The following is a 121,896-nucleotide window of genomic DNA, read 5'->3' on the forward strand; positions in this document are numbered from 1 at the left end:
TAGCATCCAGGAGACACAGGTGATCAATTGCTGAGAGCATTTAACAGTAATAGATGGTTATATTAAAGTCTGTTTTTGCAGAGCCCAGACACTTTTGGGTCTGGGGGTGTAAATACCTTTGGACTATTACTGTTCCTTACCACCTGGGTATATACTTGATGGTTCTCGGACTCCAGCTCTATGGTGGTCCTGTAACAATTAGCCGAGTAGTTAATTAAAAGAGGGAATCAGGAAGAGAAAAGTTTGTGGGGTGAGACCTCATTCTTCTGGAATTGGGGACAAGTCAGTGGATCCTGATGTCCTCTGGAACTTCAGAGAGAGCAGGCCCCTGTCTGTGTCACTGTGCATGAGAAGGAGAAAGGCTGCTGACCGGTCTGGAGTAAGGCACATGGAGGGAGCAAATGAAATGAAAGCTCCTACCTGAGCTGGAAACTCTCTTCCCTTTAGGTACCCCTGGAAGTACAATTAAGTCTGGTGAGGTGGGTAAGACTGTCCCCCTACCCTGACAATAGGGAAATGAGAAGGAGAGGTAGGACCCCAAAACTCCCTCAGGACTGATTAAGTGGCTTGGTGTCCAACAGGAAGGAAACAGATCACCCCATGCTGCATCCTGGGTTCCCTGTGAGCCCGTGGCCAGGCCTAGCAGGTCTGCTGGAGGTCTTAGTTTGATGTCCCCATGCCACTGTGCACACGGGAGCAGTCAGCTGACCAGTTATCTCTCTAGGTGGCACTTTGAACAAGACTCAAGCGATGGCCCGGCAGGGCACACACTAGCCCATGTGGCCTTCTAAAACAGGGACCTGGGAGCCCTTATGCAGCTGCTTGGATAACGTGTGCCAGCATTGGCAATTCTGTTCATGGGCTTTTTCATCTCTCCCCTGGTACACCTTAAATGCCACAGCTGAAACTTATGCCTGTGGGTCAGGAGCCTTGTTCTCCAGATGCTTAAGTGTAGCCCTAATGTCAGGAAGCTCTGGGAGACAAGAGACAGATTTTATTCTGTGTCTTGATTTTTTTTTTTTTTTTTTTTTTTTTGGATAGTTTGCTGGTTTGAAGACAGCTTCAGGAAGACTCCCAGGAGGCAGGCTGTAAATTGATCTCTGGCTAGAAAGCCATCCGGATTACTGTGATACCAATGTGGGTCCTGATCGTAAACATATTTGCATGCATCCTAGCCTGCTTCCAGACCTGTCTGTGCTTAGCGGCCTGTCTGGTACCAGAGAACAGAGCAGAGGTCAGATAACCGAGGTTCTTTGGAGTCAGGGAGTCCTCAGGCTCAGGAATGCACGTGGGCAGGAGAGAAAGACTCAGAAAGGGAGGGTAAAAGCGTGGGGGTAAGGTAACTCTTTTCATTTGTCTGTTCGCTGGCAGAAGTTAGATAATTCCCATGAAATACAGAGGTTTAAGCAGCCGTTATGCTGCCAAATTTATTGGTATCTGGGGGTATTTAAGGCATTTCTCAGAGGAGACCAAGAGGAGGAAGCTTCCATGTCCCATGACTACAGCCAAGAGAAAAAAAAATTGAAATAACAAATGGGCTCCCATCTCAGGCATCCCCGAGGATAGGTAATCTGTGGACCGGCATCAGCACAAGTTACCCGAACCGTCATCACAGATGGGGCAAGGCCTGAGAGTCATACATACCAGGAAGACTCCCTGGGCGTCCAGACAGCATTCAATACTTTGTCAAGACAGAATATGTAGTAGTCCACAGCCAAGGACCCTCCGGGGTTCTGGTGCAAGAAATATATCTCAGGCTACAGTCATGGGAAATGTCAGGGGATTGGAAAGGGAGAAGTCACCAATCACAGTAGCCGGTGGTGTATGCAGGAATCTGGTGGCTGGGCAAATGAAAAAAGCAGAGTGGGCAGTCATAGGTCCAATAAACTTCGGTACAGGGTCCCGGACACAGAGACCCAGATGCAGAGCGCCAGGGAAGCCTGTTCTATCACAGAATCAATGTTGTTTTAAAAAATGATAAGCAGTGCTGGTTAGCATTCGGAAAGGTCATAAGGCACAAGCCACGATAAAACCCAGTATCAGAGCTTTATTAGAACCAGGCCTGGGGAAGAAGCACGTGTAGAGAGCGGGGGGGGGGGGGGGGGGGGGGGGGGATAGAGAAGAGAGAGGAGGAGTCTGTGTCCAGCTTTTTAAGGATTCTGGTGCACATGCACAGGTGGGTTTATGGAGCTATGCCACAAATGCGCTGATTGTGTGAAAGCGCTGCACTCATTTGCACAATCATGCAGCGCACTGATGACATAAGACCCCTTGCTTAGCTACTGAACTGTGCACGTTCAGTCATGCAGCTGGAGTAGCGGCAGAATCCTAACACCCTCCCCAAAGCCTAGAGAGAGAGGCTTTCCTGCAGACAACTGGATTTCCAACCCACAGAACTGTAAATAAATTTGTGTTGTTTGGGGCTGGCTCTTGTGGTGCACACCTTTAATCTCAGGACTTTAGTCAAGGCCAGACAGGTCTACATAGAGAGTTCCAGGTTAGCCAGAACTACACAGTGAGACTCTGTCTCAAAAAAAAAAAAAAAAATGTGTTGTTTTAAGACGTTAAGTTTGTGATAATGTGTTAAGCCAGCCAAGAGAAAGCTGACACTTCCCCTTAACTAGGGGAAGACTTTGATTGGCAGACCTACCAAGGCTATAATCCTGAAAAGCAGGCAGGATCCTATGGCAATCAGGTGGCATTAGCAAGTAAAGGAAAAGAGGCTGTGACAATGAAATGTCAACAGGTCTGGAAATCAGCTGCACATGGATGCTGGGACCCAACAATTGATGAGGGAAGATGAAGAAGAAAGAGGGCTGGAGAAGGGAGCTCAGCGCAGTGCCCACACATACTGAGAGGCACACGGACACACAATAGAAGTATACCTGCAGTTTAAAAATTCCAAGCTTTGTCAAAAGGAAAACAGGGAAACTAGAAAGGAGTGGTTCTCAGTAAAGATAAAGCTAGCTCAGCTAAACGCCTCAGCACCTAATCACACACACACCTGCTGCACAACAGGTTCAGGAGTCACCGATTCAGCCTCGTCAGGGAGGCATCTAGAACCGTCTTTGTGCAGGATGATGTTTAACAGAGACTCATAACTGGTCAAAGTGCAGAGAATAACTGTCTGGGGAGTGCTCAGCCATAAATGCAACGTCTGTATCACATACCCTCCCCTAAGACTCATAGACTGGGCAGAGTGATTCTAAGGGTCAAAGGTTGGGGAGGGCTGAGGGTAAACAGTGTCTTCTGGACATGACAGGGTCACTGTGATCATGAACTCACAGCAGCTGTGGTTGCCTGCCCAAGATCAAGCCAGTCCACATTCCAGCCTGGATGGAGGAGGGGCACGTGTGTGTGTGTGTGTGTGTGTGTGTGTGTGTGTGTGTGTCCATCCACTGATGAGCTTGACGGCTGGTGGGGGAGGAAAAGTCAGTTTTCTTTCGAAGTCCAACTTGGAGAGACAGTTCAGTAAGCTCCCTTGCAGGTGCACGGGTGACCCCAAAACAGTTGATTGTTGAAAGTCTTACCCCAGCATGGATGATGACATCCCATAGCTGCATCAGATGGAGACCCCTTCTCAGTTGACTTTACCTGGTCTGTGTGCTCTAAGACCTCCTGAGGTAACATTCAGCTTAGGCAGAATTTCATGCAACCAAAAAGGGAATGTGGGAAGGTGTGGTTGGTATTTCAGGTGAGGGCAAAAAGTCCTCTGTAACATGAATCTTAAAAGGTCTTATTAATAAAAACACTCAGGAGCCAGATATTGGGGTGAATGCTGAGAGATCACAGAAGCAGAACAAGCCACAGCTAAGCTCACCTTGCCAACTTCTTAGTGGATGCTGTTTCCTGAAACTGGAGGCCTCTGAGTCCCCATCTGAATGGATCTCAGCTGAACTGCTACTGAAAAGCCTAAAAGTTTAAAAGCCTCTAGTTCCTGGTCCTCATGCCTTATATATACTTTTCTGCTTCCTGCCATCACCTCCTGGGATTAAAGGCATGTGTCTTTCCCAAGCAAGACATGAAATCTCTTTTTTTTTTTTTTTTTTTTTTTGGTTTTTCGAGACAGGGTTTCTCTGTGTAGCTTTGCGCCTTTCCTGGAACTCACTTGGTAGCCCAGGCTGGCCTCAAACTCACAGAGATCCGCCTGGCTCTGCCTCCTGAGTGCTGGGATTACAGGCGTGCGCCACCACCGCCCGGCTAAGACATGAAATCTCAAGTGCTGGGATTAAAGGTGTGTGTCATCATGTCTGGCTGTTTCCAGTGTGGCTTTGAACTCACAGAGAGCCGGATGGATCTCTGCCTCTGGAATGGTAGGATTAAAGGTGTGTGTTACTACTGGCTAACATCTATGTTTAATATAGTGACTGTTCTGTTCTCTGACCCCCAGATAAGTTTATTGGGGTGCACAATATATTGACCACAGTCCTCCCTACCCCCACTATGAGTAATGTCAACAGACCTCAGCTTGAGGGGCCTCACAAGTAGTCACAGCTGCTCTGGTGAAGATGTAATAGCCGCTTTGCTCTAGGACAGCATTCTGCATCTACCCCTTCCTCCAGCTCCTACAACCTCTCTGTGTGTTCTTCCACAGCGGCCCCTGAGCTTGGATAGGCTGACATAGACAACTGGTGATTTCCTCATGATCATTGCACTGTGCTCTGACAACAGTCACACCAGCAGCTTGACAAATGTAAACATCGACAGTGACAGTCACTGAAGGGTGCTAGTGACATCGACACACTGCCCGCTTGAGCAGGTGTGGTAGCAAGGCAATCTGACAGGAGCATCCTATCTATTTAACAACAGCAGCAGCTTCTCCACCGGGGCCAAGACCTCACCAGCTACAGGTTTTCCCATGAGAAACAATGATTCTCACTTCATGATGAGAGTCTGGGGGCTCTGATTATTGAAAACCATGCAGTTTATTTTGCAGATTTGCAAAATTGGGAGTCTGTTGTGTTCCCCAAAATATTGTGCACCCTAATAAACTTATCTGGGGTCAGAGACAGAACAGCCACTAGATACAAAGGCTAGAAAATGGTGCCACTCACACTTTTAATCCTAGCACTCCAGAGGCAGAAATCCCTCTGGAACTCTGTGAGTTCATGGCCACACTGGAAACAGCTATGCATGGTGACTCACGCCTTTAATCCCAGGGAGTGATGGCAGAAAGCAGAAAGGTATATAAGGCATGAGGACCAGAAACTAGGAGCATTTGGCTGGTTAAGCTTTCAGGCTTTCAAGCAGCAGTTCAGCTGAGAGCCATTCAGATATGAGGATACAGAGGCTTCCAGTCTGAGGAAACAAGACCAGCTGAGAAGTTGGCCAGATGAGGTTAGCTGTGGCTTGTTCTGTCTCTCTGACCTTCCAGCGTTCACCCCAATAACTGGCCTCAGATTTGATTTTATTAGTAAGAACTTTCAAGATTCCTGGTACAAATTTAGAGTTGATTTTGTTATTATATATATATAAAATATATAAATATATTTTTATATAAAATATATATATATAAATATATTTATATATAAATACATATATATATTTCTACTCTCATTTAAGGTATTATGCTTATGTAACTCATTTAAATTTTAAAGGATAATTAAAAATACAGATTAATATTTAGTTTTCTATGATAGTCAAACTTATGGTCATGTTAAGTTTTCTAGGTATACATAGATATAATTCATTTAGGTAGGTAATCTTCAAACACTTCAAAGACCTACAGAATATGGCATTTAAAATGTTTTAAAAACAATGAGACACGTCTGCTCCTGGCAGCACCGATTTACTTCAAAGAGAAAGATGGGTGTTAAAGACACTCCATAGGAAATTTATCTTCTTCTTGGCAAAAACAGCCATTTGGGCAAGAAACTGTTCTTGCCTGGACTGCTTGACAAAATGTTGAATCAACTGGACATGCAGGACCCATAGGAAGGTGATCACTGAACTTTGCAAGGCAAGATGGTCCTTCAGGTTTTTGCTTCACAGAAGAAACTGCCAGACATTCTACAGGACACAGGGAAAAGTGATTGAGAGACTTCAGACCTATAGACTGAAGATGGATGTCCCAACATTGCAAAGGAACTTTGGATGACTGTCCAGGCAGCCAACTGTCTCTGCCATTCTAGATATTTGGAAGTTGCTTACAATGCTCTTCCTGTTTACTTAGGTAATATTATATCCTTCTGGGGTCTTTGATGTAGTTGAAGACTACATAGTTATAATTTTCCTTGGTTATGAAAAAAGATAAATTAGATATAAAACTTTAGACTCATAAATACACGATAGATAGAATTTTTTTTTAAATTTTGCCAAATACAAATAGACTAGATATTATAACTATAATTCTTGCTTGATTACTGTTTTGTTATATGTAATTATATTTATATTAAAGTTAAACCTTTCCTTTTTGATTAGACAGAAAAGGGGAGGTGATGTGGGATGGTCTGTATGCTGTGAATGTGTTGCTCTGATTGGTTGATAAATAAAAAGCTGATTGGCCAATAGCCAGGCAGGAAGTATAGGCGGGATAAGCAGAGAGGAGAATTCTGGGAAGAGGAAGGCTGAGTCAGCCGACGCCAGCCTGCCATCCAGGGAGCAGCATGTAATGGCACACAGGTAAAGCCACGGAACATGTGGCAACATATAGATTAACAGAAATGGGCTGAGTTTAAGTGTAGGAACTAGTCAGTGGTAGGCCTGAGCTAATGGCTGAACAGTTTTAATTAATATAAGCTTCTGAGGGATGATTTTATAAGCGGCTGCGGGGTCCGTGGGACTGGGCAGGACTGGAGAAGACTTCAGCCACATTCCTCCTCATGACCTTACAGCCAATGGGCAAGTTGCTGGATGCATCTAGAACAGCCTGTGCCACTATTGTGCCAGCTAGCACATCCTGCCTGGCATACTGATAGCATGCCATGAAGAGCTCCCAGCCTAGCCTGGGGTGACAACTGTCCTGTGGCAGCCTGCACAGTGCCTTCCTAGCACTACAAAAGCCAGCTAGTTGAGGACACCCTCTGCCACGCCCCGCCTCAGTCCATTTGATTTTTTTGTGTCCTGCAACCGCACCACACAGTCTTCAATAACAGGGTCTTAAAGTTTAGTTCTGGCATGCACTGGACAGCAGTGATAACTGTCTCTATTTTTGGTGGCCAAGAACCCCTCAGAACATAGAACACCCTGACAAGCACTCCCTGGAAGGCTGCACACCCTGGCAAGGTGATTCTGAATTAATAAAGAGAAGGTTCTTCCATCCACATAGGTCTTTGTGTTTTCTAATTATACACCACTGGTAGGAGTGTCCTTAACAACTTCCTTATGCTCTGAGAGAGTCCTGTCTAGAAAACGTTCTTAGTCACTGTTCCATTGCTGTGAAGCGACACTGTGACCAAGGCAACTTATAAAAGAAAGCATTCAACTGGGTGCTTGCTCACAGTTTCAGAGGGTGAGTCCATGACCATCATGGTGGAGCCATGGTGTTGGAGCAGTAGCTGAGATCTCACATCTCACCCACAAATGGGAGGCAGAGAGCTGGGGAACTGGACCTGACATGGGCTTTTTGAAACCTCAAAGATCACCCACAGTGATACACCTACCCAACAAGGTCATACCTCCTAATCCTAAACAGTTCATCAACTGGGTAGCAAACATTCAAATAAATCTGCTTATGAGGGCCATTCTCATTCAAACAACCACAAGAAAACAAAACAGGGTTGGGGATATGGGTAAGGTCATCAGGCACTGCTCAGTTGTTTACTGTTGTTGGGTTTTAAGGAGATGCTCAGACTGAACCAGCTGCCTTACCCAGACAGGGACACTGGGAAGCCTTGAAAGTGAGATTCTTCAACTGTTCTCAACCCTAGCCATGTATTAAAAATGGAGGCTTAAAATGTGCATAGAATCCCAGCACTCTTGAGGCAGAGGCAGGTGGATCTCTGAATTCCAGGCCAGGCCAGCCTGGTCTACAGAGTTCCAGGACAGCCAGGGCTGTTACACAGAGAAATCATGTCTCAAAAAACAAAAAACAAACAAAGAAAACACACACACACACACACACACACACAACCAAAAAACCCCAAACCAAACCAAGACAAAACAAACAAACAAACAAAACCGTGCGAGCAATACCAGTGTTCAGAGTCAGAACTCTGGACTGTGCACCCCAATAACCAATGACTGGTAAATGCTGCCAGTTAAGAATTCGGAGGCAGAGGCCGGAGGGGCTCCATGAGTTCGAGGCCAGCCTGGACTGCATAGTGAGACCTGTCCTGAAAGACAAAATCCTGCTTCGCGGCTACCTCGGAGGTCACCCGTTTGCAGTGTGCGGGCGAGGAGGCAATGGCTCCAGCCTGGAGGCCTGAGCGCACGGTTGCCTGCACAGGGCGGGGAGCCGCCGGAGGAGGGCGGCGCCGTGGGGCTGGGGCCTGGGCTGCAGCTCCGCCGGAAGTGCCCGCCCGCAGGGACCTCTTCGGCGGAGAACGCGCCCGCGCGGCGACCGGACCTGGCGCTCGCAGCCCCGCAGCCGCAGCCCCGCAGCCTGGCAGGTGAGCGCCGCGCCTCTCCCGCGGGATGCAGCGCGCGTTGCCGCTGCTGTCGCCTCTTCCTCCTGGCTCTTGTCCACCTCCTCCTCCACCGCTTCGCCGCCTTCTCTGTCTCTCCGTCCTTCTCTTCTCTCTCTGTCCTCCTCCGGTCTTTCCTCTCCTCTCTTAATCTCCCCCTCCTCCCTCCCCGGCAAACCCTGCAAGTGGTCCCCGAGTCCCCGGGCCCCGGGTCGCCAGCCACAGGCAGCTGTAGCCGGCTTTCTGGGATGCTCCTTGCCAGGGTGGAACTACCGAGCAACTTTTGCTCTGTTCTAGAAACACTCGCTGGGGTTTTGATACTCTTTTCTGCACTGTATTTTAAAAACGTTAACGATTACTTTTAAAACGTAAGACAAGATTGGGAAACACTCCCAGTTTTGATGAGTTCTTTCTAGCAATTTAAGAGTGGTGAGGTTGGGGACGTTACTATGGGATAACCATTTCCAGGTATTGCATCTCCAAGTGTTTTTTTTTTTTTTTTTTTTTTTTTAAATTTTAACTTTCAAGGTTTGAGGCTTTCTTTGTCTAGTTAGAGGTCTCAGGGAACTATACATATGTATTTTTTTTTTAACGTTCTTTAGAAGTGGAGTAAAGTGCACACCAGTTTGACGAACTGCTCAGCAGTGTTGGAATGAGTGGCCACGAGTGAATGAATGGCCATCAGCTTGGGTGAGGGCTGGAGGCCAGGGAATCCACAGCAGTTCTGTTGGGTGTTAGGACTTTGCAGCTCCTGCTGTTCATCTTAGAGAGCAGTTCAACCCAGTCCTTGCTATTGGCAAGAATCATTTTCCCTTGTAATTAGAAAACAGTAGTCAGTAGACTCCTGAGACTCTTGTCAGGGTAGACACTCCTGAAAGTGCTAGTGGACAGTAACTTGTAAGAAATGTAAAGAAAATATGTTGGTTTTTAGACCTAATTCTCCATCTTAGGGAACCATTATTACATTTTGCACATTTAAATGAATGAGTTTTGTACAGAAATGTTGCTTCCAGGGGAGTGTGTGTGTGTGTGTGTGTGTGTGTGTGTGTGTGTGTGTGTGTGATGTGGGGGTGGTGGTGATGAGACACACGACCTATTCTGGCCATTAGGCCTTGAAATCCGTCTGCTTTGTAATTACTGTCGACAAGTCTGGCTATTGGTGGGGGATGGGAAGGGTTTACATTTGTTTGTTCTTTAGTGGTAGAACACAAAGAGCAGGGAGCTCTGTCTGTGTGTTTCCATGGCCACCTCCAGCCGGAAGGCCTGCCAATGTCCTGTGAAAGTGCAGAAGCAGTAAGGACAGGGCCCGGGAACAAGGCCTCTGTGGAGCAGTTGAAGGCTGGGGAAAGGGGGCTTTCAGGAAGCCTGGGCCTGGGGAGCAGCCCTGCCCCTGAGAATCCTGGGGTGCTGAAGGGAAAGGAGGAAGGTTGTGAGCAATATGCTTTTCCCTCGAATTTCTTCACATGGTTGTCTTTTTTTTTTCTTAAAAAAAAAAAAAAAAAAAAGATTCCTTTACTTTAAGACCTAACGTGAAAAATAACATCCATAATTTCTTATTTAAAGCATTTCTTTTTTGGGAAAAGAAAAAAAAAAAGGAGGTATGGCCTTAAAATGCCTTTACTTTCCTACTGGAGAAGTGGCTAAGGGTGTGTGGAAAGTGTGAGCACAGTAGTTCATTCTCCACCATGAAAAAGCCAGGTGTGATGATATGCCCTGTAACCCCAACTGGGTGGACAGGACAGAAATCCCTGGAGTCTCTGACTAGCTAGTGACATGCCCTGTAACCTCAACTGGGTGGACAGGACAGAGGCCTCTGGAGTCTCTGACCAGCTAGTCCAGTGGATCAATGAAAGGCCCTGGCTCAAATAGTGAGGTGGTGATCCACAGAGGGAGGTGCTGGACATGGAGGGTCACCCCCCTGTAACATGAATCTTAAAGGGTCTTAATAATAATAATAATAATAATAATAATAAACCCCTCAGTGCCAGCTATTGGTGTAGATTCTGAAAGATCAGAGAAACAGAACAAGCCACAGCTAACCTCACCTCACCAATTCCTTGGCTGATCTTGTTTCCTCAAACTGGAAGCCTCTGTGTCCTCATCCAAATGGATCAGCTGAACTGCTGCTAAAAGCTTAACAAGGCCTAAAATGCCTCTAGTTCCTGGTTCTCACGCCTTATATACCTTTCCGTTTCCTGCCATCACTTCCTGGGATTAAAGGCGTGTGTCTTTCCTAAGCAATACATGAGGTATCAAGCCCTGGGATTAAAGTTGTGTGTCACCACACCTGTCTTCTACATCTATCTAGTGGCTGTTCTGTTCTCTGACCCCAGATAAGTTTATTAGGGTGCACACTATATTGGGGGACACACTATCACCACACCCCCCTCACATGGGAACACATCAACATATAAACAAGCATGCATAGCACACACACACACATAGGCTTTAGCTTTAATCTTAGAAACCGCAAGAGGTATTGAGCACTTTAAAAACTCTTTGACAGTTTCACACCTAAAAACATTCTCACAGGATCCTAGGCAAGTTTGCTTTCCAGGCCTTTTAAGTTCCTGGTGGGATTGGTTGGGGGAAGACTTGGCTTGAAGTTTTTGGGTGTTCCCGATTCCCCAAAGCGACTTTCTTGGCTCTGTCGGGTGTTGCAGAAATAGGAGGAAGCCTGACCGAGATCTGAGTGCCTGGCACAGATGCACACACAAAGACAAGGACAGTTGCTTATGTCAAAGTCTGATCATTCCCCCTGCATGTGTTTTTGCTTCTGTGTAAATAACACACATATACTAATGACCCTCGTGTTATTTCTGAAGCCCCGGTTTTCACTTTTAGCTGCTGTTGCTGTAATATCCGTGGAGGTAAGAACCGTGCTTCAAATCTTTCTTAGTTTGTGACCAGTTTCCTGTCGGGTCTGCTTATATCCTGAGGGTCTTTCCTTGGTGTGTGGCTCATGTTCAGGGCTTGTGCCTTGCCGACCTATTTTTGTGTTGCTTATGTAAGCTTCATTTGTGCCTTTTATGTCCATCCTGAATGCTTGCTATTCCTCGTAAGGGTTCCTGGAGTTAAAATCCGCCCATGTACCCCACTGTGCATGGGCCAACGAGATAGTTGGAAAGATAACACTGTCCCACCTCCCACCCTCTCAGGCTTGTGGGTGACTCTGACAGAGGGACCTGTAGGGGATGCAGGCTCGTGCTCCCCACTTGTACTAGTACTGTCAGTACTTTATGATCTTGTAATACAGTTGGTGGGAAGCAATGAAGTGTGAATGCTTCACGTACTCTGTGTGCATGTATAATGCCGTGCTCAAAAATGCATCACTCTGCCGTGGCTGGGTGAGAATGAGTGATTTTCTTCCCTAGCTCAGTACCGCATCGCCCACACCCCCTGGGATGAAGTGTCCCAAAGGAGACAGCTGGTCTTCTGCTTAGACAGTTCTCTCATCCAATCCCCATGAGGCGTTGGTGGCACGCTCCGCTTGCCTTCCTTCTGTGGCTAAACCTTCCCTTGAAGGTGAATGTTTCCTTGATGTTCTCTTTAGGTTTCACAACTGCCTCAGGCAATAGTCACTATGTGAACTGGTTAGTGTTTTGTCAATTTGGTCAAGCTAGGGTCATCTGGGAAGAGGGAACCTTCATCGAAGATTTACCTCCATCAGATTGGCTTGTGGGCATGTCTGTGGTGCATTTTCTCGATTAAAGGTTGATGTGGGAAGGCCCTGCCCACTGTAGGTAGTGCTGTCCTTGGGCAGGTGGTCCTGTATGGTATTAGGAAGCAGGCTGAGCAAGTGTTCTTTCATGGTCTCAGCCTCTGTTCCTGCCCTCAAGTGTTCTTGCCCTGACTTCCCTCAGTGAAGTGGGAAGTATTCAAGTTAAGTAGACCTGTTCCTCCCCGAGTCGTTTTTGGTTGCGATGTTTGTCAGAGCCACAGAAAGCACACTAGGACACCAGGGTTGTCCTTACAGAGTGGCCTGCAGGTTCCAATAGAAATAGGCTCTCTCCATTACCAGACTAAGATGGCAAAATCTCCTGTGTCTCTTTGGAGACCTTCCTCTACTGCCTTGTTCTTCGGGTGGTGGTGTCTATCCCAAGGCACCCTTGGTGTGAAGGGGAGCATTGTTTCTACTTCATGGTGCACACGTGGCATTAAACAGGGAAGGTGTAAAATGCTACGAAATGTGACTCTGAGACTCGCTAGTCACAATCTTACCTCTTTCTCACATTGTATTTATTTTCACCATTTTGCTTTTGTATTAAAACTATGTTCATTGAAGAAAAGTGAAATTAGAATAATGGGGAAACAATTCATAAAGCTATTGGTGTCCTGCTTTTATGCATCCCCCATGTATAGTGCAGGGAAACATTCTCATGCACTGTATAGTTTGAAGTCTTTTTTATCTTCCAGCAGAATCAGAAACGTCCTACATTGGCTGCTCTGTAACTTTTCATTCTACAGTTGGCACACTGATGGTTTTGTTTTATAGGTTGGCTTTATAGTTTGTATACTGATGGTTTTGTTTTATAGGTTCACTCTACAGTTGGTACACTGATGATTTTGTTTTATAGGTTGGCTTTGTAGTTGGTACACTGATTTTGTTTTATAGGTTTGCTCTATAGTTTGTATACTGATGATTTTGTTTTATAGGTTAACACTATGATTTTGCTCTTGCTAGTGATTCTCTGAGTTGGTAGGCTCAGCTAGGTGATTCTTCTGCACACAATACTGGCCAGGGCTATAGTCCTTGGGAAACTCAGTTTGGGAGGCTGAGACTTCAAGATGGTTCATTAGCTGTTACCAATTTTTAAAAATTGTTGTCTTGCTGATTTCTTAGCAGGGACAGGATTTTACTACCCCAGTCAAATAATTGATTGGTCTAATTTTCCTGGCAGCAGAATTGGAGAGCTGGTGTTTACCATCTGCTCCTCTCTGTTGCTGGTATTGAGGCAGCAGACAGGTTATTCCTTACACCCCCCACCTCTCCACTCATCCCCCACATCCCCCCACCGCTGCCTATGTTCTTTCTGCGTCCCTTTTGCTGGGTTCCACAGTGACAAGGCTGCTCTGGGTTCATTCTGATGAACACATTAGCCTTGCCTATGCTTGTGCAGGGAATTTGATCAATATAGAGATGAGCCTTAGACTAGGGAGCTGCTTTAAACAGAACCATGTCATGTTAATCTTCTCTTTTGCAAGAAGTGAGCAGAAAGCCTGCATCCCCGGGCGGACAGTCCCAGGGCTGGGTGCGGGGAAAGGCTGTTCTGTGTGGGGGAGCACTGGTGGTTAACACTGGGAGAGAGCCAGGAGGCCACAAAAGAGCTAGGAAAATGAGCAAACACTTCTCCAGAGATAATGGGTCACTTTCTCCGGTGGCTCACCAGATCCGTGTTGGCCCTGTCTGGAGGAAACTAAGGAGAACAGGTGTGGCCTCCAGCTTTCCTTAGCGTCGCTGACCTCCGTCCATGTCTGCATTTTCAACAATTCTAATGCTTGCCCGGCGACCACACTTAGGAATTGTTCACCTGGGTCTGGAGGGGGTGCTCAGTGGTGAAAGCACTTGTTGCTTTTGCAGAGGGCTCGGGCTTGGTGCCAATCACGGCATGTTGGCTCACAATCATCCTTAAATCCAGTTCCAGAGGGTCTGAAGACCTCTTCTGACCTCTGAGGGCACCGGGCATTCATAAGGACAGGCTTTTCTTGTCCTTTCCTAAGCAGTGCAGCTCCTTGGAGGACTTGGCCTTAGCACTGTGGGTGTTGTGAGCAGTGCAGCTCCTGGAGGACTTAGAGTTAGCACTGTGGCTGTTGTGAGCAGTGTGGCTCCTGGAGGACTTAGAGTTAGCACTGTGGGTGTTGTGAGCAGTGTAGCTCCACCATGCCCAGGTACAAAGTCATTTTACATTTCACTTTCTAGACACTGTGCACACCCAGACTTTGGGGAAGCTTGGCTTGCTGTTGGGGGGTGAGGGAGTGAGAAGAAGCAGCTTCTGTACTTCCTGGTGACTGTCAAGGAAGTTAACCTAGCTCCGTGGACTTGACCTGGACTTGACCTTAAGTCTCTATTTGAGGAAGTTTGCGACTGTTTAAAGATTGTTAATGTTTAAACCCCACAATGGTCCTATTCAGAGGTCTCTGATTTAACTGTTTACTTCCGTCTTATACCTGGAAAGCAGTTATAGAAGATAGTCATATCAATAAAGCTGTGTTTACAGAAAACGCCAGCTGTGGGCCATGGGCTGAGTTTGCTGACCTCTGACTCAGACAGTTTGAGACAGAGCATCCCTTTTTTAAACGTAAAAGCGGTGTGACGGCCACAGCCTCCGAAGACCTCGGTGCTGCTGTGCCCGGCGTGCTCACCGAAGAGGCTTTTGAACTAGCTGCAGCTTGCTGCCGGGTTTAGGTGGAGCCCATCCTGTGGGTAGGGACAGAGGTGCGGCCTCAGCACCGTTTGCAGAAGCTGTGTTATTTCTGCTTTGGTGACTTTGTGTCCTAGGCACGTTTCTGTTGATGTGAAAACACTATGGCCAAAGGCAGCTCGGAGAAGAAAGGGTTTATTTGACTCACAGGTTATAGTTCATTATTGAAGGAAGCCGATGCAGGGACTGAGGCGGAGACCGTGATGAGATGTCACTTACTGGCTTGCTTTCCATGACTTGCTCAGTTTGCTTTTTGATACAACCCAGGACCACCTGCCCAGAGGTGGTATGGTTCACAGTGAGCTGAGCCCTTCTACATCAGTTATTAATCAAGAAAATGCCCTGCACCCTTTCCTACAGGGCAGTCTGAAGGAGGAGGCATTTCTCTCAATTGGTTCTGCTTCCCAGAGGACCAGAGCTTGTGTCAAGCCGACAGAAAACTGACTGGTAAGCATGGCCATCCAGAGTCTTCTCATATGATTGCTCAAATGTACTTGATTAAAAATCTGTGCAGAATAATTTTTTTTTTTTTTTTTTTAGACAAGGATTCTCTGTGTAGCCCTGGCTGGCCTGGAACTTGCTCTGTAGCCCAGACTGGCCTCAAATTCAGAGATCTGCCTGCCTCTGCCTCCTGAGTGCTGGGATTGAAGGTGTGCGCCACCACCATCTGGCCTAAAAAAGGAAAATTTTTAAAATGGGAAATACTAGAGTATTGGAAGTGCCAGTGTGTTTGATAGGTCATCCCTTGTCATATGCTCACTTTCTCCTTCCTTGCCTCCCTCCTCCCTCTCTCCTTCCCTCCCTCCCTCCCTCCCTCCCTTCCTTCCTTCCTTCAGTAACACCTGGCCTGGTATGGTGTCGCACACTTTTAATCCCAGCACTTGGGAGACAGAGGCAGGTGTGTCTCTTTGAGTTTGAGGCCAGCCTGATCTACATAGTGAGTTCCAGGACAGCCAGGGCTACATAGAGAAACCCCATCCAAGGAAACAACAACCAAACCAACCAACCAACCACCACCAACAACAGCAAATCACCTTAAAGTGAAGGTCTCCATTCTCACCGCCCACTTGGGCTGAGATTCTAACCCAGGGCCTTGTTTGTGCTAAACACAGGCTACTATTGAGCTGCATCTTCAGGACCCTTTCTATTTTCTAAAACAAGAAAAAAAAATTTGGGCATAGTATAGTGGCTGCTGATGCCTGTAATCCCAGTGCACCCAGGAGGCTGAAGCAGGAGAATTACTGAGGGTTCAAAGCCAGCCTGAACTAGAGTGAAACCCTCTCTTAAAAACAGACAAAATTATTTTTTAAGCAAATATTAACTTTAACCAGTTTTAAAACACAGTGAAGCCAGTGAGTGAGAGTCCACAGGTTTCGTCATGGCTTTTCTGACTTACAGAGATTTTTATGCTGTTGTGGTGGCACATGTCTGTAGTCCCAGCAGGTGAGAGGCTGGGACTGGAGGCTGGAGTGTTCAAGGCCAGTGTGGTCTACACAGTAGAACTGTTCTCCCAATTCCACCACCAAAGACAGACTTTTAACACAAAAACAGTTCTTAGGTTCGCTGCAGGGAAGCCTGGAGGTGGGGAGGTTTGCAGAGTTTACAGTTTAGATCTTAGAAAGTCTAAAGTGGGTCAAAGGAGCGTGAAGAATCCAATCTGCAGTGCTCCTCCAGTGTGGCTGCCGTCACCCAGCCGGGTGGTCTTGCCTCCCTCCTGGCGGCTGCTCTCCTACCTGAGATCCTTGTTCCCATCAGCAAGGGGTCGTTCCTGGCTTTGCAGTTTGAATGCCTTCCTGGGCAGTCATGCTCTAGGACACAGTGAGGAGTTCCTTTTCCTTGGTGGTATAGACATACTCTGCTGCGGTCACACTGGTGATGTCAGTCAGCTCTGCCTCAGTGGACAGTGGAGTCTACACAGTAGAGAACAACCTGGAAAACAGCCAGCAGGACTCTGGAGAGGAGAGAGCAGACTTGGGGTCTGTCCCTGGCCTTCGCCTTTGGCTTAGTCACTCTGTGTCACCATAACCAAAGCTCTGGATGGAATTAGTGAATCACTTTAAGGGAAGGCATATCTTGGCTCCTGGTTTCGTGGAGATTTCAGGCTCTCATGGTTCCCACCCATCTCCCATCCCTGCTCCTGTGAAGGACAAGTCCTCTCTGCTTCCAGCATGGCGCTCCTGCTCTGCCCTCTGGAGACTTCACTGGGGTGGCAGTGAGGGGAAATGTGAGGGGAAATGACCAAAGCCTCCCAGACTCTCTGGACAGCCTGAAAAATGTCAGATTTCTCACAAATGTGGACACAAGGTTTGTTATTCCTGTTCGCAAATGTGAGTCACCTCAGACAATACCTAAGATATGAGCACTGTGCTGCACCCATTTTACAGATGAGCGATTTGGGCGTTTACGAGATATGGTACCGTTGCTTGGGTCCCTGAGTGGTACCAATCCACAAGCCTCAGTCCAGAGCACTGGCCTCACCATTCAGGCATGTAGACCTGTGGCTGTGGGCACTGGTCCATGAAAGGGTCCGTGTGCCACAGAGTATGTGAGTCAGAGATGGTAGGCTTATTGTGGAAACTTCTGTGTTTTTATTTGGCAGATTCTCAGCCCTGGTTTTAAGATGATGGGATTGGGAAATGGGCGTCGCAGCATGAAGTCTCCGCCCCTTATCGTGGCCGCCCTGGTGGCCTGTGTCATTGTGCTGGGCTTCAACTACTGGATTGCGAGCTCCAGAAGTGTGGAACTCCAGGTATCTTGTTGATTTAGAATGCATGGATGCAATTAAATGTCTAAAGTGGCTGGGCAACAGTGCCATGGGCCCCCTGTCACTGTCAGCCAGTCCCTGGGTTCCGGTAGCCTACACTAATGGTGTTTTAGGTCCCAGTCCCTTCCCCAGCCCTGGTCCCACCCCCCAGCCTACCCTCACCAGCCCTGGTCCCACCCCCCAGCCCAGTACTGCTTACTCTGTGACTATTGAGTTACAGTTCACACCTCACTCTGTGTCCCAGTTGAGCATTTGAGGAGGGCTGGATTGCTGGCCTGCAGAGGTGGACTGGACTCTGCCTATTCCTGTCCTACAGTCCACCGGAGAAACCAGGGGCCACATATCACAGCCAGTTCTGGGTGAGGCCATGCTGTCCTGGTCATTGTTGTTGGCTTGATTTTTGTCAGTTTGACACAAGAGTCATGTGAGAAGAGGGGACCACAGTTGAGAAAATGCTTCCGTAAGATTGGCCTGGAGGCAAGCCTGTGGGGCATTTCTTAATCAGTGATTGATGTAGGTGAGCCCATCCCAATGTGTGTGTGTGTGGGTGCATATGTTGATAAGAGAGAGAGAGGGGAGTCCCTGGGTTGCACAGAAAGAAAGCAGTTGGTCAAGCCAGGAGGAGCAAACCATTAAGCAGCACTCCTCTGGGCTCTGCTTCTCATTTCCTGTCTCCAGGCTCCTGCCCTAACTTCTCTCATTGATGGACTGTGATCAGGATGTGTCAGCCAAATAAACCCTTTCCTCCCCAGGTTGCTTCTGGTCATGGTATTTATCATAGCAGCAGAAACCTAAGACACATACTAAACAATGACAAAGTGTCTCCTGGACAGACTTGAGCTCCCTGAGGCCTCCTGGTCTCTGGGTCATCATCATTGGTTTTGCTCTGCCCTGTCTAGTCCCGCAAAGAATACACTCATCCTTCCCCTAGATGTCTAGGTCACTGGCTGCCTCTGGCAGGTGTCTAATTAAAGTATTTTGGCAAGTCCCCCGTTGTGTCCTCTGGGTAATCTTCCACCCACCACCCCTCCCTGGCTCTGTTTGCTGGGCTGTAAGCTTTGTTCCTGTGAGGTCTGTTGAGGGAGCTGCAGTGTCTCAGCTGACAATGTGGACTTTCAGGGCCATGTTTTCCTTGTAGTCACGCATTGTGGAGCTGGAAGTCCGGGTCCGCAGGGCAGCCGCAGAGAGGGGTGCTGTGGAGCTGAAGAAGAACGAGTTCCAGGGCGAGCTGGAGAGGCAGCGAGAGCAGCTCGACAGGATCCAGTCTAGCCACAGCTTCCAGCTGGAGAATGTCAACAGGATGCACCAGGACGAGAAGGTAGGCCACTGTCCCCACTATCCTCTTCCGAAGGACACTTTTTACCTGGCTGTGTGGCCGCGTGCTGAGTGTAGATTTATGTAATTGCATAGAGGTGTGAGCACTCTGGTGCAGCTTTGGGCACCAGCCCCTAAGCTCCACTGTTCCTGTTGAAATGTTTGCAGGGTCTGCAGTGAGGGAGTGAGCAGAGCAAGGTGGGGTGGCATTTGCCTGCTTTCTTTTCTGCCAGGCTCTGTCAAGTACTTGTCATAGACAGATATTTTTTGTGTCTTCAGATATCTCACACACAGATTGGAAGCAGACTATAAACCAAGGAGGATATTGAACATGCATGTCAAAATCTAGTTTCCATAAGATCTGAAAAATACCATTAATCCAGAAAACAAAAGGCCAATGCCCTCAAAGATTTTGAATGGAAGGTATAAATACAAAATTGGAAGAAGAGAAAACAAAAAGCTATACAGGAAAAGACTAAAGCAAATTAAATATGAAATACACTTTTTTGGCAAAAAACATCACCCAGAGGGAAGGTATTACTCTCTAACATCTAACACTGTCAGCAAAGAGGGAGGACTCGGCATATGGGCTACAAGCCACACCTTTTTTTTTTTTCTTCTTCAAGACAGGGTTTCTCTGTGTAGCTTTGGTGCCTGTCCTGGATCTCGCGCTGTAGACCAGGCTGGCCTTGAACTCACAGAGATCTGCCTGGCTCTGCCTCCCGAGTGCTGAGATTAAAGGCGTGCGCCACCACCACCCAACTTAAGCCACACTATACCAGCTGAAAAAATGCCTCCTGTTCATTGATGTACCTAAGCCCCGTTGGTTTTTCTGGGAGTCATATGACTAAACTCTCTTTATTCAAGTGTAAGATGGTGGAAGTCATTAGTGTCTTCCAACCCAAAGCATATCAAAGCCATGGACACTTGCTGCCCGCCTGGTTCGCTCTTCATAGCACTCCCTGGCCATCGCTGCTGTGTTGGAAGGAGGCTTGTGTGAGGGCTGTGGTGTCAGTCTTAGGTCCCTGTGACAAACGCCTGGAGGACCCTCTTTGTGGAGGGTCTGCTCCTCCCCTGGTGGTGCCGAGGACAGGGCAGAAGCTCAGTCGTGGTATCAGGACTTTTTGTTTTATTCCACCCCAGCCCTGGCCTGTGGCATGGTGCATCTACGTTCAGTATGGTCTTCCCTCTTAGTCTAGTAGAGACAAACCACACGCCCAGCTACACTCTAAAACTCCTTACCCATCTCCTCGGCTTCCTAGTTAATCAAGACAGTCAATCACTTCACTGAGCCTTCCACAGGCTTCTGCCCGCTCCTCCCACAGGAGCAGAGACTGAATCTAGGGCCTCTCATTGGTTCCCTGTTCCAATTAAAAAAAATGTGTTTAAGTTTTGAAATAGGGTCCTACTAAGTTTCCCAGGCTGGCCTTGACCTGACTGTGTAGCCCAGGCTGGCCTTGACCTGACTGTGTAGCCCAGGCTGGCCTTGAACTCAGGGCTTTTGCCTCAGCATCCTTGCTGTTAGTGCTTTTGTTGCAGATGTGGGAGCTGGGACTCAGAGAGAGCCCACAGCTGTCACTCAGGGTGAGATCTAGACCTTGGTGGCCCCAAGGGCCAGATTGTCCTTTGCTTTCAGCCCCCTTCTTCTGACCCCGTTCCTTCACGGGCCCCACCTGCTGGGGGCCATCCTGGTCTGGGAAGGTCACTGATGTGACTGGATGGTGGGGACATGCAGGTGACATGGTTCTGCCTGCCTTTCACTGCAGACACTCACAGCACACTCTTTGTCTGGGCTTCGGGAGACTGTGGCTTCTGACAGGGGCGAAGTACTTCATGTGTGGCTGAAGGCTTGCTCCTTCTGAGGCGACCAGGTCCGGCTCCCAATCCAGTTCCTCAGTGTCTCTTCATGGGTCTTCTGAGGTTGTGTTGATAAGGAGCAATGCCCAGTGGTGGAGTTTTCTTGACAGTGGTTATGTTGTCTGTCTCTCTGTTGCTACAGCATGGTAGCCACTGGCCATGTGAGGCTATAGAATGCTTGAATGGTGGCTAACCGGGCTAACAGGTGGAATTTAATTTTAACTAGTTGAAATAAAATTGTCAAATATGGGCAGTGGCTGTATTGGCTGGTATAAGTATGGGTGATTGGTAAAGAAGCAGATTTGGGCTGAAGTTTTGGGAGTCATGTTCCGTGAATAAGCAGACTCATGGGTGGGCCTCAGGAAGTTCTTAGCTTTCCTTCCTTTCTCTTTGAGGGTCACAACAGAGGTACAATTCTAACAATCTGATATCTGAAGTGTACCACATTCTGAAATGTTTTAAGTGCCTGACTCAAACAGGTATGGATTTGGGCGCACTTGGCATGTCATATTTTCAGATGAGGTATGCTGAATGAGTAAAGTTTGTGTAAATACGCTAAAATCTGAAAAACTTTGATCCTGATATACTGGCTGTCCCAAGCATTTCCCCAGCAGGAGTGGGTAGTGGAGGGTGAGACCACCCTTGACCGGTGCCTGCTCCCCTGAGAGTCTCACTGTCTGCTGTTCAGCTGCTGGGCTATTGTTCAGTTCATCAGGCTGGCTGCTGTTTAGGCCTCACTGTGGGGTTTGAACTTGGGACCGAAGGTGTATCAGTAATTTAACCTTATAAGTTACCGGGTTGGTTCACACTTCACATCTCAGGCCCAGCTACCATCACAGCATCCGGCCCATGCTGTGCCTGCCCTGCGCAGGTGACTGTTCTGAATTCAAAGCTTTGCATTTGATTCAGGTGAAAGGACATAGGTGCGCTCTGGTTTCTGTTCCTGCGTCTCAGGTTACATTGAAGCAGTGGTTAAATCCACATTGAGCATGCTTTGTGGGAGAGATTATATTTCCTGTACCTCTGTTGCCTGGAGTGCCCAAAGGCTTTCTGACAGCAGCCTGAGGACTCAGTCTATGTCCTGTCACTGCATGCATCACTGAGAGCTTCACTGATGAACTTGCTTGTCTTTCCCACACACCTGCTTGACCTCCTTACGCTGGAGCTCACATCCAGCCAAGAGAAAGGCCTTCTCTCTGTGTCTGTTAGTCCTGCCATAACAAATGACTACATAGTAAGTGGCTTAACCCAGTGTAGAGTTTCCCCTTTCACATTTCTCAAGGTCAGCAACCTTAAAGGTGTCAACAGGGTCCTGTCCTCTAGCTTTCAGAGATCCCTTGTAGACATGTTACTCCAGTTTATCCCTCCCCACACATGTGGCCATCTTCCTTCTGGGTTTCCATGTCTCTGTCTCTTTCTTGTGAATACCAGGCGAATGGGACAGGGACTTTCATTAGCTTCATTAGTTCCAAGTGATGAATTTTTAGATACATCTACCCCATCCACAGTGTCTTGTGCTCTGTGTGTCAGCAGGGTCACTCCTGTACTCACTGTACGCACAGTAGTGAGGTGGGCCACCTCCGCCTTTGTGAGCAGTGTCAAAGGATTTGATCATAAAAATGTTTTTGTGTGTTTGTTTGTTTGGTTTTTCGAGAAAGGGTTTCTCTGTGTAGTTTTGGTTCCTGTCCTGGATCTCGCTCTGTAGACCAGACTGGCCTCGAACTCACAGAGATCTGCCTGGCTCTACCTCCCAAGTACTGGGATTAAAGGTGTGCGCCACCACCGCCTGGCCATAGCAGTGTTTTTAAACCACCAGTAAAATACTGTGCTTCCTTCTGTGTGTACATGTTCGTGTGTGTGTGTGTGTGTGTGTGTGTGTGTGTGTGTGTGTGTGTGTGTACATGTGAGTGCACATGCACTTGTATTCATGTGGAGAATGGAGGTTAATGTCATGTCTCCATCAGTCACTCTCCAACTTGTGTTTTGAGACAGGCTCTCTTGAATTTAGATAGACTGGCTGCTCAGCAGACCCCAAGTGTCCTCCTGTTTGTCTCCCAAGAGCTGGGATTATAGGTCTGTGCCACAGAGTGGCTTTTTTCATACGTGCTGGGGACCTGAGCTCAGGGCATAATGTTTGCATATGGAGCCATCTCCCCAGCCTTTTTTTGTTAGTTTGAGGTTTTTTTTGAGATGTATTTATTTGTGTGTCTGTGTCTCTCTGTGTGAGTGTACGTGTACATATGTGTGCAGAGCAGATGCCACAAGAGGGCTTGGGGTGTCCTCTTCTGTTGCTGTCCTCTGCTTCTACCCTGAGTAGTCTGTCCCTGTCCTGGGTTAGGCTGCACAGTTCTCCTGTCTGTCTACCCTGGAGCTGGGATTGCAGGACATGGGGGCCGGGTTTGTCACAGGGCACCAGGACCTGAACTCTAGTCTTCGAGATTGCACAGAACTCCTCTTTCCTGCTAGCCATCTCCCCTGCCCCATTTTTTTGGAGGCAGTCTGACTTGAAACTTACTGTGTGGCCCAAGCTGGTCTCAGACTCACAGTAATCCTCCTGCCTCAGATTCCCAAGTACTGAGATTACAGGCATAAGCCATCATTCCTAGCTCAGCAGTATTTCCTTTTAATAGGTGCATATATGTGTACATACAAAAATTTGTCTTCATTTGTTTTTTATTCACTAATTTTCTTATTTTCAGTTTTGGGGTGCTAGGATTGTAGGCATGAGCCCCCAAACCCTGCTTAAAACACGTTTCTAAAGATGTAAGAGGCAGCAGAGCTTGAGGTTTTAGTTGATAGAAACCTGTAAATATTCAACTAGTGACGCTCTGCATTGTCTCCCAGGGTTGGTTGAGTTCATTCTGTTGTGTTTCCGTCAGCAGGCTGATTCGGGGTCTGGTGATCCACTGCGGTCTTGGGTCCGGCGGGAAGGGGCGGGGAGATCCGGGGGTACTCAGAAGCACTGTCAGGACAAACGTGGGTCTTCCTGCCATTCACTCCTGTTTGCCTGCCAAGCCTTAGGCGGAAATCGCCTCCTGGGCAGTGTCTGTGCCGGTGACATCCCTTGCTAGGCTGGTTCCTGGCAGCTGTGTGTCGGCCTTGACATTCATACTTTCTGTGTTCTATTTAAACTTGTTAATTAGCCTGCAGGGCACAAAGAAAATCCTTAGAGTACGTTTCCTTTGTGATGGAAATAGAGTTCCTGGGGGGAAACAAGGGAAAGAAAGGACTGGAAAAAAATCTGAGCTGAATGTAAAGGAAGCCACAGAGGCCTTCCTGCTTTGTGTTCTGAGAAAGAGATGCTCCCAGGCCCAGCTGCTGTGAGCCTGGAGTTTGAGCCCAGCCACATAAAGACAGAAGCAGTGGGGAGGCAGAGGGAGGACTGGGCCTCTGCCAGGGAGACCCTCACTTTCAGCACGCTAGGGTGCACTGAGGTGCTGTCAATGTCCCTGCGTGTGACACTATTCGTGGGGTGACTGAACAAATGTCTACTCGCCCCAGATAGGGAGCCAACAACAAACCAAAATACAAAGTCCAAAAACCAGTGAGTTTTACCCTGGTTGCTTACAGGAGCAGAAAATGATTCAGACAGCTTTGCTTCTGCAGGGGAAACACTCACCCATGTGAGTGCATCTTGCAGGCAGCAAAACCTTCCTGGGAATGAGTGTGGAAAGTGGAATTGAGCTTTCCAGCCTTCTATGCAGGATAAAATGTACCCGGAGCACACACTGAAGTGGGTCCATGGCGTCCCTCCACCAGACAGCTGTGCACAAGGTCTGAGGACCATTGCATCATAGAAGTGTTACTTTTTCTACTTGGGCTAGAAGTGGGTGTGGCAGGATGGCGGATTGCTCTGGCTGTCTGGAGCAGAGGGTGGTGTTGCAGCTGAGGGGAGCCCTGGGGCCCTTACCAAAGGTGTGTTAAACCAAGAAAGACTTTGAGCTTGTACTCTAGACTGCATGGCCAAGAGTTCAGACTTGGAGGTTAAATAGCAAGCCCTGCCCCCACAGGGGCTCTGTCAGAGGAGCCGGGCAGAAAGGTGGTCCCTCTGTCAGCTGGCTCTTGACGTACCTGAAGTAAAAAGAGCCCTCACATTGGGAGGATTGAGATAGGATGGCAGGAGGCATCCGCAGCCTGTTTAGAGGACAGTGGCTGAGCCGAGGCTGAGTGAAAGCAGGTTAGTATAATCCATTGTAAATATGTCTTCCTGGGGAAAGCTTGTGTGAGGTGTATCAGATCCTTTTCAGTCTTACTAGACTGGAAATCCTCAGTTTGCAGATTTGGTTTAGAGTCACGGCCAGGTTTGTAATTAAACTCAAGTAGTTGACACCCCACAAACTAACGACACTGAATGTGTGTTCTTTGAGTACCCCCTCTGCTCAGTTCTCATCTTCCCTGGGGAAATGTGTCTGTGCTCCAAGGTGGCATACTAATCTCAGGAGAGCCTCAGAAGCCTGCCTGATCGAAGACCTGACTTATTTAATTCCATCACAAAGACTTCCACGTGGTATCTTGTGATGTGAAGTTGGCCATGCTGGTTGGTGGCTGAACAAACAAGCCATGTGCACTGTGCACTGTTCTCTTACTCTGTGGTGGACTGTGCCTTACAGTCCACCTTCTGTTACTACACCTGAGGCTGGATATGCTGGCGCACGCCTTTTAATCCCTGCACTCAGGAGGCACAGGCAGGTGCCTGTTGGACCCCAAAGTTTAGGGTCTCGAGTGGGCGCCCCAAGAACCCAGACTCCGGTCCAGTTGATGCAATAGCAAGAGGTGTTTATTAATGCGGCTGTACAGTCAGGCAAACTCAGCTCCAAAGAGCAAGAGTCGCATCTTATCACAGCCATATGGGTACTTTTAAAGGAAAAACCCACAAAAGCCATAAGATTACAATACCCATACAATTTTGTTTCAATTGATTTATGTCTAGAGGCTAATTTCATAAGATCACGGTCTGGTCACAGAGTGATCACAGAGGGGGTACAGTTACGTCAGTGTGCACATTTTTCCTGAAACCTTAAGGGGGGTTATCAGGGCGGAAGTGGAGTTTACACAAAGGTCACAGTGGTCCTTCTTGGAACACTTGCAACTATCCCAGTCACAGTTGAGCACATCTCTTAACAGAAATCTTTTTATACTGTTACATTATTACAGGGGTGGTTGAATAATGATTGAGTCAGCTTGCCCTTGGAACTGGATTTTCTTTTTAGTTCCTTATTCTCCTGGGGCTTAGGGGGTGTAAGCCTGAAGGGTTAGGGTCTTTCAGTGCCATAGTTCTCTGTGACTTTGAGACCAACCTGGTCTTCATATTGAGTTCCAGGATAGCCAGAGTGACATAGAGAGACCTTATCTCAAAAACAGACAGACAGACAAACAAAACAAGAATATACCTGCGATAGGACACTCTATAAGGCATGGAGGTAGATTTATCTCCCGGTTCTGGAGGCTAACATTGCTGAAGGCAAAGTAAGGCTTCCTTGTTATTCCCAGATCTCGGGGGACCCCAAAAGACTACCACGGAGACTGAATCCCACATGTAAAAGCAAAGAGCCTTTATTTTCAAGCTCTGGAGCTTGGTCTTTCTGGCTTTCCGATGAAGTGGTAAGAGCAGAGAGCCCTGAGCCCAGGCAGGGTAGGGTTTTTATCATAGCAGAGGTTGGGGTGAGGGGATTTCCAGGGTTCAGGACCCTGATTGGCTGACATTTGTCTAGGGGTATCTGTAAAACAAAAACCGGTGTATGCTAGACTCAGGGACTTCTGGCCACCTTGTCTAAAGGTTGGAATGTTTGGGATGTCAGGTACTTCCCCATCCCTGGGTGGATCCCTGGGTGGTGTCAGCTTAAGGCTTTTCCTGGATCTGGGTGTTGCCTGCCAGTAAGCCTGTCACAGAAGCTGTGTCTGGGCCCCTAAGCCTGTCATGGCTGCTGTGTGGTCAAGCTGTTTTGGGGCTCCTCCACACCCTCAGGTGCATAGTGATTTTGGAGGCACAGGCTCATAAACAACAGAAAGAAAAACTCTTCCAATGTCCTTAAGCGCCGATTGACTTCATCATCATCACTGTGAAGGTCATTCCTCCATCATCATCATCACTGTGAAGGTCATTCCTCCATCATCATCACTGTGAAGGTCATTCCTCCATCATCATCACTGTGAAGGTCATTCCTCCATCATCATCATCACTGTGAAGGTCATTCCCATTTCCCCGTGCAGCGGAGTGCACACAGGTTAGATTTTGTCGGTGCTGCTCTCTGCTTTGGTGAGTTGGAATTGTCTACCCTCCTTTTATTGTTGGTTGTCCTGTCTTTGGCATCAATCCTGTGACGCTGTGCATGCTGGGCACGTGCCGTCCCGCTGTGACACCCACAGCCCTCTTTATACTTCTAACCTAATACCACAGAGTAAGTGTTTGATGGGAAAACACCCGACCAACCCCGCTATGGTGTTTATTTTCTCTTCGGCTTTGGCACATTGAGATCTGTTACCTGGTGGTGTGTCCATCACCTTTCTCCCTGCTGCAGCAGGAAACCTGGAAAAGTCACCAGGGGAAGACGTGCTCATTTGGCTCACAGTTAAGGCTCAGTCCATTGTGCAGCTTTCATGTGTTCAGGTGCCTGAGGTCACTGCCAGTGACCTCTGAAATCCTGATCCAATGTCACAGTGGCAGAAAGCCCCACACAACTTGTCATGAAAGATCAGTTTCCCTCTTACAAAAGACAGGCTGACAAGACAGAAACACACCAAGTTTCCATGACCCGGGTGAATTGTCATCCTCGTGCTTAAGTTTGATGTGATGGGAATAGCTGTGTTGGACAGCAGGGTGGGAGCATATGTTCACTAACAGCCGAGGGAGGAGACAAGCCTGTGGGCTCCTCACCTGGGGGCCTGCTGTCCTGAGGCAGGGCCCTGTGCAGTGTGAGCTAATGCGGCCCAGAGTGTTTGTGGCCAGCTCTGATGTGACGGATGAGGAAGGCTAGATATTTTTAGCAGTCACTATCATAGAGGAAAGTGAGTCTAGTTTCTGTGTCTGCCCTGGAGAGAGGAATTCCCATCTCACTGTGAGGTTTTATCTCCCTTCCCTTTGCCTGCTTTCCCACTGAGCCACATCCCTAGCTACTGAGCCCAGAGCATATCCCTGGAGCCGTGTGGGAAGACGTGGGGTGGGAGGGGCTTTGTTGTTTTTAGGGTTTGGAAACGCAGCCATGGGAGGTGAGTGCCCTAGCATTGAGAAGAGGTGAGGGGACCAGGAAGTTCTGTGTGCCATGATGAAGGGGATAAACAGTACCCTCCTGATGTGACTGTAACGTGGCCATTAGAACTCAGCACGGTGATCGGCGGAAAAGTCACGAGCCACAGCCACGACTACCAGAGTTATAGAGAAAGGAAGGAGGGGATAGGAGGGAGGAGAGCCAGGCCTGGAGAGAGAAAGACGCGGGAGCAGAGCAGGGTACACAGAGAGGGTGGCGTCCGCGTCCGCTTTTTTAAGGCGCAGATTGCGTGGCCACGCCGCGCTTACGTCGTCGCCAGCCCCCTTTGATGCCGTAAGACCCCGAGGAGTGAGGGCAGGATCCTAACACGCGGGGCCTGCAGTGCACACACACCCCAGAGCACCTCCACGGCCCAGGGTGGCCGAGGGCTCCCGTGTTCCGCCTGTGCTTCCCTCTTTATGGCTGCGTCACTGCCCGCTGAAGAACAGGCCACGATTTCTACTTCCCTCTGTTGGGGGACGTTTTGCTTGTTGTCTTGTTTCTCTCTTATTCCACTAAGAGGCCTCAAGAGTACTTTAGCAAGTATGATTACAAATGTGAAATGGGACACAGGAGTTGCTCTGTTATGCTGGGGACGAGCCCAGGGCCTCACATAAGCTAGGCAGCCAAATGCTCAGTCAAAATCTGTCCGAAAAAGTCCTTCTTGAACTTAATCAGAATTTAAGAAAACAAAATTTATCTTCGCATCTTCTAATTTACTTTTTTAGAAGCCTTACAGTTAAAGTGTTAAACTTTTATACTGTTCAGATTTCATTTTTGTTTGTTTGTTTTTGAGTCAGGGTCTCACTGTGTAGCCCTGGACCTCCGTAGACCAGGCTGGTCTCGAACTCACAGAGATCTGCCTGCCTCTGCTTTACATTCTGGGATTAAAGTCATATACCATAACATCCTACTTTCAGATTTAATTTTTATAAATGTGGCACAGGGGTGTGTGTGTGTGTGTGTGTGTGTGTGTGTTAGTTGTGGGAAATGTAAACAGGAAAGCATGGGCAGAATGGGTTCATTGACATCATCTGCCTCACATCAGGCCTCAGCTCTGTCAGCGGACTATCACTGCACACACAGTGGTCTGTGGCTGCTTCCTTCCATGAAGGGCCGAGATAACCACCGTCCATAAGACCATATGGGGAAGAAAATTCCAACCGCCTCGAAGCTGTTCTAGCACATTCCCCTTGCATGTTTTCGAGGATCTGGTACCCCAGCACACCCTCTGCTGACTCTGTAAGAGAGAAACACATGCAGCTCATACAGGTCATAAAACCCCATAGGAAGCACCAGGCTTTGTACTTGTTATGTTCCATAGTCAGTTTGAAATTACTCTGCCTCTAGCACAGGCTTGCTGTAAACAGCATGCCATGTGGGGCCAGCAGCGGCCTCAAACCTTGTGTGTGTTAAGACACTTGATTGTAGCGGGAGGCCACATCAAGCACTGACCTGTTTACAGTCTAGTTTGTTAAGTACCTGTTAAGATGTTGACACCCAGTGAAATCTCCCGAGGCTGCTCAGACAGCATCCTCTTCCTTAAGTGACAGGTAACAGCAATCTTTACAGGCACAGTCACCTAGCAATTCCTCTGTGCAAACTCTCCAGCCATTGCTCACCTTCTGTGAATTTGCTTAATTACCGACGTTGTCAGCACTGACCAGCTGTCCCACCAGTGTTCCTGTTTCTATGGGAACATGCATTCAGTGTTTAGGGGGCTGTGATCGAGGCAGAATGTTTGGGGGTGAGTATGAGTTTCAGCAGGATGTGGTCACTGAGAGTGTCTACTGCTTGCTGCTCAGCTTCCTGCTCTTCCTCCCTCGGGCTCTGTGCTGTCCCTGGCACAAGCATTTGTTGAACTCTTAAAATGTCTGGGTGAGAGACCACTCAGCAGTTTGGAATGGTTAAGAGCACTGGCTGCTCTTACAGAGGACATGGGTTCGGTTCCTAGCACCCACACATCAGCTCACAACTGTCTGTAACTCCAGTTCCAGGGATCCATACCCTCTTCTGACCTCTCTGAGCACTATGTGCACATATTTGTGTGCAGGCAAAACACCTATAAAGTAGATAAATTTTAATGTATCCGACAGTCACCGTTGCTGTTTACTTATTTCTCTCTCCAGCCCTGAAGTCTCTCGTCAATCTTGTGCATCTGTGCCTTGCTCACTCTGGATCTGTACAGTGTCCTTTTTATCTGTCCTCCTCTGAGCCTCATGCTTCAAAACCCTCCATCCCGTCCCTGTTTGAGAGCTTGCTATGAAACACTGAGCTAGTGTTCCAAGAATCAAATCAAAAACAATTTGTTTCCAGACCAGCATGGCTGGGATAAATTTGTATGTGCGATAACTAACAGTTTAGTTTCTAGTTAATTCTGGTGACACTGCAAAGAGGCCACCCCAGAATCACTCAGAATCAAAATACGAGGAAGAATTAATTGTTCAGAGCTGAGTGTATTATGTTATTTAAAAATAATTGCAGGACAAATATAGCCAAAGTACATTATGTGGTTGTATGAACGTCACACAAATGCCCACCATTCCTATGGTTCCATGATACCAGTACAATGTATAAAGAAAGAATTTTAAATATTGTTGAATGCAGTTTTTCTCTTCCTTATAAATACACTCTCCCCAAACAAACAAGCTAGGAAGCATCCCCCCCCCCCACAAGGTTTCTCTGTGTATCTTTGGTACCTGTCTTGGATCTTGCTCTGTAGACCAGGCTGGCCTAGAACTCACAGAGATCCTCCTGGCTCTGCCTCCCGAGTGCTGGGATTAGTGCTGCTCGGTTTAGGAAGCATTTTCAATCTTCTTGAAAACAATTCAGCATTTTCTTTTCTTTCTTTTTTTTTTAATAATTTTTTTAAAATAATTTATTTATTTTTATTTTATGTGCATTGGTGTTGTGCCTGTATATATGAGGGTGTCAGATCTTGGAGTTACAGACAGTTGTGAGCTGCCATGTGGGTGCTGGGAATTGAACCCTGGTCCTCTGGAAGAGCAGCCAGTGTTCTTCACCTTTTGAGCCATCTCTCCAGCCCCTTTCTATAAGTTTAAAATTATATGCAGAAACCTTGGACATATTTTATAGCCCCATTTTCATCTTAGGAGGCCATGGTCTTTCGTTCATAAGTAAGGAAGGAAGGTGAGAAGACATTTTCTTTGGCAGGATAAAAGCTGTGAGGAAGCAGAAATACCTTTGGAAGCTTCTGACTACAGCAGTTTCCAGATCTTCAGAGGCAAGGTGGCAGCTAAGGGTGAGCTCAGTGAGGGACCTGTGTCACAGAGACTGCATTTGCTGCACACCCATCCTCCCTGCCTTCTCAGCGATGGAAACTGCCTTTCTGGGCTGTCCTCTCAGCGATGGAGACTGCCTTCCTGGGCTGTCCCCTCAGCGATGGAGACTGCCTTCCTGGGCTGTCCCCTCAGCGATGGAGACTGCCTTCCTGGGCTGTCCCCTCAGCAGTGGAGACTGCCTTCCTGGGCTGTCCCCTCAGCAGTGGAGACTGCCTTCCTGGGCTGTCCTGGGGTTTTACTACATGAGGTTTCTCATGTGAGTGGAGTCCAGTCAACATTTTCCTTTTATAGCTGGGTGGTGGCACACCCCTTTAATCCCAGCACTTGGGGCAGAGGCAGGTGGATCTCTGTGAGTGCGAGACCAGCCTGGTCTACAGAGTGAGTTCTAGGACAGCCAGGGATACACAGAGAAACCCTGTCTCGAAAAACAAAAACGAACAAACATTTCCTTTTGTGACTGGCGTGTTCTTTCACTAGCCCCAAATCTTAGGGGTCCATCCATGTTGCACATGTGTTGGTGTGTCCTTCTAAAGGCTGTGCAGTGTACCACATTTCTGTCTGTTCTCATGGGTTCTGGGATCACCTTTTGGCTGTGAGACTCGCTGCAGTGAATGTGGGTGGGCAGGTAAGGCCTGCGGATCCTTTCTGAATTCTTTTGCATGTATATTCGGAGAGCGATTGTGGGATCTGGGATGGATTCATTGGTGCAGTTTACCAGATGCTTGCTCTTTTGCCCAGAGCAGCAGGAATTTTGAGCTGGGGAAGTCCTATTCCTAGAGTGGGTCCTCATTCTCCACCCTCTCCATCCTGTGTAAAAGAAACAATCCCAGGTAGAGGAATTTTACCAATACCATTCTGGGGACTTCTCTACCATTGCTCACATTACTCCCAAAGCAAGCACAGGGCTTGGCTGGATTTCATCTCCTGGCACATATCCATCCCTGTGTTCATCTCCCGGCACACATCCCCGTGTCCTGAATGTTGCTCAGGAGTTTGGGCCTCTTGAGACCTTTCCTCTGACTGGGCTCAGGAGATGTAGAGGTGGTGTTAGAGGAGGTTCCGGAGGACACGAGAGGGGGTGGAGGGAGGTGCTGGCAAGTTTGGCATCAAGAATGGATGAAAAATGCCTGTTTTCAGCATGTTGATAAGTGGAGTATTAGTTTGTTGGAGATGATACAGTAAGAAACGTTCATGTTGCCACCACACTCATCCTGTGTGTACGTGGCCCTTGCCTGTGTGCTGCACACTCATCCTGTGTGTACGTGGCCCTTGCCTGTGTGCTGCACACTCATCCTGTGTGGGTATGTGGCCCTTGCCTGTGTGCTGCACACTCATCCTGTGTGTACGTGGCCCTTGCCTGTGTGCTGCACACTCATCCTGTGTGTACGTGGCCCTTGCCTGTGTGCTGCACACTCATCCTGTGTGTGTACGTGGCCCTTGCCTGTGTGCTGCACACTCATCCTGTGTGATGTGTTCTAGTGTTTAGTGTTTCTCTCCCCTCTCTCGTGTTTCTACTTGTTTTTAGCATTGGGTTCTCTGTGGAGACTGACCATTACATGTGAGAGGACTTGTCAGGGGAATCGCCTCATGGGATTGTGGAGGCTGGGACTGCAGATCCTGGGATACGGGATACTGGGAGGGTGGTTCACTCCCATGTCTGACAGCCCTAGAGCCAGGGATGACATCTGCTAGCGGCAGCCCTGGAGTCCTGAGACCAGAGAGCCTGGAGCTCTGCTCACAGCTGTGACTCAGGAGCATGCCCCATGTCTCATATCCAAGGGGGCCAGTGGAAATCCTTCTTTGTTCTGTTCTGTTCTCCCCAGCACCAACGCACTGGATGGTGTCCACCCATTCTGAGGACAGATCTTACTCTCTCAGGACACGGCTCCTGCCAGTTTACAGAATAAACAGAATAAACACTCAGAAACACATTAGCGTGTCTTAGGGTCTCCTTACTCCTGTCAAGCTACCACCTACAATTAAGTATCCTGGGTGCAGTCCATGAAACTTGTCTTGCTCAGGTTCCTAGGTGCTTGCAGGGGGGCTGCTAAGAGCTTGCTCTCTGGAGTGTATCTAGCATTTGTAGGTCTCTTCAGCACTTTTGATAGTGAGCCACTTGAACAAACTGTCTAGGCCTAGGTGCCCGACTCTGGCCTTGGGATGACAGCTGTTATCCAGCTCCTACAGCTCTTACAAAGGGCCAGTTAGTAGCTGCACATGAGGTGTAGACAGCATTGTCTGACCCAGAGTCCTGCATGTGCTGACCAGGTGGTTGACTTCTCACTCAGCATTACGTCTCTCCCACCTCCTTATTGTGTCAGGGTTCCCTGTTGCCTGTAACACGAATTTTAAAAACGGTCTTATTCATAAAAAACCCAGAGGCAGATATTGGGGTGATAGCTGAGAGATCAGAGAGACAGAACAAGCCACAACCAACCTCACCTCGCCAACTCCTCAGCCAATCCTGTTTCCTCGGACTGGAAGCTTCTGAGTCCTCACTGGAATGGATCTCTGCTGAACTGCTGCTAAAAGCCTAAAAGCCTAAAAGCTTAAAAAGCCTCTAGTTCCTGGTCCTCATGCCTTATATACCTTTTTGCTTCCTGTCATCACTTCCTGAGATTAAAGGTGTGTGTCACCATGCCTGGCTGTTTCCAGTGTAGCCTTGAACTCACAGAGATCTGGATGGATCTCTGCCTCCCAAAGTGATAGGATTAAAGGCGTGTGTGCCACTATTTTCTGGCCTCTATGTCTGTCTAGTGGTTGTTCTGTTCTCTGACTCCAGATAAGTTTATTAGGGTCCACAGTATATCAACTACAGTTGCCTCCTCCCCACCACATCACGTCAGGGCCAGGAGCTGCTGGGAGTCTGCAGGCAGGGAGAGGAAGAAGCTACGCTGGCAGGGAAGGGTGTCTGGGAACTGGAATTGAGGCATCCATTTGATTACTCCTGGGGTGGCTGGAAAGCAGATGTGTAAGCAGGTATACCCCTTCACTGTGGATGGACGTGCAGTGGAGCAGAGCATTGCTCCCTGATGGCTGGCTGGGCTGCTGCTGGCTGGGTGCTGTTTTCTTCCTTTGACACCTGCTCTGAAGGCTGAGTTGCACAGGTAAGCTGTCTGATTCCATTTTTGTCTTCCTTGCAGGCGGTTTTAGTGAGTAACATTACCACAGGCGAAAAGCTCATCAGAGACCTGCAAGGTAAGCCCCCTCCCGCTAGCCCAGCAGCTGCCTCAAGGAAAAGCCAGCCTGGCTCTGGCCGGACGCCTCACAATGGCCTCAGGTGGCTCTGTCACTCTAATCCTGTGTTAGGAGTAATTGAGCCATCTTTAATGTATTCTTACTTACCTGTCCTTATAAAATATTACTGTGACATTGCAAGTTATGATGGACATAATTCAGCCCTTTGATTTATGAATCTTTAAGAAATACTAGGAGGGGCATGCTGAGTATGGGGCACTTGCCTAGCGTTTGCAGGACCTTAGGTTCAATCCCCACCACCAAATAAGTAATGAAATTGGATGAGCATTCTTTTTTTTTTTTTTTTTTTCTTCCGAGACAGGGTTTCTCTATGTAGTTTTGGTGCCTGTCCTGGATCTCGCTCGCTCTGTAGACCAGGCTGGCCTTCAACCCACAGAGATCCATCTGCTTCTGCCTCCCGAGTGCTGGGATTAAAGGCATGTGCCACCATTGCCCAGCTGGATGAGCATTTTTTTCCTTCTTTCACCTCTTTTTTAAAATTTTTATTTACTTATTTATTTTTCTATTATCAGCTTGATACAGTATAAATTCTTATCCTAATAGTGAAATGTTTCATTGAGGCTTGCCAGTAATTGAGTAAAAGCAAAACTTATTATAAGCCACAGTCATCCTAGGGTCCCCCCTGCTAGGTAGCCTCCCTGGTTCTGGGGGTTGCAGTCTGATTGTTCTTTGCTTTATATCTAGAATCCACTTATGAGTGAGTACGTACCATGTTTGTCCTTCTGGGTCTGGGTTACCTCACTCAGGATGATATTTTCTAGTTCCATCCATTTGCCTGCAAATTTCATGCTGTCATTGTTTTTCTCTGCTGAGTAGTACTCCATTGTGTATATGTACCACATTTTCTTAATCCATTCTTCAGTTGATGGGCATCTAGGTTGTTTCCAGGTTCTGGCTATTACAAATAGTGCTGCTATGAACATAGTTGAGCATGTATCTTTGTGGTATGATTGAGCATTCCTTGGGGATATGCCCAAGAGTGGTATGGCTGGGTCTTGAAGTAGATCGATTTCCAATTTTCTGAGAAACTACCCTAATGATTTCCACAGTGGTTGTACAAGTTTGCATTCCTACCAACAGTGGAGGAGTGTTCCCTTCGCTCCTCATCCTCTCCAACATAGACTGTCATTAGTGTTTTTGATCTTAGCCATTCTGACAGGTGTAAGGTGGTATCTCAGTCGTTTTGATTTGCATTTCTCTGATTAAGGATGTTGAGCATTTCTTTAAATGTCTTTCAGCCACTTGTGATTCTTCTTTTGAGAATTCTCTGTTTAGCTCTTTAGCCCATTTTTAAATTGGATTGTTTGGTATTTTGATGTCTAGTTTCTTGAGTTCTTTATATACTTTGGAGATCAGTCCTCTGTCAGATGTGGGGTTGGTGAAGGTCTTTTCCCATTCTGTTGGCTGTCTTTTTGTCTTATTGACCATGTCTTTTGCCCTACAAAAGCTTCTCAGTTTCAAGAGGTCCCATTTATTAATTGTTGCTCTCAGTGTCTGTGCTGCTGGTGTTATATTTAGGAAGTGATCTCCTGTGCCAATGCGTTCAAGAGTACTTCCTGCTTTCTCTTCTATAAAGTTCAGTGTAACTGGATTTATGTTGAAGTCTTTGATCCACTTGGACTTGAGTTTTGTGCATGGTGACAGATGTGGATCTATTTGTAATTCTTTTACATATTGACATCCAGTTATGGCAGGACCATTTGTTGAAGATACTTTCTTTTTTCCACTGTATAGTTTTGGCTTCTTTGTCAAAAATCAGGTGTTCATATGTGTGTGGATTAATGTCAGGGTCTTCAATTCGATTCCATTGGTCTGTATGTCGGTTTTTATACCAGTACCAAGCTCTTTTTATTACTGTAGCTCTATAGTAGAGCTTGAGGTCAGGGATGGTGATGCCTCCAGAGGTTGCTTTATTATACAGGATTCTTTTAGCTATCCTGGGTCTTTTGTTTTTCCATATGAAGTTGAGTATTGTTCTTTCCAAGTCTGTGAAGAATTGTGTTGGGATTGCATTGAATCTGTAGATTGCCTTTGGTAATATTGCCATTTTTACTATGTTAATCCTACCTATTCATGAGCATGGGAGATCCTTCCATTTTCTGATATCTTCTTCAATTTCTTTCTTTAGAGATTTAAAGTTCTTATCAAACAGGTCCTTCACTTGTTTAGTTAGTGTTATCCCAAGATACTTGATATTATTTGTGGCTATTGTAAAGGGTGATGTTTCTCTGACTTCTTTCTCAGCCCTTTTATCATTTGTGTATAGGAGGGCTACTGATTTTTTTGAGTTGATCTTGTATCCTGCCACTTTACTGAAGGAATTTATCAGCTGTAGGAGTTCCCTGGTAGAATTTTTGGGGTCATTTATGTATACTATCATATCGTCTGCAAATAGGGAAAGCTTGACTTCTTCCTTTCCAATTTGTATCCCCTTGATCTCCTTTTGTTGTCTTATTGCTCTAGCTAGAACTTCAAGTACTATATTGAATAAATATGGGGAGTGGACAGCCTTGTCTTGTTCCTGATTTTAGTGGGATTGCTTTGAGTTTCTCTCCGTTTAATTTGATAGTGGCTGTTGGCTTGCTGTAAATTGCCTTAATTATGTTTAGGAATGTTCCTTGTATTCCTGATCTCTCTAAGGCTTTTATCATGAAGGGGTGTTGGATTTTGTCAAAGGCTTTTCCAGCATCTAATGAGATGATCATGTGGTTTTTTTCTTTCAGTTTGTTTATATGGGGTATTACATTGACAGATTTTCATATGTTGAACTATCCTTGCATCCCTGGGATGAAGCCTACTTGGTCATGGTGGATAATTTTTTATTCTTGGATTCGGTTTGCCAATATTTTGTTGAATATTTTTGCATCAATGTTCATGAGGGAGATTGGTCTGTAATTCTCTTTCTTTGTTTCATCTTTGTGTGGTTTGGGTATCAGGGTAATTGTAGCCTCATAAAAAGAGATTGGTAATGTTCCTTCTGTTTCTATTGTGTAGAATAATTTGAAGAATTAGTTCTTCTTTGAAATCTGGTAGAATTTTGCACTGAATCCATCTGGTCCTGGGCTTTTTTTGGTTGGGAGACTTTTGATGACTGTTTCTATTTCTTTAGGGATTATTGGTCTATTTAAATAGTTTATCTGGTCTTGATTTAACTTTGGTATGTGGTATCTATCCAGAAAATTGTCCATTTCTTCCAGATTTTCCAATTTTGTGGAGTACAGGTTTTTGAAGTATGACCTGATGATTCTCTGGATTTCCTTGTTGTCTGTTGTTATGTCTCTCTTTTCATTTCTGATTTTGTTAATTTGGGTGCTCTCTCTTTGCCTTTTGATTAATTTGGCTAGGGTTTTGTCTCTCTTGTTGATTTTTTTCAAAGAACCAACTCTTTGTTTCATTGATTATTTGTATTGTTCTCTTGGTTTCTATTTCATTGATTTCAGCCCTCAATTTGATTATTTCCTTGCGTCTATTTCTCCTGGTGAGTTTGCTTCTTCTTGTTCTAGAACTTTCAGTTGTGCTGTTAATTCATTGTTATGACATTTCTCCATCTTTATGTGTACATTTAGAGCTATGAATTTTCCTCTTAGCACTGCTTTCATAGTGTCCCGTACATTTGGGTATGTTATACTTTCATTTTCATTGAATTCTAGGAAATCTTTAATTTTTTTCTTTATTTCTTCCTTGGCCCATTGGTGTTTCAGGTGGGCATTATTCAGTTTCCATGAGATTGTAGGCTTTCTATAATTTTTGTTGTTGTTGAAATCTAACTTTAAGGCATGGTGGTCCGATAAGATACAGGAGGTTATTCCAATGTTTTTGTATCTGTTGAGATTTGCTTTGTGACCAAGCATGTGGTCAATTTTTGAGAAGGTTCCATGGGGTGCTGAGAAGAAGGTATATTCTTTTGTGTTAGGATGGAATGTTCTATAGATATCTATTAAGTCCATGTGAGCCATAACATCTGTTAGGTCCTTTATTTCTTTGTTAAGTTTCAGTCTGGTAGATCTGTCTTTTGGTGAGAGTGGTGTGTTGAAATCTCCCACTACTAATGTGTGGGGTTTGATGTGCTATTTAAGCTTTAGTAATGTTTCTTTTATGAATGTGGGTGCCTTTGTATTTGGGGCATAAACGTTCAGAATCGAGACTTCATCTTGGTGGATTTCTCCTGTGATAAATATGTAATGTCCATCCTGATCTCTTTCGATTGATTTTAGTTTGAAGTCTATTTTATTAGATATTAGGATAGCTACACCAGCTTGCTTCTTAGGTCCATTTGATTAGAAAGCCTTTTCCCAGCCCTTTACTCTGAGGTAGTGTCTGTCTTTGAAGTTAAGGTGTATTTCTTGTATGCAGCAGAAGGATGGAACCTGTTTTCTTATCCATTCTGTTAGTCTGTGTCTTTTTATAGGTGAGTTGAGACCATTGATATTGATGGATATTAATGACCTGTGATTGTTAATTCCTGTTATTTTTTTGTGGTAGTGTTGTGTTTTCCTTCTTTGGTATTTGTTGGTGTGGGATTATCTACTGCCTGAGTTTTCTTGGGTGTGTTTAGCTTCTTTAGGTTGGATTTTACCTTCTAGTGCTTTCTGTAGGGCTGGATTTGTGGCTAGGTATTGTTTAAATCTGGTTTTATCATGGAATATTTTGTTTACTCCATCTATGGTGATTGAGAGTTTTGCTGGGTATAATAGTCTGGGTTGGCATCCGTGGTCTCTTAGTGTCTGCATAACATTTGTCCAGGACCTTCTAGCTTTCATAGTCTCTATTGAGAAGTCTGGTGTTATTCTGATGGGTTTGCCTTTATATGTTACTTGGTCTTTTTCCTTTACAGCTCTTAATAGTTTTTCTTTGTTTTGTATGTTTAGTGTTTTGATTATTATGTGGCAAGGGGACTTTTTTTTGGATCCAGCCTATTCAGTGTTCTGTAAGCTTCTTGTGTCTTCATAGGTATTTCTTTCTTTAGGTTAGGAAAGTTTTCTTCTATGATTTTGTTGAATATATTTTCTGTGCCTTTGAGTTGATATTCTTCTCCTTCTTCTATCCCTATTATTCTTAGGTTTGGTCTTTTCATGGTGTCCCAAATTTCTTAGACGTTTTGTGTTACAACTTTTTTGTCTTTAGTGTTTTCTTTGACTGACGAATCTATTTTCTCTATTGTGTCTTCAGTGTCAAAGATTCTCTGTTCCATCTCTTGCATTCAGTTGGTTATGCTTGCTTCTGTAGTTCCTGTTCATTTAGTCAGGATTTTTATTTCCAGCATTCCCTCAGTTTGTGTCTTCTTTATTGTCTCAATTTCAATTTTCAAATCTTGAACTGTTTCCTTCGTCTTTTGGCTTTCTTTGATTTCTTCCATTTTTTTGTTCGTTTTTTCTTCCATTTCTTTAAGGGAATTTTTAATTTCCTCTTTAAGGGAGTTTTTCATTTCCTCTTTAAGGGTCTCTATCATCTTCTTAAAGTCATTTTTAGGATTGATTTCTTCTGTTTCTTCTGTCTTGGTATGTTCAGGTCTTGCAGGTGTAGAATCACTAGGTTCTGATGTTGTCACATACGTCTTTATGTTGTTGCCTGTATTTTTGCACTGGCGTCTACTCATCTCTTCCTCAGCTCGGTGCAGGCAGTGTCTGTGTCTGAAGGAGCCTCTCTTGTTCTTCTGATTGATAGTCTTGGTCCACTAGGAGTTCTTGGTTAAATCGGTGCTGTTAGGCTCTGTTTCTTCGGGAGCAGCTTAGTCCAATCTGTGTTAGTGGGTTCTGTCTCAAGGAGCAGTTAGTTGTTCCTAATTGTTGCAGGGTGTGCTTATGGTTCCGGTGGTTGTTAGGTTCGTAGAGGTTGTTGTTTTGTTGTTGTTTTTTGTTTGTTTGTTTTGGTGGGGGAGCAGGGAAAGGTAGCTGTCTGGTCCCTGGGACTCTGATGGGTGGGGCCTAGGGGCTAGAGACCTGATATGCCGGTCTGGAGGTGGGGGCTTACCTGTTCCCAGTCGGTGTAGTAGGCTTATGATTCTGGTGATCTGGTTAGGTGGCTGGGCGCCGCCTTCTTCTGTGTTCTCAGGTCGCATTTTGCTCGTTTGTCAACTCCTCAGCTGACCTTGTTTCCTCAGACTGCAGACTGTAGGATTCTGAATCCTCTCCCGAATGGATCTCAGCTGAGCAGGTTGTTAGTAGGGTAATCTCACCAACACCTCCAAGTTGTTGGGTTTCGCAGGATCGGCAGCTGGGCCCTGGGTTGGCCTCAGGCAGAATGTTCCGAGCATTCTTAATCTAAGACTCTGAGCACCAACATGTGGAAAATCCCACATCTGACCTCAGGCCAAGGTCAGAATGCACGAAATTACTGAAAACTCTGTGTAAAGTTATCTTCAAGCTGTGTATATAAAGCACATTGAGGGCTGGCGAGATGGCACAGCAGGAAAGGCACTGACGACCTGCGTTTGATCCCACGACCCACATAGTGCAAGGAGAGAACTGACACCCACAAGTTGACCTTCGACCTCCACACATGTGCAGTGGTGCACACAGAAATAAATAAAATCTAATAATTAAAAGTTTTAATAGACATTTCGAATAGGATGACGGTGCAGGTTTCTGTGGGAGAGTTTGGTGGTAGGTGCTGTGATGGTGGGGGAGGGGCTGTTCTCCTTCCTGCTTCCTTCTGCGCCGGTTGTGCTGAGTGTGGTTGTATGTGTCCTGTGTGTCTGAGTGATTTGTCCTTTTGGCTTAGACCAGTTGAAGGCTCTGCAAAGGAGTTACGGCAGGCTGCAGCAGGACATCTTCCAGTTCCAGAAGAACCAGACTAGCCTGGAGAAGAAGTTCTCCTATGACCTGTGAGTATGGCGCGGGATAAGCCCCACTCCCTTGGGAGGAGGGTCTGGGTTCTGGGCATCAAAGGCCAAGGACAGAGTCCAGCCTGCTCACTCTGCCTGTCACAGAGCTGGTTCTTTGTCATATGTAGCATGTGAGAAGGGACTCATGACTCCTGGGATGCATGTCCTTTATAAAACAGCATTCTATTTGGTAAGTATCAGCCAGCAGAGTTCATTATGTAGAGTAAGGAAGGAAGGTATGTTTGTGTACATGCACGCATCTGCACTTGGGTGTGTATGTGTACACACACGCACACAAGTTGTGCTCAGCAGGAAATGAATTGTCACAGTACCATAACATTTATGTGTCATAAACTGTGGGAGCCCATTCTCGGGTTCCTCGTGGCTTTACCCAGCAGGTCCGCATAGAGGATGATTAGGACCACCACGGGCCTGAGTGCAGGTGTCTGAGATGGTCTGCACTTGGCTGTGCTGGGGGAGGAGGTCTTTTGCTCCACCCCTTGGCCTCTCTATAAAAACCCTGTCGAAGAGACAGTCGGGGGCCGTTGGAATAGGTTCCAGGCCCTCTCGAGGCTATCCTTTATTTTCTATCTGTTTATCTCCGCAAGATTCTCCGCAATAAATCCTTCTATCTAATATTTCCTGCTGCTCCCACTCAAGAAAATTCTGGGGAACTGTGGGGTTGGTGGGTAAATGCCCCACAGAATGGCACCATGAACAGGGACTAAAGAAAAAAGAAAACAAAGGGGGACTAAAGAAAAAAAAGGGGGACTAAAAAAAGGGGACTAAAGACAAATGAACAGGGACTAAAGACAAAGTAATAGGGACTAAAGATAAAGGAAAATAATAGTTTTATTACAGAGTTTTTGGCAAAAGTGCTGAGTCAGCCCTGCCAGTGGATAAGGCATGCTGGTGTTATGGAAAATATATATTATATATATATATATATATTGAGAGGCAGGGGTTTTATCCTCGAGAGAAAAGGAAAGCAGACTGGAAGGATGTCCGATGCTGCAGCGAAATTCTCTTCTGTCAAAATTTTCTATCTTCTATCCCTTTCTCAATTTCTATCTGTGAAAAATAAGTATAAGGCATAGGATAGTAATATAATGTAGGAAAAACTTAGAAGTGTAAGATTTCGTAGGAAAAAATAAGTAAGGCAACTAGACAGAAAAACTCTTCAATTTTCTAACTTTGGAAGGCTAGTACCAGAATTTATATTTGAATTTTGGGACTTAAGAAATGAAATGAACAATAGAGATTTCATTGCAATGGGACAATTTTGAGCTTACTTATAGTAATGACCTAGGAACTGTTTTCTGGAATTGAGTTAAAAATGGAACTGTTTAAATGAAGAAATTTATTGTTTCTAGACTAAAGATGCAATTTTGTGTATGCACATATGCTTTATTAACTGGTGATTCATGAATTGTTTTGTGAAACTGTTTATGTAAAAATGGAATCACGTACAGAACTGGTTTTGTGTTACAAATGGACTGTTTAAATGGAAAAGTTTGGGTTTTCTAACTAGGCTTGAGATTTTGCTTAAATTATAAAGGGGAGAATTAATATTCCTTAGTCTAATTTCAAAAATTGAGTGGATTAATGTCATGTTTTGTTAGTAAGAAATGCAAATGGGGTATATTAAGAGACCACTTTTAAAGTGTAAAGAGTTTTATTGAGAAACTGCTTTTGGATGTTTTGCTAAAAGTTTTCAAAGTATTAATGGTTAGATTGAGAATATTGCTTTCCAATATGGGTTTGTAGGAATTATATAAGTTTGGGTTTTTTCTTACTAGGTTTGAGACTTTGTTTAAAAATTATAAAGAAAAGGAGGAGTTATGAGTGAATTACGGTTGAATTATGTTTGCAGAAATTATGTTTATCCTATTGATATTAATGCACTCTGGTTTTGTGGAGTTAAGGAAATATTTAAGTTTGATGTGAATACACTGAAGTTTTTCCTATGTTCTGTTAGCAAGCTATGTTCTGTTAGCAAGAAAATTCAAATGATTGAGTTAAAGTTGTAGGACGGAGAAAATTGTTAACTACATATAGCACCATATATGCTAATTCAAGTGGTTCTGTTAAGAGTTTGCTTTGAGTTGTAAGATTGAGAGAATTGTGGCTATGTATAGCAATATTTGTTAACCTGTTAATGGTAATGATGAAGCTAAGGGATTCTTTAAGTTTGTAGTTGCCTTAAGAGTTTTTGGTTTAGAAAGGGCTTGAGGCAGCTAAGACTGCTGTAGTCACCTTGGACCTAATTCAAAAGAGAAATGCCATCTATATCATCCTCTACTCCATACTGGGAGGTGTAACAGCTTAGAGATTGCTGTAAGCCATTAATAGTTATTTTTTTATATATTAAGAAAGGGGGACCTGTGGGAGCCCGTTCTCGGGTTCCTCGTGGCTTTACCCAGCAGGTCCGCATAGAGGATGATTAGACCACCGGCCTGAGTGCAGGTGTCTGAGATGGTCTGCACTTGGCTGTGCTAGGGGAGGAGGAAGTGCTGGGCACTGCATCAGTAGGCAGGGTAGGTGCTGGGCCCTGCATCAGTGGGGGGGGGGAGGTGCTGGGCCCTGTATCACTAGGCGGGGTAGGTGCTGGGCCCTGCGTCAGTAGGCAGGGTAGGTGCTGGGCCCTGCGTCAGTAGGCAGGGTAGGTGCTGGGCCCTGCGTCAGTAGGCAGGGTAGGTGCTGGGCACTGCATCAGTAGGCAGGGTAGGTGCTGGCCCTGCATCAGTAGGCGGGGTAGGTGCTGAGCACTGCATCAGTAGGCATTGGCTCTGTGTGAAACTGGGGTGGCCTTGCACTGAGATGGCTACAATCTCACTTGTCCTATGTGTTTTTTTATGGGCCCAAACATTATGTATCACATGACTGTTACATTGTTGTGACTGCATAACTGCAGAGGACATGAGCAGACACTCAGCACGAGGAGACATGGTTGGACTATGAAACTATGCTGACCACATGCCTGTTCCTTCAGAGCCTGGGCAGTATCTAGAGATGTTTTGCTCTGACTTGAAGGGGAGTGTTATTGGAATCCATTGAATAGAGACCAAGACACTTCCAAATGTCCCACCATGCCCAAGACAGCTCCCACAATGAAGCTGTGCCTGGTTCCACACATTCACAGTAAGCCTGGAAACTGAGCTAGTGAAATCAAAACATTATACACAGACAAGTGTGAAATGCCTTAGACTTAACAGCCTTCAAAAGCTCCCTGAAGCCAATATTTCCTCCAAGTCAGTGGCCTTACTTGGTAAGTACTGACCCAAGATTTCAACCTTTCGGAAGTCAGCTATGGGCCAAAGGGAGACGCATCGGTCCTAGCGCAGGCAGTGGCTATGGTGCTGCCCTGGGTTGTGTGTGCATGGAGACACACGTTTCTAAGAGGTGAGCAGCCTTGACGGTAGGTCTCTCTGGCTGACTGTGTCTGTCTCGCTGGCTGTGCTTTAGGACTCCTGCTGCAGATGCAGGAGGTTCCCGGAAGTAATGGCTAGAGACTGTTGGAAGCTAGAAAGAGATAGCTGTCCTTAAATTTCTTTGAATTAGAGATCTGTGTGTTTGAGAATCTGAGAAAAGATATAAACACCTTGTTAGCAAATTTATAATGTGTATAAAATTGTACATTAAAGAATTGAGAGGTCCTGACCAAATCCACAGTTGTCCAGTTAAAGCAAGCTGTATTAAATACTGGCCAGGAAGATGGACATTGGCCAGGTCCACACCTGGGATTCCCAGAGAATGTCGCTGAATTAGGTTAGTCAGGTGCTCATAAAGGCAAAATCCACAAGGCTTCAGTACTTCCCACCTTTGTTCAGTCGGGGCAAGCATACCTCCTGATGTACCTCTTGGCCTACCTGTGAACAGCACATCCTGTGCATTGGGGCAACCAACCTTGTTTACTGAAGTAAAAACATGTAACTTGTTATTTTAAGTGAACATCCACCCTCAACATTCCAGGAAATTATCTGTCCTTGGGCAAGTGAAGCTTACAGGTCCAGTTCAGCCCTCCCTGCCCTGTCATTAGTGGCCTAGAGTTGTGTGCCTCTATAGTCAATCCCGAGTGTCCGCTTAGTGTACATGTGTAGGCAGACTTTCTCTGTCTCACCTGCCAGCTCCCAAATCACAGTACGCAGACTTCTTATTAATTACAAAGCCTGGCCGATCACTTAGGCTTGTTTTTAGCTAGCTCTAATAACTTAAATTAACCCATTTCTATTAATTTGCTTTCAGCCTCGTGGCTTTATTACCTCTACTCTGTACAGCCTAGGATGCTTTCCTACTTCCTTCATACCTGGCTGGTGCCTCTCTGTATCTCTGCCCTTCTTCTTCTTCCCAGCATTGACTTTGCCCCCCAAATCTTGCCTAGCTATTGGCCTTCAGCTTTTTATTAAAACAATCTTCACAGTGTAGAAAAAGATTATTCCACAACACACCTGTATGAAAGAGCCAGCCTGGGGCCTCCCAGAAGTGGCACTGACCCAGTCTACATTGTGTCTTGGGGTCTGAGCTTCACACTGAGGGGTCTGCTCATTTCCCTGCTGCTTTTGAGCTGAAATGTGGAAGTGTGGATATTTTTTGCATGGCTGAGAGTTGGAGGGAGGCCCTCCCTGCTTCTTTCAGTACAGTCCAGGCAGGTGAAGCTGGTTCTCCTTTGCAAGTGTAAAAGTTCAGGAGCAGAAGATGGCCTGCCTGTTCACTCCTTAGTCAGCTAAGTTACAGCCCCTTTTTGCTAGTCTACTGCCTGTGGCTTGACTGACTGTGGGAAGCTTTTCAGTGACGTTTTTGTTTATTTCTCATCTGTCTGAGGTTCCCATTATCACCCACTTCCCTTCTGTGTATGGCATATTGTGATTCAATGATGCTTTGAACTGCCAAAGGATATGCTCCAAGCTGGAGACTTAGGCTCCAAAATGCTTCCAACTCAGGAGAGGCCGCACAGAAAGAGCATTGCAGTCTTCTGGGAACTTGACTGTCCCTTAGCTCTGGCTACCCCAGGCAATGGAACATCTCTTAGCTTCCCCATTTGCTAAGCAAGTGATTTTAGCTCTGCTCTGCCTTTGTGACATCCTCTTCAATTCCTGGTGGAAGGCTCGGCCTCCAGGGCATCTCACAGCTAGATGCCCTCCAGCAGAGTCGATCCACACCCCACGGGCTGAAGAACTCGACTGCTCCATAGGCCAGTCACAAGAACTGGTATCCCCCACGGGATGGTTTACCAGTTCAGGGATACCTGCTATACTCCTTGATAATTTCCCAGAGCAGCCCACAGAACTGAGGACAGCTTTACTCACTCCTGGGGTTTCATTACAAAGGGTGTGACAGGTGAACAGCCACAAATGGTAGTTACAAGTCAAGGGCTGGGAATGGGGGGCTTATGTCTCCCATGGAGTCCGGGCCCAACCCTTCTGGTACATCTGTATCGTTACCAGCCCAGAAGCTATGAAACCTGGAGGTCTAGAGGTGGTAGTTGGGTTTGTTATGTAGGCATGAATGATGACATCATTTGTCCACATGGTTGAACCCTCCAGTCCCTTTCACTTCCTAGTATGAGGTGTAGCTGAGTATTTTAACCCCTATCCTGAAATGCCCAGCATGCACTCCCCATGAATCATCTCATCAACATAACCACAAGTCTGGCCCACAGAGCTCACAGATGAAGAAGATGGTCCCAGCACTAGGAAATCATAGGGTTTTAGGCACTTGTACCAGTAGCCAGTGTTTTTTTAAGTGTGTGTGTGTGTGTGTGTGTGTGTGTGTGTGTGCGCGCGCATATGTGGTATGTTTAAAGCAATGTAACAAATCTAGAATGTGGTTACCTGCAAGTTTCTTCCCTGTCATCTAATACTTGCAAGTTCCCATTTCAGATCGTGTCTGGAGTAGGAAAGGGCTGTTCTGTCTCCTGCTGCCTGGACTGTGGGTGTTGGGGTCCAGCAGGGAGCACTCGGGACATCCACACATCCCTCCATTTGCCTTCACTAGGAGCCAGTGTATTAACCAGATGAAAGAGGTGAAGGAACAGTGTGAGGAACGGATAGAAGAAGTCACCAGGAGGAGAAATGAAGCAGCAGTTTCCAGAGGTGTGGGTGAAAGAAACGGCCAGCCTCAGCAGGTAATTTGGGTCTGTTCTGGCCTGGGTGTCCAGGAGGTACACCTCCTCTGTTCAGCTTTAGTTCTGCTGGCCTGTGTCTCTGTTCTCCCCATGGGTGTGGTTCTCTGTGGTACAATGGAGCAAAGCCTGGTGCCAGGATGGATACCTGGACTAATGGTGTGTGCTGGCCCCAAGCTCAGAGCCCTTGTCTTTAACATCCCAGCTCTGTGTGGAAGAAGCCGATGCTGTTTGGCTGTTTGAGGACGTTGAGGCCAAGATGTGAAGTCCTGTGGCCAGGGTCAGCCTGGTCAGTGGATATTATTATAATATTCTCTCATGCGCTCTGGTCTCAGAGCATTATCTTTTCACAGGATGAGCGTTCGTTTTCACTGATTTTTTTCATTTTAATGAATTTATGAGCTAATTCATGTATGTTTTCTTCTAATTTGGATTTAATTTGCTAATTTGTTTCATGGCTTCTTAAGGTACAATCTTAATTCTTGGATACAGATCTTCCCTTCTCATGTATGCATCCAATGCTACAAAATATCTTTTTAAAAAAAGCATTGCTTTTACTGCATCCTATAAATTCCAGCAAACTGTTCTCATTTAGATCAAAATATTTTTATTTATTTATTTAGTTTGTTTGTTTTTGTTTTTGCTTGAGACAGGGTCTCACTGTATAGCCTTGGCTGTCCTGGAACTCACTATGTAGTCTAGGCTGGCCTCTGACTCACAGAAATCCACCTACCTCTGCCTCCCAAAGTTCGGAGATTAAAGGTGTGACCAAAATTAAATTTAAGACTTTTACTTTAGTCGAGCATTATTTAAAAGCATGTGCCTTAATATCCACCCATTTAGGGATTTTCTAGCTATCTTGCTACTCCTGATTCCTTGTTTGATTCTTCTGTAATAGAAGAGTAGCCAAGACGTGGTTCCTAGTTTAAATTTACTACGATATATGTTGATGAATTGCTAAATGGTCTTATTAATAAAAAACTCAGAGCCAGAAATTGGGGTTAAAGCCTGAGAGATCAGGGAAATAGGAAAAGCCACAGCTAACCTCACCTCACCAACTCTGCAACTTCCAAAGTGAGCTACTTCCTGTCTACCCACACCTATATGCCTTTCTGGTCTCTCATTTGCTCTCTCAGCTCAGCTACATCACTCTCTCTTACTGCTCAGCTTTGTCACTTCCTGTCTGTACAGACCTCCAGATCTCTATGGTAGTGCTGGGATTAAAGGTGTGTGTCACCATGCCTAGCTCTGTTCCCAGTGTGGCCTTGAACTCACAGAGATCCAGACGGCTTTCTGCTTCTGGAATGCTAGGATTAAAAGTGTGTGCTACCATTGCCTGACTTCTATGTTAATATAGTGGCTGGCTTTGTCATCTGATCCTCAGGTAAATTTTATTGGGGGACACAATACATAGCCACAGATGTAGTTTTAGCCTAGAACGTGGTCTGTCTTGGTGAATGTCCCTTGTGAGGTGGATATTTTTTCTTGGCTTCTTCTCAGAATTTTAATTTCCCTGTAGTTTGAAATGACACACTTTCTTAGTATTTATCCTGTTTGGTGTTCCCCAAACTTCCTCAATCTATGGTTTGGTGTTTGACATGAATTTGGAGGAATTCTTAAGTCTTGATTATCTAGATGTTTGTCTTATCCAGGTTTGATCATTGCATGTGTGTGACATCCAGAAGTTGTCTCTGCCATCCTACCCTGAGTAGGAGGGATCTTATCTGTAGTTGTCCCACAGTCTTTGGAATTTTGTTTCATTGTTTTCAGACTTTGTTCTCACTGTTTTTCACTTCCATAGGTTTCTCTTTTGCCTCCAAACTTGGGAAATTATCCCTTGGCCATAGCTAGTCCCCACATGAGCCCACTGAAAACTTCATTCACGTACAGCGTTTCTGTCTCAGTTTTTCCTTTTTGTTTCCTTAAAGTTTCCATCTCTACCTCCTTGTCGACGTAACCCACTGGGGCTTTCTGCACACCAGCCACATTTGCTCTAGATCCATGGCCCGCACACTGTGTGGTATCACTGTGTGGCTGGTTCTGATGTTCCTCTCTGTCTCCGGATTGCTTTTTGCCTGCCTCACAGGATGCCTTCTAATTTTTTACTTGGCTATGGGACAGGATATTCTGGGTAAATTGGTCTGTTTTAAATAGGCTGTCTACCACCCGCTGTAAGATGTGATGGAGGGGAAACATACATTCTCTAGTGCTAGACGTAGGTATTGAGCCTGTGTTTTGGATTATGTCCTGCTTCTCAGTGTCCCCATCAGGTGGGACAGATGGCAGACAGGTGCTGAAGTTGCACAGTCCCCTTCCTTCACCTCAGTTAGCTGCTGAGTCACCAGAGGGACTGGGCATCTTTTTGGTCATCTGGGAGTGTTAATTTCCATGTATTTGTGACTCTCTCAAGTTCCATGTCATACAATGGGAGACCATGTCTGATGTCAGCCATGCCAGGCAGACAGTGTGGGCATGTCCGTCATGTTATGTCCACGTGCCTGGCAGGTGGGCATGGCCTAAGTGCCAGGTTGAGTGCTGTAGATAGTTGGTCAGTAACTTGGTTTATTGGAATGGTTACATTTTTTTCTTATTTTCTACCTTGAGTGTGTTTTCTGGAGGACCTGGACTTAACCACAGTCTACCGATCTATGCCATGTGACAAGGTAGATGGTGGTGTGTGAGTTTAGGGGTTCACTTGCTGGTGGATGCAATGAGGGTCCCATGATCTACTCTTGTAGTCCTGTGTTTATTTCAATTCCAGGCTCTCAAGCCTCAGCCCAAGCTTCCGGAAGTAGTCCCACCAAAGGAACAGATGCCACAAGGGAAAGAGGCTGTGCCCAGAAACAAGTCCCAGACACCAGCCCCCAGTTCAGAGGTGCGGGGTTTGAAACCACACCAGCAGAACGGTAAGTGGAGGCAGCCATTGGCTTATGTCCTCCATATCCAAGCAGCAGTGTATGGTTTGGGCGGGTGGTAGACACAGAGGGCAGAGTGTGGCTTGAGGCAGCAGAGAATGGCCAGCGTGGCTGGCTGGTGGTGCTTTCTCTAGGGTCCTGGATAGGGGACACAGCCTTGTACTCTGTCTTACTAACACTCTGTCCTTATCAGCTTGGGGCTGAGTTCCTTGGCAGCTGTCTAAGTACAGGTACAGACAGCACTTTAACTCAGGGTACCGGAGGATTGTGGGAGTTAAGGGCAGAGACTGAGCCCTGGGTGGCTGCTGTGCCTGGGCTCCCATGGCTTGTCCTACACAAATGACCATGAAAGCCTAGCACTCTGCCCTCAGAGTGTCAGGGCACCTGAATCCATGTTATTTTCTGATTTTTGTTTGTTTCTTGGGTTTTGTTTTGTTTTTGCTTTGAGAGACATCTCTATTTATGTAGATCTGGCTGTCCTGGAACTTGCTATGTACACCAGGCTGGCCTCGAACTCACAGAAATCCAAGGGCCTCTGCTGGGTGCTTGGATTAAAGGTGTGCACCACCGTGCCCCAAACTTTTCTGTTACTTCATCTGAAGATGAGCTGCAGCACAGAAGCCTGTGGTCTGGGGCAGAGGTCAGAGACCAGCCACTCAGAAGTGTGTAGCTCACCCAGTAGCCATTCCTTCGGGCAACACTAGGAATTAAGTGCTGACACTTCTTTGTCTTTTGCTTTTGTTTTGGTTTTTTGAGATAAGTTCTTGTGCAGCCTGGGCTGGCCTAAAACTCAGCATGTAGCCAACACCTTGACTTGACTTTACTGCCTTCATCTCCCACGTCCTGGGACTACAAGTGTGCTGCAGGCATTCTTTGTAGTTAATGTTACCATTTTTTTCTTGTGTTTGTCTGAGGCAGAGTATTCCAGGCTGGCCTCAAACTGACTACGTAGCCCAACATTCCTAATGCTGCAACCTTTTAATATGTTTCATGTTGTGATGACCCCCAACCATAAAATATCTTCATAACTGTAATTTTATTACTGTTATAAATCATAAATAGTTTTGGAGATAGAGGTTTGCCAAAGGGTCTGAGACCCACAGCTGGCTTTTGATCTCCTCATCTTCCTGTCTCTACCTCTGGAGTGTCAGGATGATAGGTGTGTGCTCCACACCCAGTCTCAGGTGTGGTGGCGCATGCCTTTGATCCTAGCACTCTAAAGGCTCTCAGCGACAGGAGGATCTTTGAGTTCAAGGCCAGCCTGGTGTACAAAGTTCTCAGACAGCCAGGGCTACCCAGAGAAACCCTGTCTCAAAACAACAAAAACCAAACCAAAACAACAAAAACAAAGAATGCTCTTGCAATCCTATCTATGTTCTGTGCACAGAGGAAACCAACGAGATTCAGGTTGTCAGTGAGGAGCATGGTCTGGGACCGCCAAAGGCATCAGTTCAAGAACAGGCCCCCATGGATGGCACACTTGGAGGAGCTGGGAAACCTCCTCACATGACACAAGGGCCAGCCGCCCTGTTGGCCAGGCCTGAGGATTCTCAGTACCCTGACCGGGACCAGCTTGTCATCCAAGATGAGCAGGAGAAGCAGCATGCAGCTGAGGAAGGTGGGTGGCCCTGGGGTTCTGAGGCTTCTTGCCAGGCACTTGGATTTCTCCATTTTCTCCGCATTGGACACATCCCCTTGAATTCTACCAAATGGCCTTCATGACACCTTTATTCTTTTTTGTGTTTCTTGTCCATTCTCAGGAGGGAAACAGGAAGGGTAGTACAAAACCTAATGTTTTAATCTTCAGAAACTATTAATGTCAGTGGGACTCTGAGGGTGTATGACACCATGAGACGGGTGCTTGGCAGATAAAATGTCACCTCCTGGCAGGTAGGCCACCTGTCTGTCTCTACCTGCTTATGTGTTGACGTACTGATGGTGTCTGGTAAGTGACTGAAGAAGGAATGAGGGACGTTGGTGCATCTGAGGAACTGACAGGTGACTCCCACCTTTCCTTCCTTCTCTAAATAGTGGTCTCCTGTGTGTATTCTGTTGCCTTAGAGATGTGGAAACTTGCCATTCCTGGGCGCCAGGAGCACTCACGATGACCTACGCTCCTGAGTGGACCAAATAACAGACCTGAGGAAATGTGTCTTAATTCTTTCAGTCTTTCCTTTGGAATAATGTGTCCTGTTGTTCTGGTTAAGGGTGCATTTTACCAGCCTCCTGCTGAGTGTCACTGCTCAGAGCCCTGCCCCATAACTATAGCAAGAAGGTGCTCATGAGGGGAGGGAGACACCCCATTCTGGTGGCACTCAAGTGTCCGACTACTGGACCTGAAGTGTAACAGGTGAAGGTGGACATGAGCAACCAGGCCTGTGTGCTGTAGCTGCTTCCACGTGCAGCAGTAGGGATCTCATTTGGAGGATAAACACTCTGTGCTGCTGCTCCAGCAGAGAGAAAGCAGAGATCTCCTAGGCTTTCCTTTTAAGAACGGTCTCCTGTGCCTCCCCATGTACACATTTCAGATACCAGGGAGACTCCTGTTATCTCTAGTCTGCATTCTGTGCTTTTTCCAGGGCACATGGTCGTGGACAGTCTAGTCCTGTACATGAAATGTAGGCTCACGGTACTCACTCCTTCCCGTTCTGGGTCGTTCTGAGAAGGCACTGTCATTGCCCATTGTTAACCTATTATTTCCCCAGACAGTGGTTGCTTTTCCTTACTTTTGTTGATTGCCATTTCTTTTCTCAGTTTTTTGACTGAATCATGACTTAATTTAGGATTCCTCCCCCCATTTTTTGTGTTAGGAATGAAGCCCCCCCTCCCTTTTTGTGTGCTAGGGTTCAGTCACCAGAGTTGAATTTTCTAGACTCAGTGTTGAAGGGGCCTGTTTCTGAGTACTCTCCATGGCATTAGTACTGGGAAGAGGTTCATGAGTTGGGCTGTTTTCTGAGGTACGGGTCTGATAACAGCCTGTACTGGTGCTGGTATTCCAATGATGTCAAGAATGAAATGGTTTTTACAGGGAGGAACCAGGGAGATGAATACAACATGGATGAAAATGAAGCAGAGTCTGAGAGAGACAAGCAGGAAGTCCTTGCAGGGAACGACAGAGATATGAATGGTAAGAACAGTGGTGTACGGAAGTGGTCACCTTCCATCATTTTCTTTTCTTTAATATTATTGATAATAACACCTAGTGGTCAGTTCAGGGAGACTTTTTTTTTCCCCCTTTTGTTTTTTGAAAGAGTTTCTCTGTGTAACAGCCTTGGTGGTCCTGGAACTCACTGTGTAGACCAGGCTGGCCTCAAACTCACAGAGATCCATCTGCCTCTGCCTCTTGAGTGCTGGAATTAAAAGTGTATACCATCATGTCTGGAGAGACTGTTTTCTTTAGAAGTCCTGGTAAGCGGGGCAGTGGAGCAGGGTGAGAGCAGAGGTGCCCCAGAAATCAGAGGGTTTGCTTTTAGTGATTTAGGGCTTTTCCAACAAGATGGCTAGGGCACCCCGAGCACACCTGGTTTTGGCCCAATCATTAGACTCTGTTGACCACCTCTGAACCAGTTTTCTGCTGTGACTAGCCCTCTAGAGAAGCTGATGAAGCACGTATCTGACAAGGCTCCTGTCCCTTCCGACTCCTTGAGCACAGATCAGCAGCACTCTGCTCTGCTCTACAAAGTATTTTCTATCTTTGCCTTTCTGGGCTGCAAATAGCATATTCAGTATTCACTCAGTTTACATTTTTACTTGCAGAGTTTATGCCATCTATTCTTTATCCCAGGAGCTTTCTGTAGTTCCTGGATTCTTTGCATCTTACATGCTGCAGCTCTGAGCACTAGTTTTCTTGAACCTTAGCCATGGGGCATGTGAGGGGTACAGGCCACCCCGAGCAGTCTTCCAGGTGAAATGTGGGAGCTACACAGTGCCTAACTCCTTGAAGCAGTCTTCAGTTCTTTTGATAACATAAAACACTGAATTGTAAGTGTGCAGCATCCCGTGGCTAGATGCTCTCTGTACCATCTTGCTGTCCCACTTGCACTAAAGTTTATCCCTGATAATCTTTGAACCAGGAACAGGGGCTTTGGATTTCAGTTTTACGTGCTTGACTCCTCGGGTAGAACCTGAGGTATTTTTTGTAGTTGTTTTTGGCCTTTAAATCACACTTATTTGTGTAAGCACATGTATGTCCTTGTGCATGTATGGAGGTCAAAGGACAACTTGTAAGAGTCAGTTCTCTTCTTCCATCATGTGGGATCTGCAGATTTAAGGTTTCAGGCTTAGTTCACACCTTTGGAAATGGAGGGAGAAGTCCAGGATCTTTAGGCTTCATCAGAAATCCTCTGGCCAGCTTGCTTCTTAATTATTACCTGATTATATTACTCCCACCTCACTTTTGGACTCAAAGACACCTTCTTTTATTACCACATGAGCAATTCTTGATGTTTGATGGTATTTTTAAAAAAATTCAATACTGGAGAGATGGCTCAGTATTCAAAAGACCCAAGTTCAATTCCCAGTATTCACGTAAGGTGGCTCACAACCGCCTGTATCTCCAGCTCCAGGGTTTTTTCCTCTGGCTTCCAAGGGCCCTGTATTTATATACACCTATCTACACAGACATGTAATTACAAATAAAATCTTTATTAAATCTTAAAAACTAGCAAAAAGGATTCCCATGCATCTTCTCTCCATATTCCCCAAATGTAAACTCTTAAGTAATCATAGTCCAATTGTGCACATGAAGAAATGTTGATATAGCATACTATCTAATAATACATAGATTTGTTCAAATATAGTGTCTGTCCAACTGATGTCCTTTTTGTCATCTAGGCTCAAACATGCTCCACAATTACTGTCCTGCCTGTTTTATGTCTATAACTTATTTATCACTCAAGTATTGTTTCGTTTTTTCAAGATAAGGTTTCTGTGTATAGCCCTGCGTGTACTGGAATTCACTCTGTAGACCAGGCTAGCCTCAACTTGGAGATTGCCTTCACCTGCCTCTGCCTCCCAAGTGAGTGCTGGGATTAAAGGCGTGTGCCTCCATGCCCATCTCACTCGAATACACTTGGATCATCGTTTTTCCAAGTGTACTGGACTACTCTGGGAGACAAGTCCTTCAATCTGGATGTCTGATTCTACAGTGTTTATCCAGCGTGTCACTTGTTTCAACAAGGTAGTTATTTGAAATTTCTAGAAAAAGAAGCCCCAGTTTGATTTTTAAATTATATTAATGTACTATATAGGTAATGATTTTTGAGGCATAGGAATAATGTATTAGCAGGAGAAATGCTAAGCAAATTCCAGGCATCTCCATCTTTTGTGTACATACTGACTGCACTGAATTATGTCTTCTGTTAGCAGTACTGCATTTGAGTATCCTGCTGGATGTTTGGCTCTGCAGTGAAAACCTGTGATGTTTAGTCCTTTACTCTGTGTGTGTGTAGCACTCTGATCTTGTGCAAGGCTCTCAGCAGAGTGAGGTGCAGAGCAAAAGGATAAAATGAACAGCTTAAGACCTTGCTTGCCCCGGGGAGGTAAGGTGAAAAAGACATTAGCTTCAACTCTGTCGTCTCAACACTGCACGGATTATACATGAGTTGACAAAGTACAGTCAATACCCAGGATGGAAGCCTAGACTTCAGCTCTTAGAGTGAGCTTCGGTGTAGCAGATTCACCAGAAGCTGCAGGCAGGTGGCTCTGGGAAGGAGTGTGTGCTGTTATTGCTACCCTTTGGAGAAGGTCATACAGCACAGGGGCTGTACTACTTCACCACTCAACAATGGTGGCGTTTTCAGGGCTTCCGGCTTTGTTTCGTGGCACGCTGTTAGCTGCACACACCGCTTCTTTTGCTCTCTTGATGGGAACACAATTCTAAACTACAGTATTAATGGATGTGAATTCTCTTTATGAAAATTCTAGAAACTGACATGAAGTGAGACTTGCCCAAGCTGTTTCCCCAAAGTGCTTAATATTGGAATATTGTTTTTCATTTTTAGTTTTTAATGTTGAAGATCAGAAGAGAGGCCCAATTGATTTACCCAATGGGAGTGAAAAACAGAATCTCATCCTAAATCAAGTAGGAGTCCATATTCCTCAACAGGCCTGAACAGAGATCCTGCAAAGACTCACCAATGACTGAGTACTCAACTGTGAAATGTACCAAGTAAACTATGCATCGGCTGATGATTATTGTGGGGTTTAATCAGTACATTTTAGCAAAGAAAAATTGGACTGTCTCAGACAGTTTGGGGGTACTTTCAAAGTGTCTACAAAGGATGTCAAAATTGGTCAGCTTTCTTAACAGGTTAGTTCTTGAGCAGGTCAAGCAACACCAAGAAGAGAAATGAGGGTGTCCTCTATGGGGAGCAGAACCTCATCATTCTGCAGTGTCTGTGGACAGAGCAGCCCGCAGGAGGGCAGCTGCCAGCCAACGACCGCCCTGTCCCCCTTCTTGTGCCGCTGCTGCTGCTGCCAGTTTCTGTTACTGGTGGAGAGCGGCTCATCTCTCCTGCACACACTGATTCCACCATCGACAGCCTAGGGCAACACCACCAGTCAGTTTAGACAAGTCTCAATACAACGTAGTTCTGTTAAATTAAAAGACAGCTACTGAACCTGGATAACTCTAGGACCCAGAAGGCTGAGGCAGGAAGACTGCTATAGGTTCTGGGCCAGCCTGAGCTACATAGTGAATTCCAGGTCAGACGGAGCAAGAAAGTAAGACCCTGTCTCAAATGCCAATTGTTGGGGGAGGATTTTCTTTCTATCTTTTTTTTAAAGACTACTGGTTTAAATAACTTTTGTTATTGTTTTGATATACAGAACACTATTAAGTTACTCAATATGAGCACCTATGGTCTCTCCCTTGTTTTTCGTTTGAGTGGGCAAAGGGAAATCTCTAGTAAGCCAGGCAGTGGCTGGAGCAGGCAGCCAGAGCAGACAGGATGCGGAGCTCTGCAAGGGCAGAGGCCCCGAGGTTTGTACCTGTGTTGCTATGATAGCCCAGGAGAAGGGCTGGCTGCTGGGGGTACCCAGGTCACAAGCTGGGGACGGCTACAAAGGCAAGAGAGACACACCAGCTGTGTGTTTTTGTTTTTCCCTGTAGTCTGGGTACTGTCTGAAAACCCCACAGGTTAATGTGGTTCACCAATGATAACGATAACGGTGTTAGCCTGTGCTGTGTCTGACTCAAGCCGACAGTGCTGGTGAACTGGAGAGCAGCACCACTGGAGGCCACTGGAAAACTCCTGGTGCCTTCTGGGGCTGGCTAAAAGATTCTGGTAGTGTGAGTGGCTGCCCAGGTGGCCCAGTATTCCTGTCCTCCCATTCGTCTCCTTAAAAACACACATTTGATCACCTGTGGCAGATGTGGGTTGTCTCTCACTGCCCAAACCACCAGATTTGGTGCTCATTCCCCCCAAATCTGACACACAACCCTGTGTGTAGATGGACACTCGTTACTCACAAGGTCCTCAGCTGCAATGTCTTTACTATACAGTCGCTCTATGCTCTACTCCAAGGTTCCATGCTCAAGGGGACTTTGCATTTTCTAGTGCCAATTTCCTGTCTTAGCTTTGGTTCTGGTTTAAAATGTGGACATTGCTGAAAAGCCATGCTGATTTCCTTTCAACAAGTAAAAGAGGCGAGGAGAACACTCTGGCCTCTGGGTTCTAAAATTCCAGGCTGCCAGTGTCTGTGTTTGACAGCTGAGCCAGACCACCTCAGTACTGACGAGGAAGTCAGCAACATGTTTACCTCCGTCTTTGCTAGCATTGCAAGTTCACTCAGGCATGTTTCAGAATATTTCTAGGAAATGTTCTGATACAAGGAAGGTGTCCTGACAAGGGCTGGGGCACAGCTCATGAGAGGATCTGCCTAGTATGTGTGAGGCCCTGGGCTGTACCCTCAGCACCAAGTGTCAAATTAGAGTTAGGACACTGAACTCTCAGGATCATTTTTACCATAAGGCAAATGAACTGCCAATGGTCTTAGGCCAACCCACAAAACCAGGTTAAACTTCTGGGCAGCTCATTGTGCTAAAAGCACTGCTCCTACAGAGGACAAAAGGGAAACCACATAGGCCTAGACAGTTGTCGTAACACACACCAGTGCAGAGGAATGGGCAGCAAAACAAGGATGGGGCTCTGGCTGGTGGACTAAGAAGAAACCCTGCATCTCAATCCACTTCAACGGTTCAACTGGAGCAAAGGCGTGTACCACGTTCAAACAGACCCAAAGGTCAGCAGTGTGCACACCTCACCTGCTGCGGCCAGCAGCAGACACTGCAGTGTGACATGATTCTTAAACTGCATGACTGCAGATCCTTACTAATGTGTGTCACAATACAGACAATCCTCATGTACTTTAGAGATCGTCTCCCCTCAAAATCCATTTCAAATTTCACCAGAATCTAAATGCTTAATAAATTCATGTTTTGAAACTTCTTTTGATCAGTTTTTGGGTTTGTTTGGTGTTTTAAGATAGGCTCTCATGTAGCCCAGGCTGGCCTCAAACATAGTACACAGCTGAGGGTAACTGAAGCCTGGTCCTGTGGCCTCTGCCTAGGTGCTGGGATTAGGCTTACCGTGCCACAGCCAGCTTGGATAATTCTGGCACTGCTCGATGGTGATGCTCAGACCACAGTTCTTAGCAAAGTACCAGTGCATTTTTTGTCAAGAAATTTATTAACCTTTAGAAATACTATATCACTCAATCATTCATTAAAAAAAGTTTTACAATTAAGTCTGTAATAAAACCACGTAACATTCACTGTTGCCTTCCAGCCCAGTCACACCCATGGAGGGTAATAAACCACGTATGTTGCATTCCAGCCCAGTTTCACCCATGGAGGATAATAAACCACTTGAAAACAGCAGTTCTCATTCCCACCAGGTAATCTTCCTTGTAACAGGCTGTCATCCAAGAAATCCACTTTACGTCACTGTATGTGGCAGAATGTTGTATCACCTAGAGCAGACATGGTCCATCTTTGCAGTCTCTTTCACACGAGTTTCACAACAGGAAAGTATTTGTGAACAGAGAAATCAAATTCGGGAGGAACCTATGAAGAAAGCCAGAAAGCTGATGAATACATCTGCGAGTGCTCGGGTAATGTACAGTGGCCACTTTACCCTCTGTCACGTGTCTCAGAAACAGGGCTGTACAGGAGAGACTGGCCTAATGGGAAAAGTCAAACAGGAAAAGAAATGAGGAAGCCTTTCTCCTTCATGAAGGTCATCAGAAAACATCCCGGCCATCTGTTTCTTCAGAGAAAGTTAAAGGAAGATGGACTTCACTTCGAGACAAGGCATTCAGCCCCATCAGGACGACAATACAGTTCAACTTTAGGGTAACAAGTGAAAAAGCAAAGCCATACACACCAGGCAACTGCCTCAAGGTTGCATCAGAAGCTGACCTGTGACAAGGTAGATCTTCCATATTAACACCTCATCTTATCAGTGTTAAAAAACAGTTTTGGGGCTGGAGAAATGGCTCAGTTGGTACAGAGTTTGCTGTGCAGGTATGAGAACCTGAAGTTTGATTTCCAGCACCTTTGTTAAAAAGCTGGGCATGATAGCACACACCTAAAATTCTAGTGCTGGGGAGGTGGAGGCAGCTCCACCTTGGGGCTTGCTAAGTGAAATGGCCACTGCTTATATGCATGCATACCTGTACATACAGCTAACAACTGAACCATCTACTTTCCTAAAGCAGGTGACATTAAGATACCTTGTACTTTTCCCCAAAATATGTTTTACACATTTTCTTTAAAATTTTATTCCATCCAGGCGGTGGTGGCACACCCCTTTAAATCTCAGCATTCAGGAGGCAGAGGCAGGAGGATCTCTGTGAGTTCGAGGCCAGACTGGTGTACAGAGATCCAGGACAGGGTCCAAAACTACACAGAGAAACCTTGTCTCGGAAAAAACAAAACAAAACCAAACCAAAAAAATTTACTCCATTTATCTTGTATGAGGGTGAGAGCATGTTGCCATGGTGAGTGAGTGTGTGTGTGTGTGTGTGTGTGTGTGTGTGTGTGTATGTGTGTGTGTGCGTGCGTGCGCCCTGTTAGCCAATGGTCCATATGGGAGCAGGAGAAAAGACGAGTATAAGTTCTAAGTCTCACAATGTTTGGAAGAAAAACGGTGAACGAGCTTCACTTCTTGGCAGCTGAGCCCTACCTCTTCTCGGATGACTCTACACAATGGTGGAACCTTTTCTATAATAGAGCACAGGGAACTTTGTACTCACCTTTGACTCTTTTTTGTGTCCTCCTGCTAAAAGCTTCATGACCACAAAGTTGGGCTTGGCGACCTTTAGGATTCTACTGACCTAGAACAAGACACTCAGCATCACATCAAGAACAGGAGCCGGGAGGTGCTGACCTGTGCTGCAGGCACTCCAGACACTGCACTTCTTTAAACACACCTCTCAACCACCAATCATGAGCTCCAGTCACGGCATGCTCCAGAGAACTAGCTCCTGTTCAGAACATGGAGCAACACCCCAGCTTCACCACTGATACCAACCTTCTCATCAGTGAGTTGCTCACGGTCATCCTCATAGAAATGAAGGTGAAAATTTGGCCCACCGCATAAAAACTGCTTTGAAAACCGAGTTAATGTACATTTCATGCTGCACATACAACTGTGGTTGCAGACACTGAACAGCACAGCGTGGCTCTACACTTCTAGTACCTGGCTGTATTTAAAACTTAGAAACACTCCTGGCAAGCAGTGAGTGTTCTTGGAGCATTAACTTCTACTTCTGAGAACTAACAGTCTAAACAGTTTCACTGAAATACATGAATCATAATAACGACAATTGCTAGATTTCTCGTAACCCCCAAGTTCCCACTGCTGCGTTACTGACCACTGTCTGGAAATACAAAAGGACAGGATGGGTTCTTCAATCCCAAAGCAGATATCCACCTGCCTTAAGAGAGCAGCTCCATTTAAACATCTAATGGAAAGGTAGACAACAGAAGTTCAGACCTGTAATCTCAGCCTCCGAGACTGACTAAGAGGCCTGCCATAGGTGTGAGGTAAGCCCAGGTAGTTCCAGGCCAGTCTGAGCTACATGATGAGACTTTGTCTCAAAAAAAATAAATTGATAATAATCTGACATGTCTGAAACTACACTGGTCCATGCCACAGCATTGTTGCCACCATGCAAATCAATTCATTCAGCTGCTCAGGCCAAAACCTTTCAAGTCATATTCCATATCTAACTCATGAATCGACCCAGACTTTAAATCCAACGAGAACGTATCACTGTTGATTACCCATACCACCTCTCACCTGGACTACTGCTGCTGACTTCCACCTTTGCAGCATGTGTCCATTTTCAGCAGAGTCCCAGAATGTTCCCAGAATATTCCCTTGTCACAAGTCAGATCTATCTATCCTCTGCTCACACTCCAATACTACCTTGTTTCTCCCAACTCCAGCCACAAGGTCCCTGGCTGCTGTTCAAACACTCCAGGAACAGGTCTGCTCTGCATTGTTCTGCATCTGGGTCCCCTGTCTGGAAGGGTCCACCCTTGACATCCAGTGTCTTGCTTCCCCTTCTAGAATTTACTAAAATGGGTTATTTAAAATGCTTAAAGTTAGAGATGCACCTCAGCGGTAGAAGCGTTTGCAAAGAGTGCTCAATACCCTGGGTTTAACACCAAGCAGAAGAAAAGCAGGGTTCCCTTCCTACCCCGTGACTGCAGTATTTCTTCAAAGTTCTACAATCTGTACAATACATAATATGACCCTTTTCCTGACCCATAACAGCTGTTTTCTTCTGGGAATAGTACATACTTGACAAATCTTTGAATAAATGAGTAAAATTTCTGCTAAATGAAATATGTCTTCTATTATTGAACCTCACTCTCAAATTTCTATAATTACCATTTTTATTAGCTAGAGTATATACATTTTTTCTTTTTGAGACAGGGTCTCACTATGTAGCCCTAGCTGGCTTTGAACTCAGAGATCCTTCTGCCTCTGCCATCACATCCAACTAGAATACAATTTTTACATCTCCTTCCTGCTCTCTTTTCCAAGGCATTCAATGTTCCTCTCAGAGGCTAAGGCACTATCAACAATTCGCTTTTAACAGAAGTGACTTGTTCACATAATACACAGTCTTCTCTGTCAACTTTCAATGAAATGGTAGTGTACTACTTACAGTTTTAACCCTTGCTATCTTAATCTCCTTGACCTTGTGAGTGACTGGGTCACAGTTATACTGTTTGCAATTAAAAACCTGCTATGCTGATACTCACCTGTATTCATTACTCTTTCTGGATGTGCACATATCTGAAAAGTGGTTTTCCCCTCTATTAATTTATGTGCAGTGCTAGGGATAGACCCCAGGCTTTGTGCGACAGGCAAGCACACTCCATCTCGAGCCCAGTACTGGTCGTTTCTGACAGATAATGCTAAGTCACCCTGCACTGAGCTGTATTAAGTGTTCCCCCAGTGACTAACACATGACAAGAGTAACTCCTGCGCTAACAGAGAGGATGCACCTCAGTGGTGCTGGGGGACAGTGCAAACTATTAAATCATCAAAAGCCTAAACCATGTTCCCTTTCAAAGTTTACTCTGGTACATCAGTCTTTTAATGCAAGAGTCTTTTATGTCAAATGGTCAAGTATGGAATAATGTTCTATAGTAACTGGCTACATAGTTTTTCATATTTAAGACTTATAATGGAAGCTGGGTATGGTAGATCATGACCTAATAATCCTAACACTAGAGAGGGAGAGGCAAGAGGATTACTGGGAATTAAGAGAGCAGCCTGGACTACAGAGTGAGACCCTATTGGGTGGAGACAAGAGACTTAAAATGCTTAAGTTGGCAAACTTGCCTGAAATTCTTGCAAAAACAACAAGACAGTCTCCATTTGACAGTGCTCTCCAACTGACTCACTATAATGACCAGCCACATAGTGGCAGGATGTGCTTTCTGTCAAGTGTGTCCCCTAGAAGTACAGTGAACCCACTCTTACCTCACGGTCTGGGTTGGGGATGTTTTCGAGGATCATTTTCGCTTGCTGAAAGTGCTTACTAGCTGCCACATACAACTCTGGAGACTGAGGAGGAGGGCTGTATTTATTGAGGTCAGACATTTCCTAAACAGAAGGGAGACTATTATCATAATATATTTAATATAAACATTTTAAAGTTATTACGGAGTTCTTAACTGACGACCCAGCCATACAGACTCGGTCTGAACCCATGTGACATGCAGTTCTTAACCTGCATACACCATATCTCAACGATCCTAGTGACTTAAACAGAAACTGCTCATGTGATTAACACGTCTAACAAGGCCAAATACTTTCTACACCACTTAAGACTGTGGTTAGTTTAGCACTTGTCCCACTGGTGCAGCAGACGGGTTGGTACAAACACAACCTCTCTAGTGTGGTATACAGCTGAGACCTCGCTCTGACCTCACCCAGCAAGCTCACCTTGAACTGCAGGTAGTGCACTGGAGGTGGTGTCATCACGCTGTTGAACGGAGCAAACCTGTGCTCATACCGAACTTGTTCACTATCAAGCTCAAACTTGGGCTTGCGCACTTTGCCATCCATGTCAAATGCCACCATTGTCTAAAGGAGAAGAGAAGGAGAAAACAATGAGAAAGAGAGAAATCCACTTGAGAGTGAACATGTGCATCAGTACAGGAAAAAAAAAACAAAAAACAAAGCAGCAACTTAAATACTTAAAATGTCATCTCAGAAATCAGAAAAGAGTAAAGCAGACTTCTCATCCATTTTAAATTTATACACCATGCTCTATACAAAAAATTTCCAGCCTCTGATTGTCTATCCAATACCAAGTGGTCAGCCCTGAAATCATATACACATAAGTCCATTATATGGACTGGGGAGATTTTAGTTATTTAGGAATACACACATAGATTTTGTGTGTGTGCGTGTGCGTGTGTGTGTATGCATGTGCGCACGTGTAAAACAAAGAGGCCATGACTTTGAGAGGAGTTGGAGGGAGAAGAGGAGAAAATGATACATTAGTTTAAAAATAATCTTTCTAGTCCCAGTGGGCACACACACACACACACACACACACACACACACACACACACACACACGCATGCACACCCCACACCACTCTTCCACATCTCATGCTTCTGTAGTTGCTTTGAGACTTTTAAGTAAAAGATGTTGAAGGAACAAGTCCCACATAATCACACAGGCCAGTGTCTTTTCCAGAGTCTGCTCTGGGTGAATCACCTCCGAGCTTTCCTGAATTGCCAGTACAATTAAAAATGAAATGTTCACAGCCTTGCAAAAATGCCTGCTGTGCAGCCACACTAAAGCCCACTCCTCCATGTCACACTCTAGGAACGCTCCAACTATCCTGCATGAAGGAAGGTGTCAACTGCTTGTGCACACAACTAGAGTGGAGTGAGGTAATCCTCAGACAGACAGGGACAACAGGGGAGAGAGAAACCTGGGAGAATCAAGGCAAGAGGTGATCTTAAATGCACTCAGGAGGCAGAGGCAGGCAGATCTCTGTGAGTTCAAGGCCAGCCTGGTCTACAGAGCGAGATCCAGGACAGTCAGGGATACACAGAGAAACCCTGTCTTGATAGAAAAGAAAAAGAAATGACAGTTAAACAGCAAGAAGTCTTGATCTCATCACTTACTTTGAACATCCCAGCACACATGTTCTGATAGGCCTGGCTCATTGTGATTTCTCGGCTCAAAGGACGAACTGTAATTTAGAGAGAAAGAGAAAAAAAAATCTTCTATTTCCCCTTCTCTCCTAAACTACCATAGAAGAAAATCTAATTTAACAAAAACCACCCCACTTACTTACTGCATGTGAACTTCACTTTGCTTCTCTAAATTTTATCTTATGACCAAAATGTACAAATAATACAACTGAGCTGAGCTGAAAAGTTAAACAATTGTGCTCTCCGAGTAGCTGGTACTAAAGAATGTTGGCAAGAATAGCAGTCCCTGACCTCTGATTCCTGGGTTCTACACTCTGTCCACTTGCCCACACCAACATAGTAGCACACTCAGGGTGGACCCCTGCCTGCTCCAATCTATTCTGCTAGCACAACCGTGTGTTGTGTCCTGCTCTATGACCCTCCGGTGCACAGCACTGGAAAGGACCTGAAACTCGCCCATCACTGACAGCGGACTCTGCCTCTCCTAGTTTGTGCACAATGGCGAAAGAGAAGTGTAACAGATGCACTTCAGCTCACAAGGAGCTCTTCACCTACTTGTCTGTCAAAGGTAAGGTGTCCTTCACTCTGTTTCAAATTTAAAAACAGTTCACAAAGCCAGGGGTGATGGTGCACACCTGCAGTCCCACTGGGCAGACTGGCAAGTGGGCTGTTGTTCAGGCCAGCCTGTCTGACAGTGAGACCCTCCCTCGCTGAATAAGGAATGAGGCAATCTACAGCACCTTTCTTTTTCTTCTTTGTTTTTTTGCTGCTGCGGCCTTTCTGCTGCTCCTCCATGATCCTCTCCTCTGCCATCTGAGAGCCGTCTGCACGGCTCAGGGTGGACATCAGCCACGCATACAGGAACTCAGAGAGGTACCTGGATGGTCACAAAGATCAGTTACTAGCTGAACAGGACAGCTTTACCAACACAACTATTAACACTAACGGAAAGGTTTATTATTTCATTGTGATTGGAGGGACTGAAGCCACAGCCACAGAGACGAACACAAGCCCGCCCTAATACAACCCCAGCCCCGTGTGGACAAGTTCTGTAATGCTTTAAAGTTTGCAAAACACAGCTTTGTTTATTTATTTATTTATTTTGGTGGTTTGCTAAGTGTAGAGCTTACAAGAAATGAGCATTGAAAGTGATCTTTCCCTTCCCACATTTTACAACCTTTCAAAAAATTTCTGGATAATTATCTACATACATACAAATTAGAAAACCTTTAAATTCTTTTCACTATCAGGACACAATTCAGCCCAGTCTATTAATTAAATATTTTCTTTGCAAAGCAAATAAAAAAATTAATTCAGAAAGTGTCAAAAATTATTGGCATTATGTAAAACTCACTCTAAAACTTAAAAACATCTAGGTTTATTTATTTAAATTTATCCAATAAACAAAATATAAAATAGGATATTCTATTAAAACTTTTTTCATGTTTACCTAACAAGGCATCTAAGCTAGAAAAGCAGTTCAAATCTAGGAGATGGCATGCATTGTTTCCAACATAACCAGGAATACAGAAAATTAAGGACTCATATAATGAATAAAAACCAGATCGATAAGATGTTTATGATCTCTGAGGATACCTATTCCCAAAACTGCACTCAAAGATGCCAGGCAGGCTACATATTAAAGCACATATAAACCAGAGCATTTTAATGTCCTCATTATGATGATGATGTGCATGTGTGTGGGTGACAGACAGTGGTGTATCTGGAGACTAGGGGACAGCTCTGTGTAGTCAGTTCTCCTCTTCTACCTTTCATGTGGGTTCCATGCATGGCACTTAGGTCATTAGGCTTGAGTGGATGTGGCTTTTACCTGCTGAGCCATCTTGTTGTCCAAAACAGAACATTTTCAGCCAACAGAAACTTATGAAAAGGTGCATTTGGAATTATACAGGTATTACATTTTGAAGGTAAAGTATTATGGTTCCCACAGGTGAGGGATCCACTCATCTCATGAAAGAGTAGCTAACATCAGGAGAGGCAGCTGCTGACACTTCATTTAAAGAAACATTTAGCATACAGTATCACCATACGAAATACAAATGAATCCCCACAGCACAGAGTACAGTTAGAGGGTCTGCAATGTCTATTGAGACACAGTGAGAGAACAGGTGATATTTAACTGTACATTTTCTGAGGACAGATGGTGAAGAGAAAGGATGACATGAGACTTCCTTTCAGACACTAGCACTTGTCATTGTTATTAAGAGCTTTATCAACAGCTACAATTATATTTAAGGAGAGCCAGAATGCTGATATTCTGTAACACTGGTCCTCAAATTGCCATCTCTGGGCCAGCAGCAGTACTGCCTAGGAAGTACTAGAAATGGAAATGACTGGCTCCCTTTGCAGATTTACTAAACTCAGGACTGACTTTAGACAAGAAATTAGATGTCCGTATTCATCACTTGTTTTCTACTGCTGATTTTATAAAAGCCTGTAAGCCTTAGGAATTACATCTATAAGCAAAACAAGATTATTCTGCAAAAATTCAGGTGTTTAATCTGTAATTCCAAAGCCAAGGAACTGTGCAGAACTTAATAAGCAGCCCATTGGAGTTTCTGTAGGTAGAATTACAGCAAGGGCCATGTGGGGTTGGCTATAGTCAATTCTTACGTTCAGCTCACACAGCCCAGAACTGCCTATCAGAACCTCAGCTGTTCCTAGCATAGCCAAATGTAGGGAATGGAAATCTTGCCCTTCCCAGGGCAGTGGTTAAGTTACATGATATTTAACTGTGAGCTTAAAAAGCAGATACACACTGAAGTGTAGCACAGCAAACTTAAGCATTTGATGAACAGGAAACTGTTTAAAATTGCCTCCATCTCTTGACAGATGAAGACACTTTAGAATGACTTAGTGTGCTGACTTCATTGTTTTCTACAGCTTTTCCATGGCCAAGACAGTCTCAAACAGCCTCTTCCTAGGAGTTTTATCTTTCTTCCAGTGAAGGGGAAGAGCTACTCTACAGATGACTCCTCATGGATTATGCTCAAATGGGAGTGCAGCCATGACATCGCCCAAGAAAGCTCCTTCTATCGAGTGCGCCCATACCATGGACGTTGCTGCAGAAGTCACAGCAAACGTTGCTCACGTTCCTCCACAGGTGCAAACAGAAGATGTTGAATTACCCCATTCACTTTTATTGGTACTTTTCACAGAAATATGAAAACAGAGGGAGGAACATTTGTACAATGTTACAGCACTAAAGATAGACACTTTGGCCTAGCTCTAATTCTCAAAATAGTTTACTATGACACAACTACAGTAAAAATGCACTGAAGGAAAAAAATATCCCAGGGGCCAGGGATATGGCTCAGCTGGTCAAGAAAGACTGACAGCCTAACTTCAATTCCCAGAGCCTATGTTCAAAAAAGTTAAGTGCAGTCCCACACATCTGTACGCCTGTCATTCTTACAGCGAGACAGGAGAAGAGCTTGGAGCTTGCAGGCCAGCACAGGGACCCCACCTCAACAAGGTGGGGGAAAGCACCAGCTCCTGGGGCTGCATGCCTAACAACACAGGGAGCACCCCAACTGCACTCTGTGCAGATGCATGCTCAGACCTTGGCTGTGCCAACAGTCCTCACCAGTAGATGTAGTAGTACTCATGCATGCTGTACAGCTCCAGCTCAAAGCCACTGAGCAGATACTGGATCATAATTCGAAGGTTATGGTAAAGAACCCAGGTTCCTAAACAGGCCAGATGTTGTCTCTGGGGCTCCTGCTTCAACAACATAGTGTGAAGTGCTGCATCGACCTTCTCTGCCTGTCAAATTAATTTGTTACATTATGGTAAATTATTTAGATAGCGAGAGAACTTGAAAATATGAGCAGAAAATATAAATCTCACAACCCAAAAGAGTCCTGCTTTCAAATGCACTTTTGGTCAGGTTTGCTAAGTTCTTATCCTTCAATAATTAACATTTACTCCAATTATTCCTCAAAGTAAATATCCATTTTCACAGAAGCTATTCTATTCAGACAAAGTGGTGGTATAGGCTTGTAAACCTGTAGTACCGTCAGCCTATTCCAGAGACCAAGGCAGGAGGATCACGAGAGTCCGGTGGCTAAAAATAAGCCTGAAAAAACAGTGAGGCCCTGTCTCAAAACAAACAAGCCTCAAGTTGTGATTTCAGGCCTTGTGGTATTAGTAATGGGAACCACTGTTGCCCACGAGTCAGCTTTAAACCATTCCATTGTGGGGTAAACCTGCCAGGAAACCATAGTTTTCTACACATGCCACAGTTTATTCTGATGACCAAAGACATAGTTTAAGATGCCTATAAACTGGCCGGGCGGTGGTGGCACATGCCTTTAATCTCAGGACTTGCGAGGCAGAGGCAGGACTTCCAGGCCAACCTGGTGAGTGAGTTCCAGGACAGTCAAGGCTACACAGAGAAACCCTGTCTTAAACCCAACTGCATCCCCCCTCCCCCGAAAAAAAAAGATGTCTATAAATTGTATTTTTTCATTTCTTCATGTACACTCTTCCACTGGAGTATACAGCTGTTAAATTTTATGTGAAAAACAGGCATATCATAGTGAAACATTAATCCTCAAACCATTGTTTTAAGAATTGCTTTTCAAAAGTTAAAACTTGAGGAAAATATCCCCATGTAACCCAGGATGGCCTTGAACTCACACTCCCAAGTTCAGTAACTTCAAGTATGTACTCTTTTACAGATGCATGCTACTCTTGTAATCTATGACTTGTTGAAATTTAGAAAAAGACACTTGGCACTTACCTCATCTTGCAAGGTAGCAAACTCCTCAAGGATGTGACCCAGTTTGTCTCTCTGCCGAGCCCTGTTATGGCCATGGATCTGAACAAGACTGCAAAATGGCTGGAATACACACACACAACTTGTTAACTGTGAACGTGAAATTTCTTTATCCCAATATTTGGGCATCTTCCTCCAACTTATTTTCTGCCATTTTAAACTAAAAGCCAAGATTATGATGCTAACGTTTCTGTGGTGCTTGAGTGATGGCTCCTACCTATGGCTCTCCTAATCCTACGGACTGGAACCACAGCGTCTTGTAAAATCCAGAACACTGAACTAATCAGACAACAGACACATATGGTGAGCAGCCTGTACTTAGGCATAACAGCTTGTACTGGTGAGCTCTGACAGACTGTTTTTTGATTAGCAACTATTCTAGAAGATTCAGAGGCACAGAGTGAGCACCTCTCACCTGAAAACTCAAAAAAAAAAAAAAAATCCCCCCCTATACAATTAAAGTATTTGTATAACTTTCTCCAGCTGTGCTAACAGACACAGTCAAGATCCCTGATTTCAGGCCTTTCTGTAATTATTGTCATTAGCAACATCTGGCCAGGACCTTCTCCAAATAAAAGTATCTTATCTGAGATACTCTCCCAGACTTTCTAAGAACAGACTTAAGCATCCAGACTATCTGCGAAGGCCTGGTAGATGTGCTAATTAAGCTTAACCTTTCCCTTTCCAAAGTCTTATCTCTAGTTTTAGATCTACCTTTAACAATAAACTCAGAACTAAAGGGTTTCTACAATGCAGGTTACCTAGCTACACTTCCCCCACCCTGCCAGAAAACGGGAAAGCCTAGATAGCTTGGACAGAGAAGGGGCTAAAGGAAAAAAAGGCAGTTTTACTTTCACTCGTCACTGATGGACTCCTAACACTTTACCTAACCACTTCTAAGAACACAGTTTGAGCACATAAAATCCCCTTTGCTTAGATATTAACCGAATTTAGCCCTTAGTCGAATCATTTCCCCATTAGTCACTTCCCTTTTGGGTTGCAGATGATGGCTGACAATTACTGCTCTTTTGTGTGGATCATATTGCCCCTCCTTTTGACCCCAAGGAAATTCAAGCCTGGTGACCTTGCCTTAGCCAGAGCATTGCTATCGCATGTGTATATAACTGTAAACCTCAGAGACTTGGGAGGACTAGACTGGAGAACCAGAAGGATGAGAGGGAAGATGAGGAAGAGCCAGGTGGGGGAAGAACAAGATGAGAGAGAAGGAGATGGAAGAGGAGCTAAGTTGGGAAAGAACTAGATGGATGAGAACCTAGATGGGGCAGGACTAGATGAAGGAATTAAGATAGCACTTAGAGAGAACAGCAGAAAAATGTAGAGAGAAATCAGGTGAGAAAGGAGCTAAATAAGAGAGCAGAATAGAAGCTGTGTAGAGAAAGAACTGACTCAGAAGAATAAAGTGAATGGACTGAAGAGTTTTGTGTAGGTATATTCATTTTGTATCGTCTAAGATTAGATTATCAGCTAGTTGTAGATTCTTCCACGGACCCTGAGAGAAGGCTATGGAGGGGCTGGACCCCAACAGTCTTTGTTAGCTGAAGACTGTGAAGTTATGATCCTGCTGCCCCATTTCCTGAGTGTTTAGGACTATAGGTGTGCATCACCATGTCTAGTTTTCCAAAAGATTTTTGAATGCCAGATAACATTAAAAATCCTCCAGACTTGGGAGCATGCTGGATTTCAGGTTTTTGGATTAGGGATGCTTAACCCACAAATTCTACACAAATATTCCAAAATCTGAAACATCTTTAGCCCCAGGTACTTCTCATTTCAGCTTAGGGATCTCAGCCTGTATTAACTTTTCTCTCTTCAAAAGAAGAAAGTAAAGCAATACATGTGGTGTTAATAAAATGTTACAGAAATAAAACCTTTCACCATGCAATACTGCCTTCACACTCACACTTGTATGCACACATGTACACAAGCATGCATGCAATAGAATTAACCCCTGAAGAACTGCCTAATTTATTTCTGAGAGAAATGTTTATATAACTAAGTAAGAATAACTAGTAATTTAATCTTCTACAAGTCTGCATTTTTTTTTTCATAACCAGAGAACTGAAAAAAAATTTTGTAACCTGATTTAAACTAATATTTTTAGTTTAAATAGAACCTCTTTCACTAAGGTAGTGCCAAGGTAAACATATAAGACTATTTTTTGTAAGGTCAAAAAAGTGAAGTCTGTATGTCCATTTACAAAGCACACTAGGGAACAAGTGCCTTCTCAGCCAGGAGTCATGATGTTCCATTTCTGGTCCCCACAGGTGGTAGTAGGTTATTCAATGCTGACTTTCTATCTGAACCTGCCAAGAGCACAGGCCATAAAACCACTCATTCAAGTAGTAAGAGAGATAGAAATGTTAAGACATGAGTAAGAGATTAATGAAGAAAGAATAAATGCATATGAAAGAATTATGTACCGTAATTTTTAAAGTAACAATCAGAACAACCCAAGTTGTAGTCTTACCCGAACACAGTGAGTAACAAAGGAGTCGATACAGTCCTTAGCCTGGTGATTATTATAGAGGCAACACCTGCAAGATAATATGCATATCACTAGCATCAAAGTATACAGCTTAGACAGAAGACACAGTGATCACTATAGATGCTACTAACAGAGAAAACAACCCAATACATTACTAAGTCGAGGAACATGAGCATTATGTTAAATATTTCCTATTACTGTGCTTTCCACATTTGTGTATGTGATCAACAATCCTAGTGAGAATGAGGGAGTCCTGACCTTTCATCACTTATTCTTCAAAACTATCCTCTTAGGATCTACAGAGAGCTCTAATTTCCAAGATGCAACCTCATTTGCAACCAGGGATTGTAAAACACCTTATGTTCCTTGACCCTTGTCTACTCTCTTTGTGAAGTGCTGTCCTTGTTCCTTATCTAACTCTCAGTTCCTTGCAGTCTTCAAGGACTAGAGAAGCTACAGAGGCCGAACAGATACTGGACTTTAAACACAAACCGTGCAGAGACCAGTGCTGTGGGATCTAAGGCAATGAAGGAAAAGCAGATGAGACTTTTTTTCCTGGGGCCTTGATGGGAATTTGCCAAAGATGAGCAATCTCACAAGCATCAAAGAAAAGCGGAACCATGACCATACAACAGAGATGACAGATGGCCAGGAGGGAGCAAAGCAGAACACAGGGACAAGGCAAGGGGTCATTCAAATTAAAAAGCTAGGAGACTCAATGTCTTTGACTGCCAAATAAAATTAAAAACCTTTCTGGTTCCATGAATGATCATCAAGCTTAAATCTAAGTAGCTGAGAGAAAGATGCTCACAAAAAACCTTTAAGAAAGACAGAAAACATTGCCCGACAGCAGAGTAGAACTAATGAGGACATGAATGTCACAAAGAATATCCACAGGTGATCTGAAGACCTGGCCATCAGCTATGTGTGCTGCTGGTTTATGTCAACTTGACACAAGCTGGAGTCCTTTTGAAAGAGGAAACCTTGAATGGGAAAAGGCCCCTACAGGTTGGCCAGCAGGTCTTTTCTTGATTGATGATTGATATGGAATAGCGGCTGGTAATCCTGGTGCTGTAAGAAAGTAGGCTCAGCAAGAAAATAAGCAGTGTTCTCCATGTCCTCTACATTAGTTCCTGCCTTGAGTTCCTGCCGATTTCCTTCAAATGATGGAATGTCACCTGACAGTTGCAAGCTGAAATAAAACCTTTACTCCCCAAGTTACTTTTGGTCATAGGGTTTATCATAGCAACATAAACCCCAATGAAGACACTCTAGAAGGAAAAAAAACAGAGGTGAGAGTGAGACAATAGTCAAACAAGCAGTAATATGAAAACTGATCTGAGTTGAAGACTTAATGGTGAGTTTTAGGTAAGACTGGCTAAAATCCATGTGACTAATCTGGTAAAACTCCTGAAATCTTAAAGAAAACTCTAGTGAGCCAAAGGAAAACTTCAAATCACTTACAAAGGAAAAAAGAACTACAACAGCATTGGGTAGGACAAAACCCAGAGCCTGGTGTATGTGAGGCACCAACTCTAACATGACCAGACATGGTGGTGCACACCTGTAATCCCAGGATTTGAGAGGCAGAGGCAGGTGGAGCTCTGTATGGGTTCAGCAACAGCCTGGTCTACATACTGAAACCATATCTTGAACACATATAACACATGTGCTAGTTCACACCAGCGGGAACTATAGCTATACGTTACCACACTATGAAATAGGCCCTACACACAGTTGATTCTCATTATGTGTAGTGACTGTATCCTATAAAACTAGTCCTTCCAAGCCGGGCAGTGGTGGTGCACGCCTTTAATCCCAGCACTCGGGAGGCAGAGCCAGGAGGATCTCTGTGAGTTCAAGGCCAGCCTGGTCTACAGAGCAAGATCCAGGTCAGGCACCAAAACTACACAGAGAAACCCTGTCTTAAAAAAAAAAATCAAAAAATAAAACAAACTAGTCCTTCCAGATGGCTCAGGGGGTAAACCTGAGTTTGATCATCAGAACCCACAGAGAAGAAGTGTGGAAACAAATCCTGAAAGTTGTTCTTGGATCTCCATTTGCATGCTGTGGCACAGGGTTTACCCACCTGAATCCTAATAAATGTTTTTAACACCATGGACAATGAATGAAAATCAATGTTCCTGGAGGACACAGTTTCCTGCAGGTCTCTGGCCACAACATCTGGTGTCAATTAGCAGTATATAACTTTTCTCTGTCCAGTGTTTTGTGACAACCATAGTCAGTTACAGAACTCCAGAGGGCGTCACAATCGACAGTTTGAGAAGCTGGACTTGCAGTATGAGGTCTAAAGTATCATTCACTGCTCTGTGTATCCCTATTCTGCATACAGCTGCAAAGATGGCAAAAGTAGTACAAATAATGATTTGAAGGTTGCCAAGTTAATCTGAGTAAACAGGAAATTTGCAAATATGAAGTCATAAAACACTGAGCTATTTAAATGGCAAACAGTGCAGCGATGTGCAGTTTAGGTGCTAAGAGAGGCTTGAAACAAAGGAAAGGCAAAGTCCAAATGAAAGGATTTAAGCACTTTGGAAAGGCATGCTACGAACCAAACAGAGGACTATGAACATATTATACATGTTACTAATAAACATCCTCTGCAAGATCTATGTCACTGGTGCCAGACTATCAGAAAGTCTCATATATCAAAGGCTAGACTATGGGGGAAATGAGCACTATAGTGTTTACTATTTATTTATGTATTTGTTTTTCGAGACAGGGCTTTTTTTGTACAGTTTTGACTATTCTGGAACTTGCTCTATAGACCAGGCTGGCCTCTTAACTCACAGGGATCCATCTGCCTCTGCCTCCTGAGTGCTGGGATTAAAGGCATGCGCCACCACCCGGATATTCATGGTGTTAGCAGCATCAAATCATGTCAGTCACTTTGGAAAGCAATCTGACAAAACAAAATTGAAGATGCATGTAGCTTTATGATCCAGAATGACTATGACTACATAGCTCACATGCACAAAGAGATATGTTCAAAGATATCAACATAGCACCAATTTTGATACTGAAAAATTAAAGTCAGACACCCAATTGTAGACTAGCAAAATAATTCCAGAATGTTCAGAGTGAATTTTTAAAAACTCTTAGGCTATGCACATGCCTGTAATCCCAGCCCTGGGAAGGGGGCAGAAGAATCAAGAATTCAAGAGCTGCCTAGGCTACATGAAACTCTCAAAAATACAAAATAAAGACAGAAGTCAAATTTTACAAAGGTCAGTTTTAAACCAGCATTAAAACTCAAATATGGAAAAGGAACGAAAGTGGCAAAATACATGTATAGCTTTAAAACAAAAAAATAAGCCAGAGCCTTACTCTGAACATGTTTGGTAAATGTGCACTAAGTTGCAATGTCACAGTGTCCTCTCAGAGCAGAGTGAAGAAAAGACCAGGGGCAGGAAGAGGAGCTGAAACAAAGGGGAGAGGGGATTGGGGGGGTGGCGCCTTCACACACAGACAGGAACAGGGGACAACAATACAACCAAGAACTGGCAAGGTGGTACACACCTTTGGTCCCAGCACTCAGGAGGCAGAGGCAGGTGGATCTCTGAGTTTCAGTCAAGATGGGTCTACATAGTGAGTTCCAGGACAGACAGGGCTACATAGTGACACTCTGTCTCAAAAAACAAGCCCAGGACTTTATTTTGCCTTTTGCATTCCCTCTCTCCCTCCCCTTCCCTCCCTGCACACTCCTAAACAGCAAGAAAGTCAGTATGACTGAGGCAGAGTTAACAGCGAGAACAGGAAGAGGAGGAGGCAGGAGTAGGAGACAGGACAAGGATCCAGATAGCACACAGGCCTTCTAGGCTGAATTACAAAGACTATGAGCTGGAATGACAGCTTTTATTTAGTCTCCCAGGGACAAACGTGACATGACAGGCATAGGGGCTAAATTCTCAGGTTCCTTTATTTCTGAAGAGGAAATATGGAGACTGTAACCCATACTGTCTGCAGAGCTTCCTACAGGACTGAACAAACTCACATCCAGGTTGCACGCTGCTTCACTTTCTTCCTTTTTATGTCCTTTCTGCCTACAACATGCCGGCTTTTCCTGGCAACATCTCTAAATACATTTATATGAATACTGATCTCAAGGTCTGTTCCCAGGAAACCCAAACACAGAAAGCTACCACAGTTTAACAGGGCATGTGGCTTGATTTAACAAATCATGGTGAGAACACTGACATTTCATGTATGAAAATACATTTCATATTCTCATGCTTTTACAAATGCTGGGTTCTCTGTATGAAATAATGACTCAGTTCTTCCCTTTCTGTTGGAAAAAAAAAAAAGCCCTATTCATCTCTCAAAACACCAGCTCAAATGGCTGCATGCCCTCATCCCAGCCTCTATGACAAGGAGAGCAGTCTGAATAAAACTGACCTATGTATATGGAGGCTGGCCCTAAGAGGTGAGGCCTGTATCTGTAAGGAGTGCAGAGAAGCTGGGTGTTCACAAGCATACACTGTAACCCATCTGGTAACTTACTTAGGGGAGAGCACCGGAGGACTGACAAAGGACCGGAGGGCATCTTTCACCATGTCTTGCATGAGGTGAGTTCCAAAGACCTTTTTGTTATCCACGAGGAAAGTAGTCTTAAAAGAAGTATTAAGACATGTTAATGTCTCAGTTGTCAGCACTGAGATACACACATAACTACCTGAAAATACTACAGAATATAAAGGGAATAAATTCAAAAACAGGTATATATACTTTATATATCAGTTTGTAAATCTTTTTTTACATTTTTTTATTTTATGTATCTGGGTATATGTCTGTGCACCACATGCATGCATGCCTGTGGAGGTCAGAACAGGGTGTCAGATCTTTTGGGATGAGAGTGTTAGAGACGGTTGTGAGCTGCCATGTGGATGCTGGGAGTCCAACTCAGGTCCTCTAGAAGAGCAGCCAGTGTTCTTAGCCACTGAGCCATCTCTAGCCCCCTACCTATTAATCCTTATTTAAGGTGCATTTTGATAGAGATTAAATAACACATAAAAGTATAAATTCCCCAAGTCCAGAACAATAATGTTGAGCTGAAGGAGTCAACAGACTGAATCACAATAGACATTTGTGATTAAAAACATGATGTTAAGTGATTACTTGGTGACATTTACCACTCAATAAGTTTATATATTGAAAGCTTATAAAACAGAGGACTGATTTGAAAGAAAATTTCCATTGGTTGTACCAATTCATCTGTCAATCATTTTGCCTATACCATAGTGTCGGATAGTGTGCGAACTTCCATCTCATTTTTCTGTTCCTTCAAGGTTGGTTTTGCTCTTCTAGTTCCTTCCCCTTCCCACACATTTCAGATTCTTGATAGCTACCCAAGCTCATGATGTCATTTTCAATGACATTACTATGAATTTGCAGCACAGATCAATTTGGGGAAAAGTAACATGTTAAAAAAAAAATCAATTCTTAGCTGGGCAGTGGTGGTGCACGCCTTTAATCCCAGCCAGGCGGATCTCTGTGAGTTCGAGGCCAGCTTGGTCTACAGCACGAGATCCAGGACAGGCACCAAAACTACACAGAGAAATCCTTTCTCGAAAAACCAAAACAACCAAAAATCAATTCTCTCAGTTTATAAAAAAGGTTTATGTCTCCAATTATTTTGAATGTTTCGAATTTTTTTTTCCACCACTATTTTGCATTCGGAGCGGACAGATCCTAAACAAAGGTTCTTATGTACATAGCTAGGTTTTTCATTTTTATGCTATTACACATACTACTTTTAACCTATTAAAAAATTCTTTTCACTGGAGGAAAGGAGAGGAAATATACACAAACCATGACCCAAGTATGGAAGTCAGAAGACAGCTTTGTAGTTCTGAGGATGAACTCAGGTAGCCAGGTACACATGAAAAACACCTTCACCTACTGAGTCATTTCCATGGCTCAACAGCACTATTTCAAAAGTGCTGATCTCTTGTTTACTGCAGGTATATAGAAATCACTTAAATTCATCCACCCATTCTAGCAAGTTCTTCGCAGACCCCTTGGCACTCTACACAGAAAATCTGCTGTCAATATACAGAATAATTTTTCAGCCACACACATTAGCCTCATTACATTGGCCGACATTTGAATTACAAGTGGAAATGAAGGGATGACAGGGAGTCTTCCCAGTGTCAAGAGTAGTAATTTAATTTTCATCACATACAGTGTGGTGGTAGCTGTAGGATTGTTTATACAGACCCTTTATGAAGAATACTGTATTCTACTCCTCGTTCTGGGTGTTTTTTAGGATCATAAATTAATGTTAATCCTGTCACATTGTCCTTAATTTACTGAGCTTTCCAACTGGACAGTAAAGTAAAATAACTTTCAAATGCTGACCCACACTTGCATTCCCAGGACTAAACCACTGGTCATGATGTAATCAGACCTCTATATACTACTGCCTTCAATTTGCTACGACATTGCTTTCTGATATAAAGTAACACTGTTCTGTAGTTTCTTATGTTTATAATGTTAGTTTGGTTTTGTTATTAACTTACTATTGGTCTCAGATTACTGTTCTGGCCTCTTCTAGTTTCTGGAACAGACTATGTTGGCTTAGAATTTTTACTGTTGGAATGTTTTTAACTATTAATTCAAGTTATTTAATAGATTCAGGGTTGTTCAAATTATGCCTTCTTAAGTTTTGGAAGTCTTTCTATAGAGAAATATATCTGTTTTGTCTAAGAATTTTTAGACAGAGTTATGTACAATGTCTCATTATTAATTATTTGTATCTTCCCTTGTTTTCCATCTGCCTAGCTAAATGCTCTTCATCTTCTTGGTGTTTCTAACCAGCTTTCAATTGCAATGGTTTTCTCTATTGTTTTGGTTCATATTTTACTGACCTTGGTTATTTCTGTTTCTCTTCTTGTTCAATTTGCCCTTCTTGTGCTTGTTGTTTCTGAAGATGACAGCTTCAATGACTATGTAGTTTTCTTTCTTTTGAGTATGTCTATGTGTATGTATGTGGGATGTGTGCACATGCAGGTGGAGGTCAGAGATCAACCTCAGGTGCTGCTGGATGGCCAGCTAGCCCCAGCCTTTTCACATACCATCTGGGGATCAAGCCCCAGTCTCCACGTATGTGCAGCAAGCACGTTACTAACTGACCCATATTCCCAGTCCCAGTACCTCTCTTAAAGCTAAATAGTGCTAAATACTTTAGTTGTATGATAGATTTTTATATATTTTTAATTTCTCCTCCCTCCCCTTTTCTATTTTCATGTGTGTACATGTGTATGTGTGTTCTGTCTGAGTATGAGTACACATGTATACACATATGGACATACAACTGGAGGCTCAAGGTTGATACCAGGAATTATCCTGGATCGCTTGTTCTTCTATCTTATTCACTGGGGCAGTGTCTCTAATCAAGCCCAGAGCTCATCAATGTGGCTAGTGTTAGAGACAGGCCACCACACCCAGTCAATAATCCCATGGGCTCAAGAGATACAAGCTCTGACCTTCAGGCTTGTGCCGCAAGTGCTTTAACCACAAACCATGTTTCTAGCCAAGTTTATTTAATTCAAAATGTTTCCAATTTCCCTCAAAACATCTGTGATCTGTGAGTTACTTTCCCAATATTTAGAGTATTTCCCCCCGTTACCTTCCTCTTCTTGAATACTACTTTGATTCTAAACTTGGTCAGAAAGCAAGTTATCTTGCATGATCTCACTCGTAACAGAACTCCTGAGGTTTGGGTTGTGGCCCAGCATAACACCCTAAGTCAGTGTTCTAATGAGTGGAGGAGCACAGCAGTGCATCACTCAGACAGCAAGTGCAGGCTAAGACAAAACAAAACACAATACAGCATCACAATAAAGGGACACCTTTAAGAGCATCTACTTTTTGTTCATCAATCAATAAAATAGTGGAACTTACTTGCAACAGAGATCTTGAAAGAACACATGGTGACTGTTCACTAAATTCACAGAAAAAATCCTAATAGAGAAAAAGCAGTATCGTTAATAGAGTAAACAAAAGCCAAGGATGTTTGCATATAAAGTATAATTTTTGTTTGGAAATAATAGTCTATTAGTGTTAAAATAAGATAAAGAACTAAAGGTCAGTTTTAAAGAAAATATTTAATTATATCAAAGGGCTAACTTCAGAGTCTACAAAACCTTTTTCAAGATCTGACCAAAGCAGAATTAAGTGCACACCCACATGAAAATAATACCAACAATAACTAGGTAATGATAAAACTTTGGCTGTTATTTAAAAGAAATGAGTATGGGGGCTGGAGAGGGTTCAGGGTTAAGAAAGTACTCTCTTAAGAGGACCCAACAGTGGTTCACAGTACCACATTAGACAGCTCACAACCTCAACTGCTTATAACTCCAATTCCAGGGTGATCTGACACCTCTAGCATCCAAAGATGCATGCATTCATGTGCATATACCCACACACAGACAAACATACACATAATTTAAAATAATGAAAATATACCTTTAAAAAAATCAGTAAGCAGGTAACTGGTATTATTTAGGGTGAAGACCAAGAAATATGGGTTTACATAAGAAGAGGCAAAAGACAAGAAAATAGACTAAAACATTAAATTTAAAAATTGAGAGACTGTGGCTAATTTATTATCATATTTTCTGAACCTTCCAATTTTTATTTATTTATGAATTTTAATATTTGAAATGGTTAAATATAGGTATGTGGGCTTTGGAATGCCTACAATATTGCTACAGGCTGGCAGTGAGAACAAAAGAAAAGAGATGTGTTCCCAGGTGATGTTACCATGGAAAGCAGGTATCCACAGGCAGCCTGTGGCACACTCAGCTTCCAAAGCAGAGTATAAATCCTCCAGAGTTCAGCACTCATCAGTAACAGAATGGCATCAGAAAAGCCTATCATAACCCAAACCATCAGAGCAAAGCTGTACTACTGATGGACTCTGATACTCCTGATAGCTTATGAAATGTGTCTAAAATACTCAAGGGGAAAGGGAGGAGGAGGGTTGGAAAGAAGGAAGGAGGAGTCAGAGAGGGAGGATACTCACCTAACTCCTGACTACTTAATCAGTTTTCTTTTTCTCCTGTAACTGTAATTCCCTCTAGTTATGACTCCTTGTAACATGCATGCACTGTGTTAACTCCTTTTAGAGGAAACAAACAAACCTGTACTCTTCAGTTACACTTGCTGTCTTTACAATCATTCTAGCTCCTTTACTGGCTTTTCTTCTTCATCCTAAATTTTAAGTATGGGCACTCTTTTCTTCAGCTACTTATACCTACTATGTGTCTTAGGTTTCTATTTCTGTGATGAAACATCAGGATCAAAAGCAACCTGGGTAGGAAAGGGGTTTATTCGGCTTCATATGCTTTCACATCACTGTTCATCACTGAAGGAAGTCAGGACAGGATTCAAACAGGGCAGGATCCTGGAGGCATTAGCTGATGCTGAGTCCATGGATGGGTGCTGCTTACTGGCTTGCTCAGCCTGCTTTCTTATAGATCCCAGGACCACCAGCCCAGGGATGGTACAATGAAAAATGGGCTGGTGGCCCTTCCTAATCAATCACTAATTAAAATAACCTTGCTGTGAAATGTTCTGTATGGCAAATGTGTTGCTCTGATTGGTTAGTAAATAAAACACTGATTGGCCAGTAGTCAGGCAGGAGGAAGTATAGGCGGGACAAGGAGAAGAATTCTGGGAAGTGGAAGGCTGAGTCAGAGACACTGCCAGCCGCTGCCATGACAAACAGCATGTGAAGATGCCAGAAAGCCACGAGCCATGTGGCAAGGTATACATTTATAGAAATGGATTAATTTAAGATATAAGAACAGTTAGCAAGAAGCCTGGTACGGCCATACACTTTGTAAGCAATATAAGTCTCTGTGTTTACTTGGTTGGGTCTGAGCAGCTGTAGGACTGGCGGGTGAGAGAGATTTGTCCTGACTGTGGGCCAGGCAGGAAAACTCTAGCTACATGACCTACAGTTGGATCTTGTGGAGGCATTTTCTCAACTGAGGTTCCTTCTTTTTACACGACTTTAGCTTTTGTCAATCACATGTAAGCCAGCACAGTGTGTGCATAATCTGCATGTTTTGGTGAATATTCTACCAAAATCTACGTTCTGTGTTTGTGAGAGTATATAGGGTGTGTGTGTGTGTGTGTGTGTGTGTGTGTGTGTGTACATCCTTTAACATTATAAAACTGACATTCAGTAAATACATTGCTTTGTTGTGGAATATTCCTTTACACTGTGTGAAGACTGTGACTGGTTTAATAAAAAGCTAAATGGCCAATAGCCAGGCAGGATTTTCAGGTCAGAGATGCAATGAGATGCAGAGCAAGCAGGATGGACATTACAGAGATGTGGTAATAACGCCATGATTCACAAAGTAAATTAATAGAAATGGGTTAATTTAAATTATAAGAGCTGGTTAGAAACAAGCCTAGGCTATTGACTGAGCATTCATAATTAATAAGAAGTCTCCGTGTGGTTATTTGGGAGCTGGCAGGCAGGACAGAAAAATCAGCCTAAACTGTTTAGTGGCTGAATGGCATTTATTCTACTCATCCCACAGAATGGATGGTCAATACTGAAAATGTAACATGTCTCACATTTCTCAAGTCATAAACAATGCAAGAAATATATTCTTTTTTAAAAAAATATTTATTTATTTATTACATATACAGTGTTCTGCATGTATGCCTGCATGACAGAAGAGGGCACCAGATCTCATTACAGATGGTTGTGAGCCACCATGTGGTTGCTGGGAATTGAACTCAGGACCTCTGGAAGAGCAGCCTGTGCTCTTAACCTCTGAGCCATTTCTCCAGCCCAAGAAATATATTCTTGTGTGTGTGTATGTGCGTGCGTGTGCATGTGCACACGGCTATGAATGCATGTGAAGGCCAGAGGTCAATGTTGGGTTTCCTCATTGATGGAAATAGTGTCTCTCACTGAGGCTGGAGCTATATCTTTCAATCTGGCTTATTTTCCTTATATGTAAACATACCTCACCACCTGACACTTACCTGAACCTCGACAATGATAGACTTTGCTTCACAGTACACATAGTCTGTTAACCCTTTTCCTACCTCTCCTTATCCACACTTCCTCTACTGTCGACACTGCACTGCCCGACATCTTTCAGGGAGGCATTTATCCTTCCTTCCTAAGCTCTCTTAACACAGTCCCAGCAGCTCAGGCCTGGCTCCCCCAGCTCCCTCTACTCACAAGGCAAACCAGAGTACCTATGGATGGAGGAAAACTAAGGAGTTACTCTTCTGCACTAGTATGTCTCTAGGAATGAGTGTCACACTTGATCCAAGAACAGAAGTATAATGATGGATGAAAGTTAAATTAATGGTTAACTATTTTAATATACATGAAAAAGATCAATAAATAACTATTAGGAAACCTGAAAAACTAGGAAATTATGAGTATTAGGCCTAAGTATTAAGAAAAAAATCTGATTTATGTATACCAGACTATTGCAGAAATGTACGGAAACCATCTGCTGTATAATATTCTTAAAAACAAATCTTTCCTTTGCTTAGTACTATTTGCTTTGTTTTGCCTTGAGCTAGGGTCTCATTACACAACCCAGGTTAGCCCACAACCCAAACTTCTTCTGCTTCGGTGTCCCTGGTGATGGGACACCACCACTCAGCCGCTCACCACTGAGTTCTTAGCTTTGTTCTTCTTCCTACACATCACAAAGTATGAGGGCTTCCAATTATACAGATGTTTTCACTCGGCAAGTACATGCTGTACAGTTTTACATAAAAGGTTTCATCTTTGTACTGTCTGTGTGTTTATAAAGGCAAAACAATGAAAATGACCCTAAATGTAATGTGATATGAATGAACTAAAAAAATAATTGTTATATAAGCTTACAATGGGATATGTCTTCAAAATAATGTAGAAATATGCCTATTTATTGATAAAAAAGAAAGCATCTGTAACACAAGTTTTCAATAGAACAAAACAATAAACAGGTTACCAAGCACCATGATCTCATATCCATAGGGCAAGAACACTAAACTGCCAGGTCTGGCAGATTAAGTCTGAAGTCTCTGATATTCAAGAGGCTGGGGCAGGAAGTCACATGTTCAAGGCCTGGCTGGGCTACAGAGTCAGTCAACGTCGGCCTGCATAACTCAGTGAGAGCCTATCTCAAAGTAAAGAATTATAAAGGGCTGGAGACACAGCTCAGTGGTGGGGGATGAGCCCATTATGTATGAGGCCCTAGAGTCAATGACGTTTAAAAAGAAAAGCTCTCTTTTATATGTTCTCTCCCCTCACCCCTCCCTCCCTCCCCCCCCCCCCTCTCTCTCTCTCTCACACACACACACACACACACACACACACATGCACACAAACACACACAATTTGGAAAGCAGAATTCAGTTACCAAATCCTAGTCCTAAAAGTTGGGTGATTTATCTAATATCTTAAGTTTAGCTTCTTAATTTCTGAAAATGTATCAACTCCTTATAAAAATTAACTATGTGTTATGTGTGTGCATACACACACTACCTCAATGCTATTTACTGTTCTGTCAGCCAGTCTCTAGACTGGCAAACTATCCTGTTACTACATCAAGGCTCCAGAATGTAATTTTATACTTACCAGAATACAATGTAAATTTGGTAAGTTCACGACTTCACAGACTGTTTTTATTCTGTCTATTAATCTTGAGAAATAGTTGACCATTTCTTCTCTTTTAATTATTTTTGCATAGCGAGGGAAGGTGGGTGGAAGTAGCCTCTGGTTAACAAGGGGCTCAAAACCCATCATAATTGGATGGTCTGAAGAAGAAAGAGGAAAGTAACATTTTCAATGTTTTTCTCAATTTTAAAATGAAAACTATTAAATATAAAAAGAAAAAGCCTAAATTTTTCAAGGCATTTCCAAATTCTAATCACAAAAATCTAATGAATTTTATAATTTACAACTAATTTATGTATCCATACATAAATTCAACTGAGATGTAGTAACTTCAAATTGTACTTCCTAGCTACAAGGATGGTGGCAGAGGTTAGAGGCAAAGACTGCAGCAGCAGGAATTCAACAAAGGCCAGGGATGCCTGCTGAGTCAGATCTCCACCCTGAGAGGAGACCTAACTTCTAGAGCTGCCTGGAGGCCACTAATAATAACTAGCTAACCAGTTCTAGCGCAGTGGCCCCCCTAAAACGACAGGAGACTTTGTGGGTACAACACTGTTGGATCTGCATCACTGAGTCTCCTTCAAGAGTCAGGACAAACCCAGCTGCTGATCACCTGCACTGGACAAGGAGCCTAAGGGAGAGCTGCCCACTCCGCAGATCACAGCAAAGTCAGAAGCCTGGAGATACAACACAGGAGCGAGTATCTCTTGGGCCACTGTGCACTCTTACACCTTCAGTGTGCACTCTGCTCTTCTTTGAAATAAGCCCCTCTATTCTTTACACCACACCACGGGACTCATCTGAATTCTTTTAATGGAAATGATCATAAGGGCAGACTAGGATTCCAGAGTACAGCCCTGGTGACACTGTCACTACTCACCCTAGTGCACACTCCAGCTCTTTTTCAACCTGGAATCTCAAAGGAGATACACAGCCTTGAAGCATTTACACAATCTATATCCAAAGCTGTGCTCATCAATAAATAAGCCAAACCTAAGAATACAGCTCTAGATGTCAGCGAGACAAAACTAAAGCTTCACAGTTGCACTGTTAGAATCAGAAACAAGACTGACTGACTGCAGTACCCCAAGGAGCACTCTGCTGCTCTCAGATCCATCTCATCTTTGCGGATGCTCCCAGGCCTGGGCTTTCTTCTTCTCCACAATAATATCTCCTGCTTGGCAGCTACTTATATGAATTGTTCTTACAGGAGACCAACGCAACTGCAGATTCTTGGATGAAAACCCTCAGCCCACAAGCTTTCTCTTTACCTGTTCAGTGGATATTTCTACTTGGCATCCCACATCATCTCGAAAGGCAATTTCAAACACTGTCTTTCTCCTAATAGTACCCTCTCTCAGAACTAGGAACTTATCTTTACCATGCTGAAGACAGCAACTGTGTCTCACTTCAGGGCTTCACCTACCTTTCACTTCATCAATTAACTCTTAACTGCTCCTCTTGCTTCTTTCTGACATGATGTATGACTGCCCCTTCACTAAATTAATCCTATGCAGTGTCACCTCAATTTTCTATGGAAACACAACCTGACTTTTACCTATCACAAAGTTTTAAAAAATATTTTATTTATGTATGGATGTGTGACTGCATGAACTTATGTGAACCAAGTACATTCAGGAGCATGGAGGTCAAAAGGCATCAGACCCCCTGGAGCTGGAGTTACAGGCAGTTATGAGCCACCATGTAGGTGCAGGGAATCAAACCCAGATCCTCTGCAAGAGCAGTCAGCACTCTTAACCTCTGAGCATCTCTCCAATCTCCCATCTGTCCCCAAAGTCCTGTTCATTCCCCTTTTGTACAATGCAGTGTCCTAAGAGTGCACTGGAAAGAGTCTGGTGGTTTCCTGAGACTCAACAGAAAAGTCTGCCAGCTCTTTGGCTCTATGAAGGCTGGTGTTTTATTTGTTGTTTTTTTTAAAGTATGTATCAGTGTTTTGTCTGCATATATGCCTGTATGCTATGTGTGTGCATTGACCATGGAGTCCCTAAGAGGGGAGTCAAATTCGCAGGACCAGAATTACGGAGAGTTATGAGGGGCCGTGTGGGTGCTAGGAGACGAACCTGGTCCTCTGGAAGAGCCACCAGTGCTCTTAACTGCTGAGCCATCTCTCCAGTCCTATGAGAGCTGTTTCACAAATCCATCACATGTAGGGAGATTATACACATAACCCCCATTCCCAACTATATTCACTATCTTTACCATTTTATGTGGGAAAAATAAATAGAAAAGTTTTGCTCCCGTTTACAATTAACTTAACAATTATCATTATCCCATATACATTTGCGCTATTTAAAAATAATTTTGGGGGGTGGTGGTGGTGGTGCATGCCTTTAACCCCAGCACTCAGGAGGCAGAGGCAGGCAGAGCTCTTGAGTTTGAGGCTAGCCTGGTCTACAAAGTGAGTTCCTGGATAGCCAGGACTACACAGAGAAACCCTGTCTTGAAAAAACAAAAACAAAACAAAACAACAACAAAAATTTAAGGTGAGAACTGGGGAAATGTAACTCAGTGACAGAGAGCTTGCCTGGCATGCAGGAGGCTCTGAGTTCAATCTCAGCAACACAAACATACCAAACTGGACTTGGGACATGGTGACACACACCTGTAATTCCAGCACTTGCAAGGCTGAGGCAGGAGAAACTGAGAGTACCCTTATTTGCTCTCACAGCAATAAATGTAAGTATGAAATTATCAAGAAATGTTCTTTAGTTCTTTTTTTTTTTTTTAGTTTTCAAGACAGGGTTTCTCTGTGTAGTTTTGCGCCTTTCCTGGATCTCGCTCTGTAGACCAGGCTGGCCTCGAACTCACAAAAATCTGCCTGGCTCTGCCTCCCAAGTGCTGGGATTAAAGGCATGCCCCACCACTGCCTGGCGTTCTTTAGTTCTTAACACATAGACTTTTAGGCCTCATGCAAGCAGGCAACTCAATGAGTAACAGATACTTTCTCATGTCAATCTTCCCTACTGCTATGATAAAGAACACTGAGACAAACAACTGAGGAGATAAGAAAGACTCCTTTGGCTCACAATTACAGGCCAGTCCATCACTGCAGGGAACTCAAGGCAGCAGAAACTGAAGCAGCTGTCATATCCACAGCTGAGAGCAGAGAGAATAAAATGCATGCAAGTTTACTCTCAGCTCCCTTCCTCCACCCTTACATGCTTCAGGACCCAGCCTAGGGACTGGTGCCACCCACAGTGCTGGTGGATACATCCACCTCAGTATAATGAAGAAAATTCCCCAGAAACATGCCCAGAAGCCAGTTTGAACACAGAATCACAAGTAAGCTACTTTAACATGTTACAGTCATTTTTTTATAAACATTTCCCAAACTAGATTATAATGTATTTTAGAGTTGTGGATATTTTACACCTCAATATTATTCTTAAGACTACAAATACTATCCCATGACTTTTAGGGACAATCAGTGTTGCTGTACACTCTAAAATGTTGACCCAGTGGTAAATTTTACAGCAGAGATACATTATTCCTGTTAAAGCTTATTTCACATATAAAGTATGAATGCTACCAACATGTCAAGCACTCTATTCCTACAAGTCTTCAGAGTCTCATGCACAATTCCAGTGTAGTGTAAAGACAGGCACCTGGTGGGGATGTCTTTCTGTACTCTGTGAATATATGTTGTTCCCATTGGTTAATAAATAAGCTTCTTTGGCCTATGGCAAGGCAGCTTAGAGGCAGGCTGGAAATCCAAGAAGAGAGACAGGAAAGAGAAAGGCAGAGTCTAGAAAGAGATGCCAGCCTGCTGCCCAAGGAACAACAGGTAAGCCATGGAACACGTGGCAAAACATGATATATAGAAATGGGTTAATTTAAGATATAAGAGCTAGTTAGCAAGAGGCCTGTCACAGATCATACAGTTTGTAAATAATATAAGCCTTTGTGTGTTTACTTAGGTCCGAGTGCCTGAGAAATTTACGGCTAAAGGCACCTGTGAGTACAATGAACCTCAGAACACTAGGCCTACCTTGTGGAGTGAGGTAGACTACATTAACAACTTTAATGGGTTTCTCAAGGAAGTAAAGAAAGGAGATGATGAAAAACGAATATACTGCTGGCATCATAGCACAAACAAAAGACAGGGTACACATAGAGTCCAACAGTAGGATACAAGATATGGCCAAGTTCTAGCAACTGTTTTCAACATAGACTAAATCTACAAAAAAGCCCAAAGCACTCTTAAGTATTCAGAGGAAACACCACAAAGTCCAAGCAAACTGACTTAAATGAAAGTCAGAGCAAACTGCATTACATGTTGAGATAGGAAATAAGAAAATACAAGTAAGAACAAACATGAAGAATTACCTCCTTTGGTAGTGCCATTCTGAGCCTGGATGCCATGATGCAGTGAAGTGTGGATGGCAGAAAGAAGGTCTGCTGCTTGGACCATTAGTTTCTGAGCCTCTGCAACAGCACTGGTCTAAGAAAAAAAAAAAAAAAAATCACCAAAACCACACCCTTTAACTGACAGAAGAGGAGGTCCTACAACAGTCCTAAGAGCCTACGCATACCATAGTAACATGGATCCTCACAAAGTAGTCACTTAATGCAGGATGCCCAAATCCTGACAGGATACAAAACATTTTCCCCTCAAATCTGTATCTTATTTGATACATTAAAAAATGAAATGGTAAATATTTTCAGCTTATGGCACTAAGTTTACTTTTTAAAACAAAAGATCAGAAATACAGTCAACTGTAAAAACGGAAAAAATTTCAATACTATATAGTCATTCACAAATATGGGGTGGAGGGAATCCAGGAAAAAAAGAATTACCTCAAACAGTATTTATCTATCCATAAGAAATCTCAGTACATTATAGAAAGAACTGTAAAGCAACAATCACTTTTCACAAAAGTATTACTATGACTGTGGGAAACTACACCAACCGCAGAGAACTGTGAGGACAGGGAGACACTGTCCAAAACCGCTCCAATCACAGTAGTTCTCACCTCTTTCTTAGTAAAGGCTATGAGCACTGTCAGCAGCACACGGGTGAACTTCACTCTGCTGAATGCTGCCAAGCACTGCTGGTGCTGGAAGACAGAAGTGTGGTGAGAAGAAGGGCCTGCAGAGGCACACCCGCAGAGGAACTACATCTTAACACTTCAATTCCTACATTTTTGTGCCAATAACTCCCTACAATAAAGAAGCCTCTACATGGCTTTTTAAATGCCTACAAAACAAGCCACCAAAAACTAGTCAACAAAGAAACAGGGAAGAAACTATACTGTACTCATCAGCAACAGGACTGACTCTAATCCAAAGTCAGAGCTAGATGATGATCTCAAAAATATAAAGTTAGCAGTTATAAAAGGGTTGAAAGGTTCAGCAACTTTTGATGATATGGAAATTCTTGATTTTGCTAAGGTTTTAAACAACATCTATAAGTGATCTTTTTTTCTAGTTTCTGCTTCCCAAGAATTCTGAAGAATTTTGAAATCAGATATTCAAAAGAGATGTATTACTATTCTATACATAAAAATATAAGAAGAATTAATAAGTCCCTTGCAATGTCCAGTTAAAGAAATACCATAAAAGGGGCTTCCATAAATTACAAAGCAGTTCAAAGGACTACAGCATTAAAGGATGGGCTTCTCTGACATTATCTACAGAAAATAAGGGCAATTACTTCCAGTTCAACTTCTGGATCTCTCTCTTCTCCTTGTCGACTTCGAGTACTCTAAAATTAAAAAAAAAAAAAAAAAAAAAAAAAAAGGAAATTAAGACAACACAAATCTAGAGAATTAAAGAAGTAAGTTAATTTACTGAGCATATACAAAAACCTATGTTCAGGAAAAGAATATCTGAAAGAAAGAAAAAAGCCTGTGTTCAGTACTTTCCTTTTTCCTATGAATGTATCTGTATATAAATTAGAAAGATCTTGAGAAGCAGATATTAAAACAACAAAAGTAAAACAAAATAACAGAAGCAAAGTATATGTCTCACAATGACTAATTATTAAAGTCCCAGCACTTGGGAGGCAGAGGCAGAGGGATCTCTAAGTTTGAGGCCAGCCTGGTCTACAGAGTAAATTCCAGGACAGCCAGGGCTACACACACAGAGAAACCCTGTCTCAAAAAAATAAAAATAAAAAATTTTCTGATGCATTCAAAACCAACTCACAATAAAAATCACCATCACTATTAAAAATCCTACCATCTTTTAAAAGGGCCTGGCTGAGCCTGATGGGTGCATCCTTTCACCCTAGCACCAAGGAAGCAAAGGCAAACAGGGTGAAGTGAGTTCAAGCCCAGCCTGGTCTACATAGTGACTTCCAGGCCATGCAGAGCTACACAGTCAAAGCTTGTTTCACAAAACAAAACAAGCCCTAAACTAGAGAAAAGGAAAACACACCTTTACTCTCCTTTGCATATCATCTTCCACATCTTTTAGCATTCCTACAATGAGAAACAGTAAGTTTTAAAACAAATCAAAATGTAAACTTACAAATTATTGTTGTGAATTATCCTTGTGAATGGTTATACCTGTAACTCGAAGATCTGTCACACTGTTGGCCATTTTAAATCCGTATGTCATCGACTGGAAATCTTCCTATACAAAAAAGGAGTAATTATGCTCTTGGATAGCAACAACCATATTTCTCTAACAAAATGACTAGTTACTTAGAAAGAAACAATGTCATCCAGTATGTCTCAATATTGTCGTTATATAGCTAGGCCTTCCTTGTAGACATACAATTAGACACCTTGACATTAATGCTGTTATCTGTCCTTGGCTTTAGCTGCTTGTTAATGGTCTAGAGCCTAAGCATTCTCAAGTAGCATTACTCAAAGAAAACAGCAAAAGTACATTTTATTGCCCGTGATTTAAAACAAAACAAAACAAAATAAAACAAAATAAAAAACAAACCAACAAGTCGGGCAGTGGTAGCACATGCCTTTAATCCCAGTACTTGGGAGGCAGAGGCAGGAATCTCTGAGACTGAGGCCAGCCTGGTCTACAGACCCAGTTCCAGGACAACCAGGGCTACACCGAAAAACCCTGTCTTGAAAAACCAAAAGAAAACAAACAAACAAACAAAAAATAAAGCATGGATTTCCAGCCCCACCTCCAAAATTTCACTGCTGAGACAATGAAAAGATTTGTTGGGCTCTCTATGAAGTTGAATTTAACATTATCTGGTAGAGTATTTCCCCTGTATTATAATTTCTACAAATATACAGAATTGTACCCCTGGTAAAACTCTGGGATGCTGAGTAAACACAATGAGCACTGAACTCATGTCGGAGAAGAACAGAACATCATGTAAGAAAAGAGACAAAGCACACAATGTGGAACTGAGTAGTGTGATACACGTGTCTGGGTCTTCTAAAACTCAGGTGTAGGTTCAGAGACAGCTTCTCCCCCAGGTTCAGTGGACACTCTCTCTACCTTTCCTTGGACCTCTACTTCTCAAGCCTTACATATCCAAAAAGAACCTGATGTCCACTTTCCTAGCATTACCAGATGGGCATCATACCTCCACCTCCCGACCCCTGATCCTATGCATAAGGAAACCTGAATGCCTGACCTACAAGTAACCTTCTCATCTCTCTCTCTAGTTTAAGTTACCATCACCTCATTCCTGTTTACCAGACACATCTACCACTTGTCACAATTGTCTCTGTATAATTTTTATTTTTTTTGGTGGTGGTGATAGGGGCAGGGACAACACACTATGTAGTCCTGGCTGGCTTGAAACTCAGAGATCTGCTTGCCTTTGCTTCCTGAGTACTGAGGTGAAAGGTGTGTATCACCGACTATGGACTAGTCTTTGCTGTAATGTATCAACTACCAAATGTCAAAGGAACGTCTACAGAAGTCAGAATATGCCACTTGCTCATATAAAAACCCTTATATGGTTTCATACCTCACAGTAACCTTTGTACATGCTGACAGCACTCCCAAAGCACATCTTTAAGAATATCTTCAAGGGCCATCCCTAACTATATTCCAGCCCATAGTGTCAGTTCTCAACAGGCAGCTTTTCTCTTGCATCCTCTCTTAACACACTTGCATATCCCCCTAGCCCATGTTACTTTTCTTCACAGAGCTTATCATCACATGACATTACATATGTACTTATTTACTTATACATTACCTACTTTGTCCAAAAGAATATAATCATAACACTAGGGCTTTGTAGCGATATATTGTGTACCCTAATAAACTTGCCTGGGGATCAAAGAACAGAGCCAGCCACTAGATTAGACATAGAGGCCAGACAGTGGTGGCACACACCCTTAATCCTATCACTCCAGAGGTAGAGATCTGTCTGGATCTCTGTGAGTTCAAGGCCACACTCGAAACAGAGCCAAGCAGTGGTGGCACACACCTTTAATCCCAGTACTGGGAAGCACACACGCCTTCAATCCCAGGAAGTGACATGGCTGGGCAGAGAAAGGTATATAAGGTGTGAGGAGACAGGAACTAAAGCAGTTCAGCTGAGATCCTTTCAGGTGAGGACTCAGGCTTTCAGTCTGAGGAAATAGAATTGGCTGATGAGTTGGCGAGGTGAGGTTGGCTGTGGTTGCTCTGCTTCTCTGATCTTTCAGCTTTCACTCTGACATCTGGCTCCAGGTTTTTTATTAAAAGACCATCTAAGATTCGAACAACAGGGCTCTGTTTAATTCACTGCTTCATCTTCAGGGCTTAGCACACCACAGGGTTTGGCATAAAAGGACTCATAGTTCAGTATGTGTTGATGAATGACTTTGTAAACTTAACACAAAGCTAGATGGATATGGGTGGCAAGAGGGAATCTTAATGGAGAAAGTGCCTCCGTAAGATTGGCCTCCATAAGAGGGCAAGTCTGTGTGTTTTCTTGGTTAAAGAATGATGTAGGAGGGCCCAGGCCCCGTGTGTGGTGTCATCTTGGACAGGTGGTCCCATGTTGCCTAAGAAAGTAGGTTGAGCAAGTCAGTAGTAGCATTCCTCCATGCCTTCTGCTTTAGTTCCTGTTTCCAGGTCCTGCCTTCTTTGGCTAGTTTATTGTATACACACTGGACTTACTTGGGCAGAGGGACTGTCAATTAAGAAAACGTCCCCACAAGATTTGCCTATAGGCAAGTGTGTAGTACATTTTCTCAATTAGTGATTGATATGGGAAGGTCCAGCACACTGTGGGCAGTGCCACCCCAGGGCAGGTGGTGGATCTAGGGTATAAGATAGCAGGCTGAACATGCCAGGAGAAGCAAACCAGTAAGCAGCACACCCTAAGGCCTCTGCATCAGCTCCTGCCTCCAAGTTCCTGCCCTAAGTTCTCACTGAAATAAACTCTTTCCTCCCAAGTAGCTTTTGTTCAGGTTTTTTTTTTTTTTTTTTTTAAATCACCATAGAAACCCTAACTAAAACTGACTTACTCCATAGCAGGAGTCAAAATACAAAAGTCAAATTACTAAATACATAGGGGAATAGTGTACGTAAACTGTGCAAAATCAAAGAACATTTGCTTTATTTAGAAAGAGCTAGTTACTGTTTATTCCATGGTGGCCATGAATGAAGAGAGCTGTGTAGTCAAAAGAAAAGTCTAGGTTTTAAATTTACTATCTATCAAATCTTCCTTAAAAGACCAGTAGGTCAACTGTTAGAAGACAAACAACCTATTAGGTTTTAGCCAAAGAACATAAGGAAGGCTTTTTTCTAGGGGAACTTGGTAGGCTCTAACTGAACATTGACAGGCTGTCTAACATGTATCATTCACAAGAACTGAGTTGGAGTAACCTAGGGAAGACACAAAAACAAACTGCTGTCACTAAAATATTTGTTCTGAAACCTTTGTGGAACTATGGACAAAAATCACAGTCAACCCAGAAAGGCCAGATACTGACTGCACCCACTATCCAGGCAGGGACTGAAGGCAGCCTGAGTCAGGGCTGTAACAGAAGAAACAGGATCTGTTCCACAAGTAGTTTTACATGGCTATGACAGAAACTATAAAATAAGGAGCTGTGGAATAATCCTTTTGTACACTGTGAAGATAATATGCTGCTCTTACTGGATTAATAAAGAGCCAACTGGCTAATAGCTAGGCAGAAAGAGATTAGGTTAAAGAGCCAGATTCAGAGAATGTGGGGAAGAAGGGCAGAGCTGATAGCCAGACGCAGGAGGAGGGCATTTAGAAAATGGGGTAACAAGTCATGATCCATACGACAGAAAGTAAATTAATAGAAACGGGTTAAGTTGTAAAATCTAGTTAGTAACAAGCCTAAGCTATTGGCCAACCATTTATAAATTAATAATAAGTCTGTGTGGTTATTTGGGAGCTGACTGGTAGGACAGAAAAGTCTGCCAACAAATGGCGCCCAATGTCCAGCACCCACATCCACATACAACCTGAGAAAGCTTTAAAAAATGTTCTGAACACACAAAAAGCAAGCCAAACATGGCTTCCTAGTCTCATGTCTCTCATGCCTGTAGTGGTACAGAGACACATCTCAGAGCAACTACCTGAGTGATTGAGCCGCCAGGATGCCATGAGCTAAGCCATGGAGCAGGTTTAAAGTTTTGCTCATGAAGCTGGGCATTGGTGGTACATGCCTTTTAATACCAGCACTTGGGAGGCAGAGGCAAGCGGATCTCTGTGAGTTCCAGGCCAGCCTGAGCTACAGAGTGAGTTCCAGGAAAGGCGCAAAGCTACACAGAGAAACTGTCTTGGAAAAAAGGAAAAAAAAAAGTTTTGCTCATGAACACAGAAAAGGTTACAGATACACAGCAAAGCATGTTCAACAGAAAAAAACAAAAACAACAACAAAAAAACCCTTTCAACAGGTTTCAGTGTTTAAAAATCTGCTTAGGCTTAAAGAAAAGAGAAAGTATACAGACAGTAATTAAAAATTAAGTAGTTTAAAAATAATGAAGTCTTTAAAGAGAGAAGTAAACTAATATTAAAAAAAAAAGAAAAAGCCATGCAGAGATGGGAAATACAAAGGAAGTCTGTATGTTGTATGTTACTATGTTATGAATTTTTTGACTGCTGATAAGCAAAAGACAGCTGCTAAGAGACATGGGATTAAAAGGACTGCTAAAATAAACCAGCCTAGCTATTTTGAAAATGCCTTAACTTTAAAACGGAAGTCAAAAAATATATTTGTCAAATGGAAGTCAAAAATACTTTGGAGGAGAGGTTTTGCTTTTATTTCCACAGGAAATGAGAGGCTGTGGATTTGTTCCAGGTTGATATGAATGAGGTTTCATCATGGGAGATCTCCTGAATCATGACAGGTTACAAAGGTTACAGCTGCTCTTCCCAGGACTTGGTCATTATCTCAATTTTCTCAGGGACCCCTAAAGATGCCTTCGCCCCCAGACAACAGGAAGCAGTCTAGAAAAAAACAACACCCACATTCCCAAGAGATAGGATGGATAGATGGTCTTTGGTTATTTGTTGGGTTATAGATATTTGTTATCACTTAGGGTAATATAGGAATATAGCATAAAAGAACAACTATTAATCTCAGATATTTTGCATTGGTATGGATTTTGGTTTACTTATATAAATTTAAAGTTATTTTTGTTATACTGTATGTATATTTCTACTCTTATTTGGGGTATTGTGCTTATGCAGCTCATTTAAAACTATAATCTATAATTAAGAAATGCAGGTTAGTAGTCATCTATAATCAAACTTGTAGTCATATTAAGTATGTATTCAAGATTAAACAAATATATTTTTAATAGATAGATAGATAGTCTTCAAACACTTCAAAGACCTACAGAATATGGCATTTAATACGTTTAATAACCTGAGGCTTTTAATGAGAGGGAGACAAGTCTGCTCCTGGCAGCACCAATTTACTTCAAAAGAAGATGATAGGCATCAAAGAACCTCTGTTTGGAGTTTGCTTTCTTTATGGCAAAAGCTAACCATTTGAGTAAGAAAACTGCCCTTGCTTCGACTGCTGACAGCATACTGTCCAAACTGGACCAGCAGGACACAAAAGAAAGTGACTACCAAACTTTGCCCAGACAAGGTAGGACAGTCCTTCAGAATTCTCTGCTTCACAGAAATGTGTCAGATACTCTAGGCCTGTAGGCCAAAGATGGATGCCACAACACTGCAGAGGATCTTTGGGTGATTGTCCAGGAAGCCAGATGTCCCTGTCCTTATATAAGATTACATCCTTCTGGGGTCTTTAATGAAGTTAAAGACTAAATAGTTAGTCTTACAATTTTCCTGAGCTAACTGTAGGAAGAGGTTAGATGGGAAAGCCAGACTGAAAGACTGCTGCGAAGAAGGGCAGAGTTGCTAGCTTGTGTAGAAAATGAGGAAACAAGCCATGAGCTATGTGACAGCACATAAATTAATAAAAATGGGTTAATTTAAGTTGTAAGAGCTAGTTAGTAACAAGTTAAGCTGTCAGCCAACCATTTATAGTTAATAGTAAGTCTCTCTGTGGTATTTGGGAACTGGCTGGTGAGACAGAAAAGGCCACCTACAACAAGGTATTAATTATATTTAGTCTTTTGGTCTCTTTGCTTCTCCTTTGGTCTCTTTCCTCAGTCTCTCCCTCTTTGTGGTCTCTGTGGCCTCTGAGGTCTTTGATCACCATGATGATAGTTTCACTGGAAGAAAGGCTCAGTCTGACTGGAGTGGATTCAATTGAAGAAAAGGAAACAGAGAAAAGGGGTATAGATGCCACCCTAACAACCTGATGGTAAAAACCCTCAGATTTCCGGAGCTCAGCCTGGTGCCTGGCCGTGGATCTCTGGATCTGCCTCCATCAGTCACTGGACAAAGGCTCTATGATGGTGGTTAAAGTATTCACTAGACTGGTCACCAGAGTAGACCAGTCCAGGCACCCTCTAGACCACTGCCAGCACTCCCAGGTGGGGTCATCCTTGTGGATTCCTGAGAGCCTCCCCGGCACCCTGCCTCTTCCTATTCCCATGATGTCCTCATCTATCATGGCTGCAGGAATCCAACCGATGAGAGAGGAGGGATTCAGCAGGTGAGGGATGTCGAGATCATGATGGGAGGACATGCAGAGATGACCGGCCACACTGGTGGAAGCCCATGAACTGTAGACTAGTGGCTGTGGAGCCCCCATGGGACTGGACTAGGCCCTCTGGATATAGAAGACGGTTGTTTGGCTCAAACTGTTTGGGGGGCACCCAGACAGGGGGATCGGGATCTGTCCCTGGTGCATGGGCAGGCTTTTAGGAGCCCAGTGCCGGCGGTGTGACGCCTTGAGCAGCTTTGGTGCAGCGGGGAGGGGCTTGGACCTGCCTAGGCTCAGTGTGCCGGGCTCTGCTAACTCCCCATGGGAGACCTTGTTTGGGGGGTGTGGGGATGTGGGGTGGCTTGGGAGGGAGGGCTGGGGGGTGAGAGGAGGGAGGAGATGGGATCTGTGGGTGGTATGTAGAGTGAGTAGAAAATTTCTTAGTAAAGAAAAATGAAAACAAACAAACAAAAAACCCACAGATTTGGACAGAAGATGAAGAACAACGTTATGAGGTACAGCATAAAGCACATCTGTGTGCTAATGTATGAGTGGAGCTGCTAGAGTATCATCTTTGAATAGGTCTAGGTTTAGGGTCAGCATACATTCACGAGAGCACATTCAGGAGCAGAAAAGGTCCATACAACCTTGGAGCATTCAGTCAGTCCTAAATAGGGTATCTTCCTGGATGAAGATGAAAGAACTTTGTTCTAGAAGACATAAATCATCTATGCAGGCAGGCATAGAGAGAGGCTTTCACCAACAACACTAACCATTAACATGATGACATGTCTAACAGATGTTTACTATCAAGCAAAATCTTAGCTTCTAAAGAGAAAATGTGGATCTCATGTAAAAAGCAGACTGCAAGTCTGGAATTAGAAAACAGCATGGCTTGACCTACACTGTCTAACCTCACACTCCATCACAGTCCAATGATCAGGCACATGTGAAGGGAATAATTCGTACCATGAAAAGTCTCAAAAGTTTCTTCCCTGAAAGAAACCAGAGATGCTCCCCTAAGCCAAGCAATAAACTAAGAACAATATGAGCATGAGCTCTAGATGATAAAGGCATAACAAAAAGAAGAGCAAACAGAATCCTGGAGAGAGGAGGAGAATGAGTAAGGAGAAGAAGCAGTGTGACAGCTGTGTAGTCACCCAGAAAGCAACCAATGTTACAGGAAGAAAAAAAATTAACATCTCATTCAAAAATATGTACATAACTGACTGATTATCTGATTATTACAAAGCAGTAACAGAAGAGGGAAGATCAGGGATTCCTTAGAAAATTAAGCAAAAGAAAAAAAAGTCATTACCTGAGGTGGTTTAAATGAAAATGGCCCCCAAAGACTCAGGAAGTGGCACTATTAGAAGGTGTGGCCTTGTTGGAGGAAGTGTTGTCATAAGGGGTGCGCTTTGAGGTTTGAGATGCTCAAGGCAGGCCCAGTGTCACTATTCTCTTCCCACTGTCTGCTGATCCAGATGTAGAACTCTCAGCTACCTCTCCAGCACCATGTCTACTTGCATGCCACCATGCTTCCCTCCATGATAACAATGGACTAAACCTCTGAACCCTAAGCCAGCTCCAATTAAATATTTTCCTTTATAAGAGTTGTCATGGTCATGGTGTCTCTTTACAGCAATAGAACCGTAACTAAGACATCCCCTTAGCAAACAAACCTTTGCAAGAAAAGGAAGTATAGGATGTACATGGACTTACCTCCCATTAATACTGACACATCTATAACTATGTCAGCACTCAATGGTGACCTCCCCCCAAAATAAATTACTATCCGAGGCAATAGAATAATACATCCATAGTATCAATGCTAAAACTGTGAAATTCTTAAACCTAGAGATCAAAATACTGCTGTAAGAAAAAAAGCTTTTAAAACTATTGTTAAAGAATGGTAACAAAGAGCAAAGGACCACTCTTTAACTCTAATGACCTATGTAACTTTTATAAATATGCACAAGTATTACTACTTCTGTTAAATGTATTTTTGAAACAGCAAGACTATGACCAGGTTAAGTTTTTTTAGGAACACAGTTTATGGTAATGTAAAGAATGAACTAAGGGAAAAGATTCCCAGGAGCCAGCTTAAGAGCTCATTAGTACAGGAGCTAAACAAAGCAGAAAATTATCAAAAAGAAAAATGAGCATCCAAAACCAAAATATTTAACAAATAATGTCTCTGTGTATGCATGCATGCAGTGCCCACTGGTGGTATGAGCACCTGATGTGGGTGTTGGGGAACAGTGCAGTCTTACTCCTGAATTCTTGCTGTGGATATCGCTCTGTATGCTGTAAATGTGTTGCTCTGATTTGGTTGATAAATAAAATGCTGATTGGCCAGTAGCCAGGCAGGAAGTATAGTATAGGTGGGATAAGCACAGAGAGGAGAATTCTGGGAATAAGAAGGTGGAGTCAGGAGTCACCAGCCAGACACAGAGGAAGCAAGATGTAAAGATACTAGTGAGCCACATGGCAAGGTATAGATTTATAGAAACGGGTTAATTTAAGATGTAAGATCTAGCTAGCAAGAAGCCTGAGCCATTAGGCCATACAGTTTTAATTAATATAAGCCTTTGTGTGTTTATTTGGGTCTGAGTGGCTGCAGGCCCGGGCAGGACTGGAGAAAACTCCAGCTATAAATTCTCTCCAGCAGCAATCCTTCCAGCTCCCTAATTTCTTACAAGAATGTCTTCCTATCTGAACGTCACACTCCTTGAGATACTCAGAACAGATAGGAGGAAACGCCTGTGCCCTTACCATACTCCGCACACAGCTGTTTCTTGACCTTCCTAACCAATGCCTGTATGCTTGGCCTTTTAACGCTGTGGAATAATCCCTTTGTACACTGTAAAGATGCATTGCTCTCATTGTTTTAATAAAGAGCCAACTGGCCAATAGCTAGGCAGGAAGAGGTTAGGCAGGAGAGTGAGACTGAGAGAACATGGGGAAGGATGGAGTCACCAGCCAGATTCAGAGGGAACAGGGCATGCAGAAAAATGAGGTAATGGCTGGGCAGTGGTGGTGCATGCCTTTAATCCCTGCAGAGGAAGGCCAATTTCTTGAGTTCAAGGCCAGCCTGGTCTACAAAGTGAGTTCAGGACAGCAAGGACTAAACAGAGAAACCCTGTCTTGAAGCCCAAAACAGCAGCAACAACAACAAAACCAAAGGAAAAAAAGAAATTGAGAGAACAAGCCACAAGTCACGTAGCAGCATGTAAATTAATATGGGTTAATTTAAGTTGTAAGAGCTAGTTAGTAACAAGTCTAAGCTATTGGCCAAGCATGTATAATTAATAATAAGTCTCTTTGTTGTTTATTGGGGAGTCAGCAGTCCTGACAAAAAAAATCCCTCATGAGGCCAGAGGGCAGTGACTGTTTTCCTAAATGTCTATATGTTCACAGGACACTCAGTAAGCAGGACTTATACGAGCAGAGGAGGATGAAAGCTCTTTCCTGAGGAGAAGAGCAATATATAGCTAATACAGTCAGAATTCAGAACAATGGCTTTTAGATCCCTTGCCTTACCTTCTCTGATAGTTGGATCATACAGGTGTGTGCCACCACAGGCTGCAATGTTCACCCTGACAGGGTCTTACTGTACAGCCCAGGCCAGCCTTGAATTCATTACCCCTCTCTGCTTTTGGGTTCTGAGTGTCTGGACAACAGACATGTTCCACACATGGCAACAGCAATGCTCTTTAGTAACTATTCCTTAGTTATACATGTGGACAAATGCATGCATCATATACATATATCACAGAATCATTCATCTACAGCAAGGTAAGATGGCCAAGAGCTTCTGGGTTTCTTTACCTCTTCAAAAACAGCAGCTTTATTTACTTTTTCCCTTGCAATGTCACAGATCTTCAAGATTCCCAGAGCAAAAGCTTTCATGGCAGGATCTTCTATAAAGTCTGGATTATGAATGTAAAGGCATGTAAACACTGTCTGTGCCAGAGAATGGCCTTCTAGCCATGTGATCTGTTGAGAGAGAATATGAATCACTTAAAGTGATATACATGGTTTGCAAAGTCTAAACTGAGCCAGAGAGTCCTAGACCCCTATTAGTATAATTAATCATAACACTGAAAAGATAGTTAACTGAAGAGACTGTCACAGAAGACAGGACTGAGAACTTGCTTTCACTGGCTACATTTTTCAAAAAGCCTATATAGGCTGAGCTCTGGAACGTGAAACTTTTTGTACATGAGGCTAGTACTCTAAGGGCTCCATATTTCAGATTTTCAAACCACAGTACTCCTGCACTGTAAGTGCCTAGCCATCTATGAGAAGCATTCTTAAGTCTAATATTCCAGTCTGCAACATCTTAGTATGTAATCAAAGCAGAGAAACTATATAGCATTCAAAAGCAAACAACTCCACAATGTAATCAATAAAAACTCATGGTTAGGGATTCAGGCTTAACACTGACCAGGTTCTATGCTTCTCCTCCCATCACTAGCCAACAACAGATTGTCTCCTTTAGATTATTAAACAAACCACAGAAGTTTTCTTGCCTCCCATACAGAGCTTGCTACTCCAACAAGATCTTTCTACAACAAAGACAAACATTCAACACTATTTCTCCATAAGCTAAAGGCTGGAACACTAACAACAGTCAGTACTAACTGCCATCTCCCCCAAATTATGCTAGATAGCTTCATATATTTCATCTCATGTTTCCTCTAGTCCTCTAGAAAAGAGGTTATTTTCATCCTCCTACATATAACAACTTTAAATAAGTTTCCCCCAGTTTATACTATTGTATTTTACCCTAAAACCCAAGAATTATGCAGCTGGAGGAAAACATATGTTATTAGAAGTCACAGTGAGAAATGGATGGGGAATGTTATAATTAAGGTGTGAACTTAGAATGATTTTCCAGATGAAAAACCATGTCTTATTAAAGCCCAGACTCTTAAAGACCATCTTTAGAGTCTCATACAGCTGCTTCTCACCTTTGAAGAAAATTTTCCCTCTGTTTACCTTTCCATCCTTCTATTGTTAGTGACCGCCCTTACTCTTGGCTACCTGCCAACTCTGATCTACAGGTGCAATATTCCCTCTTTGACAATGTTGTGAACATTTTGGTCAAAGGCCTGAACTCTTCACAATCCCATACCAGTATTACTTCCTTTGTATACTCCTTCTTAGTCCCCTACCTGGGATACTAGACCCCCTCTGACCCTACAACACCAACACAAAACTACTCGCTAGTTATCAGATTGTGTCTGCATATCTATTCCAAGCAACCCTCCCTGGCCTTCCCTATTCCTTTACGAATAGTATATTGCTAAAAGGTAATGAAATCTTTTCGAGAGGTTGTACCCCTTTCAGCAATGCAGCCTCAGGCATTATAATAAAATGCTGGAACCTCAAATAAGCAAGACCTAAGTGAGAAACAGTACATATCAACTAGTGTGCCTGTGCTTCCAACACATTCCATTACCAATATTGCCTGATGGACAATCAACAAATACAAAAAAAAAAAAGGGAAAACTTTCTACAATTAAACCACCATGCCGGAGAAGACATGTATTCAACACAGATAAAGCACCAGAATATTTTTGTTGCAGAGGACAGCCAGTTCATGACAATTTATCCTGGAGCAGCAAAGCATATCTCCAAAGCCAGTCCAAACCTCCCTCTGCTTCAACTGTGCTCATCTCATGGAACCTCAATTACAGATTTCCCTTGATAACTTGAAAACGAACCAGAGCATTCTGGATAATGGCTGTAATCTTATCTTCACTGAAACAAAGCACCCACTGAACAGAACACATGACCACAACAATGCCAGCTGGAAGATGAAGCACTGTTTTCTATGGCTTAACTGAGCCTGTGAATCTTGTGTCTACTTCTGAGGCCTGGCACTGCATAATTTCATATTCAACATGGTACACACACTTTCAATTCAAATATTCAGGTAAGCCACAGTTTAACTAACCAATAGTCTTGTTTTAATTCTTACCAAACAGCAAAAACAGGTATCCATTATTCCTATCAATTCAGGCAAGGTAAGATCTTTAATTTTAATGGTGCCATCCTAAAAAGGAAGGAGCAAACAAACGAAGTTAAAAAAAAGTTATTATGTACATTTGTGTTTTGAATTTTAAAATTAGGTATTTGTTAAAAAAAAAATAAACGAAAGAAAACACTAATATCTGATAAAACCAAGACACCAACTTAATTTTTTGTTCTTAGGAAAAAAATCCTGTTTCTTGTTCTGTCTGCAGTAGTCATGTAGAGACCAGGATGATCTGGGACTCCTGATCCTCCTGCCTCAACCTCTCCAGAGCTGAGCTGACTGACAAGCCTGCACTATCACACCTAGTGAGACATATGTATTTTGTCAAACTTTATTTTAACACACAATTGAAGAAACTACATATCTTAAATAAGTCTTTATTAATTTCTGTCTTAAATCTTGAATAAGAAAAATCAAAGTCTAATTTGAAAAAAAAAGGTCTTTATAATAAAAAGTCCACTCTTTCCACACTTGGTGTCTCAGGTCTGCAAGTCCAGCATTTGTGGAGTCAGGAGGAACAAGAGTTCAGCAAGTTTAATATCAGTGCAGACTACATGAGGCTATGTCTCAAAGAAGGAAGAAAAGGGCAGGAGGAAGATTTTTTTTTAATACTGCCTCACTCTGTAGCTTGGACCTCACAGCATTCTCCTACCCTAGCATCTCAGTATATAACGATATGAAATGTAATCTCTGAGTCAAGCATCCTGAATATATACTCAAAATTAATTCAAAGAATGCACAAATGGACAATTTAGAGCAAGTTCATGAGGACCTCTGGTCATTAATTTCTAGGTTTTAATTGAGACTGGTAACTAAAGATTATAACATATATATGTACTTTTGGACAAGGTTTCATGATGCCCAGATTGATCTCAACATCACTACATAGCTGAAGACAGTCTTAAACTCCTGATCCTCCTGCCTCTACCTCCCAGGTGTTTAGACTATAGGAAAGTACCATTCTACCTGCTTTAGAGTATTGCTAATTCTTGTGTCTGAGAGGCTTTTAAGAATACAGTTGAAAAAAAAAAAAATACAGTTGAGCTGCCTATATGATTTCAGTATTAAGCACATTTTTGTTTTTTGTTTTTTTTTTTCTTTTTCGTTTGGTTTTTTGAGACAGGGTTTCTCTGTATAGCTCTGGCTGTCCTGGAACTCACTCTGTAGACCAGGCTGGCCTCAAACTCACAGAGATCCTCCTGCCTCTGCCTCCTGAGTGCTGGGATTAAAGGCATGCACCACCAACTGCCTGGCCAAGCACATTTTAACATTTAAAAAAAAGATATGTTTTAAAAGCCAGAGACATACAAAAATACAATAACTACCTTGATAGCTTGTTCAAAATTGAGAACTTTCCGATTCACTTGGTTTCCAATCATACCAGCATCCATCTTGGGGTCCATCATTTCAATAGCAGACATGGCTTCAAAAAGACCAAATCTACAAGTAAACGAACCCACAGGCTGTTTCTGAACCCAGATTTCCACAATGGTACAAAAATTGTCACAGTACTTTTGACAACTATAGTATTCCATGTATTTATTTGTATTATGTGTATTATTTGCTAAAATTTCTATTTCAATTAATTATCATTTAGCACAAAAATTCATGTACTCACTATACATATTATCTTACATGTCCTGTGGAGGAAAGAATGAAAACATCTTTACATTTCCTTCAACAGGATGTGAATCAGCAGCTTTTGGAAGAGATCGACTCCTGTCAACTGACTTACATTCCTTAAATAATTTTAACTTTCAGAATAATGCTATCATGTGTAATTTTTTTCATTTTTCATGTATCTTTTTTTATGTGTGAGTGTGTGTGTGTGTGTGTGTGTGTGTGTATGTGTGTGTGTGTAAGCTGGAGGACAGGCTTAGGTGTCATCCTTTGAGACACATTGCTCACCGGCCTGGAGCTCACCAACTAAGGTGGCTGGGTGGCCAGCAATCCCTAGTGATCCTCTTGTCTCTGCCTCCCCATTTCCCATTTCCAGGATTACAAACTCATGCAGGGATTTTACAGGGTTCTAGAATAAACCCGGTCCTCATGTTTACAAGGCAAACAGTTTACCAAATGAGCCATCTCCCCAGTTGTAGCTCCATTTTCTTCATATCTTAATGATACAATAATTAATTTACAAAACCCAAAATTTTGGTGATTACATAATGCAAAACAATCCAGAAATTCTGACTGTTCACCATGGAAAATAGTCATAGACTTGAGATATGCCTCAAGAGATGGCAGAGGAAAAGCTGAGGTTGAACTAAAGCCTGACTGACCAAACTACTGACAACTACACCACACTCTGAATCGTTTCTCTTAAAAAAAAAAAAAAACAAACAAACAATAAAGGGCGTGCTTCAGCAGCACATACACTAAACACTAAAGAAAGATGTGAAAAAAAATTTTCAGGACTGGTGAGGTGACTCAGTGCCAAAAAGCTTGTCTAGCACATGAAATGCCTGGGTTCAATCCCAGTTTTAAAAGAACAAAATAAATTCCATAGATGCAAACTTCCTGCCATGACCTTAATGTGATGCTGAGGTTAAGACACTCTGGCAATCTGCTTATAGTACAGGAAACACAACTCTCACACACAAATTAGGTGACTGCTGATTAAAGCCCAAAAATCCTGACCAGAACAGTACTTCTTCAAAGAGTTAAAAAGGAAAGCACTCAAGAATGCTGAAGTATTTTGTCAACAAAAACAATATAAAACAATATGGCTTCATCAACTACCAAACAATGCTATAAAGCGAGAATAAAAACATTCTAGAACACACACACTAATGAAAAACTCTATGAACATTCCACACCCACATTCTATGGGAATTAAGCAAAAAGAAGGAATTCCACACTACTGGAAATACCAGTCAACACTGTTGAGAAAAACCACTCATCACTTGGGAAAATCCAAATGTTTATTTACACAATTTGAAAAAATAAATCAGATTTATGTTCTAAACCTTCAAAACAAGCAAACAAAACCTCTTCTCTGATAATCTACAAGTTACAAAGGAAAAGCAATTGCAGAAATATTCTAAATTCTTGTGGTAGTTTGAAAGTAATTGGTCCCCATAATCTCATAGGGAGTGGCACTATTAGGGGCTGTGGCCTTGCTGGATGAAGTGTGTCACTGTGGGAGAAGGCTCTGAGGTTTCCTATGCTCAGGATACCACCCAGTGTCTGCAAGCAAAGATGTAGCCAGCACCACAGCTGCCTGCATGCTGCCATGCTCCCCACCATAATAATGGACTGAACTTCTGAAACGGTAATGGAGCCACCACAATTAATTGTTTTCCTTATAAAAATTACAGTGCTCATGGTGTCTCTTCACAGCAACAAAAACCCTAAGACAGTTCTCAATGTGGATTAGCAACTTATCTCACCTGAGAAGCTATTGCAAATTCAAACACTGTTCTCAAGTCAACTTACTAAATATGCAACTTGGATCCAGCCAGGTGTTTTTTAAAGTTTTCTAGACGATTCTTTGCACACTAAGGTTTTAACAGAAAATTTCAGCCTCTTCCTGTTACTCCAGCAAAGACTGTCTAATTTTATCTACTTGCTAATTCAAGATTTTGTTGTCCTCACCCTGACGTAGCCATGGCACACGGTGTTTCCAGCACAGTGGGGGAATAAACAGAAAATACACAGACCAGTACTTCTTTTTTTGTTTCACTTGGGGATCTTCAATTTTCTTCCATACCAGTATTCAGTCATTGATAAACCTACCACGTTAGACATACAACTGAGAGTTTTCTTCAAGGAATCCCATGTTCAGTATGTCCACCTTCGTGAAAAGGATCCCATAGTTTCATGTGTCATATCTTAACCAGGTCAGTCACTCAAGATAGCTCACCCAAGTTGAAACTACATTTATAACTCATTTTCACAGCTTTGAAGCATAAATTTACTTGGACTTCAAGAATATTCTACGTGAGAAAAAAAGATTAAAGTATTACACTATTTCACAGGACACGAATACTCACAGCTTATCATGAAGTAGTTCTCCCAGCTTCAGTTCTAAAAGATCAAAGTACAAAGTTACTTGAATAATACCACAATTAGGTTTAAGTTTCAAGACTAAGAGGAAATACGCTTGATTAAAATTCATTTTCTAAGGATTGGTTATCTACTCAATCACAATGGTGCTTTCAAGAACATCATAAAGCAGGTGAAGAAAACAACACTGAAAATTAACAAGCAAATGACCATCTTAATATTCCACTAAGAATCACAAATTTAAAAATCATTTCTAAAGTTACTAATAGTTCACCATGTTCTAAACTTTTCCACAGAAACAAGTGCTACCTCTCTACCTCTCTGGTTGTTTTTAAACCACATGGGGTCATCATCTAGTCTTTGTTGTTACAAGAACGATGTCGAAATCATACTTAAAGATTCAATTTTACTTAAATGTACAAAACACTGAGTAAACTGCTAATCCCAACAGCTCATGAGCTGAAGATGAAGTCAATGGTAAAGTAATCACCCAGCATTCCATCCCAGCACAAAGGGAGGGAGGGAGGGAAGTCAGCAGACAAGGGGTGGGGGACGACAAAGTCTTCAAACTTGTGTTTTCAAATGAACCAGAGATCATCCTAAACCCAACCTTCACACATCACTCTAAACCAGTCAAATCCCATGGTGGGACTCCAACATGCTTCTAAAGCAGCCAAAGTGATTTCAACGTACGGATAGAAGACGGGAGCCACTGCTAGAACATGTTAGTAAGTTCTGTCTGTCTGTCTGTTTGTTTTTCGAGACAGGGTTTCTCTGTGTAGTTTTGGTGTCTATCCTGGATCTCACTCTGTAGACCAGGCTGGCCTCGAACTCACAGAGATCCGCCTGGCTCTGCCTCCCAGAGTGCTGCGATTAAAGGCATGCGCCACCACCTGGCCATGTTAGTAAGTTTAAAAGTAGTAAGTTAGTAAGTTTGGTTTTCCGCTCTGGCAAATCACAGGTGAACAAGGGAGGTGAGGTGGGGGTATGAAGTGGAAGCTGCCAGAGGGAACACAGTAGAAACTGCAGGAGAAGTGGCACTCTTCACATATACAGACCCAGTGACCAGAAGAGGCCAAGGAGGGGTGCAGGAGTCTAAGGGAACTACTAGGAAAGAACCTACAAGTCCTCTTCCCACACTCCCAGACCACAGGGAACAAGGAGGCTGCAGAGCAAAGGGTTCCATTCCTGCTCCTTCACACTGCACCAAGTAGCGCCTGCTAGGGCTGGAGGGATCCAAGAACTTCACCTTTCAGATCAGCACAGCTGTGCCTGCAAGGCTACTGCATAAATATCCTTGTGATTTCTTATTTTCTATTACTTATTACCTCTACTCCTGCCATACGTGTTGAGAGCCAGTCCAGTCCCAGGACTTTTCCTGAAGCCCTGATATATAAGAAGGAACCTAGTTCCTTTCCTAAAACCAGGGACATACCTAGCAAGGCCAGTAATGGCCTGGGGCCAGGGCCTTGGGAGAGCTATGGTTTGGGATCCTAGGCACTCAATTTTCCCACTCCTTGAAGGGCTGTGGTCATCAGTCTCAAGGAACCTTAGATCTGAGGCACACCTGACATATCCTGTGTTACCTTCCCGCTATTTTGTCCCATTTCCCCCTGCAAACTGTGTATAAGATGTTGTACTTCTTAAAAAACGGGCATAAGACCTAGCTTGTGCAAGACCTCCTGAGCCCAACTTTCCTTTCTCTCAGGTTGTCATCAAACAACCACCTTCTGGTTCAGATCACATGTGTCTCATGATGGTTTTGTTTGTTTGTACATTACTCAGTAAGGTTTAGACTGTTCTTATGCCTCACCACCCAGGTTATAGGAAAGGTCTTTACTATCCACCCCATTACATGTACGTCCTCTTTCTCTCACCCTTATCCCTTCCTCTTTTTACTAGTTAATTATAACCTCCATAGGTTTAACACAGCTCCTCCAAAAAGTCTAATCCTACAGTAATGGTACCCATTGAGGGTGAGCTAGATGGAATCCCAGAGAATTCAAAATATGATTTTAAGAATGTTCAAAAATACTAACAGCAGAATGAAATAAGGAAGTGCTGGGGAATACGAAAGGGGAATCCAACAGAGAAATACTGAAGAAAAACCATTATGAAATGGTGGAAATAAAAAACACAGCAACCAAATACAAAGCTCTGAACAAAGTATCCCTGACAGAATGGATCAGAGAAGAGATTATCTGAGCCCAAACACAGTGGAAGAACTGGACACTTCCACAGGACAAAGAGAAAGTAATAACGGCCGGCAAGAAGCTCAACAAGTAAAGGCATTCACTGCCAAGCCTGATGAGCTGAGTTCAATCCCTGGGACCCATATTGTAGGAAAGAATTAATCCCTGCAAGCTGTCCACACACATACTCTCTTTTTCTCTCTCTAAATGTAAGTTTAAAATAATAAAGTAATATAGGAAAGCACAAGTGGTTATTCTGAGGTTTGTGACATTATGAAAGACCAAATCTATGGTTGAGCATAGGAGAAAAATCTCATTATAAAAACATATTTTCAAAAGGACACTAACAGGTTAAAAAAAAAAAAAAAGCCAGTGAGATGGCTCAGCTGGTAAAACTGCTTGCTGCCAGGCCTGACAACCTGAGTTCAATCCCTAGGACCCATGTGGTGGAAGGAGAGAAGCAATTCCTCCAACAACTCACCTTCTGACCTTCCTGTGTATTCTATGACATGCCTGTGAGTTCATGTGTACACTACAGAGGACCCAAGGTTGATTTTCAGCTCACAAACGCCTGCAACTCAAACTCCAGGAGATCCAATAATCTTTCTTCTGGCTTCCTTGGGCATTTGCATGAGTGTGCATGCACACACATACATACACACATGTACATACACTAACACACAAATAAAAATAAAATATATCTTCTTTTTTTCCCCCAGAAGAACCACAAAAGAAACATTTCCAGTTAGGAAAAGAGATACTAATCCATATACAGAAGGATTTAGGACACCAAACAGATAAGATGGGAAAAGAATCTTCCTTGTCCTATTTTAATGGAAACCCTAAATACACAAAAGCAAAGGCAGTATACTGAAAGTGTCAAGAAAGAATATAGAGGCAGACCCCAACAGACTTATCAAATGAGGCTTTAAAAGCCAGGAGACCCTGGGAAGATGCATTTCAAGATCTGAACAATGACCACCAACCCAGATTACTACAGCCTGCAAAGCTACCTGCCATAAAGGAAAGAGAAATAAAACTACCATAATAGAAACGGATAAAGGATTTTATAACAACCAAGCCAGCTTTACAGACAATACCTGAAGGAATCCTTTAGTCTGAAGAGAAAAACAGCTATTTCTAAAGCCACAGGGAAGAATAACCCATGCCAGAATAATAGTTAACTACGAGGAGAGGAGAAACAAACACGACAAAATAACAGGAATAAATTCACCTTTCAATAGCTTCAGTCTCAACCACACAATGAAAAGACGGAGACCAGTAGGTATCGGGGACTAGGGGGGTCCAGCCCCTCAACAGTCCCCTCCTAGGGTCCAGGAAGAATCTACAACCAGCTGATAATTAATCTTTGATGAAAACAAATGAATCTATGTACACGAAACTCCTTAGTTCATACACTTTATTATTCTGTGATAGTTCTCTCTCTGCACAGCTTCTATTCTGCTCTCATGTCTATCTAGCTCATTTCTAGCCTGATTTCTCTCTACACTTGTCTGCAGTCCCCTCTAGGTTCTATCTTAATTCCCTCATCTAGTTCTGCCCCTTCTAGGTTCTCATCCATCTTGTTCCTTCCCATATCATCTCCTCTCCCATCTCTTTCTCTCTCCTTATCTCATTCTTCCTCATCTTGTTCTTCCCCATCTGGCTCTTCCTCATCTTCCATCTCGTTCCTCTAGTACTCTCTTCTAGCTATTCAATCTAGTTCCTCCCCATCTCAGTTTGTTCCTCTCAAGTTCTTACCTGTCTAGTTCTTCCATTCTCTTTTCTCTTCTCCATCCCTCCATGCCCTGGAAGTCCTGGTATATAAAGCCAGGCTTCCAGGGTCAAATGGAGGGGTGATAAGAATCACATTGAGAGGCAATAACCATTAATTATCATTTGCAACCCCAAAGGGAAGTGACCAATGGGGAAATAAATTAACTAAAGGCTAAATTCAGGTAATATCTAAGAAGAGGGATCTTATGTGCTCAATTATTAAACTCTTAAACGTGATTAGTAGAAAATGTTAAGAATCTATAAGTTGCTAGGTCAACGGGAGAAAACAGAACTGTCTTCTTTTTTCCTGTGGCTCCTATCTGTCCAAGCTATCTACCGTTTTTTCTGCAGGGTGGGGGAAAGTGTGCTCAGTCGCTAGGCAACCTGTGTACAGCTAGATGCCTTTGGTGATAGTTAAAGGGAGATCTGGAACTAGAGGTAAGGTTTGGGAAAGGAGAAAGTGAAGCTTAATTGGCACATCCACCAGGCCTTCTCAAATGGGTAGCCTGGATGCTTAAGTCTGTTCTTAGAAAGTATGGAGGTATCTCTGATAAGGTACTTTCCTCCATCTCGGGATGGACCTGGCTGGATGCTGCCAATGATGATAATTACAGGGAGGCTTGAACTGGGGTTCTGGCTGAGCATAGCTGTCAGCACAGAAGGTTATCTAAATATTTCTAGAAGTGGTTAGGTAAGGAGTTAGAGGTCTATAAAGTTAGTAAGGCTGTAAGAAAGGAGGGTCCGGGCTGAATTGTGTAAAGCTATTACTTAACGTCCACCTGACCTAGGTGGTGTCTTCTTGTGGAATTTACATTAAATCAGGAGACTTGCATGTGGACTGTTATTACTGCTAGTCCTTGAAAGTGGCCAAGGGAGATATCTAATTCCAGAGAAAGCCTTTCCACAGGCAGTTCTCCAAATACCTGGAATGTGTATGTCCAGAGAGTGATCAGTCCACACTGTCAGCCCTTCTTAGGGGAAAGTCAATTGGGAAAACTATGAAGGCACACATGATTTTCATAACAGAAGACAGCTGATATATAACAAGCCAAGTAACACCAAAAACTCCTTGGGATTTGGCTTCCTCTGGAGGAATTCCCTGATCCCTCCAGGTAGTGACTTTGCCATAACCAGCTGAGTTCTTATGATATATTCCTGCGGCCTGCAGCAGGTAGGTAAGATCAGAAACAGTGTCTTAGCTATTTCTGTGAAGAGACAATGTCCTAATTAGGGTTACTATTGCTTTGATGAAACACCATTATTAAAAGTAACTTGTGAAGGAAAGGGTTTATTTCACTCACATGTCTATGCAAGTTTGTCATCAAAAGCAGCCAGGACAGGAACGCAAACATGGCAGGAACCTGGAGGCAGGAGCTGATGCGGGAGCCATAGAGTGCTGCTTACTGGCTTGCTCCTCATGACTTGCTGGGCCTGCTATCTTATAGCACCCAGGACCACCAGGCCCAGGGATGATGCAATCACAATGGGCTGGGTCCTACCACATCAATCACTAATTAAGAAAATGCCCTACAGGCTTGCTTACAGCCCAATCTAATGGAGACATTTTTCTAAGTTGAGGTTCCCTCTTTTCAGATGACTCTAGCTTGTGTGAAGTTAACAAAACTTAGCACAAGACCACGGTAGAATAAAATAAAATCAAGACTAATCCCCCATAATATACAAACACAACACACTTTTGAAGGAGCAGTAAGTCACTGAAAGGATCAGGGAGGAAATCACAAAGAGCACACCCACTAGCACACCTGGGTAGGGCCATGCCAGCTTAGAAAGGAAGTTCATTGCTACAAGTGCTCACATTAAACACCAGAGAGCTTTCGGCTGGGGAGATGGCTCTTTGAATAAGGCACTTACCACAACACCAATAAATAATAACATCAGGGCAGATATTAAATGAAAGAGATTAAAAGAACAATGCACAGAATAAACCAAAGAACTGGTCCTTTGAAAAGAGTAACAAGACTGGCAAACCTCTAGTAAAACTAACAAAAAGACCTAAACTAATAAAATTAGAGATGAGAAGAAGTCTGTTACAACAAACTCTAATGAAATCCAGACCATTAGGGAATACTTCGAAAACTTCTTTCCCACTGGGCATGGTGACGCATGCCTTTAATCCCAGCTCTTGGGAGGAAGAGGCAGGTAGATCTCTGTGAGTTCGAGGCCAGAATGGTCTATATTATGAGTTCCAGGACAGCCAGGGTGGTTATACAAAGAAACTCTGTCTCAAAAAACCAAACCAAACCAAAAATAACCTTACATTCCACTAAGCAGGAAACACAACAAAACAAAAAAACAATGGATTAATTTCTAGATGTATGACTTCCTGTCCTAGTTTGCCTTCTATTGCTGTGATTAAAAATCATGACCAAAAACAAGGTGGGCAGGAAAGGAGAGGATTTATTAGCACACACATCCCAGTCACAGTTGCTCACAAAGGGATGTTAGGGAAAGAACTCAAGCAGGAACTGAGGCAGGAACCATAAGGGAGCGCTGCTCACTAGATGCTCCTGGTGGCTTGCTCAGCCTGCTCTATCTCACCTACCCAGGGGTGGCACTACCCACACTGTGCTGGGCCATCCCACATCATTCATTAATCTAGAAAATGCCTCACAGACTTCTTCACAGGATAGTCTGAATGGAGGCAATTCCTCAGCTGATATTTCCTCTTCCCAGGTAAATTTAAGTTTGGGTCAGGCAACTTAAGAAAAACTAACCAGCATATCTACTACATTAATTATTGTGAAAATAACATTTCTAAAAGTAATCTACAATGCAATCCTCATTAAATTTCCAACGACATTCATCACAGAACTAGAAAAAACAATCCTAAAATTCATATGGAAACACTCAAGACCACAGATAGACCAAGCGATTCTCATCAAAAAGAATACTGCTGGAGACATCCCAATGCCTGTCCTTAAACTCTACTACAGTGCCACAGTGGAAAAGATAGCCTAGTAATAGCAAAGAACTGACATGCAGGCCAATAGAACGGAGCAGAGGACCCCGAAATGTAACTCAAATGTTAAATGATCTTTTAATAAAAAACCCGGGACCAGATACTGGGATGAAAGCTGAAAGATAAAGACACAGAGCAAGCCACAGCCACCACCTCTTATCTCACCGACTCCTCAGCCTGAAAGAGCCCCAGCCAATAAGCCTCTAGCCGAATGAGCTTCCTCAGCTGAAAAGGCAATTCCTGTTACACCGAAATAAACCTACACAGCTATGGCTACCTAATTTTTGAACTTAGTTATCAAAAACATACACTGGAAAAGACAGCTTATTCAGTAACAGTATTGGCAGAACTGAGTATTTACTTGCAGAAGAATAAATTTAAATCCATATCTCTAACCTAATACAAAAACCAGTTCAAAGTAGATTAAAGACCTTACTGCAAAACCCACAACACTCGAACTGCTGGGGCAGACACCCCAGATACAGGTGTAGGCGATAACTTTCTACTAGAGCGCCAACCACACAGGGGAAGTCCCAAGAATGGGCAAAGGAACCAGCTACAGAGGGAACACAGCCTACAAAATAAGAGAAAACCCTTGCAAATTACTCTTCAGGCAGTGAAATAATAAATGGGCCAATGAACTGAACAGACCATTCTCAAAAGAAACACAAGTAGTCAATAATATTACAAGAAATGTTCAGCACCCTTTTACCATCAAGGAAATGCAAATGAAATCTACTTTGTGACTTTTCACCATAGTCAGAATGACTGTTATCAAGAAAATAACTAAAAACAAATGCTGGTGAGGATGTAGGGAAATCAGGGACCATTAATTCACTGTTGGTGGGAGTGAAAACGGCACACCACTATGGAAATCAGTGTGGAAGAGTCCAAAAAATAACTAATTAAATAAGTAAAGGAAAGGAACTAGAACCACCGCACCACCCTTCTGCACGACATCTGAGCATCACCACAGAGATACCTTCATCATATTTACCGCTGCTCTAGACCTAACAGCAAGGAAATGGGTTCAGCCAGCATGTCCACCAACAGATGAACAATGAAAATGGGATACATATACATTGGAATTTTGTCAGACATAAGGAAAAATGAAATGTATAGGAAAATGGATCAAAGTAGAAAATAAACACATAATTTAAGGAAACTCAAGATTCAGAAAGACAAATACCATGTGTACTGTCCCACATGGGGAATCCTAGCTTCCAATTTTAATAATGTGTGTTTATGAGGAAGTGCGTGGAGGTCATGGAACTAGAAAAGGACCCACGAAAGGGCAGAAAGAGGCTTTAATAAAGGTATGGAGAGCAGCAGGACATAAGTGACAAGGCAGGAAAGGAGGGGAGCCAGGGGTTAATTGTGTACGAAAATATGATAAGGAAACTTGTTATTCTGCATGCTAAGTTTTAAATTAGTGAATAAAAATTTAAAAATAAACATCAAGGAGACTACATTCTCAAGCTTAGGCTCAAAACTCTCCCCAATGCCCATAAAACCAGCTCACACCAACAAAGCAAGAAGAATGGCCGGGTGGTGGTGGTGCATGCTTTTAATCCCAGCACTCGGGAGCACAGCCAGGCAAATTTCTGTGAGTTTGAGGCCAGCCTAGTCTACAAAGTGAGTTCCAGGACAGGCACCAAAACTACACAGAGAAACCCTGTCTCGAAAAACCAAAAACCAAAAACCAAACAAACAAAACAGAATGGCACTGAAGATTCTCACCTTCTTGTTCTGTAGACAAGCAGAATTACTCGGTATCACCAAAACACAAAATTCTCAATGCACTCTGGCTCAAAGGTTTACCTCAATCTAGGGTAATTTCCTCAGCTTCACTTATAGAAATGTGGCCTTTCCTTTAAGACACAACTTTCCCACTTAGGTCATGAAAATAGCCCACTAATACTTTAAAAAACAAAACAAAACAAAACCAGCACACACATGAACCATTTAATCACCCAAACTTTTGGGCATAAAAACTACCTACCTAACATGTCTCCTGGTAAACATACAGCAGTAGACACATAGAGGCAACTCAGTCCAAGGTCCCTCCACTAACCGAGACATACTTTAACTGGACATGCAGTTCAAGCAGTAAAAAAATATCACCTGGCTTATGCTTACCGGGTGCCGCACCAAGTCTCAAAAAACGGATCAGGAATGAGCTCCTTAACAACGGAGCTTACCATTTTTACCTTTATCTCCATCTTAACTCACTTTTGTCTTGTCTTTTTCCGTAGCCTAGCACCAGTCTATCCCTACGTCTCTCCTCACTGCCAAGATCTTGAACCCATCCTCTCTTGAAATTCGAGCTTTTCCTATTGCTTGTTCCTTCCTCTCATTCTTCAGTCTCCCTTAGACAATAAACAGGATGTTTATAACCACTTACTTCTAAACACTTAGGTGGGAGGAGGAGATTATTTATTATAGAGGGAAGTCACCTACATTTCTCAGAATGATCTTGAACTTCTGGGCTTCAAGTGATCCTCCTGACAAGAACATCTGAGTAGCTGGGATTATAGGTATGTCCCACTAAACCCAGTTATTCCCAAACTTGGACCTACTATGTGCCATATGTATATTCCAGGGTTATGTATATGGTCTCTGCCCTTATCAAACTTACATCATGGTAGCTAAGGCTGACAATGAGCAACAAATAACTACAATTACGATTTTTGACAGATTAAACCCTGAAGAAAGTAAAACATGGTGATTCAGTTGAGACAAACTTAGCTGACCTGCTTACAGCTGTCCTTTTGAGCTCTTCATTGGTAAGGTAACGTAACACAAAAGTGACTCAGCTATGTTATGACCTATGCAAAGTAATTTAAGAGTAAACAAAATTCACAATGCTCTGGCAAGGCAGCTTGGTGCTAAGAGATAAGGGTGACTGAAGAGATAGAGCAATGGCAGAAAAATGAAGACTGAGCACTAAGCAGGGACCAGAGCTTAGGAAACTATGAGAAAGGAGTCTGGACTTTATTCTACTCCAGTAGGAAGCCATCTGAGGATCTTGAGAGATAACAGGATGTAATCATTTGAAAACCTCTAATTCACAACAGTTCTGTTGCCAATACAGTGAGTGCTTCCTCCCACAGCTAGACAGCGCTGTCATTTAGCTGCTGTCTTTTCTTCTTGTTTTTTGTTTTGGTGAGACAGGGTCTCATTCTCACTATGTAGCCTTGGCTGGTCTGGAACTTACTGTACAGACCAGACTGGCCTTGAACTTTGAGATGAACCTGCCTCTGCCTCTGGACTGCTGTAATTACAAGTGTGCACTTCCACACCTGGCTGTCATGCATTATCTAACCTGCTAAAGTTAGAAGAATTTAGGGGGAAAAGTGCCTTGCAGCTGGAAGATGGCTCAGCAGTTAAAAGCATTTGGTGTACAATCATGAGGACCAGAGAGTTTGAATTCCAGGATTAAGCAAGGGTTCCAGAAAAGGCTTGTAACTACATCTCCAAGGGATCCAATACCTTATTCTGGCATCCATGTGCACATAGGTGTGTGCACCCTCACACATATGTACATACAAATACATAAATAAAAATCTTTTAAAAAATTCCTCAACATCTGTATTTAATGTTTTACCAAATATACATTGGTTTTAAACCAAACTTAAAATCAGAAAACAGAGTAAAGTGTGGTCTCCACTTATAATCTCAGCACTCAGGAGGAGCTGGAATTCAAGGTCATCCTCCACAGCAGAGACTTTCTTGTCAGCCTGGGCTACAGGAAACTTTCTCCAAAACAAACAAAACGACCACAAATTTGATAAAATCGCAAGGTTGTTTTGCTTTTTTTTTTTAAATCAAGGTAAGTTGAGAAAACACAAATATGATTTTACTTATCCTGCCCCAGATTTTGAACCAATATTCCAAAAATTCAAACTTACCTCGACAAGCATCTTCAAAATCCTGGGTTATGTCCACCCAACTTGTGTTACTTTTTTCCATTTTCTCAGGAGCACTAAGCTCCCATCCTGAATCATCATCATCTACAGCAGCTTTCATAACCATTATGCCTGTAACGTGAAGACTGGTGTGAGACGGAGGAGAGTGTTTTGGCAGGTACAGTATCTTCAGGACTACCTAAGTACTGGGTGAAAGACTTCCTAAACTCTGTAGACAGAACTCCTTTGAGTCCATTGGATGGAATTGCAAAAAACTAGCTTTGTGCAATCAGACCTCACGTTAAACGCTGCTGATGATCACATACTGAGATTCGCACCTGCCAGAACTCTCAGTTTCTAACTAGTTCAGAGATCTTCAGCCATCCCACCGCAAGAAACAACTCCAGAGGTGCCGGCTTTCAACACTGGCCTCCTCCGGGAACTAGAGCTTCCCTCTCGGCTCAACAGCAGCCGAGCATCCTCACCTGGCGGGCTTCGCAAGACCCAGGCCTGGCCTCGCCCTGCAGACGCGTCCCCTCAGACCCCAGCCCGTGGAGGAACGCGGCCGAGGCGAGGACGCGTCTACGCGGCGCCTCGCCGGGAACGGGCACCAGGCGACCCTTGTCGCCCGGGCGACCCGGGCACAGCCCGGCCTCCCGGCGCGCGCCTCCGGCTCCGATCGGAGGTGCGGCGAGGAACCGGCCAGTGCCGGCTCCCCGAGGTCCGCCACACGCGAGGTGCGGGGTCGTGTCGGCCCCACACAGGCCACCCCGTGTACTTTTCCCACGACCACACACGCCACCACGCACCGTCCGCGCCACGAAGATAACGACACCGCCGCCACAGCCGCCGCCACCTCCCCTCCCGGCCCCGCCCCCGCCCAGCCGGCCGCGTGCGCGCATGCGTACGCCCGGGGCGCGCCCCCCCGCCCCCTCCTCTCGGGACTCCGCGCTGCGGCCACGCCCCCGCCTTCACCTAGGCCGCCATACCCGGATGGACTGTCGTCCTCTCTTCTCGCGGCATTATAGCCCGTCACGAGACCGGAAACCTCTTTCAATTTCCCTCCCCTCCGGTAGGACCCGGAGAGGGGCGGAGCCTGAGGGCTGTGCACCCGCCTCATCCAGGGCAGCTTCCTGGAAGACTCTGAAAGGTGACTCTAGGGTGAAGGGCAGGGGTGGAGCTTCCGGTGGGACGAGACCAACTGCTCTTTGGTGGTAGTGCACACTGACTGGATGTACGTCTTCTAGTAGTGCGGAAGGACTTCATAAAGAAAAACAAAGCATCTACATCGGGCTAGCAATTTCCTTCCAAACTCAGATGTTTTAAGTTTTTCCTATACAGTCAGACTTTCATCAAGTAGATTTGGTGTGGGTGTGGGTGGAGCTGGGGAAAGAACCCAGGTCCAGAAGTAATCTTAAAAAAGACATAAAAAGGGAAGGACATGATTGCCCCTAGATATGATGGAGGAGAAGGTTTATTGTAGATATGAGGGAGAGCATAGCCAGAGGCAGTCCAGAGTGGACATGACCCTGAGCTGGGCCCATGTGAGGAGAGGGGGAGGCGAGAGAGGAGACCAGAAGGATAAAGGGTTAAAAAAAAAAGGACCTGATAACCAAAATGGCTGGATTATATATGGAAGAACAGCTGGGGCAGCCCAGCCCCTGGGCTAGAGAAAATTAGAGTAAGGGGCAGGGTATGCCAGCCGTATCTTGTGACAGGTAGGAACAGGGATGCTGAGAGAACCGGGCAGCCAGGTCTGCTTAAATAGGCACCTCAGCCATCTGTCCTGGTTTAAGACCTGACACTGAATAAGAGAATACTCAGTCTGTCTTTGAGCTACATCTTCAGGCTTCATGTTGATTATTTAAATTTTTGTTTTTCGAGACTTTTTTTGTGTGTGTAGCTTTGACTGTTCTGGAACCTAGCCCTGTAGACCAGGACGGCCTCGAACTCACAGAGATCTGCCTCCAGAATTCTGGGATTAAAGTTATGTGCCCCACACCTGGCAGATTATTTAAATTAAAAACAATTATTTCTCAAATAGAATGTGTTTCCTGAGGACAGAAACTTTGTTTTTTTTTAAACTGTCCTAGCACCTAAGGCATGTAGTTAGTTCACAAAATACGTGGAAGATGAGAATGTAGAAAAGAAATTACAGAAACTGATAAAAGATCTTTTGAGATGCCAAAAAAAATCTAGAAAAATGTGAATAGGGTGCATCTGAATTGTTCAATATTGCATGTAAGAGTGTGACCAGAACTAATTTTATAAAGATTCACTGGGGGACTGGAGAGACGGATCATCAGTTAAGAGTGCTTCTTATTCTTCCAGAGAACTTGAGTTCAGTTCCTAGCACCTGTGTCAGGCCACACAACCACCTGTAAATCCAGCTCCAGAAGGGTGCCAGGACTGTAGGTGTGTTCTTTCACTGGTGATTTAACCAAAGACCAAGTATTCTACACTGAGCTAAATCCCTAGCTCCCTCCTATATACGTTGTCATATCTAGAGCACCCATTAACTAGTACAATGCAAATGCTTTGTGAATGTTTGTTGTGTTGTTTAGGAATAATCACCCCAATATTCTGTGCATAATAAGAATATTTTTTCTGGCTGGGCAGTGGTGGTGCAAGCCTTTAATCCCAGCATTTGGGAGACAGAGACAGTGGATATCTGTGAGTTTGAGGCCATCTTGGTCTACAGAGTGAGTTCCAGGACAGCCAGAGCTACACAGAGA

At 43.7% G+C, this 121,896-nt stretch overlaps 2 protein-coding genes across 4 annotated transcripts; one reads left to right on the plus strand and one right to left on the minus strand.

The window, feature by feature from the left end:
* Window positions 1-17,585: 17,585 nt before the first annotated feature.
* Window positions 17,586-56,776, plus strand: Golm1 (golgi membrane protein 1). The gene is made up of 9 exons (XM_059262779.1): window positions 17,586-17,735; window positions 18,889-19,068; window positions 34,611-34,665; window positions 41,446-41,548; window positions 47,543-47,672; window positions 50,431-50,575; window positions 51,972-52,202; window positions 53,613-53,711; window positions 56,587-56,776. Exons 1-9 carry the CDS (start codon window positions 17,607-17,609, stop codon window positions 56,694-56,696), a joined length of 1,182 nt encoding a protein of 393 aa, XP_059118762.1. The 5' UTR covers window positions 17,586-17,606; the 3' UTR covers window positions 56,697-56,776.
* A 2,475-nt stretch (window positions 56,777-59,251) lies between these two features.
* Naa35 (N-alpha-acetyltransferase 35, NatC auxiliary subunit) lies at window positions 59,252-120,041 on the minus strand. Of its 3 annotated transcripts, none has more exons than XM_059262780.1 (23): window positions 119,971-120,041; window positions 119,165-119,293; window positions 108,293-108,326; window positions 105,623-105,737; window positions 104,241-104,315; window positions 102,083-102,250; window positions 91,796-91,862; window positions 91,665-91,708; window positions 90,940-90,990; window positions 90,260-90,343; window positions 89,613-89,727; window positions 85,227-85,405; window positions 80,516-80,575; window positions 77,114-77,220; window positions 72,575-72,641; window positions 70,051-70,149; window positions 68,893-69,071; window positions 66,026-66,162; window positions 65,256-65,323; window positions 64,057-64,197; window positions 63,592-63,714; window positions 60,842-60,922; window positions 59,252-59,651 (listed from the first exon to the last, which is right to left on the minus strand). In XM_059262780.1, exons 2-23 carry the CDS (start codon window positions 119,286-119,288, stop codon window positions 59,592-59,594), a joined length of 2,178 nt encoding a protein of 725 aa, XP_059118763.1. In that variant the 5' UTR covers window positions 119,289-119,293; window positions 119,971-120,041; the 3' UTR covers window positions 59,252-59,591. The 3 variants fall into 3 exon arrangements, with proteins under 3 accessions (XP_059118763.1, XP_059118764.1, XP_059118765.1); XM_059262781.1 differs by lacking the exon at window positions 119,971-120,041 and adding an exon at window positions 119,647-119,768; XM_059262782.1 differs by lacking the exons at window positions 105,623-105,737; window positions 119,165-119,293; window positions 119,971-120,041 and having other exon boundaries at window positions 108,293-108,318.
* Window positions 120,042-121,896: the final 1,855 nt, after the last annotated feature.

The sequence above is a fragment of the Peromyscus eremicus genome, chromosome 5 (assembly GCF_949786415.1).
Source record: "Peromyscus eremicus chromosome 5, PerEre_H2_v1, whole genome shotgun sequence".
Taxonomy (NCBI): domain Eukaryota; kingdom Metazoa; phylum Chordata; class Mammalia; order Rodentia; family Cricetidae; genus Peromyscus; species Peromyscus eremicus.

Bases quoted from the DNA above. Each gene is read 5' to 3' on its own strand.
- Golm1 (XM_059262779.1), top strand. From the start codon at position 17,607: ATGATGGGATTGGGAAATGGGCGTCGCAGCATGAAGTCTCCGCCCCTT. The intron at 17,736-18,888 runs GTATCTTGTTGA...TTTTCCTTGTAG, and splicing joins CCAGAAGTGTGGAACTCCAG to TCACGCATTGTGGAGCTGGA. The intron at 53,712-56,586 runs GTAAGAACAGTG...TTTCATTTTTAG, and splicing joins GAACGACAGAGATATGAATG to TTTTTAATGTTGAAGATCAG.
- Naa35 (XM_059262780.1), bottom strand. From the start codon at position 119,288: ATGGTTATGAAAGCTGCTGTAGATGATGATGATTCAGGATGGGAGCTT. The intron at 89,728-90,259 runs GTGAGAACTACT...TTTTTTTCTTAG, and splicing joins TAGCCTTTACTAAGAAAGAG to ACCAGTGCTGTTGCAGAGGC. The intron at 77,221-80,515 runs GTAAGTTCCACT...ACTTCTTTTAAG, and splicing joins TTTCAAGATCTCTGTTGCAA to ACTACTTTCCTCGTGGATAA.